The 144,179-nt window shown below is 42.2% G+C and overlaps 2 protein-coding genes and 1 pseudogene across 8 annotated transcripts; 2 read left to right on the top strand and 1 right to left on the bottom strand.

The window, feature by feature from the left end:
• Positions 1 to 24,456: 24,456 nt before the first annotated feature.
• Positions 24,457 to 64,438, top strand: phf11 (PHD finger protein 11). 6 transcript variants are annotated; one of them, XM_060929222.1, is made up of 15 exons: positions 24,459 to 24,782; positions 34,261 to 34,365; positions 35,465 to 35,598; positions 35,716 to 35,756; positions 40,553 to 40,641; positions 52,549 to 52,574; positions 52,670 to 52,719; positions 52,886 to 52,968; positions 56,494 to 56,543; positions 56,699 to 56,721; positions 58,173 to 58,240; positions 58,367 to 58,460; positions 60,817 to 61,353; positions 63,807 to 63,878; positions 63,969 to 64,438. In XM_060929222.1, exons 1-15 carry the CDS (start codon positions 24,654 to 24,656, stop codon positions 64,055 to 64,057), a joined length of 1,590 nt encoding a protein of 529 aa, XP_060785205.1. In that variant the 5' UTR covers positions 24,459 to 24,653; the 3' UTR covers positions 64,058 to 64,438. The 6 variants fall into 6 exon arrangements, with proteins under 6 accessions (XP_060785206.1, XP_060785208.1, XP_060785207.1 ...); XM_060929221.1 differs by having other exon boundaries at positions 24,461 to 24,782; positions 40,556 to 40,641; positions 56,696 to 56,721; XM_060929220.1 differs by having other exon boundaries at positions 24,461 to 24,782; positions 56,696 to 56,721.
• A 188-nt stretch (positions 64,439 to 64,626) lies between these two features.
• mcf2lb (mcf.2 cell line derived transforming sequence-like b) lies at positions 64,627 to 115,220 on the bottom strand. Of its 2 annotated transcripts, none has more exons than XM_060929218.1 (31): positions 114,995 to 115,220; positions 112,597 to 112,680; positions 104,282 to 104,396; positions 101,710 to 101,800; positions 101,091 to 101,210; positions 100,877 to 100,993; positions 97,083 to 97,232; positions 96,865 to 96,989; positions 96,639 to 96,753; positions 96,411 to 96,530; positions 91,196 to 91,387; positions 90,717 to 90,908; positions 90,189 to 90,345; positions 89,932 to 89,990; positions 87,442 to 87,521; positions 87,284 to 87,350; positions 84,628 to 84,743; positions 84,454 to 84,523; positions 84,268 to 84,360; positions 84,081 to 84,173; positions 79,712 to 79,837; positions 79,349 to 79,570; positions 78,924 to 79,016; positions 78,731 to 78,809; positions 76,998 to 77,055; positions 71,909 to 72,012; positions 71,765 to 71,830; positions 69,858 to 69,932; positions 69,437 to 69,546; positions 69,259 to 69,337; positions 64,627 to 65,015 (listed from the first exon to the last, which is right to left on the bottom strand). In XM_060929218.1, the coding sequence occupies exons 1-30, from the start codon at positions 115,086 to 115,088 to the stop codon at positions 69,269 to 69,271; spliced, it is 3,252 nt and encodes a 1,083-aa protein (XP_060785201.1). In that variant the 5' UTR covers positions 115,089 to 115,220; the 3' UTR covers positions 64,627 to 65,015; positions 69,259 to 69,268. The 2 variants fall into 2 exon arrangements, with proteins under 2 accessions (XP_060785201.1, XP_060785202.1); XM_060929219.1 differs by having other exon boundaries at positions 71,936 to 72,012.
• A 27,478-nt stretch (positions 115,221 to 142,698) lies between these two features.
• The window catches only part of LOC132891166 (kelch-like protein 10), a 1,794-nt pseudogene continuing 313 nt past the window's right edge, over positions 142,699 to 144,179 (top strand).

The following is a 144,179-nucleotide window of genomic DNA, read 5'->3' as shown; positions in this document are numbered from 1 at the left end:
GCAAAGCTACGAGGAGTTCAAAACAACATTAAGAGCAAAATCTAACACAGCGGCTGCCAATAAGGAGCGGCAAGCATGTTGGCAACGAATTGCCGATCGGGTAAATGCGCAAGTACATTCTCCCTTCTACATGTTCCAGAACAGAAGTATAGGATGAGAGAAAGCTTCATGATCAATCACAAGTCACAGAAAATGGTCCTTCGACGTGGCCCCAGTCATATATAGCTTGTTTAATGTCCGAAAAATCCTGAATAAAATGTGGTATGGTAAATTCATGGAGTAGCCTACTTAAACTGACCTGTGCACAGAGTCACATGAATTAGGATGACTGACTGTTCAGTCCCTTTGACTAAGTTGGTGTATGTCCTGTGAACATTTCAGAGGCAACAGCAGTGCCAAACGCACCTGGCAACAGGTGAAAATGAAAAATAAAAACATCATTCATAATGGTAAGTGTGTGTGTGTGTGTGTGTGTGTGTGTGTGTCGTTCTTTTTCTGTACTGTGTTTCAGATGAAAAAGCTTTTGCCCAAGGACAAGAAGTAGGCTAAACAGCATTTGCCTTTTATTTATTCAAGTTTTATCTGTTTGCCTAATAGTTCAAATTGTTTTGTATATAGTTTATAATGTAGTTGTGTGATATTAATGATAATATTGTGGGAAAACTACTTTGCACGGACGTTCATTTAATTTATTCTATCGTCATTTTGTTTGTTCTATTTTTGTGTATTTTATTTATTTATCTGTTTGTCTAGTTGTATCTATTTTTCTAATAATATATTTTTTCCATTAATTGTTTTTTCCTATTAAAATAATCTTGTGTTCTTGTTATAACTTTATCTATTTATCTGACTGTTTAGTTGTATCTATTTTTGTTACAATTTAAATATTTTTAATTTAAGTTTTTTCTATTAAAATGTTCTTGTGTTATATTTATTGTAGTTGTATCTATTTTATATCTCAGACTTAAATATTTTTGTAAAACAAGTGTTTTTCTATAAAATATTCTTGCGTTCTGGATAACTATGTTCTTGAGTGGGTTCTTTTTTTTTTTTACAGAAAAGCCGTTCTGCATGGACATTCATTGAAGCCCTCATTGTTTTTTAATGGTTATTTATGAGCGTTTAGGGGTTACAATAATGTAAGTCTAGGTTGCTTTATATAAAAGGTATGTCCAGAAATATTGTCACTGTCTAAGCAGAGGGATCTGGCTTCTTTAGACGCTGTCTTCTTAAAACTGAATAAATATTTAAAAAGAGCCAAATGAGCCAGTCTTTTGAACGGCTCTTTTCAAAGAACGGATCACAAAGATGCGGATCCCATCAAAGAGCCATAAATCCCATCTCTAATCTGCGCTCCGATATCGCACGGGTCATCCAGGTATGCTGGCATTGTCTCTAGAGGAAATGTCGGTGGAGAGGTGGTGTTTAAAAAGGGTGTGGTTAATCGGAAACCTCGGGTTAACCAAGAACATAACCTGAGACGAGCAGGTTTGAGATGCAGCGTAAGTTGCCATGGCAGCATACCTCGGTTTGAACATAGCCAACTTTCGTAGTATGGGTTAATCGGGAAGTTACGCTGCACGTGATCAAGTTACTCTCGAAGTTACCCTGGTAAGCCAGAAAACCCGCTTCGTAGTACAGGGCCCTGGTCAAGGACTCCAGTGCTGATATGACAGAACCTCTCAACCCAACAGCTCCCTCTCCTATTTCCGAGGCATCTACTTTGATGATATACAGCTTGGTCAGGTCTGAATGTTTCAGAATGGGAGTTGTGGTGAAGGCTGACTTGAGCTTGGTAAATGCCTCCTCCACAGCCTGGATCCCTGGTAATTTCTTGGGGCCTTTATGTAGCAAGAGGGGTGGGGTTGAACCCCTGGATGAATTGCCTGTAAAGATTTGCAAACCCCAGAAAACTCTGTAGGTCCTTGACTTTGTGATGTGTGGGCCACTCGGTGACAGCAGTAACTTTGTAATTAATAAATGGCTTCTCATGTACCTCAGAAACAAGATGGTTGTGACATGGAATTTGCACTTTGACTAAACTCAAACACCATAGAGGGTCTCATCTCATCTCATCTCATTATCTATAGCCGCTTTATCCTTCTACAGGGTTGCAGGCAAGCTGGAGCCTATCCCAGCTGACTACGGGCGAAAGGCGGGGTACACCCTGGACAAGTCGCCAGGTCATCACAGGGCTGACACATAGACACAGACAACCATTCACACTCACACCTACGGTCAATTTAGAGTCACCAGTTAACCTAACCTGCATGTCTTTGGACTGTGGGGGAAACCGGAGCACCCGGAGGAAACCCACGCGGACACGGGGAGAACATGCAAACTCCACACAGAAAGGCCCTCGCCGGCCCCGGGGCTCGAACCCAGGACCTTCTTGCTGTGAGGCGACAGCGCTAACCACTACACCACCGTGCCGCCCTACCATAGAGGGTGATTTAAAAAATATATATATTTCCATGCACACTTGACTCAAGAAAGAGCAGCAATCACTACCTTACTGAGTGATAGTGAAAGTCCTTTAATACAGAATTCCCATGTTTCCACAGGAATATGGATAATTTTCTGAGTAAGTGCAATCAGGAGACAATTCTGAAGAATAATGCACATAAGTCATTCCACAGGTGAAACCAAACACAATCCAGAAGTGGAGGATTTCCGGGTATGTTTCATGAGCAGAGACCACAACATAAAACTGGTGAGTAAACAGGTGAATTTCTGGCTCCCCCTGCTGTTGACTGTGAAGTAATCCTCTTCAAATCAGGGGAGTTCAACTAAAATTTGTGATACTCCAGTTTCATAAGTGTCCCTATTTACAACATTTCAGATAAGCAATTAACATGACTGAATGCTGACAATAAATTTTTAAAGCTTAACTATTAATGGGGCGGCGGCACGGTGGTGTAGTGGTTAGCACTGTCGCCTCACAGCAAGAAGGTCCGGGTTCGAGCCCCGTGGCCGGCGAGGGCCTTTCTGTGTAGAGTTTGCATGTTCTCCCTGTGTCCGCGTGGGTTTCCTCCGGGTGCTCTGGTTTCCCCCACAGTCCAAAGACATGCAGATTAGGTTAACTGGTGACTCTAAATTGACCGTAGGTGTGAATGTGAGTGTGAATGGTCGTCTGTGTCTATGGCTACGTTTACATTACGTCGAATCAGCGGATCATCAGATTAACGTTCTTAAAATGATTCGCGTTTACACTAAAACCGTTAGCCGTGCACACAGCAACACCAATACGCGGATACGCTCGGCTCCGCAGGCATCCTGCGCTCCAAATCACTCCACCCTGAACAGCGAGTGCCCTCTGGAGGGTGCGCACTCCGGCCCTGCGCAGCTCACAGAGTGCGCGAGTGAAGTGCACAAGCCACGATTCGGGACTGAGCCGCTGTGTGTGTGATCCCAGCGCATATCACTTATTACTTGCAAGTGGAAGGATGGCAAGCCTAAAGACAATCATAACTACACAATGGGCAGTATTTGCATCAGTATTTGCAGTATTTTCATACTTTTATACTCTTTAATGAAAGGTGATACAAGGCGGAAGTCCGCGCCGTTTTTCAGCAGTCGCGTCACATGACCAACGCCAGCGAATCAGGAAGGTGGATGTCACAGTGACGTTGTCCAATGAGACGCCAGCTAGAGCTCAGCACAGCGTATTCGCGTATTCTGAATGTTTACACAGCACCGGAGCTGATACGATCTAGATTGAATACGTGGACGCTGGCGGATTCCCGTTTCCCCGCTTTTCCAGGGGGGTTAATGTAAACGGACAGTGCATCCGCGAAGAAAACGAGACAGATACGGTCTAGTGTAAACGTAGCCTAAGTGTCAGCCCTGTGATGACCTGGCGACTTGTCCAGGGTGTACCCCGCCTTTCGCCCGTAGTCAGCTGGGATAGGCTCCAGCTTGTCTGTGACCCTGTAGAACAGGATAAAGTGGCTAGAGATAATGAGATGAGATGAAATGAACTATTAATGGTTATTTTTGTGGTGAATTACTATAATCACATGTCACATTACTGCCTTTGACTCATGCCACTATGAACAAATGAGACATGTTTTGAGCTTCTCATCTCATTATCTCTAGCCGCTTTATCCTGTTCTACAGGGTCGCAGGCAAGCTGGAGCCTATCCCAGCTGACTACGGACGAAAGGCGGGGTACACCCTGGACAAGTCGCCAGGTCATCACAGGGCTGACACATAGGTGGTGTTTACATTAGACCGTATCCGTCTCGTTTTCGTCGCGGATGCACTGTCCGTTCACGTTAAAACGCCGGGAAACGACTCCACAGGCGGAACAACTTGAATCCACCAGGGCCCACGTACTCAACCCAGTTCGTATCTGATCCGGTGCTGTGTAAACATTGAGGAACGAGGAAATGCTGTTCTGAGCTCTAGCTGACGTCGTCATTGGACAACGTCACTGTGACATCCACCTTCCTGATTCGCTGTCGTTGGGATCACACACACAGCGGCTCAGTCCCGAATCACTGCTCGTGCACTTCACTCGCGTGCTCTGTGAGCTGCGCAGGGCCGGAGTGCGCACCCTCCAGAGGGCACTCGCTGTTCAGGGCGGAGTGATTTGGAGCGCAGGAGGAAGCGCTGAGCCGCACTGAGGTTTATTTGCACATTTCAACTTATTTACCTCCTTCAGGCGCTTAAACTGAGTGAGAACATGAACATCACAGCCAGGTGTGTTTATCTGCTGGAGAAGGTGTTCGCTTGCCATCCTTCCACTTGCAAGTGGTGAGTGACTTGCGCATGCCCGATATGCACTGGGATCATGTGACGTGCCGTCTAATTAGTCATGTGATTAGCGTATCCGTGTATTGGCATTGCTGTGTGCACACGAATCGTGTATTGGCGTTGCTGTGTGCACGCGAATCGTTTTAAAAACGTTAATCTGATGATCCGCTGATACGGTCTAATGTAAACACCACCATAGACACAGACAGCCATTCACACTCACACCTACAGTCAATTTAGAGTCACCAGTTAACCTAACCTGCATGTCTTTGGACTGTGGGGGAAACCGGAGCACCCGGAGGAAACCCACGCAGACACGGGGAGAACATGCAAACTCTGCACAGAAAGGCCCTCGCTGGCCACGGGGCTCGAAGCCAGACCTTCTTGCTGTGAGGCAACCGTGCTAACCACTACACCACCATGCTGCCCCTGTTTTGAGCTTGAAGTGGAAAATAAATGCATATGTCTCTGTCCAATTGTCTTTAATAATTCTAGTTTTGCCATTGACTTTTTTTTAACAAGCCATGATATCACTTCACGAATCAGACAAGAACAGATAAATAGAGGATATTACACGGTGGCATGAAAATATGACATTTATCTTTGAGTGGTGAATATCTTTGCCCCACTGTGTAATGTTCTTAATATTATACGTTATGAACACAGCCAAACAAATGTGTGTGTTAACCTAAACAATTTTAATTTTGAACCGGTTCACCATTTTGACAATGCGCATCCAGTCAGCGAGAAAACACTGGGAGTGACGTCATCGGAGGAAAATATCAGGAATTATTATACATTCAAGACACTTTTTTTGATGGAATAAAAACATGTGTTCTATTCCCTTCTAGCGGGTTTCATTCATTTTGTTTGATAGCATGCAATATTATCATATTGCTTATCCTACATGTATTACGTCACTCTACCCAATGGAGAATGAGCGTTGAATATGGTTTACGATATTGCATGGCTGTCAAGACAAAATGACGTCACACGTCAAAGACATAAAACTTCTGTGCTAGTGGGAGACTGTGACAATTTGTAAACAAACATGGCTGCCAGGTTTGCTTCATTAAATACGGAAGATTTTGAGAGAATTTTGAAAGAGAAAGATGCATTGAACAGCCAAAAGGAATGTATAATAATAATAATAATAATAATAATAATAGAGGGCAGCATGGTGGTGTAGTGGTTCGCGCTGTCGCCTCACAGCAAGAAGGTCCGGGTTCGAGCCCCGTGGCCAGCGAAGGCCTTTCTGTGCGGAGTTTGCATGTTCTCCCCGTGTCCACGTGGGTTTCCTCCGGGTGCTCCGGTTTCCCCCACAGTCCAAAGACATGCAGGTTAGGTTAACTGGTGGCTCTAAATTGACCGTAGGTGTGAATGTGAGTGTGAATGGTTGTCTGTGTCTATGTGTCAGCCCTGTGATGACCTGGCGACTTGTCCAGGGTGCACCCCGCCTTTCGCCCGTAGTCAGCTGGGATAGGCTCCAGCTTGCCTGCGACCCTGTAGAACAGGATAAAGCGGCTACAGATAATGAGATGAGATGAGATAATAATAATATTGGCTGGCTTTTTTTGTAGTTTATTAGATATAGTCCATTCCGCTAGCACTTGTCTTTGACTTGTTCAATATCATGCTAGCTGAATGGAATATATCTGATATACCACTCAACACCAGCCAATATTATTTAAATATGTCACTCAGATCCGCGATGTATTTCGTATGAAAACTGCGAGTTTTTCAACATGAGAAGATAAACTTCATATCTTCAAGTCAACGTGTGATTTTTCTTTTTATTATATAGATACGTTCAACAAACAAAAAGCACCCAAATGTATTAAAACAATTCATCGATTTCCTCATGAGTGACATATAGAGAAATATGTCACGGTTTTGGTTCTCCATGTCCCGGATATAGCTCATATGGAAAAATATCCATCCATCCATCCATTATCTGTAGCCTCTTATCCTGTACAGGGTTGCAGGCAAGCTGGAGCCTATGGAAAAATATGAGTGGTGTATTTCTCAGTAAAACACTCATGTCCATATAATATAAATGAATATGTCACTGAAAGTTAGTGAAAACTTTCCTTTCTCAATGAACTGCCTTCAAGTAAATAATTTACATAAATGTATAAATGCTAAACTAAAGCCAGTTTGTTGGACATTGATATGTTCGGCTACAGTAATTTCCTAGTTCATAATTCCTTTCAGTGGACATTTTTATCACAGTGTAATCATACCTTAGATGATTTTGTCAATGTATATAAAAGTTTTTTTTTTCTTTAAGGCTTTTACTCACTTCTCTACTCAGATCATGGAGGTTATGGGAAAGAGCAGAAGGTTTATGACTAAACATCATGCTTGTGTATGCTCGAAAGATGCATCGAGAGACAGAAAGAGAGGCAGTTGGAGCAGCAGATGTTCTCAAGGTCAGTCTACTCCTTCCCATGTTCTTTGTTTTCTTGTCAGTGCACAGTGACTTGCATGTATGGATGTTAGCTTGTTTTCAGCCATTTGAACAATTAACCTTTTGATTTGTGTCAGCATCAATGAGGGCATCTTTATTCTCCGTGCTATACGCATTGAAAGTGTTAAGCGGGTAAATCTAAGCCTTTCAGGACAGCATTGATTGCATGCAACAAAACTGTAGTGACAGAGGGAGGTCGACTGAAGAAAGGCATGATGGTTAACATGCAAATGAGGCCTCATGATGGTTATTAGGTCTGAAAAAGAGAGTTCAAAGTGTCAATAACTCAATGTCACATTAACTTCCTGGTGGGGGCACCAAGCAAGAGATGTGCGTACATGATTTTTTTTTTTTTTCATTTTCAATACAAGCACATGAAAGGCAGGAAGAGGGAACATCAGAGAATTCATCTGTCATGGCTGTGTGTGTGTGTGTCTTGATTAATGATGCACTTTTTATTGTACTGATACCTGGCCTAGAGGGTTAAATGTCACAACTGCCTTTGCTACGTTTGCTTTCTTTATTGTTTATAACAATGGATGTGTCTGACATTTTATTCTGTTGCTGTCACTAAATTTCAGAGAACAGGATTACATGAAACTATAAAGCTTTTGTTGTTATTATTATTTATTATTATTATTCGTCATCATTTCATACAGTGTATCCAGTCTCTATTAATCCATTCATTGATCCATTGATCCATTCAGTTTCTGCAATCCAGGCCTTTCATATTAATTCTTGTTGTCTATTTGAGATTTTCTCTTCCTCCATCAGCTGCTTCTTACATTTCTGCTAGTTTCCTTCACAGGACTTCAAATTCAGTTTTAATTTCTGCCATCCACATAGCTTATCTACAGTTAATAAATGTCTTAAACCAGACTATTTTGAATTTTTGTGGAGCCAGGCACAACACCACCAGTGATGTCATCAATGCCAGGTTCACTAACACATCGGTAACATGTCATTACCAGTGTTTAAAAAGGTGCATGTGAAGTATAGGTGAATGATATAGTTAACGAATGCAGATCTCATCTCATCTCATCTCATCTCATTATCTCTAGCCGCTTTATCCTGTTCTACAGGGTCGCAGGCAAGCTGGAGCCTATCCCAGCTGACTACGGGCGAAAGGCGGGGTACACCCTGGACAAGTCGCCAGGTCATCACAGGGCTGACACATAGACACAGACAACCATTCACACTCACATTCACACCTACGGTCAATTTAGAGTCACCAGTTAACCTAACCTGCATGTCTTTGGACTGTGGGGGAAACCGGAGCACCCGGAGGAAACCCACGCGGACACAGGGAGAACATGCAAACTCCGCACAGAAAGGCCCTCGCCGGCCACTGGGCTCGAACCCGGACCTTCTTGCTGTGAGGCGACAGCCCTAACCACTACACCACCGTGCCGCCCACGAATGCAGATAAACTGGATTTTTATTTTCATCATCCTTGTGATCATACTTGTTTTTTTTTTCTCCAATAGCTTCGAAGAAGAAATTAAAGTAGATAGACAAAGATCCTGTTTACGCTTGGTTTTAAAATGCATCTTGGGTAATCAGGTCACAAGTGGACAGCACTAAATACAAGTGTAAATGACGACCAAGATGCATTCAACATACATTCACTCAAATAATTTGCAGAGATGGTCTGAGATGCAGGAAAATACATCCTAAATGAAGGATGTGGTGGTTGTTTTGGTGACCGCTCAGCTTCTCTTGTCTTTAAAACCAAGTTTAAATGGGGCCTAAGCATACACAGCAAAATCCCTGGTGCTTAATTAATACCCAGAGTCTTGAGTGTTTTATACTGTATTCACTCACCAGCCACTTTAATATGAACTTGTTCTTGATTCTAAGGTTCCTGTTCTTGGCTGCAAGAGTGGAACCCAACGGTCTTCTGCTGTTGCATGCTGAGATGTTTTTCTGCTCACCATGGTTGTAAAGAGTGATTATATGAGTTATTATATCCTTCCTGGCAGCTTGAACCAATCTGGCCATTTTCCTCTGACCTCTCTTATCAACAAGGCATTTGTTTCCACCCACAGAACTGTCGCTCACTCAATGTTTTTAGGTTTTTTTTTTGCACCATTCTGTATAAACTCTAGAGACTGTTGTGTGTGTGTGAAAATCCCAGGAGATCAGCAGTTTCTGAAATACTCAAACCAGTCCATCTGGCACCAACACCCATGCCAGTGTGAAAGTCACAGAGATCACAATTTTTCTCATTCTGATGTTTGATGTGAACATGAACTGAAGCTCTTGATTTGTATCTGTATGATTTTATGCATTGTGCCGCTGTCAAGGGATCGGCTGATTAGAGAACTGCATAAAACAGCAGGTGGATGGGTGTTCCTTGTAAAGTGGCCGGTGAGTATATTTAAAAAATAACAGCTTGCCGACCCTGTGGTCCCCCCTCCCCTCTTCCCCTTGTGTGTCTGTGTCCCCTCCCTTGCAGATGAGTGATCCCCGTGCCACCAGTGTAGAGGTGAGGCCCGGGCTGGTGTGCTGGTGCTGCTGGGAGCCTGGGCACTTCCAGGACCAGTGCTGCATGATAGAGGTGGGGGCAGTAGCCTGGATCCCTGATACGCCAGAGGCCGCCCCTGATCGAGCTGGAGCATACCATATACCGATGAGTATCCAAGGGGGTACATACCACACATTGGTGGATTCAGGCTTTAATCAGACCCAGAGCCGGTTCAGACCTCCATGGGGCCCTCTTAACTGAGCCCCAAAATATTCAACAGTCGCACCTGACACCCAGTGCTTCCACTCATCCCCCCTTTAAACATATTGCACTAGTGTCGCCACCTGTTGGTCTAACTTCAAATAAACACAGAAATAAATTTATAAATTATACAGAAATAAATAAATACATTTCACCATTTGACAGCCGTCTCTGTAATAATCCTGGATGGAACCCTCTTCTGGACTTGTCTTTGGGGTAAGAAGAATCTACTCCTGGCTTGAATGGCCCTCTGCACACAACTCAGTCTGCATACAGTCCGTTAAGACTGGGGCCCAGTCTGCTGGATCATTTGGTGGAGCAGAGACTGTTGCTTTAGGGTCTGAGCTAGCTTCTGATGCTTGCTGTGCACACGTGGTTGTGTGAATAGTGGCCGAGGCTGCCTGTTCTTCCCCTGTGTCTGTACTTGACAACAGTGGCTGTACTGGACCTGTGCTGCTGCTTGTACTGGCTGAGGCAGCTGCATATGACTCATCTGTGCTGGTTGAAGGTGGCTCATCTGTGCCTGTCCTATCTGGTTCTGTCCCTCCACTGGCTGACTGGCTGGACTCTGTGCTGCTTGTTAGAAACTTAAGCATAGCACCTGTAAAATATAGATAAGGCTACTATTAATTCAGCTTCATCAAACTGGCTGCACTTGTTTTACCTTCAGATACTGTACTTAAAATGTAGGTGATTTAGATTATTATTTAGCCTATTTGGCACCATTGTCATAATATTTCACGAGTTTTATTTATTCACTAATATATCTGCATCTATATTTGCCTGTGGGCTATCCAAGCAAGCAAAATTCAATCTTAGTAAATATTTATCCATTACTTTCCATTTTGTATAAGTGCAGTTGTAACTACACTCAGAACGATTGATATAACACTTAAATTGTAGAAGCCAGCAAGACACACATGGAGACAGTCCGGGGTTCACCCAGGGCTCACCGCCCTGTTATGTAGGTCAAACACTGACTAGCCCCGTCCCTCCCACTCTCCCACTCGGAGAGGAGAGTTACCTGACTGCTGTTCCCGCTGTTCATTCTCATGCAGTTTCTTTTTCCTTTTTTCACTCCCTGAGGGATAACTCCGCTTAATCTTGCTAGGTTGATGCACATGCACTGGGAATCTGACATGCGCGAGCAGTGTGACGGACGGTCACGTCGTCATGTCCCCCCCCCCCCCCCCACGGGGCCTCTATGAGTTTGCGGGGCCCTACGCAACGTGCGTAGTGTGCGTATTGGGTGAACCGGTACTGATCAGACCTCCATCCACCAAAGCTAAAGTTAATGTTTTGGAATGGCCAAGTCAAAGTCCTGACCTTAATCCAATTGAAATGTTGTGGAAGGACCTGAAGTGAGCAGTTCATGTGAGGAAACCCACCAGCATCCCAGAGTTGAAGCTGTTCTGTACGGAGGAATGGGCTAAAATTCCTCCAAACTGGTGTGCAGGACTGATCAACAGTTACCGCAAATGTTTAGTTGCAGTTGTTGCTGCACAAGGGGGCCACACCAGATACTGAAAGCAAAGGTTCACATACTTTTGCCACTCACAGATATGTAACATTGGATCATTTTCCTCAATAAATAAATGACCAAGTATAATATTTTTGTCTCATTTGTTTAACTGGGTTCTCTTTATCTACTTTCAGGACTTGTGTGAAAATCTGATGTTTTAGGTCCTATTTATGCAGAAATATAGAAAATTCTAAAGGGTTCATAAACTTTCAAGCACCACTGTACATCAGCTCTGCTTCATCATGACGTGGAGAGTGGGGAGCACCCCAGCCCTTCTCTCTCACTCTGGGATTTCCCAGAGGATTTCCCTCTTGAGCAGGGGCAGGATGAGACTTTGCAACATACTTTTGACCAGGTGAGAGTCGTTGATGGTCAAACCCTCCAGCCTAACATTGTGCTTTCCTTTCTGTACTTTTCAATAATTAAGGATAGACTGTATTGGGTGATTAAGGATAGACTGGCAAAAATGTGACACAATTCTTGGTCCCAAAGGGCCACAGGGAACTCGTATTCCATGTGGCGCATTATAACCCTATTCCAGGACACCTGGGACAAGAAAAAACATTAACCCATCTTATGGTTTATTTCTACTGTTCAGGGATTCACGGGGATGTCCACAAGTGGTGTGGGGCATGTCGTGAATGCCAGCTAGTGAATCCAGCGACCACACCACAAATGCTATTGTGCCCTCTTCCCCAATCGAAACCCCCTTCAAAAGAATTGGGATGGATTTCATCATGCCATTAGATTGGTCGGCACAAAGGCATCACTTCGTTCTAGTCCTAATGGATTATATAACCCGATACCCAGAAGCAGTACTGCTGTGTAGCATTTTCGCATGTAATGTCGCAGAGGCACTGTTTATCGGGATTCTGAAAGAAATCTTGACTGACCAAGGCACTACATTTACATCATGTACCCTTCACTAACTTAATGACTTATTGGGGGCTAAATCAATCTCCACAAGTGCTTATTATCCACAAACAGATGGCTTGGTCGAGCGATTTAACCAAACCCTAAAGAACTTAATTCATAAGTTTGTGCAAGAAGACACTTCTAACTGGGATAAATAGCTCAAGCCCCTGTTATTCGTAGTACGAGAGGTTCCACAAGCCTCCATGGGGTTTTCCCATTTGATTTATTGTATGGACGTAAGCCACGTGGGAGCCTAGTGACTGAGTCAGTAAGTCAGTCAGTTTATCTTGACCCCTTTCTTGTTTTCATCAAAGGGGGATAAAATGAAATGACAGAATACAGCATCATTAACCCTGTGGGTTAAGAGCAATGAACAAGTGATTTCTTATTTGGTGTGCTGAGAATGTAGTCAGCGGCAGTGAGGTATACACATATTCTGCCAAGTTATTGCCAATAGCTCCCAGCCACAGCTCTGGTAATATATAAACCTGTACATTCATTTTGTTTCCTTTTTAAATGAACATTCTCAATCACTACTTGAAAAAAAAAATCTTTCCAGACAGTAATATTGAACTCCATTTAATCTCACAGCACTTGTTAACAACAGACATCAGTTTATTTAATTTGGAAACAATATTGTTGTTTTACTGCACAGTGCTATCTATTGTTATATTTTATGAATGAAATGACATATTTTTCCAGTAATTGTTTGTTGTTGACTGTTTTTCAAGGTTTCTCCATCCATCCATTATCTGTAGCCACTTTATCCTGTTCTACAGGGTCGCAGGCAAGCTAAAGCCTATCCCAGCTGACTATGAGTGAGAGGCGGGGTACACCCTGTACAAGGTTTCTCCCATTATTTAAAAAAAAAAAAGTTCTGATATCGACCAAGTCTACTTTGTTTAAATACAAATATGAAGAGTTGAAGAAATACACAGCTAAAGATTGTGTTACACCTCAAACAAAATTAAGTTGAGAGTCATTTGCACTTGACTCATCTTATTACAATTTACAATCTAGTAAAAACAAAAAAAATTATCTTTACCCCTGTATTAGACAGTTGAAGGACAACACATACCTGTAGTCATCCAGCATACAGTCTAACAGCTCATTCTGAGCAGTTTTATAAATATGTTCCTTCAACTGTTTGATATAGTAAGTGGGCTTCCCATCCTGAAAAGACCTGAAACTATACCAAAAATTCAGGCATTTGAAAAGGGAGAAATGGGAGATTATAAATGTTACCCATTAAATAATTCTCTTTTTCCTGTCTTTGCAATGTAGATTACAATAGAAATAGTTCTGTACATCATAGGCCCTGTTTACACCCAGTATTAAAAACCATACTGGAGAGCTGAAACGCATGCTGGTCACATGAATGTATTCTTTTGTGGAGAGCCTGCACCAAAACTGGGAATCATTTGTACTTGTGAAGTGACCTCCTCCAGATCACAATGACTGACACCCTTCATAGGTTATATGGTTGCACATCCATGTTTTAGCCATTAAAAAGAGCTCTTCAGTAGCTTTCAAAAAACAGACGTCATGAAGCTAAATGGCCCTGTGATGACCTGGCGACTTGTCCAGGGTGTACCCCGCCTTTCGCCCGTAGTCAGCTGGGATAGGCTCCAGCTTGCCTGCGACCCTATAGAACAGGATAAAGTGGCTACAGATAATGAGATGAGATGAGATGAGATGAGATGAGATGAGATGAGATGAGATGAGATGAGATGAGATGAGATGAGATGAGATGAGATGAGATGAAGCTAAATGTGGAAATCAGGCATTTTAGCCAGTTTTGGAACTCTGGTTAAACTGATGCTTCAGGTGCTGCTACAGAGCTCATTGTGTTTCAATCAACTGGGTAAGAGACTTTTGTTTTTTTGTCTGTTTGGTTTTTTCAGTTAAATTGGAATCATTTTAGGGTTTTTTTTATATTTAGTGAATCTGTATTTCATTATGTTTACAATATGAAACCTCTCTTCATAACATTTTTCATAGATTTATTTGCATGAGTGGAAGCCATGGCCAAATGTTTAGAGAACCAGCTTTGAGACCTAAAGGTCACTGGTTTGATTCCCTGAACCAGCAGGACTGGCTCAAGTGTCCTTGAGCAAGACGCCTCACCCCCAACTGCTCTGGCAAGAGTGGTGGCATCCCTTGTGTCTGATTAGCCAGAGAAAAAGTGATGATATGATTATCAGTTCAGGCAAGAACCTGGAATTTTATTTATTTTTTTTTAATGTATACAGACAAAATGCATAGTGATTTACATTGTTTATGATCCAGAATTAAAGAGTATTTTCAGTCAAAAGGTCTTCATAAAAATTTTGTTAAAAATATACTGAGAATAGAATTGAATCACATTTTGAAGAGCATGCCATAAATCCAGCAATAAATAATGAAAAAACCCAGGTAAATTAATAATATAAAAACACCTTGATGGACTGATGGCCTGTCCATGGTCCTTTCCCTCACAAAGATAACCCACTTACTGAACATGAATGAATGCTGAATGAATAAATGAGGACTTTGGTTCCAAAATGCAATAAGTACCATCTTCAAAAAAGTCAAGTTCCCACCAAAAGAAGTTTGGCATTTGATCACTATTCAAAGCTCCAAAAATCAATTTTATGCAAAATGTGATATCTGCCACCTTTCTCTGTATTGTATATCCCCTTTCTTTCTTGGCACGGTGGTGTAGTGGTTAGCACGGTCGCCTCACAGCAAGAAGGTTCCGGGTTCGAACCCAGCGGCCGGCGAGGGCCTTTCTGTGTGGAGTTTGCATGTTCTCCCCATGTCTGCGTGGGTTTCCTTTGGGTGCTCCGGTTTCCCCCACAATCCAAAGACATGCAGTTAGGTTGACGTGGGGTGGCCTTGGGCTGAGGTGCCCTTGAGCAAAGTACCTGACCCCTGACTGCTCCCCGGGTGCTCTTGTGTGGCTGCCCACTGCTCTGAGTGTGTGCGTGTGTTCACTGCTTCAAATGGGTTAAATGCAGAGGATGAATTTCACTGTGCTTGAAGTGTACATGTGACGAATAAAGGTTTCTTCTTCTATTAAACCACAAACAGTCTGCACCTTTAAAGTTGTAGGAATGTTGTGTAAATCAAATAGTGCTCCCCCAAAAAAATCCATTTTAATTCCAGCTTGTAATGTGACAAAACAGGACAAACACCAAGGGGGATGAATACTTTTGCAAGACACTGTATATATTTAGGCACAGCCTAAAAGTGGAGCTCCCAACAAGTGTAAAATGTGTTAATAAATAATCCCACACTATTTTTTAAAAGCCAAATTAAAAACAAGCACTGGGGGGGAAAAAACCATCCATCTTGTGTAATTAAAGATACAAATTTCATTGTTCAGCGGTCAAGTGTTTATGAGATGTGCTGCTTTGCACTTACGGTCGGGTTTCCTGTGGTCACAAAAGCATGCACCTGATTTTCGATGCCTTTACCACATCCTCTTAATTATGGTGCTTTGCTTCATGCACAGGAAGCTCTGCGATGAATTTAACTGCACATGCTGTACAAGGTGTCTAAACTTCCAAATGTATTGTTCAGAACAAAAAGTTTGTCCTTGTTTTTTTTTTTTTAAGCTTCCATCTAAACATTTGACTGGGGCTATTAACATTCCTCAGATCTTTGTGTGTAAAAGGCGTTTGTAGATGACAAGATGAATGTAATGGGGGGAAATCTGTGGTCCAATATAAGAGATGGTCCAAGTTCAGAGGTATGTGTAGATCAACTCTACCTTTTGTTTCTTGTTGTATTGCATGCAAAAAAAAAAGTAACTGATTTATTGCATTTTGGGGGGAAATATGTCATGGATAATTCACATTTCCTTTTTTTTTTAATCATTTTTTTTCTCAGGTTCATCACAAAGGATTTATCATGCTTTGGAACCAAGCTCTTCCAAAAAAAAATTAATTAACAAATAATGCTAATTTAAAATAAAACTAATACAATATTGTATGGGGGCGGCACGGTGGTGTAGTGGTTAGCGCTGTCGCCTCACAGCAAGAAGGTCCGGGTTCGAGCCCCGTGGCCGGCGAGGGCCTTTCTGTGTGGAGTTTGCATGTTCTCCCCGTGTCCGCGTGGGTTTCCTCCGGGTGCTCCGGTTTCCCCCACAGTCCAAAGACATGCAGGTTAGGTTAACTGGTGACTCTAAATTGACCGTAGGTGTGAATGTGAGTGTGAATGGTTGTCTGTGTCTATGTGTCAGCCCTGTGATGACCTGGCGACTTGTCCAGGGTGTACCCCGCCTTTCGCCCGTAGTCAGCTGGGATAGGCTCCAGCTTGCCTGCGACCCTGTAGGACAGGATAAGTGGCTACAGATAATGGATGGATGGATGGTTTCCATATAACAGTGGAACATAATACAGCATAATATGACATAGTTATAACACAACTATTACATTCATCACACAGGAACACAACACAGCAATAACTAACTGTATCACAACTGTATATACACTGATTAGCCATAGCATTATGACCACTGAGAGGTGAAGTGAATACCATTGACCTGGTGACTTGTCCAGAGTGTACCCCGCCTTTCGCCCGTAGTCAGCTGGGATAGGCTCCAGCTTGCCTGCGACCCTGTAGAAGGATAAAGCGGCTAGAGATAATGAGATGAGATGAATATTGTATGGCAGGAGTCCCTGCCAAAAAAAAAAAATAAATATGTAAAAGAATAAGTAAATAAAGAAGAAAATTAACTGACTTACACAGGGGTGGGCTTTTTGGTTGTTGATTTTTTTTTCTTTTGGCAGCCAGCATGATTTGATAAGAGACCTGGCTGTTTGGTGCAACAGGAACCATCTGCAGCTCAACACCTCGAAGACCAAGGAGCTGGTCATTGACTTTGGGAGGTCCAGACCAAGGTCACAACCAGTTCTGATCGAGGGAGTTGAGGTGTAGGCTGTGGATTCCTACAAGTATCTCGGGCTGTGGCTGGACAGCAAGCTGGACTGGACTTACAACACCAACCACCTGTACAGGAAGGGACAGAGCAGGCTATACTTCCTGAGGAGGCTGTAGTCCTTTAACATCTGCAGGAAACTCCTGTGGATGTTCTATCAGTCCGTGGTCGCCAGTGTCCTGTTTTACACCGTGGTGTGCTGGGGGGGCAGCACATCCAAGGAGGACACATCCAGGCTGGACAAACTGATCAGGCGGGTCGGCTCTGTGGTCGGCATGAAGCTGGACTTTCTGGTGACGGTGGCAGAGAAGAGGACTACGGACAAAATACTGAACATCATGGACGATGCCAGTCACCCTCTGCACACCGTCATCAGCAACCAGAGGAGCCTGTTCAGTGACAGAATGCTCCTTCCCAAGTGCAGGACTAACAGACTTAAAAATTCCTTTGTCCCTCACGCCATCAGACTGTACAACTCCTCTCTGGGGGGGAGGAGGGGCGCCAGGAGGACAGAGGACAGGAAGGAGCAGTAGTCTAGCCTGACAATAAACAATATTGGACAATGTGCAATATAATGTGCAATACCTCTTCTGTTGGACTTTCCCCCCTTCCTCTTCCCCATATCTTATTCTTTTTTATATTTGTATATGCAAATACCTAATTTAATTTATCTACAACCCCGATTCCCAAAAAGTTGGGACAAAGTACAAATTGTAAATAAAAACGGAATGCAATGATGTGGAAGTTTAAAAATTCCATATTTTATTCAGAATAGAACATAGATGACATATCAAATGTTTAAACTGAGAAAATGTATCATTTAAAGAGAAAAATTAGGTGATTTTTAAATTTCATGACAACAACACATCTCAAAGTTGGGACAAGGCCATGTTTACCACTGTGAGACATCCCCTTTTATCTTTACAACAGTCTGTAAATGTCTGGGGACTGAGGAGACAAGTTGCTCAAGTTTAGGGATAGGAATGTTAACCCATTCTTGTCTAATGTAGGATTCTAGTTGCTCAACTGTCTTAGGTCTTTTTTGTCGTATCTTCCGTTTTATGATGCGCCAAATGTTTTCTATGGGTGAAAGATCTGGACTGCAGGCTGGCCAGTTCAGTACCCGGACCCTTCTTCTACGCAGCCATGATGCTGTAATTGATGCAATATGTGGTTTGGCATTGTCATGTTGGAAAATGCAAGGTCTTCCCTGAAAGAGATGTCGTCTGGATGGGAGCATATGTTGCTCTAGAACCTGGATATACCTTTCAGCATTGATGGTGTCTTTCCAGATGTGTAAGCTGCCCATGCCACACACACTAATGCAACCCCATACCATCAGAGATGCAGGCTTCTGAACTGAGCACTGATAACAACTTGGGTCATCCTTCTCCTCTTTAGTCCAAATGACACGGCGTCCCTGATTTCCATAAAGAACTTCAAATTTTGATTCGTCTGATCACAGAACAGTTTTCCACTTTGCCACAGTCCATTTTAAATGAGCCTTGGCCCAGAGAAGACGTCTGCGCTTCTGGATCATGTTTAGATACAGCTTCTTCTTTGAACTATAGAGTTTTAGCTGGCAACGGCGGATGGCACGGTGAATTGTGTTCACAGATAATGTTCTCTGGAAATATTCCTGAGCCCATTTTGTGATTTCCGATACATAAGCATGCCTGTATGTGATGCACTGCCGTCTACGGGCCCGAAGATCATGGCCACCCAGTATGGTTTTCCGGCCTTGACCCTTACGCACAGAGATTCTTCCAGATTCTCTGAATCTTTTGATGATATTATGCATTGTAGATGATGATATGTTCAAACTCTTTGCAATTTTACACTGTCGAACTCCTTTCTGATATTGCTCCACTATTTGTCGGTGCAGAATTAGGGGGATTGGTGATCCTCTTCCCATCTTTACTTCTGAGAGCCGCTGCCACTCCAAAATGCTCTTTTTATACCCAGTCATGTTAATGACCTATTGCCAATTGACCTAATGAGTTGCAATTTGGTCCTCCAGCTGTTCCTTTTTGTACCTTTAACTTTTCCAGCCTCTTATTGCCCCTGTCCCAACTTTTCTGAGATGTGTTGCTGTCATGAAATTTCAAATGAACTAATATTTGGCATGACATTTCAAAATGTCTCACTTTTGACATTTGATATGTTGTCTATGTTCTATTGTGAATACAATATCAGTTTTTGAGATTTGTAAATTATTGCATTCCGTTTTTATTTACAATTTGTACTTTGTTCCAACTTTTTTGGAATCGGGGTTGTATTTGAATAGTGTGGTAGTGCTATTTTGAATTTATGTTTGAAAGTTTACAAGTGAATTATCTGGAAAGTGATTGATTTTGATAGAGTTTTGAGGTTTTAAGTGAAAGATTACTCGTGAGTGTATTTTGGTAGGACTAAAATTTTGCATTCGAGTGAATTTCTTTGTGGAGTATATTTTGATAGTATGGTAGTATTTATACGGCACAGAAAAGTTTCGGCTTTGTCAAGAAAGGAAACACCAAACCCACATATACCATGAACCGCAGAGCCGACAAAATGCAGCAGCTGTGGCAAGAGCTCCGCACCCTCACAAAAAGATATAAAAGTTCTCCTGAGGAGGAGGAGAAACATGCCCTAGCTGACCTTCGAGACATCCTAAGGAGAAGACTGGCAACCCTTCAGAGAGCAGAGTGGCATAGAAGAAGGGTAAGAGAGAGGGCTAGAAAGTGTGCTGCTTTCATTGCTAATCCCTTTGGCTTCACAAAATAACTGCTCGGGGACAAACGTAGCAGCCGGCTCACCTGCTCAGCAGAAGAAACTAACGCTTTCCTGCATGACACTCTGAGCGATCCAATGAGAGAACAGGAGCTGGAACCCAATAGAGCCCTTATTACCCCAGCTCCACCAACAACAATGTTCGATCTGAAGGAGCCTAACCTGAAGGAGGTTGAGGAGGTAATCAAGGCAGCATGCACTTCCTCTGCTCCCAGGCCCAGCGGTGTACCATACATTGTGTACAAGCGTTGTCCCCAGCTCCGGTGTCACCTCTAGAAAATCTTGAAGGTGATATGGCGAAGGGGGAGAGTTGCTGACCAATGGAGGTGCGCAGAGGGAGTGTGGATCCCCAAAGAGGAAAACTCAAAGTGTATCAGCCAGTTTTGGTCCATCTCACTGTTGAGCGTTGAAGGGAAGGTGTTCTTCAGCATTGTTTCCCGGAGACTCACAGAGTTTCTTCTCAAGAACAACTCCATTGAGCCCTTAGTGCAAAAGGGGGGCATCCCCGGAGTTCCTGGTTACTTAGCGCATACTGGGATAGTCACACAGCTCATCAGAGAAGCCCATAAGAACAGAGGTGACTTATGTGTGCTGTGGCTGGATTTGGCCAATGCGTATGGATCCATTCCACATAAATTGGTTGATCTTTCACTACATCACCACCATGTCCCCAGTGCAATTAGGGACCTGATCCTTGATTATTACAACAACTTCAGGTTGAGGGTCACTTCTGGGGAAATAACATCAGACTGGCATCAGCTGGAGAAAGGGATAATAACTGGGGGTACCATCTCAGTCATCCTCTTTGTCCTGGTGATGAACATGGTGGCCAAGCCAGCTGAGGTGGAATGTAGAGGCCCCCAACCAAGTCTGGCATACAGCAGCCCCCCATAAGAGCATTTATGGATGACCTCACTGTGACAACAACATCAGTCCCAGGAGGGAGGTCGGTCTTGCATGGCCTTGATAAACTTGTCACCTGGGCCAGGATGAGTTTCAAGCCTACCAAGTCAAGAGCCATGGTGCTAAAAAGGGGGAAAGTGGTTGATAAATTCTGCTTCTCCTTGGCTGGAGCTGCTATCCCCTCCATTAGTGAGCAGCCAGTGAAGAGTCTGGGGAAGCTGTTTGACGCGTCTCTGAAAGACACCGCCACCATTCAGAGGTCCAATAAAGAGCTGGAAAGTTGGCTTACCAAGGTCGACAAGTCAGGCCTGCCAGGCAGATTTAAGGCCTGGCTCTACCAGCACTCCATCCTACCACAGGTTCTATGGCCTCTGCTGGTGTACTCAGTCCCAGTGTCAACAGTGGAGTCCCTGGAGAGGAAAATCACCAGCTTTCTCTGAAAATGGCTGGGCCTCCCTCACAGCCTCAGTAGTGCAGCCCTCTATGGGACCAGCAACATCTTACAGCTCCCATTCAGTGGTCTCACTGAAGAGTTCATGGTGGTATGCACAAGAGAAGCCCTTCAGTACAGGGACTCCCAGGACCAGAAGGTGGCAACAGCCGGCATTGAGGTGCAAACAGGGAGGAAGTGGAGAGCGGAGAGAGCAGTGGAGGTGGCAGAGTCATGCGTCAGGCAGAAGGAGCTGGTGGGGACAGTGGCCATCGGGAGAGCTGGTTTGGGCTTTTTCTCAAAGACCCAAGTGGGCAAGGCCTGAGGGAAGGAGAGACACCAGCTAATCCAGGAAGAGGTCAGAGCAGGCGTGGAGGAAGAGCGAGTGAGTAGAACAGGGGGGCTAAGGCAGTAGGGGGCATGGATAAAGTGGAAGGGTATCCTACAGCGCAAGGTCACCTGGACAAACATCATGCAGGCGGACCTCCATCGCATTCATTTCCTTGTCCAGGCTGTATATGATGCCCTACCAAGCCCAGCCAACCTCCATGTGTGGGGCAAGAGTGAGATACCAGCATGCCAGCTATGCTCTGGAAGGGGATCCTTACAACACCTGCTGAGTAGCTGTCCAAATGCCCTTGCAGAAGGTCGCTACTACTGGTGCCATGACCAAGTGCTGAAGGCGGTGGCAGAAAGCATATGCAATGCCATCACCCCTGGCAAACACCATCTTGCCCCGAAGAAAATTGACTTTGTCAAAGCTGGAGAGGAACCCTGATGACAGCGAAGAACAAGGTCAGGGCTCCTCTACACAGCCTCTGATTGGCAGCTGCAAGCTGATTTGGGGAAGCAGCTGAAGTTCCCTCAGCATGTTGCTACAACATCACTCCGGCCAGATATAATCATCATCTCCGAGGCAAAAAAACAGCTGATTGTGCTCGAACTCACAGTGCCCTGGGAAGAGTGGATGGAAGAGGTAAATGAAAGGAAATGCGCAAAGTACCAGGAGCTGGTGAAGTGCCGGGAAGGGGGCTGGAAGACTCATTATGAGCCAATAGAGGTGGGCTGTAGAGGATTTGCAGGGCGTTCAGTCTGCAAAGTCCTCAACCAACTGGGCCTAACAGGAATGGCTAAGAAGAGGGCAATCCGATCCATATGTGAAGCCACAGAGAAGGCCACAAGGTGGCTGTGGATAAAGAGGGCTGATCCATGGGCGGTTGCCGCTGGGACGTAAGCTGGGGTCTGATCAACCTCAGCTGGGTCGCCTGGGCGAGGGCGTCTGATGTTGAAAGAACCGAAATACCCAGTGACCCCAGGTTACATCACTGATGATGCATCCCAGTGCATCCAGAGGATGTATCTTGCACACACAGTGCCATTTTTTTTTTTATTTTGTTTGAAAACTTTCAAAGTTTGCAAATGAGCAAATTCCTTTGATGCATTCCTATAGGATTTTGATAGTATTTCTAGTGCTTTTTAAAAATTCTGTTAGAAAGTGTTTAGTGAGAGAGATGCATTTTAGTAGTACTAAGACAGTGCAGTATTTATTTAATTGAGTTGTTACTATTTTGGTTAAATCTTAATAAAATTTTATTTAATTTATATATGATATTATAGTTCTCTGTATTTTTACATGAGCTTACAGAAGGAAAACACATTTGATGCAATCCAATAAGACTTTCATTCACTGTGACTATTTTAAGAAATTATAAACATTCTTCTAAAGCATCACTTGTGTTATTTTCTGTGGGTCTCTGTATGTATACAATATTCAGGCATGAGATTTTTCAGCTAAAAATCTGATTTAAGACTTCCCTTTCATTGTTATGATATTAAAATTCAAGACAAGAGTATTATTTCAGATTTTTCACTCTGAGCTCTCTCATGCCTGATACATGAATCCCATAACCTATAGTAATTGATAGAACAATATCAACAATTCAAAAACTCTTTAATGGTATAAATTTCAAATGGTTTGCAATTAATTGGGATCCACTGTTTTTATCATTTCAACCACACATCATAACTTTGTGGGTGGCACGGTGGTGTAGTGGTTAGCGCTGTTGCCTCACAGCAAGAAGGTCCGGGTTCGAGCCCCATGGCCGGCGAGGGCCTTTCTGTGCGGAGTTTGCATGTTCTCCCCGTGTCCGCGTGGGTTTCCTCCGGGTGCTCCGGTTTCCCCCACAGTCCAAAGACATGCAGGTTAGGTTAACTGGTGACTCTAAATTGACCGTAGGTGTGAATGGGTGTCAGCCCTGTGATAACCTGGCGACTTGTCCAGGGTGTGCCCTGCCTTTTGCCTGTAGTCAGCTGGGATAGGCTCCAGCTTGCCTGCGACCCTGTAGAACAAGGGTCTAGATAAAGCGGCTAGAGATAATGAGATGAGATCATACCCTCATCCAATTGAAAATGTCGTTCACACACTTTTCTTCCCCATGAGAATTTTGAAAAGTTAGCAAGTATGTAACCTATCTGAAGCAGTGAACACACACGCATACAGAGCAGTGGGCAGCCTCGCTCAAGGCCGTCCCATATTAACCTACCCGCATGTTTTTGGACTGTACAGGAAACCCACATAGACACAGGGAGAACATGCAAACTCTACACAGAAAGGCCCTCGCCAGCTGCTGGACTCGAACCCAGAACCTTATTGCTGTGAGGCAACCGTGCTAACCACTACACCACCGTGCCTCATGATGGATTAAATGCAGAGAGGAATTTCACAAGCGCATGATGAATAAAGTTGTTCTTCTTATTTCTGCGTTTATTTTCATATTCTTGTAGCGCTTTAGTGTTTTATGGCACTCATGCGACTCCATAAACACTCGTACTATGGGATGACAGGGAGGTAAAAGCGGTGGGCGGGACGTATTTTAAATTTCGGCTTTGTGATTGGTTACTGGGATTCGCTGCACAGATTTGGTCCTCAAATGAAATGATTCATCTTGGATATGGTCGTTTTCGTTGTGTATTTTTGATTATATATAGCTTTAAACAAAAAACATGGTCTTTTCTCACTATCAGAGAGCTTATTATTTTTTAAAATTAATATAATATTTGCGGTGACACTCGCACGGATTGTTGTGCCTTTAGCCCGCTGTGCTACAGAATTGACTTCCGTGTCCGGAGTTGCGCATGCGCGCGCTGTCGCCGAGAAACCGAAACCGAAGCGGGCTGTTTGTGTGGTCAGTGCTCTGAGATATTAGAAGGTGTTTTTAGTCTGTTATTGCGATGCGACCAGAAGAGCGGGGTTCTCCTTCATTAGATAAACGGTGTATTCTGTGTAAGAGAACGGAGGAGACTAAAACCACAGGCCCTCTGTCATGTAAGCAGGGCATCGCAGCTCACCAGGACTGTTTGGTAAGTGCATGTTTATCATATTCCTGAATTATATGAATTTACACCTTCCTGACAGCCATGTGGTGCCCCAGGGTGACCAAACCTCAAGCGCTTCCTTTACACAACAACAACAAAAGAGTAAGGCAATGCCACTGAGCTCCACTTAAATCTGCAGCGCTCATTGGCTCGTCAGAGTGACGTCATCTTGCCGCCATCTTACCACTCCCATGTGGATGGTAAAAGAGAGCAACTGGACTTGCTTGAAGATTCTTGAAGATGTTTCACCTCTCATCCAAAAGGCTTCTTCAGTTCTGTTGGACTAATAGGGAGTATCAGGTATTTATTCTCTCATGGATGAACAGCAATCCTAAGGTGTCGTTGAGCCATCCTGTTGGTGTGGATCACTGGGGGCTGCGTGTGAACGGCCTAGAGTGTCTTTGGGATGATCAACGGACAAGGAGGATAACAGGAACAAACGCAAGAACGTTGTCATTCCCTACATTTCTGGTCTGTCTGAGAAACTCAGGAGGATCTTCTACAAACACAACACTTCAGACCCAGTAACACCCTGAAGCAGAAACTGGTCCACCCTAAAGACAGAATAGCCAGACACAAACAGTTCAGCGTAGCGTATGCAGTTCAGTGCAGTGAGGAATGCACGGACTCGTATATTGGGGAAACAAAGCAACCGCTTCACAGGCGCATGGCTCAACACAGGAGAGCCAGTTCCTAAGGTCAGGACTCTGCTGCCTATCTTCATCTTAACAACAAAGGACACTCATTTCAGGATTGCAACATACGCATTCTAGCCAGAGAGGATCGTTGGTATGAGCGAGGAGTTAAAGAAGCCATTTTTGTCAACCTGGAACGGCCATCACTGAACAGAGGTGGTGGTCTAAGACATCATTTATCAGTCACCTACAATGCAGTCCTTGGCACACTTCCCATACCCCTTTTCCACCAAATCAGTTCCAGGGCTGGTTCGGAGCCGGTGCTGGTTCACAACTCGTTCAACTTGCGAGCCAGCTGAGAACCAGTTTGCTTTTCCATAGCTCGTGGTGCTAAGCAGAGCCACGTCATTACGTCGCTGTATACGTCATTACGTCGCTGTATATGTCAGTTACGGTGCTACGTTTACATAAACCTTGGCGCGAATATCGAAGCAAAAACAACACAGAAGAAGCAGCAGCGGCAACAACAACAATAATGGATGACTTCGCGTTTGTACAGCTGCTGCTTCTCGTCGCTTAAAAATGGCAATCTTTCACGGTCTTGTTATTGTTGTTGGTCTTAACTCCGCCCCCCCCCCCCCCCCCCCCCGCTGATGTAAGCGGTTCTTTCTTCTGGCCCAGCAGAGAGTTGGTGCTAGCCTGGAACCGGTTTTTCTGGCCCCAGAGCCAGTTCTTTGTCAGTGGAAACAGAAAACCCAGTTCCAAACTAAGCACTGGCCCCGAACCAGTCCTGGAACTGCTTTGGTAGAAAAGGGGCACCAGACAACTGAATGCACACCAAAACCCAGCTGTTTTCAGTGACTCACAGGAGGACAGAGAGAACCAACAACAATCCATTGATCACCCCAACAACTCTCTAGGCCGTTCACACCCAGCCCCCAGTGACCCACACCAACAGGATGGCTCAACGACACCTTAGGATTGCTTTTCATCCGTGAGAGGATAAATACCTGATACTCCCTATTAGTCCGACAGAACTGAAGAAGCCTTTCGAATGAGAGGTGAAACATCATCTTCAAGAATCTTCAAGCAAGTCCAGTTGTTCTCTTTTACCACCCACAGTTTACTATGACCTGGATGACTGAGAATCTTCACAGACATGTTACCACTCCCATCGCGATCAAACTTGGCTCAAGAAAAGTATCTCCTGACTTTTTTTTTTTTTTTAATTATTTTCCTTTTATTACCTCCTTGATATGGGTCCGTCTCAGAAACTGGTCTCTCATTTGGGACATTATGGTCAAAAAAAAAATTTTCAAATTTTACTTTTTTTTTTTGCATTTACCTAACACTCAATGTTTCTTTTGTCGTGTTTAATAAGAATAGCATCTTGCTTTATCTGTCCTCTGCTGTGGAAAATGTTTTTGATTACAATTCAAATGCTTTTGTAAAATTGATTTACATATAAAATAACTACATCATGAAGAATTAAAGCTCCTCCTTCACAGATGAGTGAAAATATTGAATACATTTCCTCTTTTTGATTGCTTGGGTTAAAAATGCCAAGTTATGATGACTGAATTGATTATTCACTTAAATATGAATAATATGATACATTTTGGGTATTTGATACGGCGAAATAGGACACAATGGAAAAATCAAGAACACACCGGAAAGATGAGAATAACGGCGGTGGTAAAAGAACAGCGACTGTACCGGCTGAAGGTCGAGCGGGTCTCTGCTGCGGCGCGCAAGCAACGGGACATCACTACCGCACCGGACGGAGCGCAAGGCGGGGGTGGGGCAAAATGACTGGCCGTAGATTCTATCAAAAGTCCCACTTTCTAAGTATTTTCATCAATCACATTTTGTTAATCAGGGTGGCACGGTGGTGTAGTGGTTAGCACTGTTGCCTCACAGCAAGAAGGTCCTGGGTTCAAGCTAGGGCTGTGCGATATGGGAAAAAATGAATATCCTGATACATTTTCTCCATTTCACGATATACAATATATATCTCGATATATTGAAATCTCCTCTAAACGACCCCATGAAATCTAACTTTTACTCTTTACTGTTTTCACTACAATCCCTGCAGATTAAATAACATTCTTGGTTAACTTTACAGGTGGTTTTCAACAAATTTTAAATTTTTATGTTAGTGATTAATCACAATTGAGTTGAAATAAGACTATTTTTATTCAACAAAGATGTAGCACAAACTGCAAAAACAATCTTGAAAATTGCAACAAAGGGGCAATACAATACAGAGCTGCTCAGAGCTCGAATCAATAAAGTGCAAGCTCAACACTGAGAAAGACATTTAGCCTCAATAAGAAAAGTGCTCTTTCATTAAATTATTTAAAAAAATAGAGGTAGATCTCCAAGCTATTAACCTGACTACTGAGAACTACTGGAACATTCACAATAGAGAGAGAGATTGAGAGAGAGAGAAGAGAGAGATCTGCAAAACATAATTTTTCTCTTTGCACACTTTTGAACTGAATGTTTTCTGGCTCAGGACAGAAGAACCAAAACGAACACAAAGCAGTTAGAGGCAGGCAAATTGTGACATGTAAATTTGTGAGAGTGAAAGAGAGAAAATGTGCTTGACCACCTGTTGTGCTGTACATCTTTACACTAACAGCACACATTTAACCTTGTGTACAGTCTCGAGAGAGGGAGAGGTGATCTCTGCATATTGATCAGGGAATATGGTGTGAGAGGGGTTAATATGTGGGGTGTGAATGTGCTCTTTTTAGGTTTTGTGCTAAGAACACAAGCCTACCCACTGGTACTACTAAACACTCTTTCAGATGGAGAACTGGTTGCCGGCACACACAGGTACTTCTTTGCCAAATGTCTTAAATTTGGGAACATTTGTTCATGGTCCTCCCACCATACCAATGGATCTGATTCACTGTCCGCATCAACAGTCTGCAAGTCGGTAGACATATCTGTTGCCAGCTGGTCCTTGCTTGAAGTTGTAGTAGAGGATGCGCTTGCCTTTTTAAAGAAGCTCCCTAGGGACTTCTTTTTAGGGGGCTCTGGCTCTGATGCATCTGGCTCTGCTACTGATGGCTCACCTGGCTGAGCGACTCCCTCTGCTGTGGCAGTGGCAGACAGTGACTCCATTTCTTCTACAGCACGAGACTTGATGACCTCCACGCGGTCCTCATCGACGTAGGCCGTTTTAAATCTGGAGTCCAGTAGGCCTGCCATGTCCAGCAAATCGTTGGTGGCAGCATCATCAAACTTCTCCCTGAGATAGTCCAGGATTGTGGTTCTGATGGACTTGGTAAGGGCAGTATCACCCTCTTGATCTGCCAAGATGCTGGAGTGAAAGAGATGAAGCACAGGCTTGACAAATGACACTGTGAAAGAGCATCTGTAAACCCTACAAGGGGTTTCAGAGCTTTGTTTACTGATTCAAGCACATCCATGTCTTGCCATGTCAGAACAAGATGCAGAGTCTTCTTGTCAGCAGCCAGCACTTGAGAAATGGCTCGCTCCTGCTCCAGTATGCGTTCAATCATCTTCTGACGGGATCCCCATCACGTAGGAGACTCACTTACTACTTGATGTGGAGGCAGATTTAGATTTCGCTGTACAGTGGCCATATCTTCCCACTGAAAGAAAAAGCGCTCACAACTTTTTTGCAAACTGCCACAGCACGGTAGACTAAATAAACTAAAAACATTTTACACATATAACTAATTTAGACAGTATATTCATTAGGCTATACAGTATGTAGACCATTGCAATAAATTACAGCAAAATATTATAAACTCTTTTTGATACAATGTCAATTGATCCCATTGAATTAATTTATCTATGAATTGTAGGCTCATGTAACAATACTCTCAGGCTAATAGAAAATTGTTTGAAATTTCATTATATAAACTCACCAATAGCCAGATGCAGCCGATGTCCAAAGCACTGCAGTCGTACCCAGTCATTCAGCCTGGCAGCTTTTACTATGTTTGCGCCATTGTCGGTAGTCAGGCAGACTTGACGTGCTTCGGGCAAGTCCCATGCCTTGAGTACTTCTTGCAAGCCTTCTGAAAGGAACTCAGCCATGTGGTCTTTAGGGGAAAAAGCTCATCTGAAGGCACGCACTTTTTAACTCCCCAGTTGTCAATGAAATGGACAGTAAAACTCCGATGTGACTGCATTGTTGTACTGGACCATAAGTTGGTAGTTGAGGAGAAATACGTCGCATTTTGCAGATGATGGGCCAGTTTTTGCCTCTCAGATGTGTATAATTCCGGTATTGCCTTCTCTGTAAAATGTCTGTGACCAGGCAACTCATATTTGGGATCGAGTGTGTTTTTAGTAATTTTTGGAAGCCTGTTTTTTCCACTATGCTAATTGGGATCATGTCTTCGAGTATATTCTATATATCGCACAGCCCTAGTTCGAGCCCAGCGGCTGATGGGGGCCTTTCTGTGCGGAGTTTGCATGTTCTCCCCGTGTCCGCGTGGGTATCCTCCGGGTGCTCCGGTTTCCCCCACAGTCCAAAGACATGCAGGTTAGGTTAACTGGTGACTCTAAATTGACCGTAGGTGTGAATGTGAGTGTGAATGGTTGTCTGTGTCTATGTGTCAGCCCTGTGATGACCTGGCGACTTGTCCAGGGTGTACTCTGTCTCTCTCTCTCTCTCTCTCTCTCTCTGAGGCACCTAAGGACAAAAAACTAATTCGGCTCCCCAACTCGGCTCCCACCGAAGAGCCGGCTCCCGTCGTTCACTTCAAAGAGCCGGCTCTTTGAACCGGATCGTTCGCGACCGACACATCACTACATTGTTTACTGCTAGCAAAGTTAGCGACAACTTGTCTGACTACGACGGTGAAATGTGTGCGGAGATTCAGCCACATCTTTGTTGCTACAGCCTGGATAGTCGCAAGTGCGCACCATTTTCACAAATATATTATTGTATAGGTTATAGAAGGTGATAAATTTGTCGCTGTTCTTGCTCTCAAATTAGCTTGTTAGCGCCGCTGATCTGAACTCCTAATCACTGCCAAACAATGGGAAAGGTGTTGATTCCTGCGCAGATGTCAACATGACAGCGCGCAGTGATACCGAGGGAGAGAAAATAGTGCCAAGCGATTTCGAGGTCTGACTTTTTATTTGGCAACGGTTTTGTGATGCAAATATATCACTCTTTTGAACACGTACTGTTTTGAGACGAAAAACTTTTTACTTTCGTAACCCCAACAAACTTGCCGGACTACTTTCGTCTGGACCAAAACTGGACAAGAACTGGACTCACAGGATGCTGTCAGGGGTAAGTCAGTGTGTTTGCATGACACTATTGATGGGGATGCCATACAGGTTCATGTCAAAAATCCCGAACTATCCCTTTAACAAAACTCATCTTGCATAGGCGTGAATGATCGATTAATTTCATTTTCCAATGCATACATCAGTCAAAATTCTGATAAAACTTGCATTTGTTTGTCACGTTGTTTTGCCAAGTTGCATTTCTCATTGTATTTGTTTGCCACATTAAAGGTTACCCCATTTGCTAAACACCGCATGGTCTTAAAAAGAAAAAGCATCAAAATTGAATCGTTTGTGTCTAAAATGACAGTGAATTATCCATCCATCATTTAACTGTAACTGCTTATCCTGTGCAGGGTTGCAGGCAAGCTGGAGCCTATCCCAGCTGACTACGGGCGAAAGGCAGGGTACACCCTGGACAAGTCGCCAGGTCATCACAGGGCTGACACATAGACACAGACAACCATTCACACTCACATTCACACCTACGCTCAATTTAGAGTCACCAGTTAACCTAACCTGCATGTCTTTGGACTGTGGGGGAAACCGGAGCACCCGGAGGAAACCCACGTGGACACGGGGAGAACATGCAAACTCCGCACAGAAAGGCCCTCGCCGGCCCCGGGGCTCGAACCCAGAACCTTCTTGCTGTGAGGCAACAGTGCTAACCACGATGCCACCCTCTGAAGTGAATAGACTTGTGCAAAAGGTAACAGAGCGGTTCCTTTCAAAGAAAAGAAGGATAAAGGGGAAGATAGAACATGTAAAAAAACCTGAATCAAGTTCACTACCTGATCTCACTACAGATACTGTTTTATAGAAGCTTTAGGATTAGATCAATACTCAGATTGTTCAGAAATTGAATAATGAATCAAAAAGAAATTTGACTATACAAATCTTATATCTTTTTGATGTTTAGCAAATCAAGTTATTGTAACTGTTACTTGATTTTGTAAACATCAAAAATGTATAAAGTTTTGTACTGTCAAATTTCTTTTTGATTCATTACTATATGGCAGATCTATTAAAATTTTTAGTATTGATTGCCATCACTTCAGACTCTCTTTTGCTGTTTACAATAGATTGGAAATTCCTCCCCAAATGCCTTGAAACCGTGTCTCAGATAAACCCAGTTTTCCATTTTTCTCACCTGTGGTTCACGGTGAAGGGCTTCAGCCTTTTTAATTGTACCCTCCTATTCTCTGCCTCGTGCCCTTTTATTCCCCGAAACTTTCAGACCTCTGTATACCCAGTCATGTTGCTGTCAGGTGCACGAGGGAGGCAGATGTAAGTGTAGAAGTGTTTATTATAATACAGTACAATCTATACAGGAAGTGTATGAAGCACACGCAAAGCAAACAGTCCAAATCGGCAGGCAAGGTCATAAACAGGAAAACAGGCAAATGGTCGATCAAGGCGCGAACAGGATATTGGAGGCAAAACGAGGACAAGAACTAGAACCAGGAACAGGAGTCGAGAAACCAGGAAAACCAGAAATGGGCAATTCCATGTAAATGTCAACCTCACCATGCAAAAATAAAGCAACATGTAATACATCAAAACCACTCCCAGAGATCTCACCTAGGCCTGTATTTTACAGATGTGAATAAGTTGAACCAATTTGTCACAAGAATTGTTCCCTTCGCCTTAATATGTCAGTCTTTCTTTCTTATAATGTAAACCCCAAGCTAAAATCAACTTTGATCATGTACAATTCTATATTATTGCCACAAGCCACAGAAATGTATGCTAAAATCCACAAAACAGCAAAACAATAGCCATCCTAAATATTATTTAAGAACTTTGATAGTTTTAGCTGATATTTAGAGAGTTTCTCAAAGGGTTATGGTGGTTAAATTGCTGATTTTCTAAACATATGCCATGTCTATTTCAGACGCGTCACATCCATAACAGAATTTCGTCACATCCATAACGCTGACTTTTCCTTCCGAAACTCTGCATGAAATACAAAATATTTTAAACAAAGATTTTTTAATATTCACCTTGGACCCCTCTATCAAATGGATATCTCCATTTCGACATTAGGTTTACAATTTCACAGAGTTTGATTAAAATGTACAGTCACCCAAGAAAAGTGATACTTTTTCTGTCACATCCATAACGCATCTTTTATTGGCATTTTCTGGCATGCCCTAGATGTACTATGGGAATTGTTCTTGTTCTATCACTTCTCCAGTATGGTACAGCCTTAAAATATGCAACACCTGTTTAAATACTGGGAGACAATAAAACATGCACTGGGTCATTTGTTGCCATTTTGAGTTCAAGTGTCACGTCCATAACGCTGGAATTGCTCAAATATGGGAAACAAGGCTCGGTAATGTGCACTGAACATAGCGTGATACTTCGCGCCGCATTACCCTCGGGGCAGTCCTTAAATAGCCCAACATTTAGTTCACTGACTGACGACAGGTGCGCCTTGTTTACGGCGTGCGTGCTGGAGCTCGTTTGGCGCGTGCGCGCAGCCCGAGGCTCACCTTCAGGTGCACGCGCCAAGGCGCGCAGGACTGACAGTTGCCGATTAACCAAATTATTTTTTTTTCCTTAGCATTACACAACGTTTTCAATCTTTTGTTGCCCCGTCCCAACTTTTCTGAAATATGTTGCTGATATCAAATTCAAAATAAGCTTTTTTTTTTCAAAAAACAATAAAATTTCTCAGCTTCAACATTTGATATCTTATCTTTGTACTATTTTCAATGAAATATAGGATTTCCATGATTTGCAAGTCTTCACATTCTGATTTTTATTTATGTTTTACACGGTGTCCCAACATTTTTGGAATTGGGGTTGTCATTCCCAAAGTGCAAACAACCTGCAACCTGTAGCCTCATTTAAACCACCAGAACCTCAATCCAGGTAGTTACTCAGGATGATGGGAGGAACACTGGAAATGCATTACACAGTGCTGTGTGTTCATGTTGTCTTTCTTTTCCCTCAATCTGAGAGATAATGCAAATAGTGCAGTATGTTTAGGGCTGTGCTCGTTTGCCATCAGTTGCTCACGATATCGTACCATTTATATATATATATATATATATATATATATATATATATATATATATATATCGCGCGATATATCGAGTTAAACGATGTCTTTAATGTATTGTAAGCAGAGGGCGCAAATGCGTTTGGCGCCAAAATTATTCAATCAATGAGTCTCGAGACGAGGCCATGGAGACATGGGGGACGTAATTAGCGGCTTGCAGCGTCTGTAGCAGAGTGCGTTGAAGCAGAGCGCCTGATTTCTAGTGTGCATGCCCTGAGTAACTGGAAGCGCCATTTGTAAATAAAAACGCTTTAAATCAAGTGAAAATTGATGACAACCTGCTACAGAACTGGGAGATATGCATGAAATATGTCATATATGGGATTTTCGATTTTCAAGTGAGTAAATGATATCGTATCGTACCCCCGGAAATCGTGCATGATCGAGTATCGCGAGCTGTGAGCACAGCCCTAAGTATGTTTCCTGTTTCTTTTTTTATCGATGATGTTTTCATTTCTGTACGTGTGTCTCTCAGCTATATGCATCTGGGATTTACTGTAAAAACTCTCCCGCCTTTGATGACCTGTTTGGCTTTGACGTGGAAGATGTGGAAGATGAGTACAAAAGAGGAAGAAAACTAGTACGTCTCTCTCTCACTTACACACACACACACACACACACACACACACACACACACCAAAGATGTATTGAAATTGTCTGAAATTTACCTCTCGTTACCTTCATGTGTTTAACAACCACAACAGAGTTTATAACCTATATGTGACCTATACAATAGATGTATATAAAAAAGTGGGTTCTAAGTGCAAAAGTTTGTGCACCCCATACTTGTTTCTACATTGTAGAACAATACTGAAGTCATCAAAACTCTGAAATAACACGTGGGCCATATATGGAATTATTTGGTAAACAAACAAACAACAAAAAAAAAAGTGTTCAACAAAATACATTTCATATTTTAGATTCTTCAAAGTAGCCAGCGTTTACCTTGATGACGCTTTGCACACTACTGGCGTTCTCTTAACCAGCTTCATGAGGTCGTCACCTGGAATGCTTTTTAATTAACAGATGCCTCGTCAAAAGTTAATCGCTGGATTCATTTCTTGCCTTCATAATGTGTTTTGAGATCAAACACTAAATAGGAAATAATAAAAATACAGTAAATAGCCCTATTCCACGACTGTAGTAAGCCATATTAAGCCTCGGTCACAACCGGCCGTACATGCTCCTACGGCCGGTCTACGTGCAAAAAACGCAAGAAATGCACGGAGGGCGTGCGTGAAACGCACAGAGGGCGCGCGTGTGACGTGCTGATTTTCGAGCCGTAGACTGGCCACAGACCGGCCGCAGAGGTTCTTTGTCATGTCAAACAAACTCTACGGGCGCTTACGTTTTTTTCAGGTTGCAAGACAAACTTACGGCCAACGTGCGTCTTTCTCCATGAACAAAAAAATGCAGCGATTTGGGAAACGCCAAAAATCGCACGGCCAAAAAATCGTACGTCCGGTCGTGACCTAGGCTTTATGTCCAGAACCGCGCAACTAAGGATAAAGAAACGACATCCATGATTACTTTAAGACATGAAGTGTCTTTTAATTAATAATAAAAAAAAAGTGAATTTGGACACGCCTCCTAACTTTTGACTGATACTGTATTTATATCTTTTATATTATATAGTTTATATATTATACTTGAATTCCTAATGTTTTAACTCTCCTCAGAAATGCTACAAATGTGGGCTTAATGGAGCGACAGCTGGGTGTGAGGTTAAATCCTGTAGACGCTCTTACCATTACCCATGTGCCATTGAGGCTCATGCAAAATCTGTGGAGGACCGACAAATCGGCATCTTCAAGTAAGAAACCAGCAATTTCATAATAGACATATTTGTCAGCTCACTGAAACAAAATCCTATTTTACTAATATGATGTAATCAGCTGTAATTTAGAGAGAAAATCTTTATTTCCTTTAGGTTATATTGTGAAAAGCATAATCCACATGCTAGCAGTGCTGGTAAGTGACTTGCAAAGTGTTCTTAAATAAATGTGGATTCTCTTCTGTGCAGATATTGATTTTGATCACTGTTAAAGCATGTTCTTAATATTCTGCTTTTTCTAGCTTCAGACAAATTGTAACATTCATCCAGTTGCTGCTAGATGTGATGTGTTGTCAGATCTACAGTATCCCAAAATGTGTACAGGGAAATGGTGATTTATCACAGGAGAGAATTTGAGCTGAATCTGACTATCACTTGGTAATAGCAGTAAATCATCAGGAAGCAGTGCTGCCGATACTGATGGGCTACATCAGACTTTCTGCTCAACGAAAGTAGCAGATGATCAAAACACCTTTCCAGTTAGCAGACCAGGCTGTTGTTGGTTTGCTCATGTTGAGTCAGTGTTTGCGTGCTGTCTAGGATGGGAAATGTGGGCAATGCCTCAACCCGCTTCTAAATATACTAGTGCATCTCAAAATATTGGAATATCGTAAGAAAGTTAGTTTTTTTTTTTTTTGTAATTTATTTCAAAAAGGTCAAATTTCATATATTTTGTATTCATTACATCCATTATCCGTAACCGCTTATCCTGTGGAGGGTCACGGGCAAGCTGGAGCCTATCCCAGCTGACTACGGGCAAGAGGCGGGGTACACCCTGGACAAGTCGCCAGGTCATCGCAGGGCTGACACATAGAGACAGACAACCATTCACACTCACATTCACACCTACGGTCAATTTAGAGTCACCAGTTAACCTAACCTGCATGTCTTTGGACTGTGGGGGAAACCGGAGCACCCGGAGGAAACCCACACGGACACGGGGAGAACATGCAAACTCCACACAGAAAGGCCCTCGCCGGCCACGGGGCTCGAACCCGGACCTTCTTGCTGTGAGGTGACAGCGCTAACCACTACACCACCGTGCCGCCCTCATCAGAAGTCCAGTCTCTTAAATTATTCGAATATTTTATTTCAGGTTTGAGTAAAACAGTATAAATACCGTGTCCCTTTCCTGAAGATGTCTGTGTGGTGGCTCTTGATGCACTGGCACCAGCCTCAGTCCACTCCTTAAGAAGCTCTCCCAAGTGCCTGAATCAACTTTTCTTGACAATCCTCTCAGGTCTGTGGTCATCCCTGTTGCTTGTGCACCTTTTCCAGCCAACCTTTTCAGCAATGACATTCTGTGGCTTACCCTCCTTTTGGAGGCTGTCAATGATCGTCTTCTGGATAACTGTCAAGTCAGCAGGCTTCCCCATGATTGTGGTTGTATGTACTGAACTAGACCGAGAGACACACTGAATTTATACTGTTTTACTCAAACTCAAAATGAAATATTCTAATAACTTGAGATACTGGACTTCTGATTTTCATGAACTTTTATATATAGTGTATACTGTACACCAGGGGTTCTCAACCTTTTCTGCTTTGAGGCCCACCTATTCAACTTGTACCGAGTCGAGACCCATTAAAAAAGATCCCCTATTATTTTGGCTCATCTATTCTATTAGAATCTAATAATCTATTGTAAAGTGTATTTATGGGATGCAACATCACTCCCTGTTACAGATGGGAATTAAATAAATGCAATAAAAACTCATTTTTAGATTGTAGGTATTGCTGGGTTTCAGTCACGTGACTTTTCTTAGCGGTTTTACCGGAAGTGAAATAGCTGGTGGTCTAAATGGCTGCCATAGTGCAAACAACTAGCGATAAGTTATCAGAGTATGCTCGTAATCTAGAAGCCACTGCTCGTTTTAGATATAGTCAGGAGATTGCTATGTGCAATGGAATCGACCCCTACAGTCTGGGAAAGAAGGATTTGTAATACGATCTTGAAAACTACCCTTCAGTCGAGTTCCCGGACATCTCGAACTACCTGGTGTTGCAGACGTCCTTCTACACCACAAAACAGATGAAAGCGTGGAAGAGTATGGAGGCTTATGACTGTTTTGTATGTGGCTGGGTAAAGAACCTCGGTATCAAGTCACTGCCGAATGAATCCTGTATTGTTTTTGCCCGTGTAAGTGTGGGTTTTTTTTAAGCTTTTCGTTCGCGTCTTTACAACAAAGCGCTGCAAGTTGAAGTGTAAACAAACAACAGTTCACTTGATTCTCACTTGTGTTGGATCTTATCTCTCAGGTAAATCATTCACAAAGATCATCAGAAACCCCTTTAAAGACCTGGATCTTAGTTAAACGAGATGGAGAAGTGATCACGGCGCATTGTAACTGTACGGCTGGGGAAGAATTTTGTCGCAACCTTCATGCATATGGACTTTGTGAGGAGTAAACAAAGAAACAGCTGGGGACTTTAGCACTTCGTGGCTAAAAACAGTACCGTAAAATAACAACACAGCAAGAAAAGTCTTTGGAAAACACTAAGGACATAGCTGAGAGGGATACAAACCTTTCACCAAGTGATCACTGCAAACTCGAGCATGCTTTGACTCGGCTCCCTTCGATTTCAGTGAGAGGTTCAAAAGCCACCTTTCCAATGTCTTTTTGTGAAATCCTGTGTTTGTTCACCCTATTTTTTATTAGTTTGTGGGGAACCCTGAAGAAACTTTTATCAGTTTCACGGTTTAATCGATTTGAACAACCAAAAACAACGCAAGCGTAAGGCATTTTTCATGCGAGCAATGCACCTTCTCCATACAAACGCTTTGTCAACTGAGCTTTGGTAGACCACCAGCTAAAGTTTGAAATAACTAATGAGGCGGATGTGACGTCATGTGAAACCCAGCAATTGTATTTAAAACTGTATGGATGTGCCAGAAGCCAAACCATGCAGGGCATTTTCAGTCAGAAGGGATTAATGATCCAAAAGTGGGTTCTGGTCAATTAACACAAGAACTTATTGCCATGTTTGTGTTCAGCAAACAAGCAAGTTATTAAAACCAAGAAGTCCACTCAAAAGAAGTAGGTATAGAACCCACTTAGTGGGATAAATCCTTACACCAACAAAGAAGGATTTTTTCCTATGAAAGAAAAGTTTACGAGCTAAATTTGACATTAGTAGAATAAAATTTGATCATGTTGTAGCCGTAACTAAATACAAAAACAATAGTTATGCATACTATTAATTAACTTAATATGAAGATAATTAACAGGTAATCAACATATTTTAAGTTTTTTTTTTAAAAGATTGTGTATATTTTTAGTCTTTTGTATTTGTAATTATTTGTATCTGTACATGCACGACCCCACCAGCTCTGCTGATCAACTTATCATGTTTAAATAAAGTTATTCATTCATTATGAGTTGGAAAATTATCCATCTGTTGATTTCCCCGACATCTCAAACTACCTGGTGCTGCAGACATCATTCTACACGGACACACAGATGAAAACCTGAAAGAGCATGGAGGAGTACAACTTTTTTTTTATGTGGCTGGGTTAAAGATCTGGGGATCAGGGCACTACAAGATAAATCCTGTATCGTTTTTGCCCGGGTAAATAGGAGTTTCTGGGCTTTTTGTACACTACCATTCAAAAGTTTGGGGTCACCCAGACAATTTTGTGTTTTCCATGAAAAGTCACACTTTTATTTACCACCATAAATTGTAAAATGAATAGAAAATATAGTCAAGACATTTTTCTGGCCATTTTGAGCATTTAATCGACCCCACAAATGTGATGCTCCAGAAACTCAATCTGCTCAAAGGAAGGTCAGTTTTATAGCTTCTCTAAAGAGCTCAACTGTTTTCAGCTGTGCTAACATGATTGTACAAGGGTTTTCTAATCATCCATTAGCCTTCTGAGGCAATGAGCAAACACATTGTACCATTAGAACACTGGAGTGATAGTTGCTGGAAATGGGCCTCTATACACCTATGGAGATATTGCACCAAAAACCAGACATTTCCAGCTAGAATAGTCATTTACCACATTAGCAATGTATAGAGTGGATTTCTGATTAGTTTAAAGCGATCTTCATTGAAAAGAACAGTGCTTTTATTTCAAAAATAAGGACATTTCAAAGTGACCCCAAACTTTTGAACGGTAGTGTACGTGTCTTTACAATTGTTGGTAGGATGCTACAAGTTTTGGTATCAGGTGTAAACAAACCACAGCCGCTCGATTCTCAATCCTCTCTGCTCTTCTCTTCCAGCAGGCATCACAGATCCATAGAATTACCCACAAATGTAGCTCTCTCTATCTGTGTGTGTGTGTTTGTGTGTGCGTACATGAGTGCAAGCATGCACAGGTTAAATGTAGAGGAGGAATGTGACCAAAGGCTTGTTCGTCTTAATTTACCCACAAATGTATTTATTCAACTTGAAAAGTGTTTGGCAAACCAGCTACCGGATTTGGGACAGAACGACATCCTGAACTATTTAGTATTTGGCTTCAAACTTGAAAAAAATTTGCGACCCACTAGATGGCACTTCGCAGCCTACTAATGGGCCCAGTGGTTGAGAAACACTGGATATACTATATATATATAGTATAAGCCATAATCATCAGAATTAAAACAAACCAAAAAAAAAAGCCTTGAAATATTTCACTTTACATATAATGAATATAGAACATACAAAAGTTTACCTTTTTAAATTTAAATTATGAAAAATAATTTTTTTACGAGATTCTAATATTTTCAGATGCACTAGTGTATGCATATTTTTATTAGATACTTGATCTTTGCGTTTTTAAGATTGCTTGCTTGATTGTAAAAGTGAAGGGAGATGGAATAAAATATATTTTGCCTATACTTTTAACCAAGGTAGAGAAAATGAATAATGGCGCTACTGGTCTCTACGTTCAGTACATACAGGTATGACATGGTATGTTGTCTTTTTTTTATATTTGGTCCAGAAGAAGGTGATGCTAAAGTAGTTTCTTCTACTTCCGGATGTAAAAGATCAGAGATGAGTCAGCAGGACAACAGTTGTAGGGGATCTGAGGTAGGCAATGCACACATGCTTTCACGTGTTTTTATCGACCCAGTATTACCCTTCTGTCACACAGAAATGAAAGCTTTGCATTATACCCAGTTTGTACTCTGAAACATCATACATTGAGTTACACTGCGTTCACAGTAACTGAAATTTCTCACTTCACAATCCTTTGGAAAGCATTAGTACTTAATGCTATTTTCAATACCAGTGAGGGACACAAGCCTTCTGGTAAATAGTGCAAAAATTAACCATAATAACCTATATAAAAGTCAGTAAAATACTGTATCTTTGTTCGATTTTTAATCTTCTTTACATATACAGTAATTAACTATGTAATAAAGGCAGTGCACTTATTCAGAGGACAATTCAAATGTCAATTAAATACATGTAATTTAAGTAAAAATATTAAAAAGAAAAGAAAGCCCATTTTTAAAATACAGTTATGAAGATAGATTATGATATAAACTAACGATTCATATGCATAATTGAAAATAAAGAGCTCACACAACTAAGATATCCATCTCCAAAAGTCAAGTTTATGCAGAATGGACGATTTCATGGAGGCCGCCACTGCAAATATTTTAACCAATCAGAAAAATCCCCTCGATCGTTTCCGCCAGTGCTCTGACGTCATTTGGGCACAAGACACAGAAGCTCTGCGTAGCGAGTAAGACTTGAAGCTGCCCCTGGCTGGAGATTATTTCATTGAAAGTTTATATGAAAAAAAAAATTAATTCCATTTGTCTTACAAAAAAGTGGAGGGGGAAAGATAATACTGATGTCACTGATAAATAGCGAGGGAAGAGTGAACAGCTGATGTATTACTATGTGACTGAATGGAGAAGGTAACTTTTCATATTTATATCCCTGGTACAAGTAGCGCTGCCGTGACAGCGTCGTTCTGCGGACTGTAACCTTGCTAGGCAACCTACAAACCGATCGGCATACAATTTGACTTACTTAAATCTGTTGAAGAGGCAAGTGCGCGAGTTTTTACACGTTCCTGGCAGCATAAGCACTCGTTAGCACGCTTAGCATGCTCTGGACTCTTTCATGAAAAACTTCCTTGTCAACACGTCACCAGGCTAGCCTACCATAATTACCGTAGTAGTGTCCAACCCCCGCAGCAACGCAGAAAGAGGGTAAACAAACACTGCTTCACGCAGCTCATGTGCTCAGAACATTTTGAAGCAAATTGTTTCACTCAAACAACTCTGATGCACCAGGCATTAGGAATACTGTACAGGCCAGCACAATCAGACGGTTCCCACAATCTTTGGCCAAAAAGCAGACAAGACAAATGAGACAACATGGCGATGCATTTATAACATATCTGTGGAACAGTACAAAATAAGGGGGCGGCACGGTGGTGTAGTGGTTAGCGCTGTCGCCTCACAGCAAGAAGGTCTGGGTTTGAGCCCCATGGCCGGTGAGAGCCTTTCTGTGCAGAGTTCATATGTTCTCCCCGTGTCCGTGTGGGTTTCCTCCGGGTGCTCCGGTTTCCCCCACAGTCCAAAGACATTGCAGGTTAGGTTAACTGGTGACTCTAAATTGACCGTAGGTGTGAATGTGAGTGTGAATGGTTGTCTGTGTCTATGGTGGGGTTTACATTAGACCGTATCAGCGGATCATCAGATTAACGTTTTTAAAAACGATTAGCGTGCACACAGCAATGCCAATACATGATTCGCGTGCACACAGCAACCCCAATACACGGATACGCTAATCACATGACTAATTCGGCACGCAAGTTGAAATGTGTCAGTGCGGCTCATCGCTTCTTCCTCAGTGGCTGCGCTCCAAATCACTCCGCCCTGAACAGCGAGTGCCCTCTGGAGGGTGCGCACTCCGGCCCTGTGCAGCTCACAGAGCGCGCAAGTGAAGCGCACGAGCAGTGATTCGGGACTGAGCCGCTGTGCGCAAGTCACTTACCACTTGCAAGTGGAAGGATGGCAAGTCTAAAGACCATCATAACTACACAAGGGGCAGTATTTGCATCAGTATTTACAGTATTTTCATACTTTTATACTCTTTTTAATGAAAGGTGATACAAGGCGGAAGTCCGCGCCATTTTTCAGCAGTTGTGTCACATGACCAACGCCAGCGAATCAGGAAGGTGGATGTCACAGTGACATTGTCCAATGACGACGCCAGCTAGAGCTCAGCACAGCGTATCCGCGTTTTCTCAATGTTTACACAGCACCGGATCAGACACGATCTGGATTGAATACGTGGACCCTGGCGGATTCCCGTTTCCCGGCGTTTCCAGGCGTTTTAATGTAAACGGACAGTGCATCCGCGAAGAAAATGAGACAGATACGGTCTAATGTAAACTTGGCCTATGTGTCAGCCCTGTGATGACCTGGCGACTTGTCCAGGGTGTACCCCGCCTTTCGCCCGTAGTCAGCTGGGATAGGCTCCAGCTCGCCTGCAACCCTGTAGAACAAGATAAAGCGGCTAGAGGTAATGAGATGAGGTGAGTACAAAATAAGCTATTATTTTACTTTAACTCAGCAACTTTGCAAATAGATCTAGTTGTATATGTAAAAGCAACCACGATGCTGTGACCTTTTCGTTCTGTTCATTTTGGTTTGTTTGTTAAACAACATAATCTGTTAAAACTGTTAATGTTATAGTCATACTGTCTGTTGTTGCCCAAATGAGGATGGGTTCCCTTTTGAGTCTGGTTCCTCTCGAGGTTTCTTCCTCATGTCGTCTGAGGGAGCTTTTCCTTGCCACCGTCGCCACAGGCTTGCTCATTGGGGGTAGATTAGGGACAAAATTAGCTCATGTTTTAAGTCGTTCAAATTCTGTAAAGCTGCTTTGCGACAATGTTTATTGTTAAAAGCGCTATACAAATAAACTTGACTTGACTTGACGGTCAGTAGTCTGCAAAAGAGAAGCTCAAAGAGTAAGAAAACACTTTTTATGACTTCCCTAAGTTTTTATTAAGCGTGATATTGTTTTGAGTTTCTTTGGGCATAAACATAATAATTGCTGATGCAGCTAAGCAGCTTGATGTTTGTTGGGTGTCTTGCTTTGATTCAGTGTTGTCAGAAAAGCCTCGGTAATGACTAACTAAAACAGCTCGATAAATATCGTTCACTTGTGTGTAACTAATTGATATGGTAACGCTTGTTTATCATGATCATCATGGTTATTCGTATCGTTGTCCAAAATACTCGAGGAAATCAGTGAAGAAATGTCGCTGGCGCTGTGGTCCGTTTTGTCGAATACGGCCGTGGATTTGAAGTGACGTCACCCTTTAAGGAAACCATTCGGACTTCTTTTAGGGTTACAGGAATTTGTTTGTGGAATAGCCGACCTCGATCAGTGCAGTCTGGTCAAACATGTGATCATTTTAAGAAACAGGTGAAACAGTTTTTATGGAGTAAATTCCAAACCCAGTTTTATGATGTGTGTGTGTGTATATATATATATATATATATATATATATATATATATATATATATATAAAACTCATTTTTAATCATTTTTTGGTGCCATTTCCGTAATCTAGTTGTACTCTGTGATAATTACAGCTAGCATATATTTTTTTGTTTATGGCTCATCACTGTTTATACAATTTTGTCAATTTATTATTGTCTCTTATATTTTGTTTCCTGCTGTCATCAAGAGGACCACATTGGAAATAAGTGTATTTTATACTTTGTGTTGTCCTCAGTGCTATTTATAGTGAATCTTTTTACATGTATGAATTTTACCAAATAAATCCATACCATACCAGGAGCTCGGGTGTTTCGTGCAATATTTTCACCTTTTCTCGTACAAGTGCATCTTCCTGTAATGCTCACATTAATCCTGTATAGTAAAGCAGTGTTTGTTTACCCTCTTTCTGCGTTGCCGCAGGGGGTGGACTGCCTACTATGGTAATTATGGTAGGCTAGCCTGGGGACGTCTTGATGAGGAAGTTTTTCATGAATGAGTCGCGAGCATGCTAAGCATGCTAACTAGTAGTATAACACACAGTTTCAGCCTCGTTTTACAGGTAAAGAGTTCAGGTTTGTCCATAAGTCAGGGTCGCAGCTCATTAATACACTATTTTAGATGTATAGTGAAAAAATCGACATTGTCACCATAGTAGACCTTTCGCTTTGCCCCCTTTCAGTACTGAAGTATAGTCAAGTCAAGTTTATTTCTATAGCGCTTTTAACAATAAACATTGTCGCAAAGTAGCTTTACAAAATTTGAACAACTTAAAATATGAGCTAATTTTATCCCTAATCTATCCCCAATGAGCAAGCCTGTGGCGACAGTGGCAAGGAAAAACTCCCTCAGACGACATGAGGAAGAAACCTCGAGAGGAACCAAACTCAAAAGGGAACCCATCCTCATTTGGGCGACAACAGACAGTATGACTATAACATTAACAGTTTTAACATGAAGACAGTTTCGTTGATGTTATAAACTCTTCATTGATGGAAAGTTGAGTGCAAAACTGTTCATGACAACTGCAGTCCTAAAGTTAGCAAATCAACTGTAGTCCTCAGCCATAAAAGCATTACTGTAAGAGTCCAGAGCGTCCTCCAGGTGTGACTTTCAACTGTCCACATGGGGCCGTCCTCCACAGGAGCGATGCAATGAGACTCCAACCAGACACAGGGTACCAGGATGGATCAGGCAGGTCCGAGGAGCAGAAGAGGTCAGCATCTCGATCCCAGGACCGACATGTAACTCAGAGGGACAGATTTGGGGGGGGGGAATACACTCGGCCTTGCGCCCAAATGATGTCAGGCATCGCCCTTCCAACAGCAACATGGCAGCCTCCTGGTGGCATTCGAGTAGCGATACAAAAACGCTCATAACTTTCTTATAAATGGTCAAACATGCCTGAAAATTTTCTTACGGTTTCTCAATATTACAAGCTACCAGCCCATGCATGTATTTACTTTGCATTTTCTATTCCTTTAAGTCCTCTGTAAACACTAATGTTTTGTAAACACTAAGTTATAACTACCTGTTTTTTGTGACCATGAGCAACATATCAGTGTGCTTCTGTGCAAATTAGCGACGAGGGTATGCCACAGATTGTTCACTTAATGTTTCCTTAATTAACAGTATTTCCTTAATTTTCAAACAGGAAACTTTTACCAAATATGACTTTGCCTTGTTTACAGCTTCAACAACAAACAGTAATCAAATATACAATGCACTGAGAGTACTATGCCAGTCACCTCAGAGAATCCATAATTTCAACCGGAGCCTCTTAGTGCATCATGTATTTGATTTATATCCCTCATCAAAAAATTCCAAACTAAAAGTGTTCCCTAAAAAAAGTTCGGAATAAATCTGAAAAACAAAATATTAGAGGTCTAACTCGCAGCCATGTTTGTTGTTTACGTCGGAGCGGCCTTCGAGCTGCGCGTGTGCAATGTACCATGCTATCGCCTGCATCGCTAGGCATTTTAATGATACGTTGATCTACACACGGAAATGCTCATGGAACCACAGCTGTGACACGAGTCGGCCGTAAAGCTTGAAATGGTGACGTCAGTTCATAGTATACCCAGGATATAGTCTATCCACATTTACTGGATATGAGCAATCGTGCACTCTGATTGGCTACTCTACTACTAGGATATCAGCTCACATACCATGAGTGGAGAACAACAAAATGGCGGCGCGTGTTGCTGAAGTGACCGAGGACGAAATAAAAACCCTACTTGAAAACCAAGCCCCAAAAATACAGTACAAAAAAGCAACAAAATATGGAAGGAAAGTATTTGATGGCAAGAACTTATCGGGATTTTTTTTCAAGAATTATTATTATAGCATATTTCACAAATTGCTACTGTCATTTCGCTGGTTTGTTTACATTCTAAGCGGAAATTATTTTTTTCATACGGTTTGTATAAAGTTTTTTTTATTCATCGAATTTGCAAAAAATAAAAATGCTCTATTTTTCAAAATCCATTGAATGCGGATAAAACAGTTATTCCACTCAACCTCATCATACATGGCTTACCGCCAACTCGGTGCTACGCGCCTCATCGGTTATCAGCTCATGTACGACTCGATTCCATGGAATCATTGTTAAATACCGTGACTGACTCAAACCGTATCCTTTTTTTTATTTTTGAAATCACAGGATACATTGCTTAATCAGTGGTGGAACTATTTTATGCTCTGTGACCCATCCTTGGCCAATCCCTGTGCAGGAATTTTTTGATAAGGGATATAATAATATTTAAGTCGTTTGGTATAGTGTTATTTTTGTTTTATCTGAATAGATGATCTGTTCGTGTTTTAGAAATCTCTCCACTATTTGTATTGTAGTGTAAGGGTTTATAGAATTTATGTTCGGACGGTTGTTCAGTCCTTTTGTTTTTTGGACTCTGTTAATACATCATTGGCGACCTGCTACGAGCGGAGTTTAGGCTTGTGTTACAAGCGATAAAATGGATATGAATGAAAAATATTTGCGAATATTTCTTCCTGCAGCTTGCATCCATCATATATATATATATATATATATATATATATATATATATATATATATATATATATATATATATATATTTTTTTTTTTTTTTTTTATAATGACAAAAAGGGTGAATCCGTGTTTGTTAATTCAATCCTGAGCTTGGGCGATGTTGACTTTCTCCAGGTTATCCGGTTTCCTCTCACCTTCTGATAAACATGCCAAGAGGTGAATTGCCTGGTTTAAATTGCCCCTAGGTGCCAAATCCACTGCATCCAGTGATTTTAAAGTGGAATTTGAAAGGTGCTGGAAATCTGACAGTGATCAAGGTGGAGGTTGCATTTTCAGTTCGCTCTCACGCCACCCCAAAAAATTTCTTACAGAATTATTACAAACTGAAAAAACTCACATCAGCATCACTTAGGGGAGCGAGGCAGGGGGCACAAATGAAAATCAGTTTGGGACATCCATCCATTATCTGTAGCTGTTTATCCTGTACAGGGTTGCAGGCAAGCTGGAGTCTATGCCAGCTGACTATGGAAAAGAGGTGGGGTACACCCTGGACAAGTCACCAGATCATCACAGGGCTGACACATAGAGCCAAACAACCATTCACACTCACATCTACGGTCAATTTAGAGCCACCAGTTAGCCTAACCTGCATGTCTTTGGACTGTGGGGGGGGAACCGGAGCACCCGGAGGAAACCCACGCAGACACGGGGAGAACATGCAAATTCCACACAGAAAGACCCTCATCAGTCGCTGGGCTCGAACCTGGAACCTTCTTGCTGTGAGGCAACAGTGCTAACCACTACACCACCATGCCACCTCCAGTTTGGGACATCAGTGACGCCCCCACTTGTGAGATCAGATTACACTATGGAGTATCTCGGGAACCAAATCACGAATCCAACAAGCTAGCTATGTTGACACACAATCTAATTAACTAATTTGGACACAATGAGGACTTAATTAAGGTAAAATTATCACAGATCTTTCCAACACAGAAGATAATTGCAAGATTATCACTTGCAATTATTATTACAAATTTGTTCTCAAGAAGTGAGTATTATACTTGAGTATTCACTCTCAAGTATGCCTCTCAATACCCATGTTTATATGCAGTCTAATAATCTGTTAATAATCAGACTCGTAACTCTATTGGAGTAAAACACGGTCGGGCATATACAGTACCTTAATAGGAATAGAGTAAACCATTTGAGGGCAATCCTAATAAAATTTGTATCTGATCAATAAGTAATCTTTTGAATAAGTGATTAAGTAGAAGAACTATAAGCCACATAAACCTTTGTATCATTTGTATTGTCTTACTGTTGGAAACAAACCTTGTTAGCAATCAGTGCTTGTAACAGTTAGGATAGTTGCATACATTATAGCTTGAAGATGAAGTCTTTATTTGTCACATATACATTAGAGCAGTGTTTCTCCAACCACTGGATTTTTTTTTTCCATGTTAAAAGCCAAATTACTAAATAATTAAGGATGTCATAGTGTCCCAAATTCAGTAGCTGGTTTGCCGTACACTTTTCAAGTAGAATAAATACATTTGTGGGTAAATTAAGAAGCCTTTATTTTTGTCACATTCCTCCTCTACATTTAACATGCGCACATAGAGAGAGAGCACAGAATAGATAAATGTGTTTGTGGGTAAATTTATATGGATGTGTGATGCCTGCTGGAAGAGAAGAGCAGGGAGGATTGAGAATCGAGTGGCTGTGGTTTGTTTACACCCGATACTAAAACTTGTAGCATCCTAGCAACCATCTCAAAGACGCAGACAAAAAGCCCAGGATCTCCTACTTACCTGGGCAAAACCGATACAGGATTTATCTTGTAGTGCCCTGATCCCCAAATCTTTAACCCAGCCAAATATAAAAAGTTGCACACCTCCATGCTCCTCCAGGTTTTCATCTGTTTCTGTGTAGAATGATGTCTGCAGGCACCAGGTATTTGAGATGTCGGGGAACTTAATGGATGGATAATTTTCCAACTCATAATGAATGAATGACTTTATTTAAACATGATAAGTTGATCAGTGGTGGTACGGTGGTGTAGTGGTTAGTGCTGTCGCCTCACAGCAAGAAGGTCCGGGTTCGAGCCCCGTGGTCGGTGAGGGCCTTTCTGTGCGGAGTTTGCATGTTCTCCCCGTGTCCGCGTGGGTTTCCTCCGGGTGCTCTGGTTTCCCCCACAGTCCAAAGACATGCAGGTTAGGTTAACTGGTGACTCTAAATTGACCGTAGGTGTGAATGTGAGTGTGAATGGTTGTCTGTGTCTATGTGTCAGCCCTGTGATGACCTGGCGACTTGTCCAGGGTGTACCCCGCCTTTCGCCCGTAGTCAGCTGGGATGGGCTCCAGCTTGCCTGCGACCCTGTAGAACAGGATAAAGCGGCTAGAGATAATGAGATGAGAAGTTGATCAGCAGAGCTGGTGGGGTCGTGCATGTACAGATACAAATAATTGCAAATACAAAAGACTAAAAATGTGCACAAGCTTTAAAAAAAACCCTTAAAATCTTGATTATCTTCACATTAAGTTAATTAATAGAATACATAACTATTGTCTTTGTATTTAGTTACGGCTACAATAGGATCAAAATTTATTCTACTAATGTAAAAATTTAGCTAGTAAATTTTTCTTTCATAGGAAAAATCCTTCTTTACTAGCGTGTAAGGATCTGTCCTACTGAGTGGGTTCTATACCCACTTCTTTTGAGTGTACTTCTTGGTTTTAATAACTTGCTTGTTTGCTGAACACAAACATGGCAAGAAGTTCTTGTGTTAATGGACCAGACTCCACTTTTGGATCATTAATCCCTTTTGACTGAGAATGCCCAGTGTACATGGTTTGGCTTCTGGCACATCCATACAGTTTTAAATGCAATACTGACAATTTAAAAAAAAAAATTTATTGCAATTATTTAATTCCTGGGCTCCCATCTGTAACAGGGAGTGATGTTGCATCCCATTAATACACTTTTTACAATAGATTATTAGATTATAATAGAATAGATGAGCCAAAATAATTGGGGGTCTTTTTTAATGGGCCCCAACTTGTTACAAGTATGAATAGGTGGGCCTCAAAGCAGAAAAGGTTGAGAACCCCTCTATTAGAGCACAATGAAATCCTTTCTCTGCATTTAACCCAATGAACACACACATGCACACAAATTAAATCAGTTTATTTGTATAGCACTTTTAACAACAGATATTGTCGCAAAGCAGCTTCGCAGAAAAATAAAGATTTCAAACATATGAGCTAATTTTATCCCTAATAAGTTTATTTATCCCTGATGAGCAAGCCTGTGGTGATGGTAGCAAGGAAAAACTCCCTCAGACGACACGAGGAAGAAACCTCAAGAGGAACCAGAATCAAAAGGGAATCCATCCTCATTTGGGTGATAACGGATAGCATGATTATAAATAACTCACTTCTATAACTTTGTCCTATATATTCACAAAGTACAACTTTGTAACCAGGAAATTTATTATAGTTTTAACATGAAGTCTGTTTTGTTGAAGTTATAAACTGTTCATTGATGGAGACTTGAATGCAAAACTGTTCATGACAACTGTAGTCCTCAAATTATCATGCCGATTGTAGTCCTCAGCCATCGTAGCAAAACTATAAGTGTCCAGAGCAATTTTCCAAGTGTGTCTTTCAACTATCCATATGGGGCCATCTTCCACAGGAGCAATGTGATGGGACTCCAGCCAGGCGTAGTATCAAGATGGATCAGGCAAGTCTGAAGAGTAGAAGAAATCAGCATCGCTGGTGTCTCAGGATCGACATATAACTTGACAGAGAGGGACAGAGAGAGGGAGGGGAGCGAGAGAGGGGAAAGAAAACATAGATTGTTAGGTATGCCCGGTGTCACCTAATGGTTCAGAATAGTATACATTTTGCGCTAAGTAAGTAATGAACACAAACATACCCAGAGCAGTTGGGGGTTAGGTGTAGCCATGGATGTACCATACAGTGGTGCTTGAAAGTTTGTGAACCCTTTAGAATTTTCTATATTTCTGCATAAATATGACCTAAAATATCATCAGATTTTCACACAAGTCCTAAAAGTAGATAAAGAGAACCCAGTTAAACAAATGAGACAAAATATTATACTTGGTCATCTATTTATTGAGGAAAATGATCCAATATTACATATCTGCGAGTGGCAAAAGGATGTGAACCTTTGCTTTCAGTATCTGGTGTGACCCCCTTGTGCAGCAATAACATTAGCCAATGTGAGCGAGGCCTTCAGTTGCTTAGAACTTACCCTGGGGTCCTTTGTGACCTCGCCGACTATTACACGCCTTGCTCTTGGAGTGATCTTTGTTGGTCGATCACTCCTGGGGAGGGTAACAATGGTCTTGAATTTCCTCCATTTGTACACAATCTGTCTGACTGTGGATTGGTGGAGTCCAAACTCTTTAGAGATGGTTTTATAACCTTTTCCAGCCTGATGAGCATCAACAGCGCTTTTTCTGAGGTCCTCAGAAATCTCCTTTGCTCGTGCCATGATACACTTCCACAAACATGTGTTGTGAAGATCAGACTTTGATAGATCCCTGTTCTTTAAATAAAACGGTGCCCACTCACACCTGATTGTCATCCCATTGATTGAAAATACCTGACTCTAATTTCACCTTCAAATTAACTGCTAATCCTAGAGGTTCACATACTTTTGCCACTCACAGATATGTAATATTGGATCATTTTCCTCAATAAATAAATGCCCAAATATAATATTTTTTGTCTCATTTTTTTAAACTGAGTTCTCTTTATCTACTTTTAGAACTTGTGCGAAAATCTGATGATGTTTTAGGTCATATTTATGCAGAAATATAGAAAATTCTAAAGGATTCATAAACTTTCAAGCACCACTGTAGAGGGAGGGGGAAATTGCTGTTCAGTCCTTCCCCCCACCCAAACATTTCCTGTTGGTCCAGGCAATCAAACCTTTTGGTCCCAAAGCTGCTTCTCTTTTGGCTGCCCCATGGCTTGAAATATAACAAAGGAAAATGTAATATGTTTATATAGATAATGTACTCCCAGCTAACACCTGAAAATCAGTTATTTGTCAGCAGAGCCCATGTGAGTCAAGTCAAGCCTTGCTGTCTGTGTGGGTTTTAAAGGTGATTGATCCCTAACTTAAGATTGCATAAAAAAAGTGCTCTTCTTTCTTTTTTTTTTTTTTTTTTTTTTGTCATTGCAACATCGCAGTGGTAATTGTTTGCATTCTGAATTTTTGCACCTTTTTTGTAAATGTTATAGTAAGTCATGACACTAATAAGAACATACTTTGGAACGAACAAACAAATTCAGCATTTGTTGTATGATTTGCCTTGGAATGAGGCTGTTTTTTAACCAAAGTAAATCTTTTTTTACATATTCTGTCTCAATTGTTCAATGATATTTGACATTCTTATTATTGTAACCCCTTTCTGATTACAGAGTGACTCTGAAACACCAACAAGAAGGTAAATGTTTGATTGTATTCTTGTTGTTAAGGGTTTTTTTTTTCAGTCTTAGATGTTAATCACATCATCCTTTATTTGATTTTTCGCGTTTTAAGAAGCCTGAATAGGAAAAGGAAATATATGGACATTTATTCTTCTGACTCAGGTAATTTTATCTTTGTGTTTGAAAATTCAGAATGTCCTGCTAATGCTGTATGATGATTATGCTAATTGTAACAGCAGAATCCTTCACTGACTAGATGGTGGCCAATTAATATAGATCGGGAGCATGTTGAAAAGGTTGAACAAATCAACTGTTTTATTTTCATCAGATGAAACTCAGAGTGTGATTGATCCAAATTTAGGACCAATAGAATCAGACCAGGAGGATAACACACCTCCAATAGACAATATGGTAAGAGTCCTACTACAACCAGGCGTGCACTTGAATTGTTATTTACCACATATAAATTGGGGGGAGGGGTGTTTGCAGAAAATAGTCACAGCATTCTTATTGTAGGAGCTGACAGAGGTTAACATCTTTTGGATATAAAAAGCTATTTGGCCTCAATACAAGAAATTGTATCTTGGTATGTGATAAAGACTACAGTGGTGCTTGAAAGTTTGTGAACCCTTTAGAATTTTCTATATTTCTGCATAAATATGACCTAAAACAACATCAGATTTTCACACAAGTCCTAAAAGTAGATAAAGAGAACCCAGTTAAACAAATGAGACAAAAATATTATACTTGGTCATTTATTTATTGAGGAAAGTGATCCAATATTACATATCTGTGAGTGGCAAAAGTATGTGAACCTTTGCTTTCAGTATCTGGTGTGACCCCCTTGTGCAGCAATAACTGCAACTAAACGTTTCCGGTAACTGTTGATTAGTCCTGCACACCGGCTTGAAGGAATTTTAGCCCATTCCTCCATACAGAACAGCTTCAACTCTGGGATGTTGGTGGGTTTCCTCACATGAACTGCAGGCTTCAGGTCCTTCCGCAACATTTCGATTGGATTAAGGTCAGGACTTTGACTTGGCCATTCCAAAACATTAACTTTATTCTTCTTTAACCATTCTTTGGTAGAACGACTTGTGTGCTTAGGGTCATTGTCTTGCTGCATGACCCACCTTCTCTTGAGATTCAGTTCATGGACAGATGTCCTGACATTTTCCTTTAGAATTCACTGGTATAATTCAGAATTCATTCTTCCATCAATGATGGCAAGCCATCCTGGCCCAGATGCAGCAAAACAGGCCCAAACCATGACACTCCCACCACCATGTTTCACAAATGGGATAAGGTTCTTATGCTGGAATGCAGTGTTTTCCTTTTTCCAAACATAACACTTCTCATTTAAACCAAAAATTTCTCTTTTGGTCTCATCTGTCCACAAAACATTTTTCCAATAGCCTTCTGGCTTGTCAACGTGATTGTCAGGTGCAATCAGTTAATTATTGAAATTAAGTGATCAATCTCATTAAATCAGTCTCATTAAATTTGAAGGTTAATAATTAAAATGAATCAATCCCATTGAATCGTTTACTTTGACTCATTTGAATTGAATCATACCATAGAATCAGTCTCATTTGAAGTGAATCATTCAGTGAATCATTTAGTGAATCGTTCAATGAATCATTTAGTGAATCATACCATTAATCCTGGATAAATTACCAAACAGCTAGATTATGGTATATTTCCAAATTATTATTGATCACTTACTATATTACATAAATCTGCACCTTTTTGAATTCTTTGCGATTGGGGACTTCAGATATTGTTCACACCAACAAGATGAATACACACAGCTTCGATAATAAATGAATTTATTATACAAAGATAAAAATAATAAATCAATATATACAAGCAGTGAGGTGTGTATATGTGTGTGTGTTAGGCCCCTAGGCCTGAGCCAAGGTGTGTGTGTATGAGGGAGCTATAAAATTTGGAATGTTCTTATCTGATGTTTTGGTATGTTGAGTGTGGAGGAGGGGCTTGACCATGTGTTTAGACAAAAGGCTAGTTCTGTATAGCTAACCAAAATGTGTTTGAGCACGAGGTAGGCCCAGATTAGCTTCATGTTGCTAAGCTAAGACAAAAGGGAAGCTATCTAAAGTGTATCAGGCCTGGTCAGGCCTGTTGAGCACGTGTTTTCTCAGTAACACAAGGATTCCACACTCATAACATTACCAAACTCACTGAAATCTTAATAAGGTCAAAATGTGTGTTAAGAGAATTATGTTAGTAAGAAGAATAAGAGAAAGAGAGACATGCACAGCCTATTAAAACAAATGAGATTAAACAAACAGAACAATTCAATTCGACACGCTGCGTGTCTAATAGTGTAATGAATAAACCTGGGTTTAAATTCACACTTTCAGTAAAGCAACTTCCTAAAACTAGCTTAATTATTATGCCCAAATATATTTTACTCAATATCTTGCCTCTAGCAAAGTTCTGAGAAGATGTTCGCCGTTGCAGAGCTTCGCTGTTCATGAAGCACGTGAGTCGATTCCGTGAGTCGATTCCGTGGACAGAAAACTTCTCCTGATCCGACGCGTCGTTCGTGATGAAAGGAAAGTCTCTGATTAATGTGCACAGAACTTCAATCAGGAGGAATTCTGGTCACTCCTAATTACAAATTAAAACTGCGTTTGAGCTGCAGTCGTGACGTCACTTCTAATACGAATAAACCGGTTGTAACTCAGGTTGAGTTTAAAGATCGTGCTATTCTGGACTTTTACCTTGGCCAGTGGTTAAGCACAGAATGCGCTGGATGGTGAATCTTGCAAGAAGGAAGCGTTTTCGGGTTTGAGAGCATCTCTTTTGTGCGTCTAGATTCCTTGGAATCCGGACACGAGAGACAAAGAGCGGAGCTTCCACCTGGACTTATGCGCGCATGGCGGACTGACGTAGATGATCCCGCCCACGTGTGACGTAGGTCACGTGGAAGAGGACTGGGAGTTGTAGTTCTTAGAGACAAAATGGCGGCATGATACCTACATGATCTTTAGCAAACTGCAGATGAGCAGCAGTGTTCTTTTTGGAGAGCAGTGGCTTTCTCCTAGCAACCCTGCCATGCACACCATTGTTGTTCAGTGTTCTCCTGATGGTGGACTCATGAACATTAATATTAGCCAATGCGAGAGAGGCCTTCAGTTGCTTAGAAGTTACCCTGGGGTCCTGTGTGACCTCACCGACAATTACACTCCTTGCTCTTGGAGTGGTCTTTGTTGGTTGACCACTCCTGGGGAGGGTAACAATGGTCTTGAATTTCCTCCATTTGTACACAATCTGTCTGACTGTGGATTGGTGGAGTCCAAACTCTTTAGAGATGGTTTTGTAACCTCTTCCAGCCTGATGAGCATCAACAACGCTTTTTCTGAGGTCCTCAGAAAACTCCTTTGTTCGTGCCATGATACACTTCCACAAACATGTGTTGTGAAGATCAGACTTTGATAGATCCCTGTTCTTTGAATAAAACAGGGTGCCCACTCACACCTGATTGTCATCCCATTGATTGTAAACACCTGACTCTAATTTCACCTTCAAATTAGTTGCTATTCCTAGAGGTTCACATACTTTTGCTACTCACATATATGTAATATTGGATCATTTTCCTCAATAAATAAATGACCAAGTATAATATTTTTGTCTCATTTGTTTAACTGGGTTCTCTTTATCTACTTTTAGGAGAAAATCTGATATTTTAGGTCATATTTATGCAGAAATATAGAAAATTCTAAAGGGTTCACATACTTTCAAGCACCACTGTATAGCTAACATTTTAAGAAAGCTTTATAATTGGACAGTATTCAGCTTTGTAGTTAGTTTTATATTTATTAAATAGGAATTTTTAGGTTACAGTAGTAGATCATACCGTAGATTGATCTGTCAGTGGGAACATATTGTTATGAATATTTTTTTTTTCAGTTGTGTCACAATAGTGAAACTGCTGTCATTGAATGCTTTGATGATGGAAGGTAGGCATTACATTACTCAAAACTAATATACTCCAATCCAGATCCTCAGTATATTTTATATTCAGATAGAATTTGATATTTTTGAACTTTTTTGTGATAAAATTATTTTTTTTGATAAGTTAATTGAAACTGAAACATCTCCTCTCTCCCAGCAGGGACAATAAGGAGCCTCGACAAGGTAACTATAGTTTGGGATTGTGTGAAATAGAGAACCAGGGGTGGATAATTTTCAAGAATGGGCCTCATTTATCTGTCTTTGAATACAGTTGTGTGTAAATGTTTGTGTAAGTCAAACTGCCCTAAAATTTCCCACTCAAAGATTCAGAAATGGTCATTTTCTTCATACGCGTGTGTATGTTGATCACCTGTAAAGTGCAAAGCAGGTTCTCGACATGGCTCATTTGCATTTAGTGACGCCCACAAAACAACACAAAAGGTCAAGTGCGCAGACAGCTAGGAGTACAAAATGGCCAATGATGGTAAGGCAGAAAGGAAGTAGCGGAAGTTATTTTGATTCACTCCTCTGCCAATAAAACATTTAATAATATATAATATTATAAGGGGCGGCACGGTGGTGTAGTGGTTAGCGCTGTCGCCTCACAGCAAGAAGGTCCTGGGTTCGAGCCCCGGGGCCGGCGAGGGCCCTTCTGTGTGGAGTTTGCATGTTCTCCCCGTGTCCGCGTGGGTTTCCTCCGGGTGCTCCGGTTTCCCCCACAGTCCAAAGACATGCAGGTTAGGTTAACTGGTGACTCTAAATTGACCATAGGTGTGAATGTGAGTGTGAATGGTTGTCTGTGTCTATGTGTCAGCCCTGTGATGACCTGGCGACTTGTCCAGGGTGTACCCCGCCTTTCGCCCGTAGTCAGCTGGGATAGGCTCCAGCTTGCCTGCGACCCTGTAGAACAGGATAAAGCGGCTAGAGATAATGAGATGAGATGAGATGATATTATAAGCGTGTACTAAATCTTCCTTGATCTGAGGCGTCTGTTTCCAGCTTTCAGTTCTATGCAGACAGATCAGCCTGTCTTCTTTATTAGGGCAGCATTTCTTTTGTCATAATTGAATGACGAGTTTTATTGATGATTTTGCGAAAGCTCATATTGTAGGTTATTTTTCATATTCTTTAATTAATGCCAATAAAATAAAACTACTGACTGGTTTTCCCAAAATGTTCTCACTGGTATTCTTAGCTCCTGGCCTAGCATTCACCTAGTGAACTAACACAAGAATGTGTTTTTGAGAGAGACCACAAAGCTCTTCGCTCTGGATAAGGGCATTTGCTAAATGCTGTAAATGTAATAAAAATAAGCAATTTAAACTCAACAGTATAATCCTTATATAAAAGTGCAGTAATCCATTCAAATTATATGACTTTGAAGTTGAGCAGGTCAAGGGTTACATTAAATTTACACACACTTAGGAGCATGGGTAGGATACCAACATTTTTCCAAATTTATAAGATTTTCATGAATAGCAGACTTCTTATATAAATGCTCGTATGAATGATTTACAAATAAATCTGTTTGTATCCAACTTGATAAATGAACGCCATTGCATGAATTCTAAAAATACTGAGTTTACTTCATACTCAAATACTCAGACATTTACATATAGTCCTTTTCTGTGAAGGAGTTGCTCTGGCTTCTAGTGGTGGTTGTGGTGATGGTGGTGGTGAAGATGAAGCTTCTAGAGATTCGGTGAGCACGCCTGCACAAACCAGACAAGAACAATCCCCATGCCGATTTTAGTACCGTGTTCCATATGCCTCATGTTGTGTGTGCTTTGGCTTTATCAGGTCTTTTATGTCTCTTCCTCTTTCTCAGGATTCTGAGTCTCAGAGTCTGTTACTAACAGAGTACTGCCAAGAGAACGTGCCAATCACTGTTATTGCAGATTCAGGACCTTCCACTGAATCAAGTACTGCTTAGTTACACAAGTCTGCTTATACTAACACCATTTCCAGAAAAGTTGGGATATTTTCCAAAATGCAATAAAAACAAAAACCTGTGATTTCTTAATTCACATTAACCTTTATTTAAGTGACAATAATACAAAGAAAAGATTACAAAGATACATTCTCAATAGGAGACAGATCTGGACTGGCAGCAGGTCAGTCAAGCACACGCACTCTGTGCCTATGAAGCTACACTGCTGTAGCCTGTCTAGAATGAGACCTGGCATTATCCTGCTGAAATAAAAATGGACTTCTCAGGAAGCGACATCACCTTGATGCCAACATACAGTCACTGGCCACTTTAATAGGAACTTGTGCTTGATTCTAAGATTCCTGTTCTTGGCTGGCAGGAATAGAACCCAATGTGGTCTTCTGCTGTTGCATGCCGAGATGCTTTTCTGCTCACCACGGTTGTAAAGAGTGATTTATCTGAGTTGCTATATCCTTCCTGGCAGCTCGAACCAATCTGACCATTTTGCTTTGAGCTCTTATCAACAAGGCGTTTCCACCCAGAGAACTGTCGCTTGCTCAATGTTTGTTTTGTTTGTTTGTTTTTCGCACCATTCTGTGCAAACTCGAGAGACTCTTGTGTGTGAAAAGCCCCAGTTTCTGAAATACTCAAACCAGTCCATCTGGCTCAAACCAACACCCATGCCACAGTGAAAGTCAGAGAGATCACAATTTTTCCCATTCTGATGTTTGAAGTAAACATTACCTGAAGCTCTTGATTTGTATCTGCATGATTTTATGCATTCCGCTGCTGTCAAGGGATCGGCTGATGAGAGAAGTGCATCAAACAGTAGGTGGCTGGGTGTTCCTAATAAAGTGGCCACTGAGTGTGTGTCTTTCTAAATTCCTAGTACATGCCTCCGCATCAATGGTATTGTCTCACACATCCAACTCACCTGTGCTGTGGGCACTAATTCCCCCCATACGGTCACAGATGCTGGCTTTTTGTACCTTTCTCTGAGAACAAACTGGATGGTCGTGTTGAGCTTTGGTACTGAGAACTCAATGTCTGTTTTTCCTGAAAACAAGCTGAAATATGAACTCATCTGACCACAGCACACTTTTCTACTGTCTTTCAGTCCATCTGACATGAGTTCAGACCCAGAGAAACTGGTGCCGTTTCTGCATAGAATTGATGAATGGCTTTCTCCCTGCGTAATACAGTTTCAGGTTGCATTTCTGGATGCAGTGGCAGACTGTTTTAAGTGACAACGGTTTTCCGAAATACTCTCGAACCCATGTGGCTATATTTGTCACATTTGCATGACAGTTTCTCAGGCAGTGCCACCTGAGGGCTTGAAGGTCATGTATATTCAAGAGTGATTTCCGTCATTGCCCTTTACGCACTGAGATGTCTCCGAATTCCCTGAATCTTTTCACAATATTATGTGCTATACATTTTCTCATTCTCATTATCTCTAGCCGCTTTATCCTGTTCTACAGGGTCGCAGGCAAGCTGGAGCCTATCCCAGCTGACTACGGGCGAAAGGCGGGGTACACCCTGGACAAGTCGCCAGGTCATCACAGGGCTGACACATAGACACAGACAACCATTCACACTCACATTCACACCTACGGTCAATTTAGAGTCACCAGTTAACCTAACCTGCATGTCTTTGGACTGTGGGGGAAACCGGAGCACCCGGAGGAAACCCACGCGGACACGGGGAGAACATGCAAACTCCGCACAGAAAGGCCCTCGCCAGCCATGGGGCTCGAACCCGGACCTTCTTGCTGTGAGACAACAGCGCTAACCACTACACCACCGTGCCGCCGCTATACATTTTGAAACACCTAAATTCACTGCAATCTTGCATTGAGAAATGTTCTTTTGAATTGATTAACAATTCTCTCATGAATGTTGGCCCAAAGGAGTGAGCCATGCCCCATCCTTGCTTGCAAAGACTGAGCCTTTGGTGCATGCTCCTTTTATACCCAATCATGTTACCAAGTAACCTGCTTATTGTGGAAGCTTTCAAAATGGTGTTAGTTGAATATCCTATAAACTTTTCAGTCTTATTTTGCCTCTTTCCTAACTTTTTTGAGTGTGTTGCAGGCATCAAATTCTCGCTTCGTTTTGATTTACAAAATACAATCAAGTTGCTCGGTAAAACTTTTGAAAATATTTTCTTTATACTTTTGTCAGTTAAATAAAGGTTCACATGAATTAACAAATCACAGATTTTTTTTTTTTTTTGCATTTTGGAAACTATCCCAACTTTTCCGGAAATGGGGTTTGTAATATTGCTTTTGGTCACTTTGGTTCTTAACAAGTGTGATCAATTTTATGAATTATCTGAATGCTCCTAGTTGCAGAGAACAGCCCTGACCCCTGCTCCCCTGTTGCACCAAGCCCAGCAGACCCTGCTTTGAGTAACTTGGATCAGTCTGTCTCTGCCCCTGAGCAGGTCGTAGCCCTTCACTCCAACATCACCATTCTACCAAACCCACCTGTTCCTGCCTGCCCATCTCTCGACTCCCTTCCATCCGATGCCAATGGTGAATCCTCAAGTGTGAAAGAAGCTTCATGTGGCGACCCTTCTCTGAAACTTGAACGCTGTGCATCTCGGAACCAACCACCTGTACAAATGACAGATGAGCTACCAGGATGTCATGTAAAGCACCCTTGTGATAATCCATTAGACCTTACAGCACCAGAAGGGTGCCTCATGGCACATGTTCAGGGTGGTAAACCTGTAGACCAGGTGGCCGTGTCGAACTCAAGTGCTGCCCTCTTCTGGAGGAGATGTAACGAGGTGGGCTGCACACAGGCTATATTCACAGAGCTCACACGTCAGCTCACTAACTTGGCTGAGAGGGTGCAGAACCAGCATGCCACACAACAGGGTGAGAAAAGACCCTATCTGTTTGGTCTTTTTTGCAACAATAGGGTATACAGTGGTGCTTGAAAGTTTGTGAACCCTTTAGAATTTTCCATATTTCTGCATAAATATGACCTAAAACAACATCAGATTTTCACACAAGTCCTAAAAGTAGATAAAGAGAACCCAGTTAAACAAATGAGACAAAAAATATTATACTTGGTCATTTATTTATTGAGGAAAATGATCCAATATTACATATCTGTGAGTGGCAAAAGTATGTGAACCTGGTGTGTATCTGGTGTGACCTCCTTGTGCAGCAATAACTGCAACTAAATGTTTCCGGTAACTGTTGATTAGTCCTGCACACCGGCTTGGAGGAATTTTAGCCCATTCCTCCATACAGAACAGCTTCAGCTCTGGGATGTTGGTGGATTTCTTCACATGAGCTGCTCGCTTCAGGTCCTTCCACAACATTTCGACTGGATTAAGGTCAGGACTTTGACTTGGCCATTCCAAAACATTAACTTTATTCTTCTTTAACCATTCTTTGGTAGAACGACTTGTGTGCTTAGGGTCGTTGTCTTGCTGCATGACCCACCTTCTCTTGAGATTCAGTTCATGGACAGATGTCCTGACATTTTCCTTTAGAATTCGCTGGTATAATTCAGAATTCATTGTTCCATCAATGATGGCAAGCTGTCCTGGCCCAGATGCAGCAGAACAGGTCCAAACCATGCCCACTCACACCTGATTTTCATCCTATTGATTGAAAACACCTGACTCTAATTTCACCTTCAAATTAACTGCTAATCCTAGAGGTTCACATACTTTTGCCACTCACAGATATGCAATATTGGATCATTTTCCTCAAAAAATAAATTACCAAGTATAATATTTTTGTCATCCTGTGATGACCTGGCGACTTGTCCAGGGTGTACCCCACCTTTTGCCCGTAGTCAGCTGGGATAGGCTCCAGCTTGCCTGCGACCCTGTAGAACAGGATAAAGTGGCTACAGATAATGAGATGATAATATTTTGTCTTATTTGTTTAACTGGGTTCTCTTTATCTACTTTTAGGACTTGTGTGAAAATCTGATGATGTTTTAGGTCATATTTATGCAGAAATATAGAAAATTCTAAAGGGTTCACAAACTTTCAAACACCACTGTAGGCATGTAACGATATATTGTGCGATGATAACTCGTGATATGAATTTATGATGATTTGAATCGATGAAATAAAAAATGAATTCCTATTATTATTATTATTATTATTATTATGCTGTGTAATCTTGTTTTTTCCTTGATGTAATTGTGTTGCTTAGACAGCAGAGGGCAAAATAACATACAATAGCGGGAACGCAAATGACTTCAACCTAGGTGGACGTAACCCAGCTCTAATGTCATGAAAACACACAAAAAACAGATCTAAAATGGGAAAGAGCTGTTGTGTAATTGATTGTACAAATAGATTTAACAAGAAATCAAAGCTATTATTTTACCGACTGCTGAAAGCTAAAGAAAATTAAAGAAATGAAAGTGGTTGTTTTCTGTTTAAGCCTTAATACAGCCTTCACAAATGTTCATTAATACTTATGAAGAAAGGCTTATTTGTTATGAACATATTTCACTTTTAATCAAAGGAATATTTTACTTAATAGGCTATTATTGGATGGCACAGGGGGCGGCACGGTGGTGTAGTGGTTAGCGCTGTCGCCTCACAGCAAGAAGGCCCTGGGTTCGAGCCCAACAGCCAACGAGGGCCTTTCTGTGTGGAGTATGGAGTTTGCATGTTCTCCCTGTGTCCGCGTGGGTTTCCTCCAGGTGCTCCAGAGGACAGTCCAATGGCATGTAGGTTAGGCTAATTGGTGGCTCTAAATTGACCGTAGGTGTGAATGTGAGTGTGAATGGTTGTTTATGTCTATGTATCAGTCCTGCAATGACCTGGCAACTTGTCCATGGTGTACCCCGCCTTTCGCCCATAGTCAGCTGGGATAGGCTTCAGCTTGCCTGCGAGCCTGTAGGACAGGATAAGCGGCTACAGATAATGGATGGATGGATGGCACAGTGGTGTAGTGGTTAGCACTGTCGCCTCACAGCAAGAAGGTTCTGGGTTCGAGCCCAGTGGCCAACGTGGGCCTTTCTGAGTGGAGTTTGCATATCCTCCCCATGTCTGCTTGGGTTTCCCCTTGGACATGTGGTTAGGTTAACATGGGGTGGCCTTGGGCCAAAGTGCCCTTGAGCAAGGCACCCAACCTCCAACTGCTCCCCGGGTGCTGTAGCATGGCTGCTCACTGTGCTGGGTATGTGTGTGTGCTCATGGTTCACTTGCGTGTGTGCATCCATGTGTTCACTGCTTCAGATGGGTTAAGTGTAGAGGAGGAATTTCACTGTGCTTGAGCGTGAAATTTCAAGGTACAGTACTATTAATGCCAAAACAACAAAGAATGTGACTGGTGTTCCTGTGACTCCACAGATTATGCTGTCTCTCTCAGGATACTGGAGGCATCAGGGAAGCTCCCTGCAATATTCAGACAAATGGAGCAAGGTTTGCTGTGCACACTTCTAATTTTCTATATTGTTTATAATTAATAATATATTTTTTAGCAGATTATTTATTGCAGATCCTCTCTTGCAGATTTTGAAGATCAAGAAATACAGCTGCAGAGAAAGAAAGAGGCATTAAGAGATGCCAAGGCAGTGCTTGACCAGAATCAATTTAGCTGACGTTAATTATTTTTTGAGTCACTTTTTAAAAAATCTTGTATATTACACATTATTTTCTCTCTTTTTTTAGATTTTTTAATTAATTTTATATCAAGCTTGAATTCCTACTGTGCATATACTCATGTTTAGCTTTACATGCTTAAGGGTGCATTACAGCTCTGTGAGTGTGGTCTGCTTACGCTAAGGGAAGGAAAAGTGCCTTGGATTTTTTTTATACATGTGTGTCTCGTATTTTTCATGATATATAATTGCATTAGTTAGCCCTTATACCAGTGGCAAATGATTTGAGAGTAGTCGGCATGCCATTAGACGTAGATTCCTCAATGTGCCATTTGTTCATATTGGTTTGCACTTGTTTTAATTAAAATTATTTCTAAATTAGTCCCCACTTCCTGACTGGTCTTTCCATAGCTTATTATAGCTTTTAATCTCCACTATCACTCAGCAGAAGAGATGCAACTAGCAAGCATTGAGTAATTTTGAGTCAAACACTATGGGCTGTCACCGAGTTACACTACAAACCACTCTATGAATGTAGGGATTTTCCAGGGTACAGAAGAAGACCGTTTAAGATTCTTTTATTTTCTATACACATATACATGAACAAAACTCTGACCTATCGACAGACATACAGACTTTACACTCGGGGATGTGCAGGCACAGCCATTAAACAATATTTGCATATATGATATGCTAGTTATACATGGAAGTTAAGGCTGTACTCATGCAACGACAAAGCTGACATTTGTTTAATGTGAGGAGCATTAGACTTAACCACCATAACACCTGCACACTGGAAGTTCACTTTCTTTAAAGGGATAGGAAGATTGTGACACATGGAAGTAAATGACAGTTTGTGCTCTATTTTATGAAGGAGGAAAACTTGAACAGCAGGTGCTTTCCAGAAGTAGTCTGGTCGCTTTTTCCCCAGAAGAGAGGATCTTGGAATCACTTCAATCTGTAAAAATACCAGATAAACCTTTTTTCTTCTGAAATTTAAAAATAAATAAATAAATGCACTAAACCTGCATGATAGTGTTGTCCTGCACAATTATTTCCCAAGACCTCAGCTCTTGCCTTTAACTTTGATTCTAGCGTGCATTTGCCATGGAATTGTTTCACCAACTGTAGGCAGCATGACATTTATTTCCATCTGCATCCACATTAGTTTTTCACTGAAATCTTGTCTTTATAATGGGAGAGTTGAACCACTCTGTAAAGTCTTCTCCAGCACATCCCAAAGACTTTCAATGGGGTTAAGGTCGGGACTATGTGGTGGTTAATTCATGTGTGAAAATGATTCCTCATGTTTCCTGAACCACTCACAATCTGAGCTCTAATTTTATGCCTGCACCATCAGGGAAGAAAAAAATCCATCGATATGATGATAACCTGCTCATTCAGTACATTCAGGTCATCAGCTAACTTCATTTTATTGCCCCGTAACGTTGCTGAGCCTCGACCTGACCAACTGAAGTAACCCCAGATCATAACACTGCCTTCAGAGGCTTGTACAGTAACCACTATGCATGAAATCGCTTCATGTGCTTCCTTTCTTACCCTGACACACCCATCAGTTAGGAATAGGGTCAGTCTGGACTCATCAGACCACATGACCTTTTTCCATTGCTCCAGAGTCCAATCTTTATGCTCCCTCGCAAACTGAAGCCTTTTCTCCTGATTACTCTCACTAACAAGTGGTTTTCTTATGGACACACAGCTGTTTAGTCCCAATCCTGTGGAGTTCTCATCACACTGAGTGTGGAAATCCTTTTAATTTCACTATTAAACATAGTCATGAGTTCTACTGTTGACTTTTTTTTTATGCCTCCGCCACCTTAAGGTGCAGGAGGCATTATGTTTTCGGGTTGTCCATCTGTCCGTGTGTCCGTCCCGAAACCTTGTGAACACGATATCTCAAAGGCTAATGAAAGGAATTTCACCAAACTTTCACCATTTGTGCGCTTTGGGAAAAACATGAACTGATTAGATTTTGAGATCAAAATGTCTAAGGTCAAGGTCACTGTGAGGTCAAATGTCTGTCCGAAAACCTTGTGAACACAATACCTCCAAGGCAAATGAAAGGAATTTCACCAAACTTTCACCATTTGTGCATTTGGGGACAAACATGAACTGATTAGATTTTGAGGTTGAAAGGTCACAGGTCAAGATTACTGTGAGGTCAAATGTCCATCCCCAAATCACAGCTTAATAAGGCGTGTACTCTACCAGGCGGAGGCATCCCTATCGACGCCGTTGGCGTCGAGTTCTATCTAGTTTTTTATGATTCACCTTTACAAAGCATTTACAGTGAGTGATCTCTGATAGCAGTCAATCAAGAGTTGTTGTTTTTTTTTCTGACCACATTTCTTCTGCAAAGTTAACGGTTCATCACTATCCTTCCAGGTTGTGGATTGTGTTGGACAGATTTTAACCCAATTCCACTCATTTCAGCAATCCCTAATGGTGCTTTTCCACTACAAACGCGGCTGAGTCGGGCTGAGCCGTGCAGTGCTGAGTTGGGCTGAGTCGAGCTGAGCGGGGCTGTTGGAGTTGCATTTCGACTACAACCGCGCTGAACCATGCTGGCTGGAAGTGGGTGGACACATTGGGTGGAGTTAGCGAAAGTGGGTGGACGTCACGTGATGTCGTTAGGCGGCGCAAACAGTGACATCAGTGACCTTTTAAGCGGTAGTCTCACGACCCGGAAAGTAAACAATAAACATGGAGGACATGGAGTCATTAGTGTTGCTGGTCTTGGTGCTGTAGCTTGTTGTCACCCACAACGCCAACAGATACTGGCAAGAGCATATAGATGAAGCAAGGCGCATAATTTGTCGTAATTCTTCTTCTTCCGGGTTTACGGTGTTTACAGATGGTGGTTCCCAGTGTGCTTGCGGGGCGTGTGTGGGCATGTAAGGACACTCCTCCTCACCAATCAGTGCACAGGGGAGTGTCTCCTCACGCCCCTAGCCCCACTCGGCTCGGTTGGGCTCAGTTCAGCCCCACTGCAAAACGGTGCGAGTTTTGGGTGCTGAGTAAGGCTGAAGTGAGCTCAGTTGTGCTGCTCTGAGGTAGTCGAAACGCGAGCCGTGGTGGGCTGAAGTGAGCTGAAAAAGGGTAGTGGAAAAGGGCCATAAGATGTGTCTTCCTGCATAGTTGTTTAAGAAATCTTAAATGCATCAGTTAAGATTAAAAGAATTCTTGCATGTTGAAACACATTAATCATTGCAGTAATTATCCGATCAAAGGCTCTTAAGTATTTGCTTATTTAAATCTAAATGGAGACTTTTTTTTTTTAGCCAGGCACCATACATCCACATGCATTAATGTTAGTCATGTCGTAGCTCATAGAACCAGAGATTAGCCACAGAAATTGGAAAGTTTTCAGTTTTCATTTTATTTACCATTGTCTTTGAATCCTGACTGGAGATGGAGGTGGGTAACTGAAAAATGTTTTTCTTCTAATATTTTCTAATTAGTTTCTTTTGTTACTTGCGAAAATTGGAGATTTTTGTATGTTAATCTGTCCGTTTGTTTGTTTGTTGCTGCTCTAGCGTCGTCATTTCTTGACCAATCCACCAAAATGCACAGGACAACTCACTAGGGTCACACAAAGACATCATTGGTTTTTGGTGGGTCAAGGTCACCAAGGTCAAATCTTGTAAAAACACCTAATCGGCCATAACTTCCGAGCCAGTATTCATATCGAGATGGTGGCGTTGGAAAGCATGTTTGAATCTCTTTCAAGTACACCATTGACATTTTACCTGTGACATCATCTTGAGGTTGAAAAATGAGGTCATATTTCGCGAGATTTTTGACAAATTTGACCTCAAAAACGTGTTTACCAATTTGATATCGATACTCTGACCATGAATTAGCACTCTGGGTCTAATTCTAAACTTATAAGCAAAATTTGGGGTCAAAAGGTCAAGGTCATAGCACCGGTTTTTAGTGCCAACGTTTCAAGTGCCTATAATTCAGAAAGTTGAACTCAGAATTTGATGGGTTTTTTTGTAGGTTCTCCATTCAAACCCCTTTTGATCGATATAATCTTGAGCGAACTTGATAATGACATCACAAAAAATCACATCATATTCCATCAAATTCCCATTATAATCATTCTGCCTGTCCATCACACTTTGAGAGGAACTACTTTGTGAACACCATAACTACCAAAAGGAACAATGGTACAGCCTAGTGGGTGGCACCAATGGACTCGGGGAACATTGTAGTTGTGCACCCACATGAGACATTTGACCTTGATCCAAATATAACCTAGTTTGAATGTTATGAAAAACACTTAAAATATCATGAAAATTGAGCTGACGGGTACTACTTTGTGAACACCAGAATAAACAAGGGTACAGCCTAGTGAGTGGTACCAATGGACTCGGGGAACATTGTAGTGTGGGACATCTGACCTTGACCCAATTATGACCTTGTCTGAAGGTCACGAAAATCAACTTGACGGGTACTATTTTGTGAATACCATACTGTCAGAAGGAACGATGGTGAGTGATGGCAATGGACTCAGGAGACATCGTAGTTGTGCTGCAGAACAACAATTACCTGTCTTGATTGCCACGCGTAACCTGCCCATATCGTTGCCCTGCACAATGTAGCTCCTTGTTTTTCTGTCGCCATTAAGATAATTGATCTGTAGACGTCAATGAGTGTAAAACAGTGCTGTTAACACAATAGCTCCTGAACTGCTGTTCCAATTAACTTTAAATTTTCAGGAAAGATTCTTTCATGGAACCATAAACTCCTTACTGATTTTGGGTACTTATCAATCAGAACTGAATGATCTGTGATTTTCGCAAGTATCGTGCTCTGTACAACTTTTCATTATTGGTTGTTGTATTGATGTATGACATCAATTTTGGACCTAGTTTGCCAAGGCTGGAGTGGAATAAATTGAATGGCCTGCACAGAGCTCTGAACTCAACCCCACTGAACACCTTTGGGATGAATTGGACCACTGACTGGATGCCAGACCTTCTCACCAAACACTCATACCTTAATGCTCTTGTGGCTGACTACGCACAAATCCCCACAACCTTCCCAAAAGACTGGAGGCTGTTATTGCAGCAAAGTGGGACCAGCTGCATATTAATGCCCATGGTTTTAGAATTGGATATTAACCATGTGAGTAAATCCAACAGAACAGGTTTTAAAGATCATGTTTCACTTACTCTCATCTTTTTATGGTTGTCTTTCCAAAGATTCTGTTGCTTTGGGTTCTTCATCTGCAGCACTCACACACTCACAGTCCTAAAAGAAAAAAGTTACAATGAACTCTAGTTATGAAGCTCTTTTCAGAAGCACTCTTCCCCAATCATACAGAAAAAAATGGACATGTACGGTACTTACAAGTTTATTTTCTTGTTCGTCTTCTGGCTCAGAGGTCACCTGATCTTCAGCGATGAAATAGCCATCATGTTCCACAGAGGGATCCAATGAGACAGAGCCTTTAGTCCATCCTGAGAGAGAAATATAAAAAAGTGTTTAGAAAGAAAAGAAGGTGAGGAAACTGAAGTGAAAGAAGAGGACACCGATTGTGGAGCATAATGGTAGGTGAACAAGAAAAGCAGTCACTACCAGACCATCACTGTAGCAGTCAGAGGCAAGATCATGTCTCAAATAGCCCATGTAGCAGACAGAGCATGCACAAGTGCTGAGTCGGTGACAGTATCAAAGTGGAGAAAAGCTCTGAGTGAGACACTATATACAAGCCTAAAACCCCATGCTTTCCCAATACCAGCACTAAGAGCTTATGAATGTATACAAGTACCTTTCCTACGATTCTGAAACAGGCTCGATGTACTTAACCACCTGACTCCACTTAAATGGGGGTGTGATCCTGTTTCTGAGAGGAGAATGACCAATCAGAATAGCAATCATGGCTTGGAATAGCACACATTTTCTTGATTAACTCCTTTTCCGTGATAATGGTACTTGTCGCCTTTCAGGATCCGATTGCAAAAACATAATATACACCAGTACAGTTCTTTATGAAAAATAGAGCACTGATGACAAAACCATACCGTATACAAACCGTCTTTCCAGAAAAGTTGGGATATTTTCCAAAATGCAATAAAACAAAAAAATACGATGTGTTAATTCACGTGAATCTTTATTTAACTGACCATAGTACAAAGAGAAGATTTTCAATTTACTGACCAACTTAATTGTAGTTTGTAAAGATAAACAAAGTTAGAATTTGATGCCTGCAACACACTCAAAAAAAGTTAGGACAGAGGCATTATTACCATTGTATTACATCACCTTTCCTTTTCATAACACTTTTTAATCACATGGGATCTGAGGATACTAATTGTTGCAGTTTTACAACTGGAATTATTATCCATTCTTGCTTGATACAAGACTTCAGCTGCTCAACAGACTGTGGCCGCCGTTGTCCAATCCTCCTCTTCATCAGCGCCATACATTCTCAAAAGGAGACAGATCTGGATTGGCAGCAGGCCAGTCAAGCACATGCACTCTGTGTCTATGAAACCACAGTGTTGTAGCCCATGCAGAATGAGGCCTGGCATTGTCCTACTGAAATAAATATGGACTTCCCAGGAAGAGACGTCACCTTGATGGCAACATATGTCTCTCTAAAATCCCAATATATGCCTTTGCATCAATGGTACCTTCACAGATATGCAACTCACCCATGCCGTGGGCACTGATTCCCCCCATATCATCACAGATGCTGGCTTTTTACACCTTTCTCTGAGAACAAACTGAATGGTCATGTTGACTTCTGGTACTGAGAACTCGATATCTGTTTTTCCTAAAAACAAGCTGAAATGTGGACTCATCTGCCAACAGCACACATTTCCATTGTCTTTCAGTCCATCTGCGATGAGTTCAGGCCCAGAGAAACTGGTGCTGTTTCTGCATAGAATTGATGAATGGCTTTCTCCCTGCGTAATACAGTTTCAGGTTGCATTTCTGGATGCAGTGGCAGACTGTTTTAAGTGACAACGGTTTTCCGAAGTACTCTTAAACCCATGTGGCTATATTTGTCACATTTGCATGACAGTTTCTCAGGCAGTGCCACCTGAGGGCTCAAAGGTCACGTACATTCAAGAGTAGTTTCCATCTTTGCCCTTTACGCACTGAGATGTCTCTGAATTCCCTGAATCTTTTCACAATATTATGTGCTATACATTTTGAAACACCTAAATTCACTGCAATCTTGCATTGAGAAATGTTCTTTTGAATTGATTAACAAATCTCTCATGAATGTTGGCCCAAAGGAGTGAGCCACACCCCATCATTGCTTGCAAAGACTGAGCCTTTGGTGCATGCTCCTTTTATACCCAATCATGTTATAGTAACCTGCTTATTGTGGAATCTTCCAAAATGGTGTTACTTGAATATCCTACAGGTATAAACCTTTCCGTCTTATTTTCCCTCTGTCCCAACTTTTTTGAGTGTGTTGCAGGCATCGAGTTCTAACTTCATTTATGTTTCCAAAATACAATCAAGCTGGTCAGTAAAACTATTGAAAATCTTTTATTTGTACTTTTGTCAGTTAAATAAAGGTTCTTGTGAATTAACAAATCACAGCTTTCTGTTTTTGGAAAATATTCCAACTTTTCTGGAAATGGGGTTTGTGCATTAGTGCTACCAATCCAGTCTCCTATGATGATCAAAGAAGCCAGTGTATGTGTTTGGATATGGCACCTAAAGGCGTTGGGTCACTTTTGATATCTTGCCGCTTGGGTTTGGTGTCAGAGCCGGAGAATGAACCTGAAGAAAAACAGAAAACGGATGAAGGAAGGATGTGGATAAAGCACTCATTTGTTCATTTGTTATCTTTGTACTCACTCTTTGCTCTCTCTGGTTTTTTGTCACCTGGGCTGCTGGGTTCATTGTCTCCTTCCTCTTCTGTCCTCTGTTTCTCAGCTTCTCCATTCATATCGCTCACTGGTCTACACATCAATGATTAATACAGTATTATAATGTCAGTTATATGTACACTGATAATTTAAGATTTTTTAACAACTGGAGTTTATTATGTCACATCAAGGGTATATTTCTGCCTTGTGCCCAGTGTTCCCAGTGTTGGGATATGAGTGAATGGATTTTATTATGTTTAATCTTATTATAATTTAAAAACTATTAGACCTGGTTTATACTTCTACATCCATGTACTTCTGAACACATGAGGGCATTACATACATAGGTGCATTCACACTGGTGTGTAATGTGAATATGTCCATTTAATACAATTCTGGTGTTTCACTACAGAAAGTACGGAGCAGAAACAAATTAATACTATTTTTTTTCCAACTATGAAATAACCCAAATTGCACTGAAGTCAGCCAGACAGAAAACAGCTTGTGAGTTTTCATATTTTCTGGACATACAGTATGAGAAATCTTAAGGTCAAAGGCAAGTGTGGAAATTGCATATTAAGTAAATATATGCACTGATTAATATAATTAGTTCTAGGCATTTAGCAGACGCTCTTATCCAGAGCAATGTATAACATACCCAGAGCAGCCTGGGGAGCAGTTAGGGGTTAGGTGCTTTGCTCAAGGGCACTTCAGCCATTCCTGCTGGTCCAGGGAATTGAATCGGCGACCTTTTGGTCCCAAAGCTGCATACTTGCCAACCCTCCCGATTTCGGTGGGAGGCTCCCGATTTTAGCCTCCATCTCCCGCCTCCCGATCGTATTTGTTAAAAACTGGATAATCTCCCGGTTTGGGGAAATCCCTACCGCCAAGTTAAAAATACTCCCAATTATGTCCAATCAGAATCGTATGAGAAACACTGCTGACGTCAACTGATTTTTAACCAATCAACGACCAGAACGACAGTCACTTCTGTAATGTAGGATTCACCCAGGCTGTCTGACATTTTTTACAAGCAGTCATTCATCATGGCCACTAAACCCAATACCAGGTTGCATGGGAGAATGAATTTCCATGGATAAGCAAAATGTTCGACCAGCCAGTTACATATTTTAAGGTAAAGATACCTTAAATCAGAATATAATGGACATTTGAGTGTAAAATTAAACTAGTCTTCTATACCATTTCAGAAACAAACAGTACAACTTCTAAAGTGTTTAGTGAAATTTTGCATGACAGAGAATTTGTTTGATGAGTATATTTGAATAGTGTGGTAGTGTCTTAGTGCTATTTTGAATTTCTGTTTGAAAGTTTTAAGTGAAAGTTTACAAGTGAATTATCTGGAAAGTGATTGATTTTGATCGAGTTTTGAGGTTTTAAGTGAAAGATTACTAGTGAGTGTATTTTGGTAGGACTAAAAATTTGTCTCATTATCTCTAGCCGCTTTATCCTGTTCTACAGGGTCACAGGCAAGCTGGAGCCTATCCCAGCTGACTACGGGCGAAAGGCGGGGTACACCCTGGACAAGTCGCCAGGTCATCACAGGGCTGACACATAGACAACCATTCACACTCACACCTACGGTCAATTTAGAGTCACCAGTTAACCTAACCTGCATGTCTTTGGACTGTGGGGGAAACCAGAGCACCCGGAGGAAACCCACACGGACACAACATGCAAACTCCGCACAGAAAGGCCCTCGCCGGCCACGGGGCTCGAACCCGGACCTTCTTGCTGTGAGGCGACAGCGCTAACCACTACACCACCGTGCCGCCCGCCTAAAATTTTGTATTAGAGTGAATTTCTTTGTGGAGTATATTTTGATAGTATGTTAGTATTTATAGTTTCATTTTTAAATTTTGTTTGAAAACTTTCAGTCAAAGTTTGCAAATGAGCAAATTCCTTTGATGCATTCCGATAGGATTTGGATAGTATTTCTAGTGCTTTTTAAAAATTCTGTTGGAAAGTGTTTAGTGAGAGAGATTAATTTTAGTAGTACTAAGACAGTGCAGTATTTATTTGAGTTGTTACTATTTTGGTTAAATCTTAATAAAATTTTATTTAATTTATATATGATATTATAGTTCTCTGTATTTTTACATGAGCTTACAGAAGGAAAACACATCTGATGCAATCAAATAATACTTTAATTCACTGTGACTATTTTAAGAAATGATAAACATTCTTCTAAAGCATCACTTGTGTTATTTTCTGTGGGTCTCTGTATGTATACAATATTCAGGCATGAGATTTTTCAGCTCAAAATCTGATATAAGAGTTCCCTTTCATTGTTATTATATTAAAATTCAAGACAAGAGTATTATTTCAGATTTTTCACTCTGAGCTCTCTCATGCCTGATACATGAATCCCATAACCTAGAGTAATTGATAGAACAATATCAACAATTCAAAAACTCTTTAATTGTATAAATTTCAAATGGTTTGCAATTAATTGGGATCCACTGTTTTTATCGTTTCAACCGCGCATCAGACCCTCGTGCAATTGAAAATGTCGTTCACGCACTTTTCTCCCCCATGAGAATTTTGAAAAGTTGGCAAGTATGAAGCTGCTTCTCTAACCATTAGACCGTGGCTTCCCCCATGAAGGGCGGCATCGTGGTGTAAGTGTTTAGCATGGTTGCCTCACAGCAAGAAGGTTCTGGGTTCAAGCCCAGCAGCCAGCGGGGGCCTTTCTGTGTGGAGTTTGCATGTTCTCCCCATGTCTGCGTGGGTTTCCTCCAGCTGCTCCAGTTTCCCCCACAATCCAAAGACATGCGGTTAGGTTAATATGGGATGGCCTTGGGCTGAGGTGCCCTTGTGTGAGGCACCTACAGTGGTGCTTGAAAGTTTGTGAACCCTTTAAAATTTTCTATATTTTTGCATAAATATGACCTAAAACATCAGATTTTCACACAAGTCCTAAAAGTAGATAAAGAGAACCCAGTTAAACACATGAGACAAAAATATTAAACTTGGTCATTTATTTATTGAGGAAAATGATCCAATATTACATATCTGTGAGTGGCAAAAGTATGTGAACCTCTAGGATTAGCAGTTCATTTGAAGGTGAAATTAGAGTCAGGTGTTTTCAATCAATGGGATGACAATCAGGTGTGAGTGGGCACCCTGTTTTATTTAAAGAACAGGGATCTATCAAAGTCTGATCTTCACAACACATGTTTGTGGAAGTGTATCATGGCACGAACAAAGGAGATTCCTGAGGACCTCAGAAAAAGCATTGTTGATGCTCATCAGGCTGGAAAAGGTTACAAAACCATCTCTAAAGAGTTTGGACTCCACCAATCCACAGTCAGGCAGATTGTGTACAAATGGAAGAAATTCAAGACCATTGTTACCCTCCCCAGGAGTGGTCGACCAACAAAGGTCACTCCAAGAGCAAGGCGTGTAATAGTCGGGGAGGTCACAAAGGACCCCAGGGTAACTTCTAAACAACTGAAGGCCTCTCTCACATTGGCTAATGTTAATGTTCATGAGTCCACCATCAGGAGAACACTGAACAACAATGGTGTGCATGGCAGGGTTGCAAGGAGAAAGCCACTGCTCTCCAAAAAGAACATTACTGCTCATCTGCAGTTTGCTAAAGATCACGTGGACAAGCCAGAAGGTTATTGGAAAAATGTTTTGTGGATGGATGAGACCAAAATAGAACATTTTGGTTTAAATGAGAAGTGTTATGTTTGGAGAAAGGAAAACACTGCATTCCAGCATAAGAACCTTATCCCATCTGTGAAACATGGTGGTGGTAGTATCACGGTTTGGACTTGTTTTGCTGCATCTGGGCCAGGAAGGCTTGCCATCATTGATGGAACAATGAATTCTGAATTATACCAGCAAATTCTAAAGGAAAATGTTGGGACATCTGTCCATGAACTGAATCTCAAAAGAAGGTGGTTCATGCAGCAAGACAACGACCCTAAGCACACAAGTCATTCTACCAAAGAATGGTTAAAGAAGAATAAAGTTAATGTTTTGGAATGGCCAAGTCAAAGTCCTGACCTTAATCCAATCAAAATGTTGTGGAAGGACCTGAAGCGAGCAGTTCATGTGAGGAAACCCACCAACATCCCAGAGTTGAAGCTGTTCTGTATGGAGGTATGGGCTAAAATTCCTCCACTTTTTGCCACTCACAGATATGTAATATTGGATCATTTTCCTCAATAAATAAATGACCAAGTATAATATTTTTGTCTCATTTGTTTAACTGGGTTCTCTTTATCTACTTTTACGACTTGTGTGAAAATCTGATGATGTTTTAGGTCATATTTATGCAGAAATATAGAAAATTCTAAAGGGTTCACAAACTTTCAAGCACCACTGTAACTCCCAACTGCTCCCCGGGCGCTGTTAGCATGGCTGCCCACTGCTCTGGGTATGTGTGTGTGCTCATTGCTCATGTGTGTGTGTTCACTGCTTCAGATGGGTTAAATGCAGAGAGGAATTTCACAAGCGTGCGATGAATAAAGTTGTTCTTCTCCTTCTAATAATTTTTTTTACTGACTAACTTTCTTAGTTCTCTTTTTTCCCCTGACAAAATTTGTTTCACTCTTCTCTCTTTTGAGACGCTGATGGTATAAGAACATTGTGGACACTTGGGCAGCAGGAATCTGATTACAAACTGACCTGAATATGCTTACGCCCATTTCACTATAATGTATAACTATTCAAAAACTTCACCAAATTGTAAGACTAACGCACTTTTTTGTTTAAACTAGCTCCTTACCCAAAGTAATGTTTCCAGGCAGACAGCAAGCCAAGGTTAGTAGCATAGCATAAACAAAAACACTTCATTTCGTTTATTTATTTTCATCTACACTTATTGCCCAAGAAACTAATGGTCTAATGTAGGTGCACTTTGACACTTAAATAACCTTGTCAGTGAATCCTATTTCTTTATTAGACTTTCTACTGTATTTGAATCTTTAAAGTGAGGCTTTTCATGAAGAAAATTATAATGTAGGCATTTGAAAAATATTTCACTCGAATATGAAACGCATATGAAGTGTGTGTGTGTGTGTGTGTGTGTGTGTGTGTGTATTCACCTATCAAGTGAACTGTCCTCTGCAGTTAATTGAGCAGTCGTCCTCTGCTGACTAGCTTCTGCAAGACAAATAAATGAACTCTTTTCATTTTTAAGTATTCGGTACAGTGCCTTGCAAAAGTATTCATACCCCTTGAACTTTTTCACATTTTTCCACCTTACAACCACGAACTTAAAAGTTTTTTATTGAGATTTTATGTGATAGACCAACACAGAGTAGCACATAATTGTGAAGTGAAATGAAAATGATAAATGGTCTTCACAATTTTAAACAAATAAAAATCTGAAAAATGTGATGTGCATTAGTATTCAGCCCCCCTGCGTCAATACTTTGTAGAGCCACCTTTTGCTACAATTACAGCTGCAAGTCTTTTGTGGTATGTCTCTACCAGCTTTGCACATCTAGACACAAATTTTTGCCCATTCTTCTTTGCAAAATAGCTCAAGCTCAGCCAGATTGGATGGAGAGCGTCTGTGAACAGCAATTTTCAAGTCTTGCCACAGATGCTCAATGGGATTTAGGTCTGGACTTTGACTGGGCCATTCTAACACATGAATATTCTTTGATCTAAACCATTCCACTGTAGCTCTGGCTGTATGTTTAGGGTCATTGTCTTGCTGGAAGGTGAATCTCCTTCCCAGTCTCAAGTCTTTTGCAGCCTCCAACAGGTTTTCTTCCAGGATCGCCCTGTATTTAGCTCTATCCATCTTCCCATCAACTCTGACCAGCTTCCCTGTCCCTGCTGAAGAAAAGCATCCCCATAGCATGATGCTGCCACCACCATGTTTCACAGTGGGGATGGTGTGTGCAGGGTGATGAGCAGTGTTAGTTTTCCGCCACACATAGCGCTTTGCATTTAGGCCAAAAAGTTCAACTTTGGTCTCATCTGACCAAAGCACCTTCTTCCATTGCTGTGTCCCCTACATGGCTTCTTATGCCTGTCTTTCAACAATGGCTTTCTTCTTGCCACTCTTCCAAAAAGGCCAGATTTGTGGAGTGTACGACTTATAGTTGTCCTGTGCACAGATTCTCCCACCTGAGCTGTGGATTTCTGCAGCTCCTCCAGAGTGATCATGGGCCTCTTGGCTGCTTCTCTGACCAGTGCTCTCCTTGCTCGCTCTGTCAGTTTAGGTGGACGGCCATGTCTTGGTAGGTTTGCAGTTGTGCCATACTTTTTCCATTTTTGAATGATGGATTGAACAGTGCTTCTTGAGATGTTCAGAGCTTGGGATATTTTTTTATAACCTAACCCTGCTTTAAACTTCTCCAGAACTTTATCCCTGACCTGTCTGGTGAGTTCTTTGGTCTTCATGATGCTGTTTCTTCAGTGTTCTCTAACAAACCACTGAGGCCTTCACAGATCAAGTGTATTTATGCTGAGAGTAAATTACACACAGTAGGACTCTATTAACTAATTAGATGACTTCTGAAGGCAATTGATTGCACTGGATTGTATTTAGAGGTATCAGAGTACAGGGGGCTGAATACTAATGCACACCACATTTTTCAGATTTTTATTTGTTTAAAATTTTGAAGTCCATTTATCATTTTCGTTTCACTTCACAATTATGTGCTACTCTGTGTTGGTCTATCACATAAAATTTCAATAAAAAACGTTTAAGTTCGTGGTTGTAAGGTGGAAAAATGTGAAAAAGTTCAAGGGGTATGAATAGTTTTGCAAGGCACTGTAAGTGTAGAAATTCAAGAGTTTATAATCCTAATAAATATAATACCCCTGCAGGCCTTCAGCTGTCCTGTTAGAAGTTTCCGGATTTCTGTCACCCAGATAGTCTTAATCTCTTCGGATGCCGCCTTTACAACAAACAGAAAAAAAAAAACAACAATAATCTGCTCTCAATATAGTCACATGCATAAGAATAACACATACAGAGTGAATAACATGTATAATACAAACGCTGCACAGACCTGCACAGTGTACACTTCATCTTTGGACTTCAACCAGATCTCGAACTTTTTATTGTCTCCTTTGGCATGTTCAGTGATTCCAATGGCACTCATCTAAAAACAAAACGGTGAAGAATTCATAAGGTGACTGACTTCCCAGCATCGAAAGATCCATAGTTCCCAAGTCCTTTCAACGATGAATATGAGGGATATTTAAAAATACAGTAATGTGAAACAAAATATCCTTCCTAGGCACATAAATAGTGAATGAACAGGCCTTTCACTCTTATGCTGTAGTATGAAAATCAAGAGGAATGGAGCAGACTCAGTTCTCATGACAGAGGTAAAAAAAAGAAAGAAAGAAAGAAAGAAAGAAAGAAAGAAAGAGGAGAAAGCTTGACAGACTTTCTTCCTGTCACATAGAAGTACAAGCCACAAACACTGACACTCAGCTCCTGTTTGAAGCTGTAGGATGGTGCTTTTTCGTAGCCTTCGCCATTTTCCTCACGTCTCTTACAGAACAACAGAGCTTTCTCATGTAGGAACAGGTGTCTCTGCATGGGCTTGAATCGTGCCAGCTCCATCATCTTCACATGGCCACGCTTGTGTTCCGCCCACACGCTGAACGAACCCTGCATCAGCAGTCGGCCCAGGTCGCCAAGGTTACCCTGCCAGGCGTCAAAGATACATGCCAGCATCAGTCTGAACCCGAAGCAATTTTGAAATTGGTTCAGAAGAGGATTAGATGGAGTGTGGACGCTAAACATGTGAGAGTGTGGGTGTTTGTGAATCTTTGTCCCATGTCTCACCTCATATCTGTTGATTGCAATGAGGTGCATTGAATCGTTGACGGCCTTCAGAATGCCCAGTAAAGATGAGAGAGCTGCCTGCAGCTCCACTACACCCTCACAGCCTTTACTGTACTTAATCAGCTCCTGTAAACAGACACAAAAACAAGAATACAAAGAGGAGCTTTGGATTGTGCATTTACATTTTAGCTCCATCTACTGGCTTTGATCGATAAAGTATGAATTATTGGATAATGAGGTGGGACTATGCAATGCAGCACTGTTATTTTCAAATATCTGCTTCAACTTGGCTTGAGTAATATACTGTATATATTTAGTCACTGCCTAAAAGCAAAGTTCCCAATGAGCGTAGTACGTGTTTGTAAATGGCGGCCAGAGCCGTCACTCATTATTCATGATCTGGGCGGAGCTGTCAGGCCAGGAAACTGTATTTGTTATACTACAGACACTCGCTGCTATGTTTACACTACCGTTCAAAAGTTTGGGGTCACCCAGACAATTTTGTGTTTTCCATGAAAAGTCACACTTTTATTTACCACCATAAGTTGTAAAATGAATAGAAAATATAGTCAAGACATTTTTCAGAAAAAGAAATCAGAAATCAGAAACACTTTAATTGCCAGGTATGTGGACACACACGAGGAATTTGACTCCGGTTCACTTTGCTCTCATAGTACAAAACAGATTAAAAAAAAGCGTATACACAAAACAAGCAAACAACAACAAAAATGGGTGCATAGTGCAAAGTAATCCAGGTAAGTCAAGTATGGAATAGTTAAATAAATATATACAGTGTGCACAGAATGACGGTATAAGTGTTCAGATATTTTACAAGTGATATTACTGATATATGAATCTGGATTTTAGCTGTTCATCACAGAAAGGATTTCCCTTTTGGTGCAATATGGTGCATAGTGCAAAGACGAATAGTAAATTTAAATAAGTATACATACAAGTAACAGGCCATTTTTCTGGCCATTTTGAGCATTTAATCAACCCCACAAATGTGATGCTCCAGAAACTCAATCTGCTCAAAGGAAGGTCAGTTTTATAGCTTCTCTAAAGAGCTAAACTGTTTTCAGCTGTGCTAACATGATTGTACAAGGGTTTTCTAATCATCCATTAGCCTTCTGAGGCAATGAGCAAACACATTGTACCATTAGAACACTGGAGTGAGAGTTGCTGGAAATGGGCCTCTATACACCTATGGAGATATTGCACCAAAAACCAGACATTTGCAGCTAGAATAGTCATTTACCACATTAGCAATGTATAGAGTGGATTTCTGATTAGTTTAAAGTGATCTTCATTGAAAAGAACAGTGCTTTTCTTTCAAAAATAAGGACATTTCAAAGTGACCCCAAACTTTTGAACGGTAGTGTATATTCACCATGTGCCTCCGTCAGAGGTTTAACACGGTATGTTATAAAACTTTGCTGTCTGTTATCCTGATATGTCATTCATGCACAATGTAAAGTTAGTGTGTGCTATTTATTGAGTGTGTGTGTGTGGGGGGTGTTTGTGTGTGTGTTTGGTTGAACTGTGGTTTAGTACGAGACTGAGTGCAGAGGCTAATGATGCACGTTGGAGTAACTTGTCGAGGTTTACACCTTTGAGCAGAACAAGGTGTGTAACGTTCAGAGCAAAGTCTGTCAACACTACTATGCAAAATTGTGTATTTGTTTACAAGCGTGTTATGTGAATTATTTGTGTTTTGTTTTCTTTAGTTTTCACAGTGTACGGTGTTTGACGTCCGCTTTTTGATGCTATACTGCAAGCTGACCTAGTGGTTAGCGTGTCCGCTTCACGATCAGGAGATTGTGAGTTCTACACAAAGACTATCATAAAAAATGGTACCTACTGCCGTCTGACAAGGCATGCTGTAATACAGATGCGAGTAGGGCGTCAAACTCTTGCGGTTACCAGAGGACTAGCCCCCCACTATAACCCTAGCTGTATAGGCAAGAGGCTGAGGGCTATGGAAACAGAAATTGGTGCTGCCCAATGCACCTTAAGGGCCTGGTTAGTACTGGGATGGGAGACTGCCTGGGAAGAACAGGTTATGGCGCGGGAAAGACTTATGTTTTTACCCCCAGTGTGACAAGCGGGTGCGTGACCAGCGCCTTCATGGCTGCAGGAGCGGACGGCTGCTTGCTTGCGCTGGATTACCTCCTCCCCTCCCCCCTTACCCCTGATTACCCCCCTCAAGTCCCGTGTTTAAAGTGCACTTGTGTTGTTGTGTGCTTATGCAAAGGTTTTTTAAATGTTCCCACACTGTACTCCTGACAGGAGCATAGTGGGGGGGTGTTCTTTTTTTTCCTTATCTCTCCTCATGTTGTGTTTCCTTTTTATCTTTATCCCTGTCTTCCTGTCCTGTCTACCCTATGTCAATTGTATGTTGTATATGTACGGACAGGTTGATGGCTAATTTCGCTGGTACATGTGACTAGTGACAATAAAGGGCATCATCATCATCATCATCATGTTTGACACTATAGACCCCTTTCACTGACGTCACCCGAAACCGGAAGTAAACAGACCCTGCGCCATTTTGGAAGACCAACAAACTCGTGATTAGGGGGAATTAACGGCAGCGGTATGTGAACCCACGAGAATAAAGTGGAGTGGCAAACGACCTAAACAAACAAATCTGAGCTGTTTTATTTATGATTTATTGGCCCAACAGTAAACTTGAAAGAAACCTGTGTGAGACTTGGCAAAAAACTGTAGATATAATGGATAAGTCTGTGCATGATCTGCGGACACTTTGAGGTAAGCAAACGCAAGAAATTCAGATTTAAAACATGCTAAATTGGCCCCAAGTTGATAAATGTATGAGGAGCAAGCCTCCCAGACTTCTACAATTTAATAATAATAATAATTTAGGATGGTTTGGGGCTTGCTCGCTGCTGCCAGGTTGGTTGTTGAGTAGCCTGACTGTTTTTTTTTTTCTTGCATGTGGTATCATTGTTGACGCGAGGTTGTTTTTTGAACATGCCAATGCGGACACGATTTCCCCTGATGAGTGATGACTTCAGACGCGATGCGTGTGTGGAGGTGTGGAGTCCGCGTGATATGTGCGTAAGATAGGCTTCTCATGTGTTTGGAGATCCGCGCTCCGAGACAAGCGCAAGCGCCCCCCACCCCCCAAGGGAAAAAAAGGGACCCCCCGAAAATATCGGCATAGTTCGAACACTGAGTGTAGGCACTGGGTGTAAACAACAAATAGTTTACAATGTCTGGGTAGCAAACAGATGGCAGAATTGGTGTCCGGTCCTCCTTATGTTTCCATTCTCCCTTGCCCCGAGTCTTATCATATGGGTCAAACCCATCAATCACAGCGAGTTTCTCCACATACCGTGCCCTTTCTGCAGCTGGTAATGTACTCACATAACCAGAATTATCATCCATCGTGTCACTTTACTCTCGCTCGTACTTTGTTTTATATTGTGAGTGCATGTACTTGGTCTTCCAATATGGCGCCTAACAAAATCTCGCGGCGTGGTGACGTCATGTGAAAGGGGTCTATACTCATGTTCAAGAGGAATAAAATGCATCTCTACCCATCAGAGACTCTCTGCTGTTGTTCTTAACGCCAAGGACTGCTATAGTGTTAGTAAATAATCCCACAAAATAAGCGCTGGATAAAAACCCCATCTATCTTACGGTATGTAAATAAAGATACAAATTTCGTTGTCCAGTAGTCAAGTGTTTATGAGATACGTTGCCTTGCATTTATGATCGGGTTCCCTGTGGTGGTACATGGATGTCGTTCGTATGTACGGTACGATCACAAAAGCCATGAAAAATCAGGTCGATGCATTACCATACTCTCTTAAGTATGGAGCTCCACTCCATGCGCTTTGCTCTGCTAGAAGTGTAGAAATGAAGAAATGTTTATACTGTGTCCACGTACTGTTTTTAACCTGCTCAGATACTAATTTTCAGTTTGTTACTTCCCTTGTAGGGAACCTTCATCTCTATTTTATAGGCTGTGCTGAAAGTTTGGTCGATGAGTCAAAGAACTGAATCAACATGACACATCAGAAGCACAACCCGCTCAAAAGAAAACGATTTAATTTCAGTTTTGAAAGCAAAACTTGCATAATTTCTGAGTGGGATGAATAATTATTCTAAAGCTACAATATAATAGGGTTCGTTATTAAATATTGAGAATGTTGCAAAAAAAAATCCCTGTGTTTCTAGACTTTCTCAATTTTCTACCTGGCTCCAGTAAACACAGATAAACCTGAAACAGTTTGTGATTTCATTTTTTTGTGACTAATGCACATGGCTGTTGCTCTGTTTTCCGTGTGCACATGTATACACACAAACAAACACTTCGAGAAATAAAGCCACACTAAATTACCTTCAGTAGGAGTTGGTATTTAGTGATTCTCTGAACAGGCTTCAGTAGGTAAGAGTCTAACCCCAGTTTGTGTTCCAGTTTCTTCTGACATTCCTGTTTAGCACATATCAGGTTTGATTATGCATATGTGTGTGTCTACTGTACATCCTTCTGTACTGTAAGCATGTGTGCATTTCTGTGTGTTTACCTGAAAGAACGCACAGTCTGAGCACTGTCTCCAGAGGCTCTCAGAGCGAGGTTTATTGTGGCAGTATTTCTCATAAATCTGGAGGTCTCCCATCTTTTAAAAAAAAAAAGGCCGACCCATATTGCCTTCATGTGTTGCTTTAAATTTTGTTCATACTTGATACAGTAGTTTTCAAGTCAAACTCACTCTCTCCAGAAAACAGCGTCCCACAAGCTCAGGGTGATCTGTGTAAGTCTCCAACTCTTTCAGAAATATGCTGAGAGACAGAACCATTTTAAAAACAATAAAATATTGACACATTGTCAAACAAGCCTCAGTTCAAAGCTAAATGAAACCTTGGCTCCATTAGGTGGCGCTCACGTTTTGTGGAAGAAGTAGATCTCCTGCATGTTCCCGAACAGCACATCCTTTTTGTTCTGTAGGGCAGTGGGAATAATGGAAGCCATCGCAGGGTTGTCCATCTCGGCAGCATAGCCCTGTGTGGTATGAAACGGCACACGTTTAACCTATCTTCCATGTGACTTGAACTGGGAGGGCAGGAACACACTAAGGGTGCGTATAGAGTAACTAAATGTCTATCGGACCCAGTTGCATTTGCAGGATATCTGATTTTGTTTTTTTGATGCAAAATGAAGTAATGTATTGGCTTCAGAGGTGCTTGATATTTCTTTATGGTATAACACTTGAGGCATTTGGTAAAAATAAAAAAAAGAAAAGAAAAATCTACACCACCCCAGAGAACTGAAGGCAGACTTGAGCTGGCCTGGTATCTGCCACTCGTACCCCACCCCGACATGCACCACAATTTCTACTTGCTTCTTATACAGACGCAATAAATCATTCGTCTATGAAATTATACAGCTCTGGAAAAAAATTAAGAGACCAATTCAATTTTTTCTTATTTCTTAAATCAGCATCTCTATGTATGGCAGCCATTTCATTCCAGTGTCTGTGCTGGAATTCCAACACAAACACACCTCATTTTACTCAATGAAGTACTGATTAGGTGGACCAAATCTTATTTAAAGATGAAATGTGTATAAAACACTGCTGTGGTCATCACTATCCTTTTGCAATAGGACCACTTTGGCTGGCAAAAACAGTGCCAGACATACTTTAAATTTAATTGGAATTCAAAAAAATATCTATTCATCATGCCAAAAGAGAAAAAAGAAAAGGTGTGAGTGAGAAAAAGAAGGGTTCAATTCTGGCTTTACTGGCAGAGGGATACAGTGAGCGTCGGGTTGTGTCTATCCTGAAAATTTCGAAGACGGCAGTTCATAAGAACAAGGTCAAACAGCAGACATTGGGGACAACAAACTTATAGACTGGCAGAGGGTGAAAATGACTCTCCACTGACTGGGATGATCGTCAACTCCTTTGAATGTCACTCAACAACTGCAGGATGGCATCATGTGACCTACAAAAAGAATGGCAAATGGTAGCCGGGGTTAAGTGCACGGCAAGGATGGTTCGAAACAGGCTCCTCCGAGCGGGGTTGAAGTCATGCAAAACCCTTCATCGATGAGAAGCAAAGAAGACCCAGGCTGAGGTTTGCTAAGGACCATAAGGATTGGACCGTAGAGGACTGGAGTAAGGTCATCTTCTCTGATGAGTCCAATTTTCAGCTTTTCCCATCACCTGGTCATCGAATGGTTAGACAGGGACCTGGACAGGCCTACAAACCACAGTGTCTCGCACCCATTGTGAAATCTGGTGGAGGATCAGTGATGATCTGGGGGTGCTTCAGCAAGACTGGAATGGGGCAGATTTTTGTTTGTGAAGCATACACGAATCAAGCCATGTCGAAGGTTATTCTGGAAGAAAACTTGCTTCCTTCTGCTCTGACAATGTTCCCTAACTCTGAGGTTTGGATTTTCCAGCAGGACAATGCTCCATGCCACACAGCCAGGTCAATCAAGGACCACAAGATCAAGACCCTGTCATGGTCAGCCCAATCTCCAGACCTGAACCCCACTGAAAACCTCTGGAATGTGTTCAAGAGGAAGATGGATGTTTACAAGTCATCAAACAAAGCTGAGCTGATTGAATTTTTACACCAGCAGTGGCATAAAGTCACCCAAGAGTAACGTGAAAGACTGGTGGAGAGCATACCAAGACGCATGAAAGCTGTGATTAAATGTCAGGGTTATTCCACCAAATATTGCTTTCTGAACTCATCTCAGTTCAAAGATTAGGATTGTATTGTTTAGAATTGAATATGATCTTGATTTCTATGCATTATTGAAGGCCTGAAAACACTTCATCTTTTTTGTTATTTTTGGACCAGTTGTCATTTTCTGAACTTAAATGCTCCAAGTGACAATATTTTGATGTGGAATTTGGGGGAAATGTTGTCAGTAGTTTATAGAATAAAACAAAGATGTTCATGTTCCTCAAACACACACCTATAAATAGTAAAACCAGAGAAACCGATAATTTTGCAGTGGTCTCTTAATTTTCTTTCCAGAGAGGTATATTTATTCTTTTTTATTTCATTTATAATGTTAAATTAGGCGGCACGGTGGTGTAGTGGTTAGCGCTGTCACCTCACAGCAAAAAGGTCCAGGTTCGAGCCCCGTGGCCAACGAGGGCCTTTCTGTGTGGAGTTTGTATGTTCTCCCCGTGTCCGCGTGGGTTTCCTCCGGGTGCTCCGGTTTCCCCCACAGTCCAAAGACATGCAGGTTAGGTTAACTGGTGACTCTAAATTGACCGTAGGTGTGACTGTGAGTGTGAATGGTTGTCTGTGTCTATGTGTCAGCCCTGTGATGACCTGGCGACTTGTCCAGGGTGTACCCCGCCTTTCGCCCGTAGTCAGCTGGGATAGGCTCCAGCTTGCCTGTGACCCTGTAGAACAGGATAAAGCAGCTAGAGATAATGAGATGAGATGTTAAATTACTATTAGCATACTTTCTAAATCTCTGTGGTGCTTTAATATGTATATTTCCCTCTATGATGAATAAAGTTATCTATCTATCTATCTTGCTGTTAATGATTTGCTCGTAAGATATATTACCTGTAGAACACACAGAAGTTCTTCTACATATGCTCTTTCTGTTTCCAGCAGCTCATTCATTACATGCCTACAAGCACACAAACAAATACACACTAAATGCAAATCTCATTTTTTGCAAGATATAGAGATCTCTCCCTTCTTTTTAGTCTCTGACAGACCTGCGGAGTACAGCCAGGTTTTCTTCCTCATCTGACACCGAGGCAGTCCGGCTGCTTCCATGATTTTGCTCAGAGGACACCTACACACAGAGGAGCATGATTTCTCAAAGAAGCTCACAATTAGCTGGACACAATTAACTAGCACAATTAGAACAATTTTGTAGGTCTGAAGGTCTTTTTAAAAATGTTTCTTACCAGCATAGAGGGTAAATGATTGATCTATTTTAGGTTTACATAGTTTACAGTTATCCTATATTTTCTTTTGGTACATATACTAACCAGCCACTTTATAAGGAACACCCATCCACCTGCTGTTTTATGCAGTTCTCTAATCAGCTGATCCCTTGACAGCAGCACAATGCATAAAATCATACAGATACAAATCAAAAGCTTCAGCTTCAGGGTGTTGGTTTGAGTCAGATGGACTGGTTTGAGTATTTCAGAAACTGCTGATCTCCTGGGGTTTGTTTTCACAGACAACAGTCTCTCGAGTTTACACAGAATGGTGCGAAAAACAAAAAAATATTGAGTGAGTGATAGTTTTGTGGGTGGAAACAAACACCTTGTTGATAAGAGACGTTAGAGGAAAATGACCAGATTGGTGAAGGATATACAGTGGCGCTTGAAGGTTTGTGAACCCTTTAGAATTTTCTATATTTCTGCATAAATATGATCTAAAACATCAGATTTTCACACAAGTCCTAAAAGTAGATAAAGTTAAACAAATGAGACAAAAATATTATACTTGGTCATTTATTTATTGAGGAAAATGATCCAATATTACATATCTGTGAGTGGCAAAAGGATGTGAACCTTTGTTTTCAGTATCTGGTGTGACCCCCTTGTGCAGCAATAACTGCAACTAAACGTTTCCAGTAACTGTTGATCAGTCCTGCACACCGGCTTGGAGGAATTCCTCCGTACAGAACAGCTTCAACTCTGGGATGTTGGTGGGTTTCCTCACATGAACTGCTCGCTTCAGGTCCTTCCACAACATTTTGATTGGATTAAGGTCAGGACTTTGACTTGGTCATTCCAAAACATTAACTGTATTCTTCTTTAACCATTCTTTGGTAGAACGACTTGTGTGCTTAGGGTTGTTCTCTTGCTGCATGACCCACCTTCTCTTGAGATTCAGTTCATGGACAGATGTCCTGACATTTTCCTTTAGAATTTGCTGGTATAATTCAGAATTCATTGTTCCATCAATGATGGCAAGCCGTCCTGGCCCAGATGCAGCAAAACAGGCCCAAACCATGATACTACCACCACCATGTTTCACAGATGGGAAAAGGTTCTCATGCTGGAATGCAGTGTTTTCCTTTCTCCAAACATAACGCTGCTCATTTAAACCAAAAAGTTCTATTTTCGTCTCATCCATCCACAAAACATTTTTTCAATAGCCTTCTGGCTTGTCCACGTGATCTTTAGCAAACTGCAGATGAGCAGCAATGTTCTTTTTGGAGAGCAGTGGCTTTCTCCTTGCAACCCTGCCATGCACACCATTGTTGTTCATTGTTCTCCTGATGGTGGACTCATGAACATTAACATTAGCCAATGTGAGAGAGGCCTTCAGTTGCTTAGAAGTTACCCTGGGGTCCTTTGTGACCTCGCCAACTATTACACGCCTTGCTCTTGGAGTGATCTTTGTTGGTCAGCCACTCCTGGGGAGGGTAACAATGGTCTTGAATTTCCTCCATTTGTACACAATCTGTCTGACTGTGGATTGGTGGAGTCCAAACTCTTTAGAGATGGCTTTGTAACCTTTTCCAGCTGGATGAGCATCAACAACACTTTTTCTGAGGTCTTCAGAAATCTCCTTTGTTCGTGCCATGATACACTTCCACAAACGTGTTGTGAAGATCAAACTTTGATAGATCCCTTTTCTTTAAATAAAACAGGGTGCCCACTCACACCTGATTGTCATCCCATTGATTGAAAACACCTGACTCTAACTTCACCTTCAAATGAACTGCTAATCCTAGAGGTTCACATCCTTTTGCCACTCACAGATATGTAATATTGGATAATTTTCCTCAATAAATAAATGACCAATTATAATATTTTTGTCTCATTTGTTTAACCGGGTTCTCTTTATCTGATGATGTTTTAGGTCATATTTATGCAGAAATATAGAAAATTCTAAAGGGTTCACAAACCTTCAAGCACCACTGTAGTAACTCATATAATCACTCTTTACAACCGTGGTGAGCAGAAAAGCATCTCAGCATGCAACAGCAGAAGACCACATTGGGTTCCAGTCCTGCAGCCAAGAACAGGAGTCTTAGAATCGACAACAAGTTCCTATTCAAGTGGCCGGTGAGTGTACATGTACAGTAGGTTTATGCAAAATGATGAAGTGAAGAAATATACAATTCCAGTATAGGAGCTGACTAAGGACTAAAATGTCCACCATTTGTTCAAAAACAAATGCAAGGTACTGTACTTGGTATGGTTGAACAGTGAAATGTGGTCATAAAAATATCTTACTTCAGTATAGTCACTCTGTGAGTCTATGCTAGCATAACTCTTCCTGCAATCTCGAAGAGCTGAATGAGAAATACAGACATTTTAGTTAGAGCATTTCAGCAGGAAGTGAAGGAGAAGTGAGGGACATGAGACATTCAGCATAAGCTGGATGATTGAAAAGTCCCTCAGACATTTCAAAGAGAGAGAGAGAGAGAGAGAGAGAAGTATTTCACGTGCATAAAAGAACACAAATTAAAGAGAAGATACCAGACATGGACCTGGTGAGGAAGGAGGTGATTTAATGGCTTCAGGTGTTGGGGCTACAGGCTGGACTGGGCGTGTCTGTTTGGCTGCTAGTTTCGTTAGACTGACCCTCCTTTTCTCAAACATTTCCTGTAGCAAAGCTCTTTTTTCAAACACTCGCTCTATTTGTTCCTGTAACACATGCAAACACACACACGAGAAGACACAATCGTATTTCTCCATGAACATAATGAGCATTGTCCTTTTCCCTGAATCAAAATTTGCTAGCTTCTATGTGTTGTGTCCTGTTACCATTACTGGTCTCCTGAGAGTGCTAGAGTGCACCATACAGTACAAGTGTATTGTGTTGGATTGGGGAAGAAGAAGAAGAAGAAAGTTGGAAGCACAAAAACCGTAATGTTACTGTCTCTCGGCTATTACTTCTAGGATACCACACTGTGAATAGATGATTTCGGAAGACGTCTGCTCGCTGAGTTAACCCGCCTAGAGACATTCGAATATTGAAACAAATATCATGTACCATCATACTAGGTCCTGCTCACCTTCAGGTCTTTGTTTAACACATTTTCATACTCTCTAGAGAACAAACACGCATCCCACTGCTGCAGATCGGTGGCTGTCTCCATGTAGCTCTCCAGCTCCTGTAGTGCGGACTCCGCCCCCTCCTGTGATTGACACTTGTCAAGCTGCTGAGATGCCAGCATGTAAATACCATCATCACACCATTTACACACCTGAAAGAGAAAGAGTTTACGTTCTAAATGACAGCTTTGCACTTTCATAAACTTCATTCCCTCCTTCATGTGGAATTTGCCCTGTAAAACAAGATGATACTATAGGAGAGTGGAATAACGTAATACTGATGCATATTAATATTCTTCAGTAAAATTAACAGTCCTCCGATGCCAAAAAACTCATGCCTTAATGTACAGTATATGTCTGTGTATCAGTAAATACTGTACACATGGATAGCGGTATTAAGGTAGGTGGTAGGTTTAGATTTGTGTGTGTGTGTTCTCACACTCTGCAGTTTCTGATGGAGCTCATTGGTCTGTAGCAGCAGACCTCTCTTGGCTTTGAGATTCTGTAAGAGTTTCTCTCTGGTGTTTTGCAGGTCAGCACACTTCATCTTAACATTATCATCACTGTTTTCACAGCTGTCAATGAAACGTTGGCCTTCAGTAACAAGGGCATCCATCCTGTCCAAAATTTCCTGTTGGGAAGAAGGAGCGAGATAATGAATGAGATTGAGGGGAAAAAAAGAATGATGAGAATAGACGTAAATATAGATACATACAGTACCATTCAAAAGTTTGGACACACCTTCCAATCCAATGATTTTTCTTTATTTTTATTAATGAAAAGACACGTCATGTCTTAAAGTAATGATGGATGTCATTTCTCTTTACTTAGTTGAGCGCTTCTTGACATATGGATTACTACAGTTGTGGAATAGGGCTATTTACTGTATTATTATTATTTCCTGTTTACTGTTTGATCTCAAACACATTAAGAAGGCAAGAAATTAATCCACTAATTAACTTTTGGCGAGGCATACAGTTAGGGCCATAAATATTTGGACAGAGGCAACATTTTTCTAATTTTGGTTCTGTACATTACCACAATGAATTGTGAACAAAACAATTCAGATGCAGTTGAAGTTCAGACTTTCAGCTTTAATTCAGTGGGTTGAACAAAATGATTGCATAAAAATGTGAGGAACTAAAGCATTTTTTAAACACAATCCCTTCATTTCAGGGGCTCAAAAGTAATTGGACAAATTAAATAATTGTAAATAAAATGTTCATTTCTAATACTTGGTTGAAAACCCTTTGTTGGCAATGACTGCCTGAAGTCTTGAACTCATGGACATCACCAGATGCTGTTTTTCCTCCTTTTTAATGCTTTGCCAGGCCTTTACTGCAGCGGTTTTCAGTTGCTGTTTGTTTGTGGGTCTTTCTGTCTGAAGTTTAGTCTTTAACAAGTGAAATGCATGCTCAATTGGGTTGAGATCAGGTGACTGACTTGGCCATTCAAGAATATTCCACTTCTTTGCTTTAATAAACTCCTGGGTTGCTTTGGCTTTATGTTTTGGGTCATTGTCCATCTGTATTATGAAACGCCGACCAATCAGTTTGGCTGCATTTGGCTGGATTTGAGTACACAGTATGTCTCTGAATACCTCAGAATTCATCCGGCTGCTTCTGTCCTGTGTCACATCATCAATAAACACTAGTGACCCAGTGCCACTGGCAGCCATGCATGCCCAAGCCATCACACTGCCTCCGCTGTGTTTTACAGATGATGTGGTATGCTTTGGATCATGAGCTGTACCACGCCTTCGCCATACTTTTTTCTTTCCATCATTCTGGTAGAGGTTGATCTTGGTTTCATCTATCCAAAGAATGTTCTTCCAGAACTGTGCTGGCTTTTTTAGATGTTTTTTAGCAAAGTCCAATCTAGCCTTTTTATTCTTGAGGCTTATGAGTGGCTCACACCATGCAGTGAACCCTCTGTATTTACTTTCACACAGTCTTCTCTTTATGGTAGATTTGGATATTGATACGCCTACCTCCTGGAGAGTGTTGTTCACTTGGTTGGCTGTTGTAAAGGGGTTTCTCTTCACCATGGAAATTATTCTGCGATCATCCACCACTGTTGTCTTCTGTGGGCGTCCAGGTCTTTTTGCACTGATGAGTTCACCGGTGCTCTCTTTCTTTCTCAGGACGTACCAAACTGTAGCTTTTGCCACTCCTAATATTGTAGCAATTTCTCAGATGTTTTTTTTTCTGTTTTCGCAGCTTAAGGATGGCTTGTTTCACCTGCATGGAGAGCTCCTTTGACCGCATGTTTTCTTCACAGCAAAATCTTCCAAATGCAAGCACCACACCTCAAATCAACTCCAGGCCTTTTATCTGCTTAATTGAGAATGACATAACGAAGGAATTGCCCACACCTGCCCATGAAATAGCCTTTGAGTCAATTGTCCAATTACTTTTGGTCCCTTTAAAAACAGGGTGGCACATGTTAAGGAGCTGAAACTCCTAAACCCTTCATCCAATTTTTATGTGGATCCCCTCAAATGAAAGCTGAAAGTCTGGACTTTATGTTCATGTCCATTATATAACTACAACTTGAATATGTTTCAGTAAACAGGTAAAAAAAAAAACAAAATTTGTGTCAGTGTCCAAATATATATGGACCTAACTGTAGCTGTTAACTGAAAAGCATTCCAGGTGACGACCTCATGAAGCTGGTTAAGATAATGCCAGTAGTGTGCAAAGCGTCATCAGGGTAAATGCTGGCTACTTTGAAGAATCTAAACTATCAAACATATTTTGTTTTTTAACACTTTTTTGTTTACCACATAATTCCATTTATTATATACACAAAGTGTTTACTGGGAAAAATGACACTCCTAATTTTCATATGAACTACATCTGGGACATCGAGTAACATATTTTCCAATATCCTCGATGAATTTCGTGCATAATTTTTGTTTGTGAATGTGTCTCGCTCACTATTTTGCATGTCACTGCAGTAATGTGGCTGCTCTGACTTCCGTCAAAGTTTCTAGGGAAATTTGCAGTCGCAGCTTCCTGTTGCTTTCTACTGGATTATTATAGAGGTTTTCATCTCTCAACCGTCCACAACTATGGGTAATTTCATGTAGCCAGTTAATCTTACCACATGTCTTTGGACTGTGGGGGGAAATCAGAGCAAACTCCACATAGAAAGGCCCTTGTCAGCCACTGGGTTGAACCCAGAACCTTCTTGCTGAAAGGCAACAGTGGTAACCACTGCACCACCCTGAATGGGTCTCGATAATAAAAAGAAAATCACATGTTGGCTTGAAGATATGAAGTTTTTCTTCTGATGTTGAAAAACTCATATTTTTCATACAAAATACATCCCGGACCTGAATAACATATTTTCCAATGTCTTCACTCTGATGACGTCACTTCCAATGTTTTCCCGCTGACTTGACACACATTGTCAAAACGGTGAACCGGTTCAAAATTTCAATTCTTTTTTAACTTTTGATTAATTTTTGCAGATGTGTCCATATAATATAAAGAACATTACACAGTGGCACAAGTTTATCTTCTCGTGTTGAAAAATGTTTCACTCCTTCGTCTCTCTCTCTCTCTCTCTCTCTCTCTCTATATATATATATATATATATATATATATATATATATATATATGTGTGTGTGTGTGTGTGTGTGTGTGTGTGTGTGGTCAGAAGTTTACATACAGTGACATGAATGTCATGGCAATATTTGGGCTTTCAGTAATTTCTTTGAACTGTTCTTTTTCTGTGGCAGAATGTACAGCATAAGTCTTTCATTTAAAAAAACACTAGAATTTGCTGCACAAGTTTCAATTTTCTTTTGGTTTTCTGAAATCAACACAGGGTCAAAATTAAACATACATGGTCAAAAATATACATACAGCACACCGAATATTTGGGTAAAATGTCTCTTTGCAAGATTCACCTTAACCAAACATTTTTGTTTACCATGAACAAGCTTCTGGCAGAATTCTGGTTGGATACTTGATGACTCTTTATGGTAGAATTGGTAGAGTTCAATTATTTGATTTTTTTTTCTTGGCATGGACTCGACTTATAAGCATGGTCCATATATTTTCAATAGGGTTGAAGGGTTGACTTGTTTTAAGCTTAATGTTAGCCTGCTTTATCCTCCACAACCAGCTCTGATGTGTGTTTGGGTTCATTGTCCTGTTGTAACTCCCAAGTCCCAAATCATATTCAAGTTTCTGATGGTTTATGCTGAAGAATTCTGAGGTAGTCCTCCTTCTTCACTATTCCATCCACTTTGTGCAATGAATCAGTTCCACTGGCAGCAAAACAGCCCCAGAGCATGATGATCCTACCATCACCACCAGCTGGTACAGTGTTCCTCTGTACATGGTGGTCATTGTGGCCAAACAACTCAACCTTTGTCTCATGTGACCCTACAGCTTTCCTCCAGAAGGCTTTTTCTTTGCCTGCGTGGTCAGCTTCAAACTTTAGTTAAGCTTGAAGGTATCAATTTTGGAGCAAGAGGTTATTTCTTGGATAGCAGCCTCTTAATCCATAGTGATCTGAACTCTAGACAGTGATCCATCAGCTTCCAGTTCATGGCAGGGCTGTGCCATGGTGGTTGCCAGGTTGTTCCTGACCATCCAAAACAATTTCCTTTCAGCTGAGGGTGACAGTTTGGGTTTTCTTGAAGCAAAGTGGCTTGGCAAAGTGACTACACCTCACAATAACTTGGATAAAATTGTTTGAACTGATTTTATACTGTAATTTGCAGTTGTTTAGAAATGGCTCCAAGAGACATTTCGGAGTTGTGTACATCTGTGATCCTCTTTCACAGATCTGCACTGAGCTCCTTGGACTTTCCCATTGTATTATGTGTTGGTCAATCCAATGAGTGCTGTAAACAAACAATTTTTATGAAGGCACAGAGAAGCTACCAGCTGTAGTCAATCATGATCACAGCCTTGGCAAAATAAGAGATGTTTTGGAAGTTTCAGCACCTCTGAATTAATAATCTACTAAGTGTGCGTATGTACATTTTTGACCCTGTATGTATAATCTTGACCCTGTGTTGATTTCAGAAAACCCAAAGAAAATTTAAATTCTAGTTTTTTTAATTAAAGATGTATGCTGTACATTCTGCCACAGAAAAAGAACAGTTCAAAGAAATTACTGAAAGCCCAAATATTCCCATGACATTCATATCCAAGATGGCATTCATGTCACTGGATGTAAACTTCTGACCACAACTGTGTGTCTCATCTCATTATCTCTAGCCACTTTATCCTGTTCTACAGGGTCGCAGGCAAGCTGGAGCCTATCCCAGCTGACTACGGGCAAAAGGCAGGGTACACCCTGGACAAGTTGCCAGGTCATCACAGGGCTTTAGACACAGACAACCATTCACACTCACATTCACAACTACGGTCAATTTAGAGTCACCAGTTAACCTAACCTGCATGTCTTTGGACTGTGGGGGAAACCGGAGCACCCGCAGGAAACCCACGCGGACACGGAGAGAACATGCAAACTCTGCACAGAAAGGCCCTCGTCGGCCATGGGGCTTGAACCCGGACCTTCTTGCTGTGAGGCAACAGCGCTAACCACTACACCACCGTGCCGCCCACAACTGTGTGTGTGTGTGTGTGTGTGTGTGTGTGTGTGTGTGTGTGTGAGATGAAAGGACTTACAAATGATTTCTCTTCCTGTTCAGTCAGTTCTCTGAGGAGATGTTCTGTGTGGATTTGACTTATTCCTAAATGTGAGAAAGCAGCCAGTCTGTCAGTCACTAGTTTCATCTCTGCAGACACCTGCAAAGTGCAGATCATAACAAGATTATTTTTCACCCAGCCAACTAGCTCCAGTTATTCCATGGGTTGTGATAATGCTTTAGTTTTGAGTTAATGTTAAAGTGTGACCTGCTGAAAGTTCTGTTCAAACTGGCAGAGTTGCAAGGACAGTTCCAGCTTATTCTTATGCTGTCGCCAGAAATCATCAAATGCTGCTGAGCTCTCGTTTAACTGCGACAACAGCCTGAGACAAAACAACAGAAAGAAACAATTATGAATGATGAAAATGTAGAGTAAATTGTGGTCCATTCTATATCTAAGTGATGTAGCTTCAGGTTCTGGGCTCTAGATTCACCTATGCACAGTGGCCAAATTCTCCAGCTGGTCAGGGTTCAGAGTGCCGTCTGGATCCCTGCGCACTGGTTCACGAATGTTCTCTAAGATCTCACGCCCTTGTCCAAGAGCTCCTGCCAGCTCCTCCTTTAGGGAGCAATTCAATCCAATTCAATTCAGGTACTCGTATCCCTTCGGGAGAACAGACAAACCTGAATAGACATTTTAGTTGAATTGTACCTTCATGCTCTCTTTCTTGCTGCTGTGTGTGTTGAGCAGATTGCTTGTTGCTAGAGTGGTGTTGGGTAGCTCAGTCTCTGCCAGTTCCCTACCAAACACCTGCAGTCTTTGTGTGATCCTCTTTACTAAGACAGCAAAGCCTTCTATGTCCTAGACACAAATGGAAACACAACATGGGTTAAAGCTACACGAAGGGAAACCCTCATGCAATAACGGTGCTGGGTAAAAACGTTTAGCTTGGGTGTACACTGCACTTGGATGTCCGTTCTGAATCAGATTTTCATATCAGTTCTTCATTTTTGTTTTGTTTGCCTAGTGTCACTATAGTACAGCTGTGATACAATTCTGTTATGATGGATGGATGGATGAATGGATGGATGGATGGATGGATGGATGGATGGATGGATGCAAAAAATCTGTACTCAAAAGGGACCAACCACAACATTTCAGAATGACTACTCAGTACTAAATTTACAGTACAGAAGAAGACCACATTGGGTTCCAATCCTGCCAGCCAAGAACAGGAATACTGACTGTTGAAGACTGTAAAAACTTTGCTTGTTTCAATCATTATATCTACAAACTTCTGTGTGTGTGTGTGTGTGTGTGTGTGTACATAGCTAGTTATATATCAGCAGTACAGGCTATATTATCTGCACTGGATACAATAATGTGTGTTTTGCTTTTTGTCACAATTAGAACAAAAATATTGCTTTGTTATCACCACTGTATCAGATGAGTATCTGTATTGAAATCTTTCAATCACTAACTAGATCTAGTTATGACTGATATACTTGGGTCCATTATGTTACTGAGTTATGTTTTGTGTTTTGGCTTTGATACCGTTGTTACTGCTGTATTGCATAACCCTAGGCTGACACTTGCACGACTTTTGGCCACGATTTTGTCGTGGCAAGTCGTGCCATTTTGGGGCACGAACTGGGAGGCTCCCGCACTGTTCACGACTAGTTCACGCATAGTTCACGACAAGTTCACGAATGCGTGCCCGTCCACATTCACGAACTGGCACGACGAGTTCACGCATAGTTTGCGCATAGTTTACGCACTTCCCGCATTGGCACGACGAGTTTGCGCAATTCGGACGGTGTCGTGCCGACTTGGGCACGCCTGTGTCATGCACAACCTCATCCTCATCAGATACCCACACGCAATTTCAGAAGTGGACCGCGAAGATCCAGACACACATGATCTGATCCCTAATGGATGGAGGACTGACCGACACCTGCAGGGGCTGCTGCCTCTAACCGGCCATCATACCCAGAAGGATGCAAAGGATCAGCGAGACTACCTGTCACATTACTACATGTCCCCTGCTGGTGCTGTCCCTTGGCAAGAAAGAATGGTAGTAGCTTCATGAGCTGCATCCACAGTTGTTCCATTTTTGAAATAAAAGAAATGAAATTCCCCCCCAAAAAAAGTCATGAAGGAATAGAAAATAAAATACATTAAAGAAAAAAGCAAGAAAAAAATTGCGAATGGCGAGAAGTGTCCGGGAAGCCCTATATATACCCCCGCACCGACGCGAGTGCCACGGCCACGCTGCGACACGCACCAATTCGTGAACATGTCGTGAACTACTCGTGAACTCGACGTGAGCTGTTCGTGAACTATTCGTGGCAGTTCGTGACAGTCGTGGCATGGCGCGCACTTCCACGCACTGGCACGCATCCTCCCGCATCGTCCCGACGAGTTCACGACGAGATCACGAACAGTTTGCGCATAGTTCACGACCCGGTCGCGAAATTTTGTCGTGACCAAAATTTTGAACATTTCAAAATTCTCGTCCCGACATGGCGCACAGTCACGACGGGTACGCTGACACTTGCACGATTCCGTGGCACGCATTGGCACGACTCGAGTCGTGCCAGTGCGCAAACTAGTCGTAAACTGGCATGAAGTGTGTGTAAACCCGTCGTGACTGCGTGCCATGTCGGGACGAGAATTTTGAAATGTTCAAAATTTTGGTCACGACAAAATTTCACGACCGGGTCGTGAACTATGCGCAAACTGTTCGTGATCTCGTCGTGATCTCGTCGGGACGATGCGGGAGGATGCGTGCCAGTGCGTGGAAGTGCGCGCCATGCCACGACTGTCACGAACTGCCACGAATAGTTCACGAACAGCTCACGTCGAGTTCACGAGTAGTTCACGACATGTTCATGAATTGGTGCGTGTCGCAGCGTGGCCGTGCCTTCCCACTGACATGGTCACGCATTGATGGCACAAGCAGTTCACGACTAGTTTACGCACTTCACGAACAGTTTGCGCATGGCACGAGCAGTTCACGACGAGTTCACGAGCAGTTCACGACTTCTGCGCGACAGTGGCGCTCGCGTCGGTGCGGGGGTATATACAGGGCTTCCCGGACACTTCTCGCCATTCGCAATTTTTTTTCTTGCTTTTTTCTTTAATGTCTTTTATTTTCTATTCCTTCATTACTTTTTTTTGGGGGGGAGGAGTTTCGTTTCTTTTATTTCAAAAATGGAACAACTGTGGATGCAGCTCATGAAGCTACTACCATTCTTTCTTGCCAAGGGACAGCACCAGCAGGGGACATGTAGTAATGTGACAGGTAGTCTCGCTGATCCTTTGCATCCTTCTGGGTATGATGGCCGGTTAGAGGCAGCAGCCCCTGCAGGTGTCGGTCAGTCCTCCATCCACCAGGGATCAGATCATGTGTGTCCGGATCTTCGCGGTCCACTTCTGAAATTGCGTGTGGGTATCTGATGAGGATGAGGTTGTGCATGACACAGGCATGCCCAAGTCGGCACGACACCGTCCGAATTGCGCAAACTCGTCGTGCCAATGCGGGAAGTGCGTAAACTATGCGCAAACTATGCGTGAACTCGTCGTGCCAGTTCATGAATGTGGACGGGCATGCATTCGTGAACTCGTCGTGAACTATGCGTGAAGTAGTCGTCAACAGTGCGGGAGCCTCCCAGTTCGTGCCCCAAAATGGCACGACTTGCCACGACAAAATCGTGGCCAAAAGTCGTGCAAGTGTCAGCCTAGGGTTACGCACACTTCACGCCAGTTTACGACTAGTTTGCGCACTGACACGACTCGAGTCGTGCCAATGCGTGCCACGGAATCATGCAAGTGTCAGCCTACCCTAACTGTTCTCTTGCTGCCTAATATATCCCACCCCTTGATAAGTGCCATTGTAATGAGATAATCAATGGTATTCACTTCACCTCTCAGTGGTCATAATGCTATGGCTAATCAGTGTATATACAGTTGTGATACAGTTAGTTATTGCTGTGTTGTGTTCCTGTATGATGAATGTAATAGTTGTGTTATAACTATGTCATATTATGCTGTATTATGTTCCACTGTTATATGGAAACCATCCATCCATCCATTATCTGTAGCCACTTATCCTGTCCTACAGGGTCGCAGGCAAGCTGGAGCCTATCCCAGCTGACTACGGGCGAAAGGCGGGGTACACCCTGGACAAGTCGCCAGGTCATCACAGGGCTGACACATAGACACAGACAACCATTCACACTCACATTCACACCTACGGTCAATTTAGAGTCACCAGTTAACCTAACCTGCATGTCTTTGGACTGTGGGGGAAACCGGAGCACCCGGAGGAAACCCACGCGGACACGGGGAGAACATGCAAACTCCGCACAGAAAGGCCCTCGCCGGCCACAGGGCTCGAACCCGGACCTTCTTTGCTGTGAGGCAACACTACACCACTGTGCTGCCCTTATATGGAAACCATTTGTGTATATTTAAACATTTTTTTAATGGGTGGAGCTTCTTACTGTGCGGTGGGAGATCCAGGTCTTATGGCAATATTGCTGAGTGCCATCTAGTTCTTGAGTCAGCTGACTTCGCTCTATATACGAATGGAGCTCAGCCACTGAGCTCAGCATGATAACCTACTCACACAAATACACACAACATATTCAACATGGGTTTTTTTTTTTACACGTATTGCATATCGAAACACCGACAGATAAAAGGTCGCTGACTTACCGGCACTTTCATCTGGAAATTATCTCCATGTAATTTGAAGAAAATGTCTGAAAGAGTGCGCTGGAGGAATGTGTGGGGCCGCAGCACCAGAACCATCCGTAGGTTTCCTGGGAAGCCACTCTGGAAATACAAAGCAAATACCACTGAAATAATCCTACCTTATTATTGCAATGACATGATCAACACAAATTTTCCACTTTTTAAAAGCTGAACAATAATACAATAAATATATAGTGGTCCTTTTATCAGTGATTATGCCTTTTAATTGTCCAGCTATCCATTCATTATCTATAACACTTATCCATCAGGGTCACAAGAGAAGCTGGAGCCAATCCCAGCTGACTTCAGGCAAAAGGCGGGGTACACCTTGGGCAGGTCACTAATCTATTACAGAGACAAATATTCACGGGCAGCCAGTTGACATAATCCACATGCCTTTGGAAGGAAACCCACGCAGACACTGGGAGAACATGCAAACTCAGTACAGAAAGACCTCAGTCGGTTGCAAGGTTCAAACCCAGAACCTTCTTGCTGTGAGGTGACAGTGCTAACCACTACACCACCTTGCTGCACCTTCTTAATGTCATACCATATAATTAATGCACCCTCACACACTTACCGAGATACGGAGTAACGTCCCTTTCAGACACGCCCAGCGATCCTGGCGCCTGTCAATCACTAAGATGAAGCCCACCCCTGCTGCACTCAAACTGAAACACACAGGCATTACTGTCACCTCCAGATTCATTAGTAGTATTCAGAAGAATAGGCACAAATTATGGTATAAAATAGGCATTATAAACATTCTGTACACATTACTTACAGTACCTCTACAGATCTCTAAATCATTTTCATGATTGCATTTTCCCTTAAAATATGCATGGCAAAACTCTATAGCCTTTGACTTAATTTTTTTTTCAGCTATCGCTCACTAACGAGTAAGATTGTTCTCTTATGTACTCGCAGATGGCTGACAAGGCCAATCCTGGACTTGCATACGCTGCAGCAATGAGGACACTGGGTAGTGGGCTCCGGGGGAAGAGAGTTGCTGTTAGTTGCTTGTCACGCTTTCCTTCTCTCCCTCCTCCTGGTTGCATCTCGGCATAGGCTTTCTTTATAGGTCTTATTGCCTTTGGCCACCAAACATCTCCAAACAGGGCGTTCTTTGGCTAGCCCCTCCCAGTTGTCAATGCCAGTGTCACATCTCTTTAGGTTGGACTTGAGATTGTCTTTGAAACGTTTGCGTTGGCCACCCAGTGTCCGTTGACCTTCCCAAAGTTGGGAAAACAGAAGATGCTTCGGTAGGCAATAATCAGGCATCTGTAGGAAGTGCCCTGTCCAGCACAACTGGTTGCGGACAATCATGGTTTCGATGCTTGTACTGTTGGCCTCTTCCAAGACACTAATATTTGTCTACTTGTCTTGCCAGCTGATATCTAAGATTTTACAGAGACAACGTTGATTGTACTTTTCCAAGCTTTTCAGATAACTCCTGTAAGTTGTCCAGGTCTCACTTGCATACAGCAGGGTCGGGATAATGACCACCTTGTAGACACGTACCGTACCTTGGTTTCAGGATGAAGGTCCTTTTCTTCACAAACTCGTTTCCTGAGCCGCCCGAAAGCCGCACAGGCACAGCTTAGCCGGTGTTGTACTTCCACATCAATATCAGCAGTTGTTGATAGATGACTTCCAAGGTAGGGGAAATGGGTGACATTTTCCAAGATTGTGTCATTGATTACAAGTCGTGGCTCCTCCATGGCTACCTTTGGCGGCGGCTGAAATAGCACTTTGGTCTTCTTAATGTTCAGCTTCAGGCCAAGACTCTCATAGGCCTTTGTAAACACACTCAAGATGGTTTGGAGGTCATCTGCAGAGAGGGCACGCACAACACTGTCGTCTGCATACTGGAGCTTGATCACAGAGGTGGTAGATATCTTAGTCTTTGCCTTTAGTCTACTTAGGTGAAAGAGGTTTCCGTCCATTCTGTAGACGATTTGGACGCGATCAGGTAATTTGCCATCAACAAGGTGGAGTATCACAGAAATGAAAACTGAAAACAGGGTAGGCGCAATTACGCATCCTTGCTTGACTCCGGTAGTTATGTTGAAAGGCTCACTTTCGATCCGTTCCTCGACAGTATGGTGGCTTTCATGCCATCATGTAGTAGCTGAAGGATGCTAATGAATTTTGTAGAGCATCCAATTTTAGATAGGATAGTTCACAATGCCGGCTGGTTCACCATGTCAAAGGCCTTTGACAGATCTATAAAGGCCATATACTGTACAGTGGCCTGTTTTGTTCTCAGCATTTCTCTTGCAGCTGTCTAGCTGTGAATATCATATCCACTGTGCTTCTAGATCATCTAAAGCCCCACTGTGACTCTGGAAGTATCCCTTCTGTGATTGGTAAGAGATGATTAGCCAGTATCCTAGCAAGGATTTTGCCCATGATTGCTAGGAGCAAGATCCCTCGATAGTTTCCATAGATGGTCTTGTCCTTTTTCTTGAAAAGGGTGACAATGAGGGCATCTCTGAAGTCTGCAGGAATTACCTCCTTTTCCCATGTTAATAGTTTTCACGTACAGGTGTTCTCTTATTCTACTTTCTACTTTCTTTGACCTAATATACAGTTTTGGTTTTCAGCACCATGAGATAAGCCAGATACCTTTCAGTACCAAAGATGCATATGGTTTAACTCTATTATAAATCAGGTAATAGATATAAATGAATCACTGATGCACTGTTTTGCAGCAGGTGGTCCAGGGACTTGAATGATAATTGATAGCAACATGGTATTTTAGCACAAAACTGGATGCCACTGCCAGGAGGTTTAAGATGGATCTTTCAAGAAAGTAATGAAAATCAACACAGACATGGTTGAAGGAATGCAAAATCTGTATTTTGCAATGACAATTTCAGTCTCTAGATTTGAAATTACTGTATTGTTTAAATTGAAGCGCAAACCTAAGTTAAAAAGAAAGATGGTCAAGGTTGGTTTTTTTTTGGGGGGGTCCCCTCCAAAGGAGACTTCACCAAATATTAACTGTGTGAGGTGCCAAAAGGAGCAAAGACAAACAGGAAGTAGAGAAAAATTACAAGTACAATATAAGATATCTAAGATTTGTTTTAGAAATCCAGAACAAACAGAATTATTTGAATAAATCCCATTTAAACTTTGTGTTTATTTACCTGGGAACGCTTGTCAGATAGGTGAGAACATTGTGAAACTCTTGATCGCTGATCTCACCAAACGATGGGAATTCTGGGAAGATAATGATAGGGCTGCCGTCCTGCCCTCTGCCACCTGAAGAAAATCAAAGATGGTGAAGAAAAGATCTCAGCTGTCCAACCAGCAGGGGGCAATCCAGCTTGTCAGGCACTGATTCGTTTACACACAATCGTTTATACACATCAGCTGACAACCTAGCTGACATCTGATGCTGGATATATCTGCTTATATGACTGATAGTAATGTGGAAATGAGACAGAGACGCACTAAACTGTCACTACCCATTCACCCCACCCCACCCCACCCCCCAGGTTAGAAATAGATCACTGGTCTGTATAATGACTAAATCATGTGTACTGTGTGTTTCATGAAAATAGGTTTTTGGCTGTCTAGGGAAAAGAAGTGCGAGGAGGTATGGTGAGAGAAAGAGAGAGAGAAGCTGGGCAAAAGACCCCAAGTCTGCCATGTGACCAAAATATTAATCTGGCTAGTCATGCCTAGTCTTCCTGTCTCCATGACAACAGAGTAGAGTCTACACAGTCATCATTCAGCTCAGGGTGCTTCATTTAAAAGGAGTCAAATCTGTCATCAGCGACTAATTCTCTCGCTCCCGTGCACATGCACTCATGTTACACTATGCTGTGCTTTAGCAAATAATTTTAACAATACTTCAGCCCAGAAATGAACTCTACCTCCATTCAGAACAACACTGCTCTATGCTACAATTTTCCTCAAAAAGGAAATACACAAGGGTGGCATGGTGGTGTAGTGGTTAGCGCTGTCGCCTCACAGCAAGAAGGTCCGGGTTCGAGCCCCGTGGCCGGCGAGGGCCTTTCTGTGCGGAGTTTGCATGTTCTCCCCGTGTCTGCGTGGGTTTCCTCCGGGTGCTCCGGTTTCCCCCACAGTCCAAAGACATGCAGGTTAGGTTAACTGGTGACTCTAAATTGACCGTAGGTGTGAATGTGAGTGTGAATGGTTGTCTGTGTCTATGTGTCAGCCCTGTGATGACCTGGTGACTTGTCCAGGGTGTACCCCGCCTCTCACCCGTAGTCAGCTGGGATAGGCTCCAGCTTGCCTGCGACCCTGTAGAACAGGATAAAGTGGCTAGAGATAATGAGATGAGATGAGGGTATTTCACAAAGTTCTCGACTTCACCCAGAAAACATCACAGGAGAAAGATTGTTCTTGCATTATTTTTCTCCTTTAACTTCAACGCACTCGGTCCACCGATGTTCAAGTTTTGCTATCCCTTCGCGAAGGTCACATCGTGTGCCTCCAGATCCTCTTCAACAGCATGGATGACTTCATCATCACTCTGAAAATGGTGACACACGAGTGGGATTTCAGTTTGGGAAACAGAAGTCAGATGGTGCCAGAAGTCAGACAGTGCCAGGTTGGGTGAATAAGGTGCATGGGGCAACAGTTCAAAGCCACATTTGGCTGCTTCTGCCCCTGCCACCTATATTGTGTGGACGGAGGCTTTGTACTGAAGCAGCACCATGCCAGCTTGAAGCTTTCCTCTCCTTTTTTCTTCGATTACTTCTTTCATCTGAGTTTTTGTGGACAGTGATATAAGGCTTTATAGTATACAGTTATGTCCGAAAATGGGAATAACGCCCCTTGTTTCCAGGTGAGACTGAGAACTTTTTGAAGTACCCTCGTAATTGAAAGTCACCCCACAGTAGAGGCAGCAGAGGTTAAAAGAAGAAAGTATTTTTCTAATATTATTTTGTCCTTATGTGTTCAAAACCTGAAATCTGTGCAGTTGTGTAGACTTGTCTCTACACCAACTGTTAGCATAAGTTTCAGAGTTCCTGCATGCTCCCTTGTGAGAAACCATGGATGCGACTTGAATTATGGTAACACTTGTTACAGTTGGACTGTACGGTATCTTGCTTCAGGTCATCTTAGGCTGTTATGAACAGCAAAAGGCAGCAACATTAAGACAGTAAAGATGTACACTAATATTCATCCATGTAAGAATTAACTGCAATAGATGTAGAGGACATATCCTTTTTATAATAATAGAATAATAGTTTAAATTACAGTAACCATATGCCATACTATAGTAATCATGGTTACGATGATAAATATAGAAAAGATATAAAATGAAATAAAAATGAAAACAAAAATAAAAAGAATTATGTCTTTTGGAACTATGCATCGTCTATAAATTACAATATTTGTTTAAGTGAGTGATTGTTTTATGTGCGATTCCCCACATGTGCACAATGGTGCACTGAATACTTTATTAGGAACACTTTACTAATCCTGGACAGGGCATCACTTTTCTCTCAAAACAGCCTCAAACTTGCAGTATGTTGAAAACATTCTTTCGAGATTCTAGTTCTTGTTGACATGATTGCATTACGTAATTCCTGAATTACACCACATCCACCGGCATGGACTGTTGACACAAGGCAGGGTGGGTCCATGGATTCATGCTGATGGCTCCAAATTCTGACCATCTGTGTGTCTCAGCAGAAATTGAGATTCATCAGATAAGGCTATGTTTTTTTCAGTCTTCAACTGTCCAGTTTGTGAGTGGTGAGCCAGTGCCCACTGCAGCCTCAGCTTTCTGTTCTTGGCTGATAGAAGTGGAACCCGGCATGGTCTTCTGACGTTGTAGCCTGGCCACCTCAAGGTTCGATGAGTTGTGTATTCTGAGATGCTTTTCTGCTCGCCATCTTTGTACAGAGTGGATAACTGAGTTACTGTAGCCTTTCTGTCAGCTCGAACCTGTCTGATCATTCCCCATTGACCTCTCTCATCAACAAGGCATTTCTGTCCACTGAACTGCCACTCACGATGGTTTTTCTTTAATGCACCATTCTGAGTAAAATCTAGAATCTAAAATCTAGTGTGTGAAAAACTGAGATCAACAGTTATAGAAACATTCAAACAATCATGTGTGGCACCAACAATCATTCCACCATCATAATCACTGAGGTCACATTTTTCCCCATTCTGAAGGTTGATATGAACATTACCCAAAGCTGCTGGTGTGTATCTGCATGATTTTATGCATTGCACTGCTGCCACACGATTGGCTAATGAGATAACTGCATGAATGAGTAGGTGTAGCTAATAAAGTGTTCACTGAGTGTGTAATCCATCCATCCATTATCTGTAGCCGCTTATCCTGTCCTACAGGGTCGCAGGCAAGATGGAGCCTATCCCAGCTGACTATGAGCGAAAGGCGGGGTACACCCTGGACAAGTCGCCAGGTCATCGCAGAGCTAACACATAGACACAGACAACCATTCACACTCACATTTCACACCTACGGCCAATTTAGAGCTACCAATTAGCCTAACCTGCATGTCTTTGTGGGAAACCGGAGCACCCGGAGGAAGCCCACATGGACAGCATGCAAACTCCACACAGAAAGGCCCTCACCAGCCGCTGGGCTCGAACCCAGGACCTTCTGGCTATGAGGCGACAGCGTTAACCACTACACCACCGTGCCGCCCGAATGTATAATTAAAAATAAAATAAAATAAATAAACAAGTAAATAAAAAAAGGTTCTTTATATTATAGCTCCCAAATCAGAAAAAAAAGTGAGGACAGTATGTTGAAATTGAAATTAAAACTGAAAACAATGATATGTAAATAATCTTTGACCTGCATTGCATTCAAAACAATACAGCAGCACATTACAGTATTTTTATGCTTTATAATTTTTTTCAAACTAAATACATTTCAATTTTGATTATTGCAACACATTTCAAAATAAAGTTGGGGCAGTACAGCATTTACCAATTGGTAACGTTGCCATTCCTTCTCACAACACTTAAAATATGTTCAGGGAATGAAAACAAAGAGTGTTGAAGTGTTTCAGGTGCTATTTTGTGCCATTCTTCCTGCAAACAGGTCTTAATGTGTGCACCAGTACAGGGTCATTGTTGTCATATTTTCATTTCAAAATTTGCCACACATTCTCTACTGGAGGGCGGCATGGTGGTGTAGTGGTTAGCGCTGTCGCCTCACAGCAAGAAGGTCTGGGTTCGAGCCCCGTGGCCGGTGAGGGCCTTTCTGTGTGGAGTTTGCATGTTCTCCCCGTATCCGCGTGGGTTTCCTCCGGGTGCTCCGGTTTCCCCCACAGTCCAAAGACATGCAGGTTAGGTCAACTGGTGACTCTAAATTGACCGTAGGTGTGAATGTGAGTGTGAATGGTTGTCTGTGTCTATGTGTCAGCCCTGTGATGACCTGGCAACTTGTCCAGGGTGTACCCCGCCTTTTGCCCGTAGTCAGCTGGGATAGGCTCCAGCTTGCCTGCGACCCTGTAGAACAGGATAAAGCGGCTAGAGATAATGAGATGAGATGAGATTCTCTACTGGGGACAGCGGGGACAGACACCCTCTTCTTCATTAGCATTAAATGAAGTGAGTCCTCCTGGATACAGTTACATACACCAGCCTCCTCTAACTGGCAAAGAAGGAAGCGTTGCGGTTATTTATAATGATTATCTAGGCGTAACACAAAAACCTGGTTATAAATGTAATATGATTGAAGTTCTTCATACTAATATAATATATGTAGCCTCAAAAAAATAAGTCTACCTGGTCAATTCCATTACTTATTATTTACAGGCCCCCGGGGCCATATTCTGAATTTCTTTCTGAATTTGCAGATTTTATCCCAGACCTGGTCATTTCTATAGACAAAGCTTTAGTTGTCTGAGATTTTATATTCACTTCAATAACCCTGAAGATCCTCTGAAAACAGCGTTCATGTCCATTTTGGATTCAGTAGGGGTTAATCAGAGTGTCGTAAAATCGACCCACAATGGTGGTCACACTTTCGATCTAATACTAACATTCGGATTAAATATAGAAAATATAGTCACACTTCCACAGTCTGAAGTTATCTCAGATTATTATTTCATCTTATTCAAAATATGTCTGAGCAATAATATATGCACCTCACCACGCTACTGTATTAAATGTATATTCATGTCAACTACTGCACAGAGCTTTATAAATAATCTCCCAGCGTTATTAACTTTGATTGGATCACTGTCAGCCCCTGCAGAACTTGATCAGGCAACTGAATGCTTTGAGTCAAGGTTCTGCTATACTTTAGATAATGTAGCTCCACTTAAAAGAAAAATGATTAGAGGGAAAAAAATAGCTCCCTGGTATAACGAGTACACTCGCACTTTAAAACAGACCACTCAAAAATTGGAACGTAAATGGTGTCAAACTAAATTGGTAGCATTCAAATTAGCATGGAAGGAGAGCTTTCTGAAGTATAGAAAAGCTCTTGGTGCTGCAAGATCAACATATCTCTCCACCCTAATAGAGGATAACAAAAATAATCCAAGATTCCTATTTAATACTGTAGCAAAATTAACCAGGAATAAGACCACTATAGACACATGCACACCTGTAGTATGTAGTAGCAACGACTTCACGAATTTTTTCAATGACAAAATTGAAAATCTCATCTCATCTCATTATCTCTAGCCGCTTTATCCTTCTACAGGGTCGCAGGCAAGCTGGAGCCTATCCCAGCTGACTACGGGCGAAAGGCGGGGTACACCCTGGACAAATCGCCAGGTCATCACAGGGCTGACACATAGACACAGACAACCATTCACACTCACATTCACACCTACGGTCAATTTAGAGTCACCAGTTAACCTAACCTGCATGTCTTTGGACTGTGGGGGAAACCGGAGCACCCAGAGGAAACCCACGCGGACACGGGGAGAACATGCAAACTCCACACAGAAAGGCCCTTGCCGGCCCCGGGGCTCGAACCCAGGACCTTCTTGCTGTGAGGCGACAGCGCTAACCACTACACCACCGTGCCGCCAAAATTGAAAATATCTGACAAAAAAATTCAAACTCCTAATTTAAAGCCAGACAATTTAAGTAACCCTGTAGTTCACAATATAAATGTATCAGATCAGCAATTAGAATGTTTTACTCCCCTAAGAGAAATCAAACTAATTTCATGACTCTCCACATCAAAACCCTCAACTTGTGTACTAGATCCCTTACCTACACGACTCTTCAAACAGATAATACCAGAAGCAACTGAAGCTCTTCTAAAAATAATCAGTTCTTTCCTTAGAATTGGCTGTGTACCCAAATCCTTTAAACTACACTGTTAAAATTTACTGTAAAATTTACAGTAAATTACTGGCAGCAGAGTAGCCAGTATTTTACTGTAAAATTTACAGTAACAAAAAACCCTACTGTAAATTGTGGAACAGTATGTTACTGTAATTTTTACACTACTGCAAGATGTCACTGTACATTTTTAACAGTGTAGACACAGACAACCATTCACACTCACGGTCAATTTAGAGTCACCAGTTAACCTAACCTGCATGTCTTTGGACTGTGGAGGAAACCAGAGCACCCGGAGGAAACCCACGTGGAGAACATGCAAACTCCGCACAGAAAGGCCCTCGTCGGCCACGGGGCTCGAACCCGGACCTTCTTGCTGTGAGGTGACAGCGCTAACCACTACACCACCGTGCCACCCTGAGGCTAATGTTTAGGCCTAAAACCCAACGTTAGATTGTGTCCGTATACTTGTAGAATTGATACAGATGTTGCCGACTTATGCACACGTTGAAAAATACCAGTCATAAAAACAAATCAGTATGAGTTCAACATCCAGTAAAGCTTATTATATTTAGAGGCAACTTGCAAAAGAGCTTGCTTCCTGCTCCCCTACCAGCTTCACCAGTGGGTGAGTGGGTTGCATCAGCATCCGTCTGCTCACTTCGTGCTTAGCGCCAAAAAATTCCCAGAAACCTTCGTGCGTTACGGTAGCAGTACACTGTACTGTATAAACATAGCCACCTACAGTTATTTACTGTATAAGCGTCACACAGTATCTTACTGTAAAATAATACGGTGCTATACTGTAAGTTTTACAGCAATTGTTTACAGTGTAGCAGTTATCAAACCCCTGATTAAAAAACCTGACCTCGACCCCTGTCAGCTGTCCAATTATCGGCCAATATCAAACCTCCCCTTTATCTCCAAGATCCTAGAAAAAGACTTCAAACTGGAGATCCTCGGCCCATACTTGCTTCTCAAAGACTAGGCCTTTCCTGGGAACAAGATGACGTCTTGAAGGCAGCACATGTTGCTCCAAAATCTCAATGTACTTTTCTGCACTAATGCTCCATCATTAGTGGATCATAATTTCTACCAAATCATGATTACAATGACCTGGTGACGTCACCTGTTTCAAATCACATCATTAATTAATTGTTTTTCCTTCATTACTAGCTCTAAATTGCCCCATCACAAATTTTTTTGGAATGTGTTGCAGGCCCAAAACGGAGGAATTGATGTATATTAATAAATGAAATTAAGTTGACCAGACCATGAAATATCTTGGGTTCATACTGCCTGCAATGAAATACACATCAAAGTAAATTTAGAAATCACTGTTTTCATTTTTTTTTCTTCATTCCATCCCAACTTTTTCTGACTTAGGGTTGCATATTATATTAAAATAACGTTATTATAATTTGTAAATGGAACATTCCCTGTTCTTTCAGTTTTCCAGTGTTCCCAGGGCATAGTGATATGGCTCACAGTTTATGAATGAATGAATGAATGAATGAATGAATGAATGATAAACAGATCCCAAGTATAGACCATGCCTATTTCCAGTTTAAACCAAATACAAAAACAGATATGAATATTTTGAGCACTAAGCAGATATAGATACAAATGAAGAGATATTGTATTACATCGCTGCAGTGTCTGTCCATAGTAACAGTTATTACTACAGTAATAACAGTTCTCATCTCATCTCATTATCTCTAGCCGCTTTATCCTGTTCTACAGGGTCGCAGGCAAGCTGGAGCCTATCCCAGCTGACTACGGGTGAAAGGCGGGGTACACCCTGGACAAGTCGCCAGGTCATCACAGGGCTGACACATAGACACAGACAACCATTCACACTCACATTCACACTCACATTTAGAGTCACCAGTTAACCTAACCTGCATGTCTTTGGACTGTGGGGGAAACCGGAGCACCCGGAGGAAACCCATGCAGACACGGGGAGAACATGCAAACTCCGCACAGAAAGGCCCTCACCGGCCACGGGGCTCGAACCCGGACCTTCTTGCTGTGAGGTGACAGCGCTAACCACTACACCACCGTGCCACCCAGTAATAACAGTTATAATTACAATAACAAAGTCTGACTTATAAGATAGTAAATGGACATGTATGGTCATGTTTCGAAGGAAATTATGCTATAAGATGACTAATTGAACTAAAATAAATTTTACCCGATAGGAAGGCAAACTTCTTCTTCAGCTCAGTGATGATGTCAGCAGCACAGATCAGATTCATCTCTTTTTGCATAATCTCATCTGCAAAGACACACAGACAGTTTCAGTGAAAACACACACACGTGCACGCGCGCACACACACACACACACAGCAGGAGTTATGTGGATGATGATGATGAAATGAATATCTCATCTCATCTCATTATCTCTAGCCGCTTTATCCTGTTCTACAGGGTCGCAGGCAAGCTGGAGCCTATCCCAGCTGACTACGGGTGAAAGGGGGGGTACACCCTGGACAAGTCGCCAGGTCATCACAGGGCTGACACATAGACACAGACAACCATTCACACTCACATTCACACCTACGCTCAATTTAGAGTCACCAGTTAACCTAACTTGCATGTCTTTGGACTGTGGGGGAAACCGGAGCACCCGGAGGAAACCCACGCGGACACGGGGAGAACATGCAAACTCCACACAGAAAGGCCCTCACCGGCCACGGGGTTCGAACCCAGGACCTTCTCGCTGTGAGGCGACAGCGCTAACCACTACACCACCGTGCCGCCCATGAAATGAATATATTAAATAAAATTTACTTCCTTCTAAAATGCTTGGCATGATTAATATATTCATGTTTTGTAAAACAAGACTTCAGAAAGCTTCATATGTGCATATGTGGGAGAGTATGTTTTCTGATATTTTTTTTTTTTCTTTAGGTAGGATCTAAGTGTAGGGAGTGTATTTTGCCCAGAGGGGCTCTCACGCAGAGCCTCAGACAACAGGTAAAGGTGGGACAGAGGACTGTATGATGGACACTACTCCTCCCTCACCTCAGGACAAAAACACACCACAATTATTTCTGAATATTTACATGGCCTACAGATGTGTAATTAAGAAACAAGAGAACAGTGGTAAGCTTTCAGAGTCAGGTTCATGCCCTTGGGGAATTCACACAAACACACAGAGGGGCTCAGAACTTTCATTCAGATACTGTTACAGTGGGCACTAGAGCCAGTTAACTGCTTTGAGTTAGTGAATCTCACAGGCATATCCCTTTTCCATTCCCATCGGCCGGCAGACAGACAGACTGACCACAAAGTTAAAAAAAAAAAAAAGCTCTTAACCCTCATCCTACCATGCTATTTTACACCTTAATCTTACCATGTGGGGTCCGTTTGGACCCCAATACTTTTCTTTAAAATTAAAGCTTATAAAGACAAAATCACCAGATAAGTTTTGTTCAGAACATCTTGTATTAATAACAGCAATACACTAAAGGGCCCAAGGCATAAAGAACACACTTAACCTTCATCCTACCAGCCAATTTTACATACACAAACTACCAGGCGGGGTCCGTATGGACCCCAGGAGGGAATACCTTGAAATCAATGCAGTAAGAACCAATTCAATGCAGCAAACAGACATAACTTTATTGAAGAACAAAATCCACTATGGCTGAATATCAATGATGCATTATAAATGCAATAACATTGCAATAATATTGCAATAACTAGCATACATGTAGCAAATTATTGCGCCACAAAAAAAAATGGCATTATATACATGATTTTTGCAGCTCATGCAGCTGTAAAACATTCTGGATTACAACTTAGGTCTTTTCTTACAGAATTTAAAACAAAAAAGTAACTGTAAAATAATTTAGGGCTTTTGTTTTGCAGCCTGTGCTTATTGCAGCAGTGGGGTCCACACGGACCCCAAGAAGGAATGCCTTGGTAGTTTCATTATGGAACATAAAAGAAATAAAAGAAGTTAACTTTCAGTGTGCTATTCAATTATAAAATGAAAGACAGATAAACTTTACTCTGGGGTCCGGTTGGACCCCAGTAACAAATTAATTATACCTTCACAATGCAAAAAGCTGATCTTCCGGTACTTTAGTGTTTTAATTAAGACATAAATTCCAACAAATTCATAAAACGGTGAGGCAGTATGTCACATATTTTTAAAATGGCAAACAAACATATAGGTGCGGGGTCCAGATGGACCCCACTTGGTAGGATGAAGGTTAATATACTTGTGGACAAAGTCTTGAGAGTTTGGTGTCAAGTTTTTTTTTTTTTTCTCAAATACTAACTACAAATTAAAAATATAAAGATCAAAATATTATGAACAAATTCGGACCACATTCATGTTACAAAATAATGGCAGAAATAATGTGATAATATGGTCGAACAAGATTTCAGGCAAATAAAACAAGTAAATAACATATAACTCATTAAAAATAATAAATAGATTCAATTTAAAATTTAAACATTTATATTTATTCCTGGGTTGTTTGTTCTCTTCCATTACACGTTCACACATAAGACAAGAAAGCTCAGTTAGGTCTTTTGCAAAAGAGACAAAGCTGTCTATTTGTCCTTCTATAACTTACTGTAGAGTTGACGGCAGCAGAGAGTCAAGTGGTGGTATTTTTCTGCCTCTTTCAGAGGAATGCGGATGCATCGCCGTGTGTTTTGTCCGTCCATCTCTTCTGACTGTTCTCCACCTCAAAGCTTCTTTCTAATAGTCTAATGGTATTAGTCACATCCAGCTTGTGTGGGAATTCAGTACCTGAGACAGGTGCTTGAATCAACTAACCTCTCTCTCTCTCTCTCTGTTTCCCTTTCTAACAAAGTTTCAGTAAATCCTACACCCCCTATCATCAGAAGCTCTTTTTCCTGACAGTCATTAATGATTAGACGTGCATGCGTGCGTGCGTGTGTGTGCGTGTTTGATCTTATCAGGCCATGTGGTATAACAAAGGCTGGATTCAGGCCATTTAAATGATGTTGTGTGCAATCTGTGTGCAAGGCTCTTAAACACAACACCGTCCTGCAGCTACACTTCTATTTATTTATACAAAGATAAAACATCACAATATTAGTTATAAATGAATACAGTTTCCCCTCTCACCAGTGTAAGTCTCCAGCTTACCTCATATAGTCAGTCAGCCATGTTTTCACTGGAGCTATGAGGCTAATGTTGCTAATAAGTCAACGAAGTTTCTTTCTTCAGTTTAGCAGTTTGATACATGAATAATATTCATAGAAATCACATCAACTCTTCAATTCGACCAGTTGGACCAAAAACCTCTTACCTGAGTTGATGCTGGAACAAAGTGAGACAAGTATGTATTAGGTGATTTTTATGATATACTGCAAATGAACATGACATGAATGACATGCTAAACATCCTTTCATAGTTTGAATATGTGATGATTTCTCCTCTCTTCCTCACAGAGTACAGGAGATCACTTTCCTATTGTAGAGGCTTGTTCGTAGTGAGACCTTGAGAAAAGTGCTATAGCTTACGCTGACGAAGTCTCTGTCCCAAAGTAACTGTTTCCACTCTCAGTGTCCGTGTGCCTTGTAATAAATCCACTTGAAACGTCTTGAAAGTTGAACTTTAATCCTCGTTTAACAATTACAAAGGTTCTAAGATACAGAGAGTCGGTGAGTCAGAGAGTCAGTGAGTCAGAGTGTCAGAGAGTCAGGTAAGAAAAACTGTTCGCTTCCACGGCTTCTCGAGATCTCCCCTGAGAAGCGTGAGACCGTTCTTATATAGCTGAATGTATTCTAATTCTAATTCTTGAGAAGCGTGAGACCGTTCTAATTCTTGTTCTAATACTTCACATATGAATTCTTAAGAAGCGTGAGACAGTTCTAATTCTTAACATATGAATTCTAATTCTTCTAACCTTGCCACATATTATTCGTCATCTTAATCATGAAATAAACTACTTATATGAAATTACACACTCAAATGAAATTATTTATACCTTTTAACATAAATTGTAATTCACATCTATATGAATTCTACTTTGGCCGCTACATACCCGGCCCCTAATTGCTTTCTATCCTAGAAACAATTACAGCATTGAATGTACTTAACAGTCCTTTTCATTCTGCTTCTTGAAGCAGGCAGAGTTTGGTGATCGGCCGCTCAAGTTCATTCATCTTCGTCTTGACTCGAACCTTGCGGACGACTCCATGTTTGTCCTCCACAGTCTTCACGATTCTTCCCATTAGCCATGATCCTCTAGGGGCTGATTCGTCGACGATCAAGACTATATCTCCCGGGATGAAGTTGCGCGCTGGATTGTTCCATTTCTGTCTTTTCTGGAGTTGAGGCAGATATTCTTTGGTCCAGTGTTTCCAGAACAGATCACTCATGTATTGGACTTGCCTCCATCTCTTGCGTGCGTAAGTATCATCCTTATCAAAGACACCCGGTGGTAGATTGGGGTTAGTCTTGAGCAAGAGTAAGTGCTGTGGGGTAAGGGCTTCCAAGTCATTAATGTCATTAGAAGGCATAGTGATAGGCCTACTATTCAAGATGGCTTCACATTCACAGAAGAACATTTGAAGACCTTCCTCGTCCAAGCTTTGTTCTCTCAAAGTGGCATCCATGATCTTCCTGATGGAGCGGATGATTCTTTCCCACACCCCTCCGTGGTGGGATCCAGATGGTGGATTGAATAACCAAGTGATGTCAAGTTGGAGCAAGCTGTTCTCGATTTGTGAAGTATTCCATGCCTTTATTGCCTTTCTCAGCTCGTGGTCAGCTCCAACAAAGTTGGTCCCTTTGTCGGATCTCATTTCCTTCACTTGACCCCTTCTCGCAATGAAGCGCCGCAGAGCTTGAATAAAGGAGTCGGTCTCCAATGATGTTACCATTTCTATGTGGACCGCACGACATGCAAGGCAGGTGAATATCACCCCATATCTTTTTACAGACACTCTTCCCCGCTTGATGCTGAATGGCCCGAATAGATCCACACCAGTTCTGGTAAAGGGTGGTTCATTTGGTAGAACTCTGTTTCTTGGTAGGTCTGCCATCATTTGTGTGCCTGATGCACCATGTTGTTTTCGACAGGTAATACACCGAGACAGCATTCTTCTGATTGATGAGGGAGCGTCAATGATCCAGTACCTTTGGTGTGTGTGAGACAAGACATGATTACGTCCACTGTGTCCTAAACACTCGTGTGCATCCTGGAGAATCAAGTCCGCCACGTGATGGTTCTTAGGGATGATCATCGGATGCTTGGCTTCGGCTGGCATGGATGCTCGACTGAGCCTCCCTGCAACGCGAAGGATTCCCTCTTCAAGTTGCGGATTGAGTCTGAAGATTCGACTACTCTTCTTAATGGAGTCCTTTCTCCGAAGAGCAGATATCTCCTCTTGGAAGTTATCGTTTTGACAATGGCTAATAATAGCGATTTCTGCTTTTTGCAGGTCATCCACAGTCAGGTAAGTATGTTTGAGACCCTTTTTGTAGCTCAACATCTCTTTGTTCAGCTGTTGTTCATCCCTGCACAATCCTTTCAACTCTTTTCTCTTCCTAGACAGGTTCACCAGGGTTTGCTTGAGTCACGTGAACCACGCCACAGCCTTCTTGAGACGTATCCATGAAGAGTAGTATTGGATTAGCTGCTGCATTGCATCAGTGCTTTCTACTGTGGTAGCGTTAACCAGCACGCCTTTCTTCACCTCAGGGTCCTCAGCCGTGAGCTCTTCTAGGTGATTGGGTTCATCTGGCCACTCCCTTTCTGGTTTACTGAGGAAGCTGGGACCAGCAATCCAGACATCATTCCTCATGAAGGCGTTCACCCTTTGACCCCTCGAGGCATAATCAGCAGGATTCAACTGAGTGTTGACATAGCTCCATTGATGCACTTTTGATGCTTGCAGAATTATGGCAATCCTGTTTGCCACAAATGTTTTAAATCTGATGTTCTCATTGGCTATGTACTTGAGTACAGCAGTACTGTCTGTCCAAAACTTGGAATCTGATAGCGGCAACTGAAGCTCTTTCTTCAGCATGACATCCACCTTCACAGCTAAGGCAGCTGCCGTCAGCTCCAACCACGGGATGGTAGTTGGTTTCAGAGGGGCGACCCTTGCCTTCCCCAAGACGAATGAACAGTGTACTTGGTTGCTGCTATTCTTCTGGACTAAGTACGTGACAGTACCATAGCCTATTTCACATGCGTCACAAAAGTGATGCAGTTGAGCTTGCACAGTTTTGCCAAATTCAGGTGGCTTAAAGCATCGTGTTACTCGAAAGTCAGTGAGCTGTTGGAGTTCTTCAGTCCACTTGGTCCATTGTTGTGCAAGGTGTTCTGGCACAGTGTCATCCCAGGCTGTTCTTAGTCTACACAATTCTTGCAAGATGTTTCTAGCAGGTAGTATGACTGGTGACAACATTCCTAGTGGATCATAGACAGAGCTCATTGTAGACAGGATTCCTCTCCTGGTAAGAGGCTTCTGCTCAATGTTCACCTGAAACTTGAACTGATCTGACCGGATGCACCATTGTACTCCCAAGGCTCTCTTGATGGCAAGTGAGTCCTGGTCGAGATCAAGATCTTTGACTTCTGTTGGTCAACAACACGTTTCGACTGTTGGTCGTCCATTTTGTCAGTCTAAAGCCTCCTGTTTGGCAGATGGCCGTCAAGTCGTGGAGTAGCTTGATCGCTTCCTGTTCTGAGTTAACTGACTTTAGACAATCATCGACGTAAAAATTGTTCAACACTGTCTCCACAGCTGCTGCATCAAAAGTACTCCTGTTGTCCTCGGCACATCTTCTCAGCACATAGTTCGCGCAGCTGGGTGAAGAGGTCGCTCCGAACAAGTGTACCTCCATTCTGTACTCCTGCAGCTCCTTTGAGATATCCCCGTCAGGCCACCATAAAAACCTGAGAAGGTCTGCGTCTTCAGATGGGACCTTGACCTGGTGGAACATGGCCTCCACATCTGCCATAACTGCGATTGGCTCCTGACGAAATCGTGTTAAGACTCCAACCAGACTGCTTGTCATGTCAGGCCCTTGCAGTAGTTGCTCATTGAGTGTGGTTCCCTGATATGAAGCGCCGCAGTCAAACACCACTCGAAGTTTATGCTTCTTGGGGTGGTAGACAGCATGATGTGGAATAAACCACACCTTTCCATCACTCCTGTTAAGCTCTTCGTCTGGGACCTTGACGGCGTATCCCTTGGTTATGACCTGGTTCATGAAGCTGACGTATTCCTCTCGGAACGTCTGGTTTCTCTGAAGCTTCTTTTTCATGTTGAGCGCTCGTTGCTCCGTCATTGCTCTATTGTTAGGCATTTTCACATCTTTGTTCTTCAATGGCAGTCCGATAGAGTAGTGACCGTCGACTAGTTTTGTGGATGTGGTGACTCTGTCCATAAACAGTTGATCTTCCTTTGACATCTCAAGCTGCTCTCCTTGAGCATTCTTGGGAAAGTCATACTTGAATTGCTGGGTCCACAATTCTTCAAGTCAAGCCACTGATATCCGATTCATTTGGATCTGTGGGTATCCGTCCTTTGACCAGCTTCCGATGTTCTCACGCAGCGGCCCATTCACTGTCCATCCCAAGACTGTACGTACTGCATACGGCCCATCTTTCACGCTGCAGATTACCTCTTTTGGCTCTAAAGCCTTTGCGACATCAGTCCCAATTAGAAGATTGATATCCGCCTTGATCAATGGAATTCGTACACCTCATAAGTGTGGCCACCTATCCACGTCGTCTTGGGTTGGGATATTCTCCTGACTAGCAGGTATGGCCCTTTGCGTAAACACACCAGTGAGCCTGACAAAGTCATCCCCCTCCAGACTGCTGACTTCTAGGTCTGGCAACACCTTGCACGAGACGGTCTTTTGGTCTCCCATAGTAGTAAGTAGGATGTTCACATTTTTTCCTTGCAGGTTAAGGTTGTTGGCTAGCTTGTTAGTGCAAAAGGAGGCATTGCTTCCTGGATCCAGGAACGCATAACAAGTCAGCACCTTGTTGCCTTTCTTTGCCTTCACTCTCACCGGAACGATGGCGAGGACGGTTCCTGCACCCCCGGCCCCCATCTGAGAGCAAGTTTTCCCTGCATCCACGAATCCACTGACCACAGTTTGTTATTCCTGTAAAGACTCCTCTTTTGGTTCCTCCCCTGAAGTGTCTTCTTTTGGTATGTCTTTAGGGGTCTGCTTTATGTGTAACAGTGTAGGGTGTTTAGCTGAACACATCTCAAAGCTCTTCTTTTCTTCACAGGCACTGCTCATGTGTCCTCCTATAAGAGAGCTGAAGCAGAGTCCTTTACTTTTAAGGAATTCCAATTTTTCTTTGTGCAGCTTTTTTTTTGAAGTTTCTTGCACTGTTCCATGGTATGATCTCCCTGACAGAAGATGCACGGTTTCACGAAAGCCATGTTCATGTTTGGTTTCTTCTCTTTAGCTTTCTTGTTCTCGGCACCAGCAACATCTTTCACTACTTTCTGCTCTTTAGCTTCAGTGGCTAGCGTTATGATGGTTTTCTTGCCAGCTGATTTTTCAGGTTGGTGCTTTGTTTGACCTGAGATTTCACCAAACACAGGGTGTGCTGCCATTTCAGCCTGTTTGGTTACAAATGACACCACGTCTTGGAACTTTGTTCGCCAATCTTTCTTCTGAATGTCAATGGCGACACTCCTGAATTTCTCCCTCAGCCTGTATGGGAGCTTGGAGATAACTGTGCGCATGTTCGCGGTATTCTCCATCTCATCCAAGTATTCTAGATCCGACATTGCATTGTTACAGTTGATCAGAAACAGAGCATATGCTTCAAGTGCCTTAGTGTCATCCGACTTGATAGTAGGCCAATTTAAAGCCTTGTCCAGGTATGCCATCAAGATCTTATATTTGTCACCAAAGCACTCCTTTAATAATTTCTTGGCTTCAGGGTAGCCCCGTTCAGGGTCCATATGAAAACAGCTGCGCACTAAGCTATTAGGCTGACCACTTGTGTGCTGTTCCAAATAATAAAGCCGATCTTTGCTGTTTTCAGTCTTGCTTTATATGCGATGCTCGAAAGCTCTCATGAATAGATGGTATTCCATTGGATCTCCTTTAAAAACTGGAATATTTGGCGACGGCAATGTAGATAGCTTTTGTTGCTTTATTAGACTCGCAGTTATCTCATTTTGGCATTGCATGACAGAAGCCAGGTTATCTGTGTTTGCAGAATTGCCCTTTGAAGTAACAGGCTCTTGTCGTACAACAGGCGTTGCATCGGCAGCTATTCCACTACTATGGTTATGCTGAGATACATTACTAGCCCCACTGCTCCTATTGTGGCTGACATGTTGTCTCTGAGTAGCCGTCAGTGAATCCACTCTACTGCCTTTAGAGCCGCTTGACACATCTGAGTCTTCATATTTTCTTAACACAGCTAATCTTGCATCTGATGCAGCGAGCTCTGCTTGTAACTCCAACTCTTCTTTTTTAGCTTTGAGCCATAGCTCCTGCTCTTCCAAAGCCCTTTTCTGTTTTTCCTTTTCCGCTTTGAGCCGTAGCTCCTGCTCTTCCAAAGCCCTTTTCTGTTTTTCCTTCGGAAGGCTTACCGTCTTTTCTTTTTCATCCGTCATGGTTGCTTTGAACGTCGGTCCGTTTTTTTGTTCCGATTCCACTTGCGACAGTCACGTTGCAGCCACGTCCACTTGTCAATCACCAGCCACGAGTGTAGCGCGTGATCGCGCTAATTCAGAAGTCCCTCGGTAAATCCCTCGATGAATCTTCTTTCCAGTTTCAGCGAACCTCTCCAGCATTTTGTAATCCGATGTCAAGCGAGTTTTTCTTACTATTGTAGAGGCTTGTTCGTAGTGAGACCTTGAGAAAAGTGCTACCGGTATAGCTTATGCTGACGAAGTCTCTGTCCCAAAGTAACTGTTTCCACTCTCAGTGTCCTTGTGCCTTGTAATAAATCCACTTGAAACGTCTTGAAAGTTGAACTTTAATCCTCGTTTAACAATTACAAAGGTTCTAAGATACAGAGAGTCGGTGAGTCAGAGAGTCAGGTAAGAAAAACTGTTTGCTTCCACGGCTTCTCGAGATCTCCCCTGAGAAGCGTGAGACCGTTCTTATATAGAGATCTTGCAGTCACGTGACCGGAAAGTACACAACCGCCATCTTGTCGGTCAAAAACACTGCTGAATACTGCTGCACTCGTGTACAGAATGGATCAATTTCAACCGACGGACTACACGGCTCATTTTTCTAATGAACAGATAACTAGATATATGTCTAAAATAAACGACCTACAGATTTGTGACCCTTATGGCTTTCCGGACGGAGTTTTCACGACCGGATTTTGAACTGCCAGAGGAATACCCGGACGTGTATGATTACCTCATCAACTTTCCCTCGCTGTTCAGTGGTGAAGCACTGCGTGCTTATAAATCTCTGGACAGTTATCTCTACAGAAATTCAGGATTTGTCAGCGACTCAGATGTGGCATCTTGTAAACAAGAAAATTATCCTCACTGGATGGGTAAGTCACTTAAGTATTGAGTATAGCACTGACCAGCCGATTATAGAATAAGGTAATTCCAAATCGTCCGTGTTGTTTACATGGATCTGGCGTTGGAGAGGTAGAGGCTTGGCAGTGGAGATTTGAGTGGCTGTTTTCTGAGCTTAGTCAACAGGCCGGCTCTGCCTGTAGTCTCGCTTTTGCTTCGGCTCCCGGCGCCGCCTCCTTCCCTTTGCTTCCGATAACAATCCATGGAGACCCCGCTGGTCTCGCAATCTGGTCTCGTCCGGAATGTGGTTTTTTTTTTCTCGTCCAGAATGTTGTGCATGCGATGGAAATCGCTACAAACCGTCATTTTCTGCTGGAAACCAATGTCTAGTAAGTCCATACAGTTGTAGTGGATACTGAAGTCCGGTACAGACGAACAACACGCAAAAATACACACAAAAAACATAAAAACCGTGCACAGGTAGGGAGAGCTTGTAGCCGCAGCCGTTGTAGTACAATTGTATATAGTAGGGTTTTCCAGAAGAAAAGGTAGAAGTAAAAGCAGAAGTAGAACCAGAAGTAGAAGTAGAAGGCGGAATATGGCGTTTGACCTACAAGATGGCGTCTGTCACAATCTGGATCGGCTGTGACGTCACATGCAAGATCTCTATAGCATGTATTCTAATTCTAATTCTTGAGAAGCGTGAGACCGTTCTAATTCTTGTTCTAATTCTTCACATATGAATTCTTAAGAAGCGTGAGACAGTTCTAATTCTTAACATATGAATTCTAATTCTTCTAACCTTGCCACATATTATTCGTCATCTTAATCATGAAATAAACTACTTATATGAAATTACACACTCAAATGAAATTATTTATACCTTTTAACATAAATTGTAATTCACATCTATATGAATTCTACTTTGGCCGCTACACCTATGATTTAACACTTTTTGTGATCATGAGGATTTCAATTTCTTGTCAAAGTCACCAAGCCATGTGACTTCCATAACTTCCGTCTTAATAACTTATGCATATACATTCACCAGCCACTTTAATAGGAACTTGTTCTTGATTCTAAGATTCCTGTTCTTGGCTCCAGGACTGGAACCCAATGTGGTCTTCTGCTGTTGCATGCTGAGATGCTTTTCTGCTCACCACAGTTGTAAAGAGTGATTATAATGAGTTACTATATCTTCCTGGCAGCTCAAACCAAGCTGGCCATTTTCCTCTGACCTTTCTTATCAACACGGCGTTTCCACCCACAGAACTGTTGCTCATTCAATGTTTTTTGTTTTTCCCACCATTCTGTGTAAACTCTAGAGACTGTTGTGTGTAAAAACCCCAGGAGATCAGCAGTTTCTGAAATACTCAAACCAGTCCATCTGGCTCAAACCAACACCCATGCCACAGTGAAAGTCACACTTTGAGATCACAATTTTTCCCATTCTGATGTTTGAAGTGAACATTAACTGAAGCTCTTGGTTTGTATCTGCATGATTTTATGCACTGTGCTGCTGTCAAGGGATCGGCTGATTAGAGAACTGCATAAAACAGCAGGTGGATGGGTGTAAAGAATAGATTTTTTTAAACTACACATTTTATTATTTCATTACAAAATTGTATAGTATAAAATTCCCCTTATTATTGGCCAGTGCAAAACTAAAGAAGGAAACCTCAGACACCAAACATTGCTGATTGTCAACTTTTTGTTGAAGGGAAAATCATGTCAAGTCTATTTTTGGTCAAACTGATCCTTTAGGATTTGATAATGATAAAAACAGAGGGCAAACCAAGGAAGAGAAGAGGAAGAGAAAAAGAGGGAGAACAGAAAATAAGATTTGGCCAGCTAATGTAGAGTAACAACTAATGTTGTGCCAAATTACTTGACTAAAGAAATTACACCATTAGTCTTTAAAAGTTGATTAAATGCTAAAAGAAATTTAAAAAAAAGGACGCATCAGTAATCACTGATATAGTGACCACTCTTGGTAGACCTGTTTTTACACATGAACCATGCACCACTGTCACATTTGAAAGTAGTCTACATTTTAATTAACATGTAAGGAAATGAATCCATTTTAATCAAACTCACCCAGACCCCGTGTCAGTGTCATAAGGCGAAACTGTCCTGCATCACTACCACATTTGACTCGCCGCTTCCTGGGCTTCCTTAACATGTTGTTGCTCTGCTCTTCTGTCTACAACCTCTTGCTAATAGCACACTATAAACACACTATAAAAATACATCTATATGCTGCTTGATGCCTGAAGTAATAATACAAGCGAGCAGTTATGTGTCTAGAGGCCCACCATCGCCACCACTGAAGTTACTGAACTATTACTGTCGAAATGCCTCGGCTTTGTTTGCACTGCTTGTTATGTCTGGTTTTGTACTCAAATCGCATCCTACAAAGCACCTCCAGCAGGGAACTCACAGGAAGCTATATAACTTACACAGTACTTTCTTTCCCCTCTCTGCCTCAGACATGGGATCAATAGTAATCATCAGTATGTAATTATTTGGCACTTTCCAAAGTTTTAACAATTTTACTGGACCTCCTCATTTTAGTTTATGACCATTGTGGTCTTTACAATGCAGAATTCATTGAATTCATGACCACTGACTGTTTCATAAATTCCTGCAGACCTACATTATTTATACTCAATTCTGTTTCATCTGTGTAGAACTTTAAATACAGACCTTGTCACACAGCAGCTTTACAGAAATCTGGATGAAGATACGGGGTTTTTTTTATTGTATCTGCTGCTAAACTCCATTTTGTGGAGGAACCATGTTTGGTGAAGACGACTAGAAGTGGGAAATGGACAGAGCAAAAATAATAAAACTTTTCACTCACAGCGTATCCATTATTTGCAGTGATGAACTCAGTCTGATGAATAACTGAATCTTTAAAGATGCAATTTGTCATTTTTTGAGTCCTTTGTTGCCTGCAAAGTGAATAGGAATTGCATTATATTTTCCCATCCAACTGATTCCATCTGCATTGTGTCAGGAATGCAGGAGACAGAAGGATGAGGTGCAGAATGGGAGTTTGTTCGGCAACAGGCTAGCAAACAAATTCAAATTGGCATTCAATATCAACAACGTGAAACAAGCAGAGGTCAAGCGATGTGCAAACAGGTTATCAAAGGCAGAGACAAAAGGCAGTAATCCAAATAGCAAATGTGAGTCAAAATCCAGCAAAACAATCAGTGCTATAAGGCTTGGTATGAACAAGTAAGAATACACTTCGTAATGTGTGTGTGTGTGTGTGTCTGTGTGTGTGTAACTCGTCTATTTATAGTCACTGGGGAAACGTGGAAGTAATGAGCGCCAGGTGAAAGTAATGACTCTGTACTACAGGGATTCAGTATAAGGGAGCATTCCTGCACTTTCTGGGAGATGGGAGAGTAGCTGAGTATGCCCTAGAGTTCTGTATGCTAGCAGCTGGAAGCAGCTGGAACGAGCCAGCGCTTAAGGCGACCTTCTGACAGGCACTAAATCCAGAAGTGCTCATAGAGCTGGCCTACCTTGATGAACAGCTTACTCTCGACTCCCTTATTGACCTGGCAATCTGATTAGATCATCTGCTCAGCAACCGACCCCCACTACAGCATGCCCCAGTCTATGCACCTTCTCCCCAGTGCCCAACTCCCATGAAACTCTCCCATACCTGCTTGCAATGCTCCAAAAGGGACCAAAGGTGCCAAGAGGGTTTGTGCTTTTACTGCGGTGAACCAGGCCATCTCCTAGCCAAGTGCCCAGTCCATCCACCTCATCCCAGAAGGGAGGATGCCCCCAGGAGAGAAACAAGCCCCACCAGCCCATTGACTTCTGAACCCACTTCCACACCACACTCACTAATACTTCAGGTACTGTTGAAACTCTCAAACATGACCCATGTTCTCTCTGCCCTCATAGACTCAGGGACAGAAGGCATCAACCTCAAGGTTGTCCAGAGGTACAATCTATCCATGGAGGAGCTCCAATGACCAGTGAACCTCAAAGCCATTGATGGGGGTCCCATTGGTGAAGGATTCGTCACGACCTGCACAACCCTGCTAGGAATCCAGATTGGAGCCCTTCATCTAGAAAAGCTCACCTTGCTTGTCATCCACACCTCTCAGCATACCATTGTTCTAGGCTTTCCTTGGCTTCAGCTCCATGATCCCCTCATAACCTGGCAACACAGAGTGATATTGCAGTGGTCACCCTCTTGCTTTCAGAACAGTTTGCAACTTCCACAAGTCACTTTAGCCTCCACATCCATCAAGAGCCCCTCATCTGGAAGGATCAAACTGGTCCCTGCATGCTACCACGAATTCAAAGAAGTGTTCAGTAAAGGAAGGGCCAATGGCTTGTTCCCTCATCGATCCTACGATTGTGCCATTTACCTTCTCCCAGGCACAACCCCTCCTTGCAGTCACATCTATACACTATCTATTGCTGAACAAGCCACCATGGAGGAGTATGTGCAGGAAGCTCTACAACAGGGGTACATTCGACCATCTACATCCCCAGCCTCAGCAAGCTTCTTCTTTGTGGAAAAGAAAGGGGGAGGGGCCTTCACCCATGCATCAACTTCAGAGGTCTCAATCAAATCATCATAAAGTATCCATACCCAGTTCCCTTGGTATCATTGGCTCTTGAACAACTAAGGACTGCTCGGATTTTCACCAAATTAGACCTCAGAAGCACATACACTCTGGTAAGACTCCATGAGGAGGATTAAGTGGAAGACCGCTTTTAGCGCCACATCAGGACATTTTGCAAAGCAAAGGACTGGAAACCAGAGGTTTAAGCTGTGATACATGAAAGGTAGGGTGAACACGTTGCATGGTGAGTGGTAATGCCAGTCTTACAGAACATGGGTTGATTACCTTCTTGATGAGGAAGAGTCCAAGGAACCTGGGTGCCAGCTTGCGAGAGACGGCCCTAAGTGGCAGGTGGTGCATGGAGAGCATAACTCGTTGGCCCACTCAGTAGGTGGGTACCTTGGAGTGATGTTTGTCGACCTGCTTCTTGGATGCGAGTGTGGAGTGAATGAATCTTCTCCGGGCCAATGCCCACATCCTCCTGCAGCAGTGTATAAAGGCCTGGGCTGATGGTACAGCGACCTCCTCCTCCTGGCTGGGGAACAGTGGTGGTTGGTACCCTAGTGAGTGCTGGAATGGAGAGAGACCTGTGGCAGAGGAAGGGAGAGTGTTATGTGTGTATTCAATCCAAGGAAGGTACTTGCTCCAAGAACTGGCATCCCTGGACACCATACACCTGAGTGCAGCCTCCAAAGCCTGGTTGACCCGTTCTGCCTGGACATTGGTCTGTGGGTGGAAGCCTGAGGAGAGACTACAGGTGGCCCCGATGAGTTTGCAGAAGGCTCTCCAGAACTGTGCAGTGAACTGAGGACCCAGGTCAGAAACTATGTCAGTAGGTAGGCCATGTAGACGGAAAACGTGGTGGATGAGTAGTTCTGCGGTCTCTTTGGCTGAGGGGAGCTTGGGCAGAGGAATGAAATGGACGGTCTTAGAAAAATGGTCAATGACAGTGAGGATGCATATATTGCCACCTGAATTGGGGAGTCCTGTGATGAAGTCCAGAGCGATGTGAGACCAAGGTCGATGTGGAGTAGGAAGGGGTCTTAGTTGGCCAGCAGGGGGTCTATTGGGTGTCTTGTTCCGGGAGCATGTGTCGCAGGCTGCCACGAACTCCTGGATGTCCTCCTTGATGGATTGCCACCAAAAGCGCTGCTGGATGAGAGCCAGGGTTCGGGCAGCTCCCGGATGACAGGCCAACTTGGAACCATGACCCCACTGCAGCACCTGAGTTTGCACATGACAGGGGACAAACAGATGGTTATGAGGAATATTGTTGGAGTTACCTTCACCGGGGTCCTACTCCAGGGCCTTCTGCACGAGCGTCTCAACCTCGAGAATAGCGGCTCCTACCAGGCAGTGTGGAGGAAGGATAGTCTCGGGTAGCTTGGATTCCTCTTGGTGAGAGGATAACATCCTGGACAGGGCGTCGGGTTTGCTGTTCTTGGAGCCTGGGCTGTAGGAGAGCTTGAAGTTGAATTGGGAGAAGAAGAGAGACCAACGGGCTTGACGGGAGTTGAGATGTTTGGCAGACTTGAAATACTCCAGGTTTTTATGGTCAGTCCAGACTAGGAACAGGAGGTCAGACCCCTCTAGCCAGTACCTCCACTCCAAGGCTAGTTTCACGGCCAGTAGTTCACGGTCGCCAATGTTGTAGTTTCATTTGGCTGGGGATAGCCAGTGGGAGAAGAAGGAGCATGGGTGGACCTTGTTGTCATTGGCCCTCTGGGATAGGATGGCTCTGACCCCTGACTCAGAGGCGTCGACCTCGATGATCAACTGCTTGGTAGAATCGGGTATGGTGAGAATGGGTGCTGTGGTAAACCTGTGCTTGAGACTGGAAAAGGCTTTCTCTGCTTCCTCCCCCCACTTGAACTTGGTCTTGGTCGAGGTCAGGGCTGAGAGAGGTCTGCCCACCGTGCTGAAGTTGTAGATGAAACGCCTGTAAAAGTTGGCGAGCCCCAGGAAGCGCTGGAGCTCTCATCTCGAAGATGGGGTGGGCCAGTCAGCAACTGCCTCCAGCTTGAGGGGGTCCATCTGGATCTTGGCTGGTGAAATGATGAACCCCAGGAATGAGATAGAGCCTTGGTGGAACTCACTCTTCTCTGCCTTAATGAACAGCTTATTCTCCAGCAGGTGTTGAAGAACCTGCCGGACGTGACCCCGATGTTCCTCAAGGGAGTGAGAGAAAATCAAGATATCGTCCAGGTAAACAAAGACAAAGGTGTTAAGAAAGTCCCTCATGACATCATTAACCAATGCCTGGAATACTGCGGGCGTGTTAGTCAGGCCGAAAGGGACTATGAGGTACTCATAGTGGCCTGTGGTGGTGTTGAAGGCCGTCTTCCACTTGTCCCCTTCCCTGATCTTAACTAGGTGATAGGCATTGCGTAAGTCCAGTTTAGTGAACACCTTGGCTCTCTGGAGTAGTTTGAAGGCTGTAGTCATAAGCGGTAGTGGGTAGCAGTTCTTGACTGTGATGGCATTGAGACCTTGATAGTCAATGCAAGGGCGGAGCGACTTGACTTTCTTCTCCACAAAGAAGAATCCTGCCCCTGCCGGGGAGGAGGAAGGGCGGATAATCCCAGCTACCAGAGACTCAGTGATGTATTTCTCCATGGCCTGTCTCTCGGTGGGGGAAAGAGAGTAGAGCAGTCCCTTGGGTGGCGCAGTCCCTGGCAGGAGGTCAATACTGCAGTCATAAGGCCTATGAGGGGGAAGGGACACTGCTCGGGTCTTACTGAAGACAGGCTTGAGGTCCAGATACTCCGGAGGCACATGAGAAAGGTCAGGAAACTCGCTGGCTGAGGGCGGAGGTGGTTGGGTGGGAGGCAGAGCGGAGTTCAGGCAGGAGGCCAGGCAGGAAGGACTCCAGTCTAAGATGGTGTGGTCAGTCCAATTTAAGTGGGGGTTGTGCTCCATCAACCAGGGTAATCCAAGAATAACGGTAATGTGAGGGTTGTTCATGACGTGAAGTTGTATAGTTTCGGAGTGATTACCTGAAATCCTTAGGGTGAGTGGGGTGGTGAGGTGAGTGATTATGGTCAAGCTAGTGCCATTGTGTCAGAACAGTGAGAGGGACCTCGAGGGCGAATAACAGGATTCCTTGGTGGTGGTGGAGCAGATCAGGTTCCTGCCCGCCCCTGAGTCGATGAGTGCCTGAAGATGGTGATGCCGGTTGTTGAAAGTGATGATAATGGGGAGCAACGGTCAGTTGGCAGGGGACTGGTTCTGATCATTGCCCACCAGGGCCCCTTGATTCACTGGTGGGCTCGTCCTTTTAGTGGGCAGGCTCGGCAGATGTGTCCCTGCTGACCGCAGTAGAAGCAAGCTCCCGTGCTCCGTCAGTGCAGTCATTCCTCCTCTGACACCCGTACCTGATCTACCTGCATGGGTTTGACGGACGAGGCGGGTGGTGGAGAGGGGTTGAAGTTGAGGTGGCTCCTCTCTCTCCTCTGTTGTTGAACCCGTGCATCAATACGATTGGCAAGGTCCATCAGGCTGGAGAGGTCCGACAGCAGTTCCTGTGAGATGAGTTCATCCTTGATGGCATCAGATAAGCCATGTAGGAACGCAATGACCAGGGCACTCTCGTTCCAACCGCATGACGCTATCAATGTCCGGAACTCGATGGCATAATCTGAGGTAGATTGGGACCCCTGCCACAGCTCCATGAGCTCTCTTGCTGCCTCCCGGCCCGGACAGAAAGTGGTCGACTGTTCACCTCATTTCCTCAGAGAATTCCTTGAAACTGGAACAACAGGGCGCGTCGGTGTCCCAGACCGCCATCCCCCATTCCCTGGCCTTGCTGGTGAGGAGCATGATGGTATAGGCTACCCAGGAGCATTCTGTGGGGAAAGCCAGAGGTTGAAGCTCCAAGATCAGTGAGCACTGTGACAAAAAAGATCTGCAGGTACCTGGTTCTCCATTGTAGGGCTGAGGCGAAGGGAGTCTTGGTTCATGGAGAGCGGTGGTGGCTTCCATGCTCATCTGCGACTTCCACTCTTCCTGTTTAATGTTAGCTCCCATTTCTCTAATTTTCCATTCCAGATTTTTCCCTGGCTGCTGCTCTCCTCTTCCTGTGCCTTACACTTTAAGGATTAAAGACATTTTCTACTCCACTCCTGTGCACAGGTCTGCTTTTGGGTCTAGTCAGCACCTACAGTCATTTGGCCCATGTAGACCAGACACCAAGAACACAAAAGCCAATGCCCTCTCCAGAATCCACACCGTCTCCAGCAACAACCCAGAACCCACTCCAATCCTGCCACCTGAATACTTCATTTATGTGATTACATGGAAGATGGACAAGGAGATAGCACAAGCCCAACCTCGCAACCCTCCTGAAACCTGCCCTCCCAGTCTCATGTATGTGCTTCCCAGACTCCAAGGTCAGCTCATCACTTAGACTCATGCATCCCTAGCCACAGGACACCCCAGCAGTCAACAAACTTGCCAACTCATTAGAAATAAGTATTGGTGGGAGAACATGGTCTTGGAGGTCAACAACTTTGTTTCCTCCTGCTCCACTTGCATCCAAGCCAAGGTACTCTGGGCTCTGCCCACTGATAAGCTCTGCCCGCTCCTGATACCCCAGAACACCTGGTCACACATCACCATCGACTTCATTACAGACCTGCCAAAGTCTCAAGGTAACACCGTCATCTTGGTAATTATTGATTGCTTCTCCAACATGTTAAAGCTCATTCCCCTGCCTGGCCTGCCCACAGTCTTTGAGATGCCCAAACTTCTGTTCACTCATATTTTCAGAAACTATGGAATCCCAGAGGATATTGTTAGTGACTGGGGTCCTCAGTTCACATTCAAAGTGTGGACCAAGTTTATGGACAAGCTAGGGGTCTCTGTGAGTCTAACATCAGGCTATCACCCACAGTCTAATGGCCAAGTGGAAAGGGTCAATCAGGAAATCGGGTGTTTCCTCAGGATCTACTGTATGGAGAACCAGAAGGACTGGGTGCAGTACCTTCCCTGGGCAGAATACGCCCAAAACTTCCTGAAACACTCCGCCACTCAGCTAACCCCCTTTCAGTGCGTCCTTGGTTATCAGCCACCACTCTTCCTTTGGGACAACTCCCCAATGCAAATCCTGGCTGTGGACTCCTGGTTCAAGAGGAGCAAACAGGGGTGGGAGGAGGTTCATCAGAGGCTGGAACAGGTAACCAGCAAATAGAGGCAGTATGCGGACAAACGCCAAGGGGAGACTCCTGAATACTCCCAGAGTGACAAAGTTTGGGTATCTACCAAGGATCTATGAGACTCAAATTCATGCTGAAAGCTTCAGGCCCGATACATTGGCCCATTCTGAATCCTCCAGAAAATCAAAGCGGTTTCATATAAATTAGAGCTCCCACCACACTGCCGGATGTTGCCTACGTTTCATGTGTCATGTCTTAAGCCCACCATCCAGGGTCCCTTGGCAACTAACACCCATGAGCCGCCCTCCCCCTTGAAACTGAAGGAAACCCCATATACCAGGTGCACAAAATCCTTAACTCCCAGCGCTGGCAAGGTCAGCTATAGTATTTGGTGGACTGGGAGGGGTACAGCCTGGAAGAATGCAGCTGGGTTAACTCCAGAGACATTTTGGACTCACTCCTCACCTAAGAGTTCCACACAGAACACCCTGACAAGCCAACACCCAGAAGATGAGGCTGTCCTAGAAAAGAGATCGTTCCCAGAGTGAGTGCCTTGGAAGGGGGGATCCTGTCAGATGTCCCACTCTGGACTACATTTCCCAAAGGCAATTCCCAACTAATTACCATGCTATATAAGCCCAGCATTCACAAACGCTCACTGCAAAGTATTGTTCTGTGTCACATATCTCAATATACTGAGCCTTTTGACTATACCTGCCTGATCCATCCTGGTGCCCTGTGTCTGGTTGGAGTCTCATCACTCCTGTGGAGCACGGCCCCATGTGGACAGTTGGGGGTCGCGCATGGAGGACGCTCTGGACTCTTGCAGTGGTGCTTTTGTGGCTGGGGACTGCAGTGGACTTGCTGACTTTAGGACTGCAGTTGACTTGCTGACTTTAGGACTGCAGTTGACTTGCTGACTTTGGGACTGTGGTTGTCGTGAACGGTTTTGTGCTCAGGTTTCCGTCAGTGGGGGGTTTATAGCATCAACAAAGCTGACTTTATGTTAGGACTGTTAATGTTATAGTCATGTTGTCTGTTGTTGCCCGAATGGGGATGGATTCCCTTTTGAGTCTGGTACCTCTCGAGGTTTCTTCCTCATGTCATCTGAGGGAGTTTTTCTTTGTCACTGTCGCCACAGGCGCGCTCATTGGGGATAGATTAGGGATAAAATTAGCTCATATTTTAAGTCATTCAAATTCTGTAAAGCTGCTTTGCGATAATGTTTATTGTTAAAAGCGCTATACAAATAAACTTGACTTGACTTGACCAACAGTAGATTCATTATTCGTCACATCCGTTATTGTGATATTGGAGTGAATTTCTCACTCATTAAAAAAAAAAACAATTGTATGATTAAAATCCATAAAATTTTGCTTTTATACATGCCATGTGGTAGCTAGTTTGAGGTTAGCATGTGTAGTTAAGACACAAAATGGGGGAATATGTCAACTCTGTTCTCATCAATTCAGTTAATGGATTGCCCAGTTTAACAACAACATAGTTGACCACAGGCTAACAGAGTCAACACTTGAAATGTACCTGCAATTATAGAATGGGCCATGTATGTTATATGTATGTGTATATGTCAATAAATTCTGTAAAGCAAAGATGGCATAAAATCATAAAGTCATTAAAATATTTAAAGGTGACATACCCCTTTTCCACAAGTTGACACACTTCCCCGGGGTCTTAATGAAATGTCTGGGACATGCTTTGGTCAAAATACCACAAGGATAAAACCCCACAGCTCCTTTCTCACCCTGTCTAAACAGCCCTGTTCAAAACGGCTCATCTGAGTGCCTGTTCCTTTAAATGATAATGAGACGCTGTTCATCCCACTCTCTCTTCTGCCAGCCAATCAGGTAGTACTTTCCTCATGAATATTCATTCACAAAGGCAGTTCTCAAGCCATGAGTGGAGACACTCAGATGAGGGGAGACAGAGTCTAATGATCTCCACTTGTGACATAGAAAGAGGAACTGAATCTTAACAGCTTGTTTAAGCACATGTTTTATAAAATAGGCAGAACAAAAGAAACAGACTGGGACATCTTATTTCAGAGTTTTGGGTTGGTAGGTAACCCAGATACCCAAATATATGCGCACAAGCACTGAAAAAGTGACATTTTCATAATATGTTCTCTTTAAATGAAAAAAAGAGAAATATAATAAAGAAATGACAGTCATAAACTGTTTGTAAACATTTTTGGCATGACCACCCTTTACGTCAGGCCTCTTTACCGTCATGCAGTTTAATAAGAAAACTGACTGGATTTTTTTTCCTGTGTGCGTTTCTGCAGCCTCTGTTACTTTTGAGTACGACTTAATATGTTACTTTTCAATGTTTTTATGATCCCAACCACTTTGCATGTTATTATACAAATGCCTAAAAGAGCCAGGCTATTCAAAGGAAAGTATTATTCCTCATGATATTAAATAACTTCTTGATAGTCATACAGTATACCGTGCCCAATCAGCAATGAGCATATGATGTTCAGTCAGGGCCTGCACTTTTCATGTTGAGTTAACGTTTCTGTGATTTTGGTTTCATTTTTGCTTTTCTGATTTGATTTTGTGTTTTTGATTTGTTAATGTATTGTGCACTTACAGATGTTATATTTGTCCGAGAGGTGGCACTCCTGATGGTTTACTAAACTGATATGTTTTTAGCACAGGTATAGTACACAGTGGGGTCCAAATGTCTGAGAGCACAAGTGAAAATGATTCTATTTTGCATTCTTGTCGAAATTATTACAAAGATTTTATTGCAGTGTATTACATTACACATTTCATTGTTGACAAGAACTTGAATGAAAGGCAGACTGAAATATTTACATGAATTTCAGAGATTGTTAGTATTTGGTTCGTCCTCTTTTCGCTTTAATGACTGTGCACTCAAGCTGCATGGACTCCACAAGTTTGTGCAAAATCTTATGATCCATTTTTTTTTTTATCAAATCCATGAGCATGTCATTTAATCACACACTTCAGTAGAAGAGATTAGACAAGAGGAAAATTTGAGTTTTTGTCCAAAGCAGTTAACATGGTCAAGATCACACTTGTGCTTACATCTAAATAGGGACCTAGAAATAGTGCAGAATAATGAATATTAAATACTCAAGATATTGGATGTTTACTTTGTTTGTTTAAAATATTTAAAAATTCTAAAATTGATTTTAAATGAAGAAAAACATTCCAGATTTTCAATGTGTCTCAGACTTTAGGATGCCACTGTACATGTTTGGTCATGTCACCAATTAATGATTAAATCCAGTGTAACAGTGCTCACCCAGACTATTCTTATAGTAAATATCAAAGCAATCAGTTTATACTGAAAATATGACATGCAGTTATATAAGACTTGTAAACATGACTTGTAAATATGGAGGTCACATGACGATGATGATGCACACATCATTTAGACACACCCACTTCTAAATCTGTACCAGTCTGTCATTAGACATCCTTCAGTTACTGCATGACCCAAAATATTTTCCCATCTGAATTTGTACTTAGGGCATCAGTGAAAGAATATTATAGTTCTCGAAATACTTTATAAATCTTACAAAAACAATTCTGTATTTCCACATACAGGTAACAGTTAACAAACGTGAGCAAGAAAATATCCAATGGACAAAATGATCTTTATCTAAGTATAATTTGTACTGATCAAATGAAAAAAATCTAAATGTGACAGTAGCTGTAATCCCACAGTGAACCTGATTGCCTGCTCTCTCACTGGCATGCACCGACACATCAACAGAAAGAAAAAAAAAACACACTTATAGTCCAGTTAACCTCAATTATCTTGAGCTACAAAACACACAACACAGGGAAAATGGAATAAATTCAAGGGTTTATGCTGTTTTTCCAAAAACATTTTATTTTGCATAAAAAAATGTAAATGTCACAATAATAATAATAATAATAATAATAATAATAATAATAATAATTTTTTAATAAAGCACCTTTCACAAACACAAGGACGCTTTACTGCAAATGCAAGTTTAGTGATTTACTAAATGCAGTAGACATGTATGTTTCTCTGTCATTTTTTTAAACATTAACTTTGCCCTTGAATTCATGAACATAGCTCTGGATGAATGCCTAATGAAGACAGATGTACATCACAAAAATGGCAGGAAACACAAGAAGACGTGATGTTTCCTCCTACACAGACACACACTCCTTACCAATGTTATGACTGACATAGCTCAGTCTACGCAGCAGCTCCTGCACAACCCCCTTCTTAGTGTTCACCCAGACCATCGCCATCCTCCAGCCGTGAGCAGGAGAAAGAGATGAGAGAGGAGGGTGGGATGCAGAGGGAAGTGCAAAGCAGAGTGAAATGCAGCCTGTTGTACCTTAACTGCTGGCAATGCAGCCTTGCACAGCTATACACAGAAAAATGGAAGAAGAGAGGAGACAGTAAGACTGTGAGTGTGTGTGAAAGAGAAAGCCAGAGAGATCTACACACATAGAGTCCAAAAGAACAGACACGCATGTGCATCAAACCTGAAGAGCTCAATCTGTGATATGGTGCCACCTTCAGTACCATAGCTGCCCCTGCAACTTGTTTCTGCAAGAAGACAGAAAGAAATACAGACATTTTAGGTCAAATGAGATAAATAGATCCAAAATGTAATCAAGGTTTGGACTTGACGGAACAGGTCATGTATGAGAAAACAAATGTGGAAAAGTGCTGGTATTTTACAATCAAGTATAAATATATCAGAGAAGATTAGATTCAAATTTGGGCGGCACGGTGGTGTAGTGGTTAGCGCTGTCGCCTCACAGCAAGAAGGTCCGGGTTCGAGCCCCGTGGCCGGTGAGGGCCTTTCTGTGCGGAGTTTGCATGTTCTCCCCGTGTCCGCGTGGGTTTCCTCCGGGTGCTCCGGTTTCCCCCACAGTCCAAAGACATGCAGGTTAGGTTAACTGGTGACTCTAAATTGACCGTAGGTGTGAATGTGAGTGTGAATGGTTGTCTGTGTCTATGTGTCAGCCCTGTGATGACTTGGCGACTTGTCCAGGGTGTACCCCGCCTTTCGCCCGTAGTCAGCTGGGATAGGCTCCAGCTTGCCTGCGACCCTGTAGAACAGGATAAAGCGGCTAGAGATAATGAGATGAGATGAGATGAGATGAGATGAGATGAGATGAGATTCAAATTTATTGCTATTGCATAGTGCTGGAGTAGCAGTGGCTCAACAGGTTAAGGCTCTGGGTTACTGATCACAAGACTGGAGTTTGTGGTTTGAGCTCAGCTTCTGCCACTGTTGGGCTCTTAACCCGATGGGCTCAACCGAACCACATTGACCCCATGTAAAGGTAGAAGAGGATGATAGTGTGGATAAAGAGAATGGCAAGGAATATAGTACCATAATGGTGTAATATACAGTGGTGCTTGAAAGTTTGTGAACCCTTTAGAATTTTCTATATTTCTGCACAAATATGACCTAAAACATTATCAGACTTTCACACAAGTCCTAAAAGTAGATAAAGAGAACTCAGTTAAACAAATGAGACAAAAATATTATACTCGGTCATTTATTTATTGAGGAAAGTGATCCAATATTACATAGCTGTGAGTGGCAAAAGTATGTGAACCTCTGCTTTCAAGTCAAGTTTATTTGTATAGCGCTTTTAACAATAAACATTGTCACAATGCAGCTTTACAGAATTTGAACGGCTTAAAACATAAGCTAATTTTATCCCTAATCTATCCCCAATGGACAAACCTGTGGCGATGGTGGCAAAGAAAAACTCCTTCAGATGACATGAGGAAGAAACCTTGAGAGGAACCAGACTCAAAAGGGAACCCATCCTCATTTGGGCAACAACAGACAACATGACTATAACATTAACAGTTTTAACATGAAGTCAGTTTTGTTGATGTTATAAACTCTTCACTGATGGAAACTTGAGTGCAAAACTGTTCATGACAACTGCAGTCCTAAAGTTAGCAAGTCAACTGTAGTCCTCAGCCATAAAAGCATTACTGTAAGTGTCCAGAGCGTCCTCCAGGTGTGACTTTCAACTGTCCACATGGGGCCATCCTCCACAGGAGCAATGTGATGAGACTCCAACCAGACACAGGGCAACAGGATGGATCAGGCAGGTCCGAGGAGCAGAAGAGGTCAGCATCTCAATCTCAGGACTGACATGTAACTCAGAGGGACAGATTTGGGGGGGAAGAGAGAGAAAACACAGGTTGTTAGGTATGCCCAATGTCACTTGAATAAGTAGGAACAGTATACAAGCAGGGACTCCGGCAACTAACTATGACAGCATAACTAAAAGGGGAGAGCCAGAAGGTAACACAGGCATGAGGGAGCCCCGGGACATAAAGCAGCCAGCCACTGCACCGACAACAAACTCGAGTGAGCAAGCGAGTGGGGGACTGACAGCATCCATACATCCCAGTTTACCAAAACACTCTATGTCTGATGACCCTCCAGATCTACTCCTTTACCTCATGAACACCATTAACAAAAGGCTTGACTAAACAGATATGTTTTTAGTCTCGACTTAAACGCTGAGACTGTGTCTGATTCCTGAACACTACTTGGAAGGCTGTTCCACAACTGTGGGGCTTTGTAAGAAAAGGCTCTGCCCCCTGATGTAGCCTTCTATACGAGGTACCATCAGATAGCCTGCACCTTTTGATCTAAGTAGGTGTGGTGGGTCATAGAGGACAAGAAGTTCACTCAGGTACTGTGGTGCAAGACCATTCAGTGCTTTAAAGGTCAATAATAGTATTTTATAATCAATATGAAATTTGATTGGGAGCCAATGCAGTGTGGATAAGACAGGGGTGATGTGGTCATATTTTTAGTTCTAGTAAGGACTCTTGCTGCTGCATTTTGAACTAACTGGAGCTTGTTTATGCACTTATTGGAACATCCAGACAGAAAGGCATTACAATAATCCAACCTGGAGGTAACGAAAGCATGAACTAGTTTTTCCGCGTCATGTAGTGACATTAAATTTCTTACCTTAGCAATATTTCTGAGATGAAAGAAAGCTATCTGGGTAATGTTATCAATGTTAGTTTCGAATGAAAGACTGGGGTCAATAATCACTCCGAGGTCTTTTACTGCTGCATGTGAAGAAACAGAAAGGCCATCCAGAGTTACTATGTAATCAGAAAACTTACTTCTAGCTGCATGTGGGCCTAGTACAAGTACTAGTACAGTCTTGCCAGAGTTAAGCAGAAGGAAGTTAATAAGCATCCAGTGTCTAATGTCCTTAACACATTCCTCAATTCTATTAAGCTGGTGTTTCTCATCAGGTTTTGCAGAAACATACAACTGTGTGTCATCAGCATAACAGTGGAAACTAATACAATGTTTACAAATAATATCACCCAGAGGTAACATATATAAAGAAAAAAACAGTGGACCCAAGACAGAACCTTGTGAAACACCAAACTTTATCTCAGTATGTCTAGAAAAATCACCATTTACATCAACATACTGATAGCGATCAGTTAAATAAGACCTGAGCCAGGAGAGGGCCGTTCCCTTAACTCCCACAACATTTTCTAGTCTATCCAGAAGAATGGAATGATCAATGGTATCAAATGCTGCACTAAGGTCAAGCAGCACAAGCAGCAAGACACAGCCCTGATCAGACGCCAACAGTAGGTTGTTTACTACTTTAACCAGAGCTGTCTCTGTGCTATGATGAGGTCTAAATCCTGACAGATACATTTCATGGATGTTATTCCTATGTAAATATGAGCTTAACTGCTGTGCCACAGCTTTTTCAATGATCTTGGAGATAAAGGGGAGGTTTGATATTGTACGATAATTGGACAGCTGACAGGGCTCAAGGTCAGGTTTTTTAATTAGCTTTCAGTATCTGGTGTGACCCCCTTCTGCAGCAATAACTGCAACTAAACGTTTCTGGTAACTGTTGATCAGTCCTGCACACCGGCTTGGAGGAATTTTAGCCCATTCCTCCATACAGAACAGCTTCAGCTCTGGGATGTTCATGGGTTTCCTCCCATGAACTGCTTGCTTCAGGTCCTTCCACAACATTTCCATTGGATTAAGGACTTTGGCTTGGCCATTCCAAAACATTAACTTTATTCTTCTTTAACCATTCTTTGGTAGAACAACTTGTGTGCTTAGGGTTGTTGTCTTGCTGCATGACCCACCTTCTCTTGAGATTCAGTTCATGGACAGACGTCCTGATATTTTCCTTTAGAATTCACTGGTATAATTCAGAATTCATTGTTCCATCAATGATGGCAAGCCGTCCTGGCCCAGGTGCAGCAAAACAGGCCCAAACCATGATATTACCACCACCATGTTTCACAGATCAGATAAGGTTCTTATGCTGGAATGCAGCATTTTCCTTTCTCCAAATATAACACCTCATTTAAACCAAAAAGTTCTATTTTGGTCTCATCTGTCCACAAAAAAAAATTTCCAGTAGCATTCTGGCTTGTCCACGTGATCTTTAGCAAACTGCAGGTGAGCAGCAATGTTCTTTTTGGAGAGCAGTGGCTTTCTGCTTGCAACCCTTCCATGCACACCATTGTTGTTCAGTGTTCTCCTGATGGTGGACTCATGAACATTAACATTGTGTCAATGTGAGAGAGGCCTTCAGTTGCTTAGAAGTTACTCTGGGGTCCTTTGTGACCTTGCTGACTATTAAACTTCTTGCTCTTGGAGTGATCTTTGTTGGTCAGCCACTCCTGGGGAGGGTAACAATGGTCTTGAATTTCCTCCATTTGTACACAGTCTGTCTGACTGTGGATTGGTGGAGTCCAAACTCTTTAGAGATGGTTTTGTAACCTTTTCCAGCCTGATGAGCATCAACACCGCTTTTTCTGAGGTCCTCAGAAATTTCCTTTGTTCGTACCATGATACACTTCCACAAACATGTGTTGTGAAGATCAGACTTTGATAGATCCCTGTTCTTTAAATAAAACAGGGTGCCCACTCATACCTGATTGTCATCCCATTGATTGAAAACACCTGATTCTAATTTCACCTTCAAATTAACTGCTAATCCTAGAGGTTCACATACTTTTGTCACTCACAGATATATAATATTGGATCATTTTCCTCAATAAATAAATGACCAAGTATAATAGTTTTGTCTCATTTGTTTAACTGGATTCTCTTTATCTACTTTTAGGACTTGTGTGAAAATCTGATGACGTTTTCGGTCATATTTATGCAGAAATATAGAAAATTTTAAAGGGTTCACAAACTTTCAAGCACCACTGTAGAACTATATTACCCTGATTATCAAATTAGTAATGTAGTACTATAATATGGTGCCATAATTTGGAATAACTGACTTCAAAATACTGAAGCAGCTCAACTTCCTGTCTGTGCTGGAATGACAGGAGCACAGAAAGTGGAAATAAATTATTTCAAGTTGTATGTGATCATTTTCATATAATGTATTATAACGTCCTGACAGGCAGTAAAAGTAGTTTCAAGTTATATTCATGAAACCAACTCTCTTCTTTAGATGCAGCACCACTTCAGTGCTGCATTTCTGCTACATTTTCACATCTAAAAACACTGCAGTTTTTTCTGGTGTAAAAAAGTGTTTTTAAAGGTTACTTCAGTGGACAAGTTTAATTACTTTCCTCATCAAAATGTCAGAATGTTTACCTGATCGATCTATCTATCTATCTATCTATCTATCTATCTATCTATCTATCTATCTATCTATCTATCTATCTATCTATCTATCTATCATTAACTGTGTCCCTATCAATATGTAATAATTTTAATGTGTAATTAATTCCATTTGGACATTTCACCCTGGAGTTGGGTTTTTACAGGAGGGTAAATTGTTCTTTACAGTGAACGTGTGCGCATTTTGGACAGACACAGCCTTTAAAAGCTGTTGCACAAAACCCCTTTACAGAGATTTATCCTGATGTACAGGGTTTCTCTCAGGTACATTCCATCCTGTATTCATACGTGTTTATGGAATTAGAACTGGAACAGTGAATCGGAATCTTCTTATTTTCAAATAAAGAATCAGAACACAGAGTTTAAAAACTCATCTATACCATCTATACACCGTTGAAGGGAATATGAGTAAACAGGAAGAAGAGAAAGAAATGGAGAGGAAGTTGGAGATTAGCTGCAGTGCCATGAATCAGCTGAGGTTAGAAAAGAAGCTCTATGATGTTCTCATCAAAGTTGATGGTGCCGAGTTCCACGCGCACAAGATCATCCTGTGTGCCTGCAGCACATACTTCAAGACTCTGTTCACCAACAGCTGCTACCCTCCAGATAAGCACGAGTACTTCATCCCTGACATTTCCTCTGAGATAATGGAGCTGATCATCGAGTACGCGTACACACACCGTGCTAACATCACGGAGGAAAACGTGCATGAGCTGCTGATCGCTGCTGATTATTTGGTGGTGAGAAGCCTGATGAACAAGTGCTGCACGTTCCTGAAGGCTCAGCTGTGTCTGGAGAACTGCATTGGCATCTGGCGTTTTGCTTGCCTTCAAATCTTTAACAAGTTGAAGCAGGAGGCCTTCCAGTTTATCTTACGCAACTTTGAGGCGATGGTGCACGTCTCTGAGGAGTTCCTGGAGCTGACGGTTGAGCAGCTCAGTGAGATCATTGAGAACGACGAGCTGAACATGAAACAGGAGAACGTGGTGTACAAGACCATCTTACAGTGGATCAGACACGCACCACAGAAACGGAACACTCACATGGGAATGTTACTGCCCAAGGTGTGTATGGCGCTACTGATGCACAATTACTTTATGGACAATCTGTTGAACAATGATTTAGTGAAGGACAATGCAGCATGTAAGCTGATCATCATCAGAGCTCTGAACAGCATCAAAGGGCTCAACGTGAACTAATCTCTTGGCTCTGACTTCAGGTGGTTTCGCCTCCCTAACGCCATTCTGCTGGCCATCGGTGGCTGGAGCTTCAGGGGTCCCACCAATGCCATAGAAGTGTATGATATGCGAGCAGAGTGCTGGGTCAAAGTGACATGCCACAGTGAGAGTCCAAGATCCCATCATTGGACGGTGTACCTGAACAGCTTTGTGTATTGCATTGGAGGATTCGATAGTAACATTTACTTCAACACTGTGAGAAAGTTTGATCCCATCACCAGAACCTGGGCTCAGGTGAGCCCCATGCACTCAGGTTGGTGTTATGTGAGTGTGTGTGTGCTGGAAGGTCATATCTATGCACTGGGAGGATTTGATGGCAACGAACTGGTTAACACAGCCGAGCGATATGAACCTGAGAATAATCAGTGGAGTATGATAGCACCGATGCATGGAAGAAGAAGTGATGCAGGTGCTACAGCACTGAACAGCAAAGTGTACAGCAAAGTGTACATTTGTGGAGGGTTGGACAGGAACAAGTATTTGTTCACAGCAGAGTATTACAGTCCTCAGACAGACCAGTGGACTGTCATCCCCCACATGAGGTACAAAAGGAGTGGTGTGGGTGTGGTCTCATACGACAGACAGGTTTATGCTGTTGGTGGATTTGATGGTGTTAAATGTCATAGAAATGCAGAGGTGTATAATCC

The sequence above is a fragment of the Neoarius graeffei genome, chromosome 9 (assembly GCF_027579695.1).
Source record: "Neoarius graeffei isolate fNeoGra1 chromosome 9, fNeoGra1.pri, whole genome shotgun sequence".
Lineage (NCBI taxonomy): Eukaryota > Metazoa > Chordata > Actinopteri > Siluriformes > Ariidae > Neoarius > Neoarius graeffei.
This window is presented reverse-complemented; position numbering and strand designations above follow the sequence as displayed.

Bases quoted from the DNA above. Each gene is read 5' to 3' on its own strand.
- phf11 (XM_060929220.1), top strand. From the start codon at position 24,654: ATGCGACCAGAAGAGCGGGGTTCTCCTTCATTAGATAAACGGTGTATT. The intron at 52,720-52,885 runs GTAATTTTATCT...TATTTTCATCAG, and splicing joins CATTTATTCTTCTGACTCAG to ATGAAACTCAGAGTGTGATT. The intron at 52,969-56,493 runs GTAAGAGTCCTA...TTTTTTTTTCAG, and splicing joins CACCTCCAATAGACAATATG to TTGTGTCACAATAGTGAAAC.
- mcf2lb (XM_060929218.1), bottom strand. From the start codon at position 115,088: ATGGACGGACAAAACACACGGCGATGCATCCGCATTCCTCTGAAAGAG. The intron at 96,531-96,638 runs GTCACACTTTAA...TGCACTTTGCAG, and splicing joins TTGAACAGAACTTTCAGCAG to GTGTCTGCAGAGATGAAACT. The intron at 69,933-71,764 runs GTGCCATATCCA...TTCTCCTCTCAG, and splicing joins AAGTGACCCAACGCCTTTAG to AAACAGGATCACACCCCCAT.